We start from the raw sequence: 144,179 nt of genomic DNA, 5'->3' as shown, positions 1-144,179 counted from the left end.
ATGGTATGAAATGATAGTATCAGGATATAACTGAACTGGCTTTGAAATTTGCTACTTTCCAAAAATGTGTCAAAATATGATTGAAAGAAAAATGGATCCATAAGGATGCTACGAAAAATTTGATTTCCAAAAAAAATATAGCTAAGGCTGTATCTAAAATAAATATTCACATTAGTATACATATAAAGCATATATTTTTACATATATAGTAGAATATATGTAATTTTCTTATGTATCAATGCATTCGAAAGTTAATTACTTTTAATTACTTTCTCTTCTTTTTTAATTATTCCATAAACAATATCCCGCTTAAATCGAAACATTATGATTCTTGCTGGATTATTCTTTCAAACTTAACACTAAACGAATTATTTCACAATAAAAATTATTAATACGTTAACTCGAGGTCAAACATTTATATATAACATTAAATCTCTAGTTAAAACTTAAAGTTAATAAAAACATAGTATATATATATATATATATATATATATATATATATATATATATATATATATATATATATATATATATATATATATATATATATATATATATATATATATTAACCGAAGTTATGCTGATACATAATTGTTAAAAACAAATAACAATTATGTACCCTAATAATTTATTTAATCACTGCAATATTTGTTCTTTTTACAACTTTTAATTAAGTCCGTCAAGACTTTTATATGATAAGTCCTAACTGTAATTAAAATATTTACAAAACAAAAGCAACTCCAACAAATATATTTATGCACTATAACTGATAACTGTGATTAGCCTCTATATAAGGGCTTGGCAATATTTCATATAACATAACTTTTCTATTTATATTTCTATATATTTTTTTTTAATACAATGCTCTGTTTATTAAAGGTTTTCAAAATGTATTTATAACAGTAGATATTTTATCGATTACATTTTTTAAAAACATATAACTTTTCTCATATACGACTATACTCATTTTGTTTTAAAACTTTGGTTTTATTTCGGAACCACTTGTGTCATTAACTGTCATTAGCCTATAAGCCTGTTTATTCAGACATGTAAGATTTTCAATTCTTTTCGAATTTCTAGGTGCTTGAGACAGTTTTACAACATTTTTGTCCTTAATCTCTCTTTTTTTCAGCTTTAATGTCTTTTTGGTTTAAGATTTTATTTACAGCTTTTATCTGATAAGCTCAAAAATTTTTGCTGTTCACCTTATACCTGTAATGCCATTATCAAATGACTTTGCCTGTACTCTGAAGGTTTGCTTACCATGACTGCCTTCTGGTAGCTCCTTATAACGTTTCCAGGACCTCTTGTCATGGCTACAGCTAAAAAGACTATGATGAACCTGCACACACAATAATTAATTATTTAATAATTTGTGGCTACAATTTTCTCTTAGGCTATTCTTTTATCAGAAAAGTGGCCCTTCTGCAGAAAAAAATACCTGGCCTTCATGGCACACAGTAATTTGTAACACACATAAAACACAGTAATCATGGCACACCGCTCTGTAGTATTAATGCTACTCATTTTGTACTTATTTAGTACATTTTTCGTACTAGTTTCGTTCGGAAAGCTCAATAAGTGTGTCTAACAGAGTTTAACTGACTTCATTCAGTTTATTTTCCATTTAATTTCGTCTGGCTATATTTTCAACTTGAACCCTTCTCTTTTTTTTATTCGTTATTTCAAGGGAGCCTAAGGTTTTTTCTTTCAGGTTTTCCCACTTTTTCAGTAAAATATGTCCATCCTAAGCCTATATTTATATGTTTCACGTATTTTACAAAAACCCTTAACAAGTTTTTATGCTGATTGCCCTTCTATGGTCAAATTCATTATCTCCATATTTTTAAGAGGGAGGGTCTAATTTTTGCAACCTGTATTTTTTAAAATTATTTAAATTTTTTCTTCCGAAAGTTTTTTGTGTTAGAAAAGTACTGTAGTTTTTTAGCTAATTTTTTTGAACACTTTTAATTAAGTTTTGCTCCGAAATTTCTAGTTCTCATTTATTCATAAAAATGTACGTTTTACGATATCCTGATTCCCACCAAATTGTGTGGTTCTCATTCCAGACACATATTCCTTGTCTGTGGTATTTTAATTAGTGCCTATTTCGTGCCAAGAGTTGTGTAGAGATAGGGATTATCAGCACCTATTGTGGTTTCCCTATAAACTTTTATACTATTTGCGTCTGGAATTATCCTCAGTTAAATTTTCGCCTCAGTTTTGTACAGTCATTGAGTGTAATTTGTCCTTTTCGTGATACTTTGAATATTACCTTGTTCTACAAGTTTATGGGTTTAGTGCCAGCGTAAAATTTTTCCTCTTGCTATTTATTTTAGCAAAAGGGATTTTACGCTAGCATTCAGCCCAAACCTTCTCCAGTTTGACCGATATTTCTAATATCAATTTCTTTAGCTCGGTGGATCCCCCCCAATGACAAGACGTTTAGCAGTTTCGTTTTTAAATGTCAATTGTCCTGTCATTGGTGTCTTTCACCTGCAATGTCTTCGCCCTGGTTATTTCTGGTAATGGTGTGTTGTGAAATTTATTTATATTTGAATATTAATTTAACCGAGAAAACTTTGTTTTACCTGTGCTATACTTTTTAAATTGTGACCCATTTTATCGACGGCTTCTTGTTTATACGTATCTACGTTGTTTGTAAGTTTTTAATTTATTTATCTTCTACTATTTATAACAAGATTACAGCTAGCTTGTACATGTAGTGCGCACTTAATGTAAACTCTTGCTGTTTTTCCTATCATAATTATTTTAAAATTCTTCAAAAACATTTTTTTTAAATTATCCCCTCAAAATGTATTTTTTTCAATATACATATTAAAAGAATTGCCCTTTAAATGCTGATTCTAAGTGTATAATTTAATTAGTTTCACGACACCTATTTACAAGTTACGTGGCCTTATTAATTTCTTTTATGAAACGAAGCCTAATTTGTTTTGACAAGTCTTGTCACCATTCGCGAAATTTTATCTCGTCTCGGAAACAAAAGCTTTTGCAGGAACCTATGATGTCACTTCAGATCGGAGCTAATAATTTAGCGTTGGAACGTGACGGTAATAATTTTTACTGGCGATATATATTTGAAAGAAAACTTGATGTTATTTATATACCGATTGAAAAGAAAATATAGATATTTCTTTAGAGGCTTATTACTCGTTTTATTTTTATGTATTATTTTTTTTGTTACAAATCGTTTTATTCAAATATTAGTCTGCTGGGGGCTACGCTCGTTCTGCCTTTCTCCGTTTTCTGGTCCGAATTTCGGAACCCAAATTTTTGCTTTTCTTCTTTATAATATTTGCAAGTTTTTCCGTGGTCTCTATAGTGTGGTTTACAAGGCGCTGAGTCCGAGTGCTGTTTTGTTGCCTCGTCAAATATCTTTAATCTTTGTTTCTCCTGATGTTTGCCCTTTTTCATAAGTGTTTTAGCTACTTGTGCTGCTGACAAAGGAACTTGATGCTGCCCCTTTGGTTTCTTTACTGTTCTCCATAATTTTTCTCTTAAAGAAGGTTTTCTTGACGATGGCCAAGGTTTGGCTATATCAGTTTCTGTAGAAGAATTTTCAGTGTCACATTCTGTTCGGTCGCGTCTGGTAGATGGCGTTTGTTCCAAAAGCCATTTTTGCGTTAAGACTGTAGGTGAGTCTAATGAATGAAAATCAGAAAATTCATTGGTTCCTTCCAATTTTTCTTCCTGTGTAAATTTTATCCTTGGTTTATCACATTTTAAACCCTTATGTTGTGTTTGATTTTCTTCATCACTAGTTTCCGATGAGTATCGAATATTTCCCTTTTTCTCTTGTTTGTGGTGTAGAGTTTGTAGCCAAGACTGGGCTAAATACTCCTTCCACTCCTCCCAACTTTTGTGGTCATTAAAAAGGTCATAAAATTCATATAGTCTTCTGATATATACTGGTGAAATCGTGTCCCCTATTTCTTGTTCTGAAAGTATAGGCTCTGTTTTCCACGGTTTTGGAAAATTTCACTTTTTCATTCTATTATGGTGTACTACTTCTTCCTTTTCCTTATACTGAAGCTTTAGAACATATGTTAAGTTATTTGGTAGAATTTTTATAATCCTGTAGGGTCCATTCCATTTTGGTTTTAACTTTTTTGTTCCTTCCAGATTCGTTTTGTAGACATAAACCAAATCCCCTAAGCAGTAACTCGTTTAATTTTTGCTTGTTCTGTCATATTTTTCTGTTTGTTCTGTTTTCGCATCTTACAGATTGTATTTAACTTGTTCCATAGCTTTTTTCATTCGCATCACCATCTCTTGCTTATGTTGGTCTAGGTTGTAATATATTCTGTCATTTTGTATTTCATCTAAACAAATTATGGGATCTCTTATATGTTGCAAAAAAATGGTGTTTCTTTTAAGGTACGTGAAAAATCCGTATTTATTGCAAAGACTACAAATGGTAAATGTTCATCCCAATTTTCATTTTCCATGTATTCCCAGCATGTAAGCTAATTCCCTATGCTTACGTTCAACCTTCCCATTAGCTGCTGCCATGTAAGACGAGGTAAACCATCGTCTAACATTCAGATATTCTGTAATTTCGTCTAATAATTTGGCTCTAAAACATGGCCCATTGTCGCTAAGTAAAACTCTAGGGAAAATCCCGTGTTCCAAAAATAGGTGATTTACCAAAACTTTCGTAATGGTTTTTGTCTTTTCATCTTTAATTGGAAAAGCGTATAAATATGAATTAAAATGGTCGACTATGGTTAGTACGCACCTGTTTCCTTTCCTGGAAACTGGTAAACTTCCTCCTGTTCCCCAAATGTCTATTGACATTAATTCTTCTACCCCTGAAGGGGTGGGGTATTGACCTAATTCAGCCCTAGGGGTCTTTGGTGGCGACTTTTGTTTGGCGCACTCTTGGCAGCTTTGTATAAAAGCTTTTACTTATGAGTACATTTTCGGAAAATAAAAATTTCCTTTCAGTATCCCCATAGCTTTTGCTTCTCCCATGTGACAGCCAATTGTTGCATGTGCCATCTGTAAAATTTCTCCTTCCAGAGATTTTGAATTACTGGTATAATTTTAAAGTCATTTTTTTTATATTCTTGCGATGGTCTATGATATCTTACCAAAAGATTTTCACTTTCGTCAAGATCGAAATTATCTAAGTCCTTTAAAAAATGTTTAAAGTGCTCTGGCAGTTCCGTTCCTTTTGATAAAAAGGATTTCATTGCTAAACAAAAATCATATTTATCTTGATGCTCCGCAATATTTTCATTAGACACTATTTCTGGCCCTTCCAGTTCGTTCTGGATGGCTATTACCAAATTTCCTTCCGTATCTGGATTTCGTGACAAATAGTCTGGTAAAATGTTTGTACGGCCCATTATACATATTGGGGTATATGAATAAGCTTACAGACGTAGTATCCACCGTGTCAGCCGGGCTGAAGTATTTTGCATCGTATGTAGCCAAACTAATGATTTTTGGTCTACGCGTAAAATAAATTTTTTTTCAAGTAAAAATTGTCGAAAATATTCTGTAAAAACTACAACTGCCAAACACTCCCTTTCAACCGTCGAGTATTTTTTTTCTGCCTCCAACAGTAAACTGCTTGCGTATTGGACTATTGATTCTAATCCTTCAGAATTTATGTTTAATAATATGGCCCCGATACCGTACCCGGAAGCATCTGTTTGCAAACAGAAGTCTTGTCACAAATCTGGTAGTTTTAGTATTGGTGCCAGTAATAATTGCCTTTTTATTTCATTTAGTGCTTGTTTTACGTCCTCTGGGCATTCGAATTTGCCTGATTTTTTAAAAAGATTTTTCAAAGGTTGGGCTGTTGTGGCATAATTTTTAATATATCGTCTGAAATAGCTTAACAAACCACAAACTGATGTACAGCTTTTTTCAAGTTTAGGAGGCTGTAAATTTTCTATGACTGTAAATTTTTCTGGAATTGGTGAAATAGTATCTTGGTTTATCAGGTGTCCAAGAAAAACTAATTTTGGTACTACTATTTTTAACTTTTCTGGTTTTAATTTTAACCCTACTTTTTTGAACTTTTCCAGTGTGTTTCTAAGTCCAACCAAGTGGTCTTCCAGGTTTTTATTAAACAAGAGTACATCATCTAAATAAGCCAAGGTATCTTTTTTTCTTCCTGGTTCGTTATCTTTTAACACCAAATTCATTAGTTGACTAAAACAATTTGGCCTAAATGATAGGCCAAACGGCATACGTTCAAAAGTGAACGTTCTCCCATCGTCTAAGATTACTCTATCCTTATGCTTTGTTTCTGCATCTAAAGCGATTTGCCAATATCCTGCTATTAAATCAAAACTAGTGTAATATTTTGAACCCCCTAACGAATCTAAAATCGAATCAATTCTTGGTAACTTCATCACGTCTTTAACCGTGACGGCATTTAGTGATCTAAAGTCTATACATAATTTCCCGGTGTTATCTTTTTTCCTGACTATTACTAATGGAAAGCACCAATCACTAATACTTTCTTTAATTATTCCCTGATCTTCCATTTCTTTTATTTGGCTTTCTAGCCATGGCTTTAAATGATAAGGTGTTTTATACGGTGACTTTTTGATTGGGGGGCCCTCTGTTGATATCTTGTGCTTGATCAAGTGAGTTAATCCGTAATCCGCTTTGTGTATTGCAAAAGTCCATTTGAAATCCCAAAGAATATTTTCCACCCTAGTTTTTACGTTTTCCGGTAAATTTTTTAAATCAAATTGTTGCAAAAAATCCGTTTTCGACATTCCATACGCTTCTTGTGGTTGCGGTTTTAATGAGGATAAACGTTCGTGGCTGGTGTAGTTTACGCTTTATTCTGGACTGTTTATAGATTTTATTTCTGAATTTGAAATCTTTTTTACTGATCCAAGTTCTACCTGGTTCAGTTTTATTTTATTATTACTTAGGTTTGATAGTTTTAAGTATGTTATACCATTTTCAATTTTTAAAACTTGATTTTTCACGAAGATCATTGGTTATTCCTTTATGGTGTACCCTCCTATCATGGCATCCATTGTTTTAACCTTTCTTACTTTTGCATTTAATGTCGCTAGAACTTGAGCTGTCGTTCCCCCTTCTATGGTGATTTTTCCGCTTATTTTTAGGTTATAATTCGAATCTTCACTTTCGTTATCTATTGTTACGCAAATTTGCCTGTTATTTTCATTTGCCTGGTTTATGGTTATTGTATCGGATATGGGTTCCCATACAATCCCATATTTTCTGATGGCATCTACTCCTAGAATACAAGGAAATGGTAGCTGCTTGCATATTATTACTGTTACTGTTATTTCTTTATCCTCTGCACTAAATTTCAGTGTACATTCTCCCAAAATTGTCAGCTTGTGCCCTGTCAGTGATGTCAGGGTATTCTGGCATCTGCTTACGCGATTTTTGACACTGGGAGGAAACCTCTTAAAAACTTCCTCTCGAATTAATGATTTAGATGCGCCTGTATATAGTAAACATGGTAAATTTTGAAAACACTCAATTTTAAAACAACGCAGAATCGGTAGACTATTTTTATTTGCATTTGTATCACAATATTCTAAAATATATAGGGGTCTTTGTAAGTAAACAGCTCTATCGACCCTTACAGCCTGGTTTCTCCGTTTAAATGCCCACTGTTTGGCCAAAAGTTTCTGGGATTGTCCCAGTTTTCTTCAGCACTGCTACTTTGACCCTGGGTATTGTTAACCGTTTGCCTCCTAGGTCTAAATTCAGGAATATTCTTAAGTGTTTGCCAAGTATTATTTGTTCCCTGTCTTCGTAAATTTCTGTCCCCCTGCGTTCTGAATTGGTGTCTTGTCTTGTACGTCTGGCCTTGTTTGCGTATTCTATGCCAGCAATCTGCTGCATAGTGGTTTGGTTTGCTACAATAATAGCAATAAAATTTTCTATCAAATTTTTTGTTTGTTTCCTGGTTATTTCTAAATATTTTTGATCTGTCCTTGTTGGTTCCCCAACTATCTGTCTTTGGTGGGGGAGGGTGCCCATATTTTCTATAGTTACTAGCTGCTAATCTCTCAAGGTCGTGGAATCTGTCAGCTATTTTCCTAGACGGCAACCCTCGGCCTCTTTCGCGCCTTTTTGGTTCACGATTCGGCTCCACAACACTCACCCTTTTCTGTCCCCTTTCATATTTTATACTTTCTTGGGCTCCTGTGTTATTTATTGACATCTGGTCAAACTTTTTCATAGCTTCGTCTATGTTTACCTCTGTTTCGACTAGTAGTATAGCATGCTCTAAGTTTTCAAGTTTTCGTGATAATATTAGTTTTAATAACTTTTTTGGTAACCCTTGGGTAAAAGTATGTAGTTGTACTTTCTGTACTGTCTCGTCATTTCCGCCTTTCCCTAATTGTAAACACACGGATCAAATTTTGTCTGCATATTTCCTGATACTAGTTGAGGTATTGAATGTCACTACCTCTGTTCTTAGCCTCTCGGAGATGCTTGTCTCTATGAATCTTAGAGACATATTAGTTTTAATATTAGTTTTAATAACTTTAATATTAGTTTTAATAACTTTAGCGATAATATTAGTTTTAATAACTTTTTTGGTAACCCTTGGGTAAAAGTATTTAGTTGTACTTTCTGCACTGTCTCGTCATTTCCGCCTTTCCCTAATTGTAAACACACGGATCAAATTTTGTCTGCATATTTCCTGATACTAGTTGAGGTATTGAATGTCACTACCTCTGTTCTTAGCCTCTCGGAGATGCTTGTCTCTATGAATCTTGTTTTAAAAGATTCAATTATAGTACTGATGTCCTTGGGCTTTTTTTCCCTTAATTGCCTCAAAATGTTTAAGGGCACTTCCCTTTAATCTGGCTGCTACGCATTGCTCTTTAACCTTATTCTCAAATGATTCAGTTAGTTCGTCGAAAATTTTTAATTTTTCGATAAACTCATCTACATCTGAATTTCCCGCGTATTCTGTTATAATTTTTGCAATTTCAAGTACTGTTGATAGGGAAGTCATTTTGTCCGCTGGTAAAGCCATTTTATTTCAATCTACTATTTTTATCTAGCCTTCTCGACCTAGTTTTTTCTAGCAACCACCACTTGTTGTGAAGTTTTATTTGAGTTTTTTAGTCGTAGATGCCTTTATTCTCCCTTTATAGGGGAGATAAACTCTGGCCATAAGGTAATTTAAATTTGGTAGCGGGCCTTAGGCTATGACCGAACTAATGAGGCATACCGACTGGGTATGTTCGAGAGGCTAAAGGTAGATCGTAGAGAGATTGTCTTAAACACAATACTTTTATTCAATTTACACATAGTAATTACATATATAGATATGCTACTGGGACTGGCTGTACCAAGTAGACCACAAGTCTCAAAAACTACAATAATATATAATAAGATACAGACACTTACAATGATCCGACAAGATCCCAAGGTATTTCCAATGAGAAAATAAACGGGCAGAGGTTCACCTTGCAAGTCAAAAGGTCTCCTTCAGTCTCAAAAATCGGGGCATATATTTGAAAAACTAACCAAGTCCTTCCGGTACATTGACGCATTTAGCCAGGAAATTGGTTATTGAGCAAGTTCCCTCCAAGCCCACACATTCCACGATTTGTATCTTTATCTTAAAAAGTGGTATTTTGAAACTTTGTTTTTGCGTCTTAATATATTTTTACTCAATTAATAATTAACTAAATTAGAAATCTTTACCACAATATGGTTCAAAAATAAACGAGCTCATGACCACAAATCCAGCCGGTTACTATAAAGGAATACGGCTTCTCACTGGCTCTCTCAGGCAAAGTGTAAGCGTATACGACGAATCTGGGAATAAGATCGACACAAACGCTATTAATAAGTATTTTGCTAGTAATTGCAGAAGCAATCCACCAATTTCCAGTGTTCCCTCCTTGGCTGTGATTTTCCCTCACGAAGTTGCAAAGGCTCTTGAGAGACTTGACTCTAATAAGGCAACTTACCCTGGAGACATTCCAGCAACCCTGTATAAAGAAAACGCAGACTTTCTAGCTGAGCCTCTGACTGCCATTTTAAACCAATGTGTTTTAAGTGATACCTTTCCGGATGATTTAAAAAAAGCAGTTGTAACGTCAATACATAAGGTTTCGAATCCAAAAGGGGTGAGTGACCTACGACCTGTATCTTTGACCCCTGTTGTATCTAAAGTTTTCGAACATTTTCTAAAGAAATGGTTACTAGAAGATTTTCTGTGATAAAATAGATCCCTGTCAATATGGGTTTAACAAAGAATCTTGCACAGTACATTATCTCATAAAAATTGTGGAAGAAGCCCTGGAGCATATAGAAAATAAAGATAAATTTGCAGAAATATTACGAGCAAACTAAGTAAAGACTTTTGACGAATCAAGCCATCTAGATATTCTTGAGTCAATGACAGATTTTAGATCTTTTTCAATTCGGATAGTTTATAGTTTTTACACAGACGGCAACAGTGTGTTAGTGCTGATGGGGTACAATCGGATTCTTTTGAGGTTTTCTGTGGAATACCCCAAGGTACCAAAACGGGACCTGTTTCATTTTTAATACTATGTAACAGAATTGCGACTTGGCATGAAAACAGTGCGAAGTTTGCAGATGATTTATCATTGCTGATACTTCATAAGGTAGGATCCATGATTAGTACGGATGGCATAATTCGCCTTTTGGAGGCTGACTGTGAAGAAAAACGGCTTTCAATTAATAGGAAAAAGTCAGCAATTATGAGAGTCTCGTTTTGTTTTTTTTAAGTTCCTAGTCAAAGTGATATGAATGTGCCAATTGTAAATAATATGACAATTTTAGGTTTGACTTTAAACTAAAAAATGTCATGGATGAATCATGTAAATAATTGTACTAAGAAGGCGAATATAGCGTTGCGTAATCTAGTTACAATTCGGTGATTCGGTTTTAGTCATTTTTCACTATTGAATTTTTATAAACTGTACATTCTGAGTATTTTAGAGTATGCTTGTGCTCTGTTGCATCCGGGGCTAAGTAAAGAGCGAAAAAATGACCTTGAGAATGTGCAGAAAAGAGATACCCGTGTGATATTAGGTTCGGAATTCACGAATTATGATGAAAGCCTTAAAATCCTAGGCCTAGATGGACTAGATGCCAGGCGACACAAGCTTACAATGGCCTTTGGACAGAAGCTTTTGGAGTCAAGCAGGCATCGAGATTTGTTCCCTGAACCGGCAAGAACAGGGTGTAATACAAGGCACCAAAATAAACTCAAGCCTTGTAAGTGCGTGGCTACCAACCGATACAGATTGTCTTTTCGACAGTATTTTGTATCTTAGTTTAATAAGTAAGTGACAAGGAAGAGTGATTATTTAAATTATATTGTGTCTCATTTAATTCTTGTTATTTGACATAATAAATTCGTATCGTATCGTAAAGATATCCATCAAAATTTGAAAAAAAAATACTGTTCAGGATTGATAAATACTGTTCTGGGGATAAAATGATCCTACCTCTCCCCACAGCCCGTGGGAAAGGACAAATAAAATTTGTCCGTGGTTTATATGCTGTATTTTCTATTGGAAAATATACAGACACTTTACGTGGAGGAGGTTGGTGGGATTTTTAGCAAGTGAAAATTTTCTACTTAGAAAATTATCCGTTTGGAGGCAAGTTCCCTGGGAAATTTTCCAGTGAAAATTTATATTGTGAGGAATCTCCTTGATGACTAAATTTTATATAATAATAATGATCATAGATAATTTTATTATATGCTAAAAACAAAAAAAAAATCCACTGTGGAATACAAAGAGAAAGATAAAAAAAAGTTATTTGTGTGTAAAGCCCTCTAATCTCTCTTAAGACTTAGCTTATGTGTTCTATATTCTCTGCTGTTGTTCCTAATCTGGATGAACTTATATCAATTTGTGTGTAATATAATTTAACAAATTTTAAGTTTTTACGTTAAGATGAAACAGCATGTAAGAGAACAGTTTTCACATGTTCTTTTTATGTGAATATAAGGAATTGCAACGGAATTATAACTATATAGTACATAATTAGGAATTATAATTTCTATCATAAAGGTGTAGTTAGCTGAGATATGGAATCAGAAAACCTGAAATCAGTCCTCAGATATTCTATAATCCCCAAAAAGTAATAGAAACTTTCATTACATGAAATAAAACACGATATATACTTAATATTCTTTTATAGGATGGTGATTTATGAACTCGCCCTATCCATTTATGCGACTATTAAAGAATGTGCCCTAGTCCTCTCAACCTTTCTCTCATCATAAACCTAGAAAGCTGGATAGAACCACATTTTTCGTACAGCTTGCTTTTTGAAATACGGTCACTCAGCCGGGTACCCAGAACAATCCGTTGGTAATTTTTCTGGAAAACATCTAGCAAATATTCATCCGTTTTTCAAAGTGCCCATGCTTCAGAACAATATTTGACCATTATCATCACTGTAGCTTCCAATATTCTAATCTTGGCTGGCAGACTGATTTTTCTGCTCTTTCAAACCTTTTTCAACTCTGAAAACAGCCTGAGCCTTGGGTATTCTACATTTAAAACCTTCTATGCTCCCCCTGTCTTTACTAATAATACTACCAAGGTAAGTGAAACGGTTCACCTGCTCAATCTCTTTGGTACGTAACGTAACCTTTTCAACTTCACTTATTTCTAGCCTTAGCAACTTAGTCTTCTTAAAATTAGTTTTTAAACCTATTATAGCACCCTGAACTCAAAAAACCTCAAAAAGTTCATTCTTTTTTCTTACATTTTCATCTTCCGAGAACATGCTGAGCACAAGTCAAACACCACTAACAACGAAAATTTCTAACCCAGATAAGATTCACCCGTCCCGGAAAAAAAGATAATAAATATAAATCATCTAGACAATAAATATTTCTTAAAATTCTTTTGAAAATCAGTGACATTCTTGAGCTGACTCAGGTAGGGTATTCCAAATGATATGACAAGTGGTTAATCGACTGAAATCAGACTTTACTGATGGAGGAAATAAAATATTAATATTCCTTGAATTGCAAAGATGATGCACAGATCTTTAAGTGACGAAAGAAGGAGAAGTTTGGAGGGCTGAGGGAACATCACCATAGAGCTGATGAAAATTGAAATACGCACACGAAAGAATGTAGAGTGATCCAAATCAAGTAATGGGCTAGTTGGGCTAGTTGTAGAACCATTTGCTTCCTATATAACCCTCCTTGCTTTATCATTAACTTGGTCAGCGGTTTCAAAAAAGAAGAAAAAGTGGAAATCCATATTGTAGGGTAATAAGAAACATAAAACTGAACTAAGCAATGGAACGGAATTTTTAAAACCAATACAGGAAAAATCTATTTTAGCTTCCTCAACATTTCAAGACTCCTTGAGATATTTATATTAATTAGTCCAATTCGAAGCATGAATGAAAGGCTCTCATCGAGAAGAATACAGAGAAATGGGACATACCGATCCTTCTGTCTACTGAGAGAACCTCTTGACAGCTTGATATCAGTCAACTAAGGGTGTACCAGAGAAACACGGGAAAAAAAAACTTAACTTAGCAACATTTAAGGCAAGGCAATTAGCATCGAACCAACGGAGGACGCTCTCAAAAGTATCCATTAGTTTGGGGAGCATCCCAGGCTTAGTTCCTACTGCAGTACCAAGGGTACTGTCATCAGCGGAAGTAACGAGAGCGTCCTTGTTCAGTGAATGTGAGGGTTTTTTTTGTATTGAAAGATTCAGGACGACATGGGTGACAGCAAACAGTAGGTTTCTGTTTCTTAACCAAGAGTATAAGGTCACATAAATCAAAAACAAAATCGGTCCAAGAACAGAGCCTTGGGGAACACCAAACTCAACTTCAGACGAAAAGCGTCCTACCATAGCGTCCTCTTACACTATTGTGTGAAAGCTTATAAAGCAGAATCCCATGAGAAAAAAAATCCTTAGCTTTACGGACATCCGGGAATGTAGCAGCAGGAATCAAACCAGAGTCAAGCACGATGTAGAGAAAATTTAGAAGAATCGCACATGGATTTTCCGTAGAATATTTAGCTCAGAAGCCAAACTAAAAATCATGGGAAAAAGCTTTAAGCCTCTAGAAAAGAAAGTAGACGGGAAAGCATGGCCTTTGCAGTAAATTTGCTAAAAACAGACAGCAAAGATATAGGTTGATAATTGGATGGATCATTTTGTGGTCCACCTATATATAAAGCAATTGCTCCAGCTCACTTAAAAGAAACGGGGAAACCCCATTTTTCAAAAGAAATATTTATAAGCTTTGTCAATTGAGAAATAACTGAAGGAAAAATGAACTTAGCTAACATAGTTGGAATACAGTCAGGGCCAGACGACGAAGAACGTTTCAAGCTATTTACAATCCTGAATAGTTCCACATCAAAAGTAAGATACAAAACCACTGACTTGAGGCAAGGCGGTCCAAGATAATAAAAGCATTAGTTTTCCCAATAATGCCGAAAAATGTAAATGCTTCTTGAGCTTCTTGACCTTCAACAATAACATCATCGACTACAAGACTTGGAGGGATAGAGGGGTCCGGAGAAGGAGGGAATTAACCATTTGCTAAGTTTTTGGAACACCCTTCACACAATCTGAGATTTTTGGAATAATAAAGGAATTTGGCTTCTCGGCACAAACAGTTAAAAATATTCCTATAGATTTTAAATTGCTGAAGGCATTCAGCATCCAAAGATGTCCTTGCAGACTTAAAAGCTTTCCGAAGATTAATTTTTCTTCTCCAACTCTTTAGAAGGCTAGGGGTCGTCCATGAGTTAGGAGAATACTTTTTGAAATTGAATTAGAAGGGATCAGAGCACATATATAAAAAATAGACATTTTCACTGACTCACAAAAAGAATCAATCTTTGAACGAAAATCAATTTCCTTAAGAAAATTTTTCCATGTGTTCTCAGCAAAATTCTATTTGAGGCGGATCAGTTCACTCAGATCAAACCTAAAAGAAGTTGAAGCAGATTCTGGGGCATTACTACTCAGCGTTTTTCAAGATTAAAACTGGAAAGCACAGGAAAATGGTCTTAAATATCACTCGCTACAACAGAATTCCGAACCAAATTAAGAGACGAAAAAATATTACCAATTAAAGACGCTGACGTATCAGTTAAACATATCGGAATACAGGCTGTTGGTAGATTCCAGGCAGCGAAAATAGTTGAAAAATCCACCGTTCTAGAGGAAACCATATCAATCAGATTCAAGTTAAAGACTCCCATCACTACAAGTTCACACGGACGTTTTCTTATTTAGTCCAAAAACTCATCAAAGATTCAAAGAAAAGAAGGAACAGATCCAATCGGAGATTTATAAACCCTACCAACTATCAAAACCTTATTTTGTAATTTAATTTTATTCGAAAACCCTTTCATCATTCCGTGACAGATTGCTTCGACAAGAATACGAAAGATCATCAGATATACAAGAATAGACAACCCTTTGCCATTCTTTTGCAATTTAGTCACTCCTTTTTGTAATTGGGTAGCCTATATATATAAACATTTCATTATTATGATTAAGGAAGGTCTCACATAATTGATAACATCACATCGCCCAACAAAAACTATCTGCCTCAACTGGTCAATTGATGAAAATAGACCCTGAGTATTGAGTTGAAGCACCGAAAAAGGATTATCTCGTCTAGTAGCCCACATTCAATCAGAAACGTATTTACTACTAATTGAGTGAGAAAAATTTACAGTATTTCTTGTAATTTGGCCAATAGAACTATTAACAATACTCAAAACATCCGTTGGGTTAGTTTGCAATTGAAGTAAACACCCATCAAGAGAGTAAACATTCCCAGAGCCTGAGTTAAGAAAAATTCATAAAACATATAAAGAGGGTGTATCAAACCTACGTCACAACACTAAAAAAAAAACATCAATGGAATTCACACTCATAGAAGAAGAGAGAGAGAAAAAAACCCAAACATAAGTCAGACAAAAGGCAAATATAATAAAGAATAAAAGAAAAAACAACCATACCGCTTAAATACAATCAGAGGCAACGCTGTAGCGTTGCCTTTAGTAAAGGCCATACGGCTCCCATGTTTTATTATTATTTATTATTATTTTTTCCCAGAGGCACTTCATATGGAAGGAGTCGTCGTAGAAACTTCAAAGGCGACTCATTCGATTGGAAATTGAGAGTTCTAGTGCTCTTTTTAATTGTCAAAAGTGACTGGAAAGAAAGTAGCCCCCCCCCCCCACGCTCGTCATTTCCTCAAACATCCAATCAAAATTTTGAGATAGCCATTTTGTTCAGCGTAGTTGATTTTCAGATAGAAAATATATTTTTGAGGAGGACACTCCCCCAAAACCCTCCGGGCAAGGGTGTTAAGTTATGCCCTGGGGGCATATAAGGTATTTATAGAAGGTGTTGCCGTAGAAATTTCAAAACAGGCTCATTCGATTGGAAATTCAAAGGACTAGTGCCCTTTTTAATATTCAAAAGTGATTGGAGGGAAACTAGCCCTCCTCCCTCCCACGCCCATCATTTCCCCAAACAAATCCAATCAAAGTTTTGATATAGCCATTTTGTTTAGCGTAGTTGATTTCCAGATAGAAAATATATTTTTAAGGAGGACACTCCCCTACAACCCTCAGGGCAATGGTTTTCAGTTATGCCCTGGGGGCATATAAGGTTTTCTATAGAAGGCGTTGTCGTAGAAATTTCAAAAAAGGCCTATTCAATTGGAAACTCAAAGAGCTAGTGCTCTTTTTAATAGTCTAAAGTGATTGGAGGGCAACTAGCCCCCCCCCCCCCACGCCCATCATTCCCTCAAATACATCCAATCAAAATTTTGACATATCCATTTTGTTCAGCGTAGTTGATTTCCAGATAGAAAATATATTTTTGAGGAGGACACTCCCCCGCAACCCTCAGAGCAAGGATTTTAAGTTATGCCCTGGGGTCATATAAGGTGTTTATAGAAGGCGCTGTCGTAGAAACTTCAAAAAAGGCTCATTCGATTGGAAATTCAAAGGGCTAGTGCTCTTTTAAACAGTCGAAAGTGATTGGAGGGCAGTTATCCCCCACCCCCACGCCCATCATTCCCCCAAACACATCCAATCACAATTTTGAAATATCCATTTTGTTCAGCGTAGTTGATTTCCAGATAAGAAATATGTCTTTGAGGAGGACACTCCCCACAACCCTCAAGGCAAGGGTTTTAAGGTATACCCTGCGGAGATACAAGGTTTTTATAGGAGGCATTGTCGTAGGAACTTCAAAAAAGGCTCATTCAATTGGAAATTCAAAGGGCTAGTGCGCTTTTTAATACTCAAAAGTGATTTGAGGGCAACTAACATCCCTTTCACGCCCACCTTTTCCCCAAACATATCCAATCAAAATTTTGAGCCATTTTATTAAACGCAGTTTCAAGTTTTGGAAATTAGGTCTTTGAGGATAACAACTCCCCCACAGCCCTCAGAGCAAGGGTTGTAAGCTATGCCCTGGGGGCATATAAGGTTTTGTATAGACAATGTTGTCGTAGAAACTTCAGAAAGGGCTCATTCGATTGGAAATTTAAATGGCTAGTTCCCTTTTAAAAGTTAAAAGTGATTCAAAGGCAACTGAAACCCCTTTCAGGACCATCATTTCCCCAAATAAATCCAATCAAAATTTTGATATAGCCATTATGTTGAACATACTTGAAAGTTCTGGAAATTATAGTTTGAGCAGAACACTCCCCCCACAGTCTTCAGGGGCGAGGGTTATAAGTTATGCCCTTGGGGCATATATGGTTCATATGGAAGGAATGCTCATATAAACTTCAGAGACGGCTCATTTGATTGGAAATTGAAATTTCTATTTAACTTTTTAAGCGTCAAAAGATATTGAAGGGTAACCTGCTCCCCCCCCCAACCCTTCTTTCCCAAATGCATCCAATAGGAATTTTAAGATAGCCATTCTGTTAAAAATAGTTCAAAGATCATAAAACAAAAATTCCGGTGTTGACACAACCCACCAGGGCCCGGAGGCAGGCATTGTAAGTTATTTCCTGGGGGCATATTTGGGTCTTATGGAAGGGATGCTCGTATTAACTACAAATGGGGATCATTTGATTGGAAAATTGTAAGTTCTAGTTTACTTTTTAAGAGTAAAAAGCGATTGGAGGGCATCTAGCCCCCCCTCCCCCATCCACGCCCTTTTTTCCTCAAACCCATCCAATAAGAACTTTGAGAAATCTTTTTTTAAAATAGTTCAAAGACCATATAACGAAAACTCTGGGGTCACCACAGCCTCCCAGGGCCCAAGGGCAGGTGTTGAAGGTATGCCCTGGGGGAATATATGGTTCTTATTGAAGGGATGCTCCTAAAAAATTCAGTGATGGCTCATTTGACTGGGAATTGAAAGTTCTAGTTCAGGTTTTTAGAGTCAAAAGAGATTGGAGGGAAACTAGCCCCACCCCTACGCTCCTTTTCCCCCAAATACATCCAATAAAAATTTTGAGATACGCATTAAGTTAAAAATTTCTCAAAAGTCAGATAACAAAAACTCAGGTGTTGTCACAACCCCCCAGGTCCCGGGGGCAGGCGTTGTAAGTTATGCCCTGGGTCATATATTGTTCGTATGAAAAAGATGATCGTATAAACTTCAGAGAGGGCTCATTTGATTGAATATTAAAAGTTCGAGCTCACTTTTTAATAGTCAAAAGAGATCCGAGGGCAGCTAGCCCCCACCCATCTGATGAAAATTATGAGATAGACATCTTTTTGATAATAGTTCAAAGGTCAGATAAGAAAAATTCTGGTGTCAATAGAACCCCCCCAGGACACAAGGGAAGGCGTTTTAAGTTATGCCCTAAGGGCATGTATGGTTCTTATGAAAGGGATGCTCGTTTAAACGTCATAGAGGGCTCATTTGATTGTAAATTGAAAGTTCTAGTTCACTTTTTAAGAGTCAAGAGAGATAAACTCCCCCCCCCGCGCGCTCTTTTTCCCCAAACCCGGCCGCTACAAATTTTGAGATAGCCAGTGTTTCGGGATTCAAAAATTAGATAACAAAACGCCCCCGAGAGCCCGGGGAAGAGGCGTTGTAAGCGTTGTCCTGGGGGCGTAAGTAGAAGGCCAGCTTATACTCCGAACTATACAAGAGTACAGCCATTCAGAGGGCTAGAATACGAACTATACAAGATCACGTGCCTCTTCTAGACCGATCAGGGAGTCAGAAATACTGACGGGAATAGCCCAATATGCTCAGTGAATACAAGCAGGACAAGATCATTGACCTCCAATCAGAGAGTTGAATTACTAACAGGAATGATATCAGAGTAGATTTCTGAGAATTTCAACATTGGGGAATTTGACATGAGATTCTTGCGTGTACATGGATAACTCAAAGAATATATCTATTCCGAATGTATTAATTGCGGCTATTTTAAATGTATGAGTGCATGGTTTCCATTACACAAAGGATCCTGTAGAAATTACTTGACATTTTAGGGGATTATTGGGACAGGAAAAAGTAAGAAAATGATACGCCTAAAAGTGTAATGTTAGTATTCCGTGAATAGGTGTAATAAAGGTTTAGAATCACTTACCAACTAAATGTATATCTGGCCAATACTTTGTATTTTACTATATTTGTTTTTGTTACAAGTAACACTGTTTGTGACCGAAGCTTTTTTTCTTTACACAAAGGTGTAAGCAGTATTTAAGATTGTATTTATTTTTGTTAAATGTAGACCTGTTTTTGTTTCTTTTTTTACTGGTGTTTTATTTCTTTATTTTCCTAATGTCCAAACAGTTCAGTGGAATATAATGTTACTAAAGTTACAATCCATTAAAAAGATAAAAGTGCTTAAAAGAGTTTAAGAGATAAAATCTTGGGTGTAATAAAGGTTTAGAATTGCTTACAAGCTAAATGTATATCTGGGCAACACTGTGTGTTTTACTTTATTTATTTTTACTACAAGTAACGCCACTTGCGGCAGAAACTTTTCTTATTAGTTTTTAGAAATATGAACATCCCAGTTAAAATACATATGACTTTATTCTTAACATTTTCTTAGCTAGGTTTCTTAACCTTTCGTAGGTGTATGTCTGGTTTTATTAACAATATTTGTCATAAACCTGTTTATAGGAAATATGTCTTTGAGGAGGACACTCCCCACAACCCTCAAGGCAAGGGTTTTAAGGTATACCCTGCGGAGATACAAGGTTTTTATAGGAGGCATTGTCGTAGGAACTTCAAAAAAGGCTCATTCAATTGGAAATTCAAAGGGCTAGTGCGCTTTTTAATACTCAAAAGTGATTTGAGGGCAACTAACCTCCCTTTCACGCCCACCTTTTCCCCAAAGATATCCAATCAGAATTTTGAGCCATTTTTTTAAACGCAGTTTCAAGTTTTGGAAATTAGGTCTTTGAGGATAACAACTCCCCCACAGCCCTCAGAGCAAGGGTTGTAAGCTATGCCCTGGGGGCATATAAGGTTTTGTATAGACAATGTTGTCGTAAGAACTTCAGAAAGGGCTCACTCGATTGGAAATTTAAATGGCTAGTTCCCTTTTAAAAGTTAAAAGTGATTCAAAGGCAACTGAAACCCCTTTCAGGACCATCATTTCCCCAAATAAATCCAATCAAAATTTTGATATAGCCATTATGTTGAACATACTTGAAAGTTCTGGAAATTATAGTTTGAGCAGAACACTCCCCCCACAGTCTTCAGGGGCGAGGGTTATAAGTTATGCCCTTGGGGCATATATGGTTCATATGGAAGGAATGCTCAAATAAACTTCAGAGACGGCTCATTTGATTGGAAATTGAAATTTCTATTTAACTTTTTAAGCGTCAAAAGATATTGAAGGGTAACCTGCTCCCCCCCCCCCCAACCCGTCTTTGCCAAATGCATCCAAAAGGAATTTTAAGATAGCCATTCTGTTAAAAATAGTTCAAAGATCATAAAACAAAAATTCCGGTGTTGACACAACCCACCAGGGCCCGGAGGCAGGCAATGTAAGTTATTTCCTGGGGGCATATTTGGGTCTTATGGAAGGGATGCTCATATTAACTACAAATGGGGATCATTTGATTGGAAAATTGTAAGTTCTAGTTTACTTTTTAAGAGTCAAAAGAGATTGGAGGGCATCTAGCCCCCCCTCTCCCATCTACGCCCCTTTTCCTCAAACCCATCCAATAAGAACTTTGAGAAATCTTTTTTTAAAATAGTTCAAAGACCATATAACGAAAACTCTGGGGTCACCATAGCCTCCCAGGGCCCAAGGGCAGGTGTTGAAGGTAAGCCCTGGGGGAATATATGGTTCTTATTGAAGGGATGCTCGTAAAAAATTCAGTGATGGCTCATTTGATTGGAAATTGAAAGTTCTAGTTAAGTTTTTTAGAGTCAAAAGAGATTGGAGGGCAACCAGCCCCCCCCCCCATGCCCCTTTTTCCCCAAATGCCTCCAATGAAAATTTTGAGATAGGGATTAAGTTAAAAATTTCTCAAAAGTCAGATAACAAAAACTCAGATGTTGTCACACCTCCCCAGGGCCCAGGGGCAGGCGTTGTAAGTTATGCCCTGGGGCATATATTGTTCGTATGAAAAAGATGATCGTATAAACTTCAGAGAGGGCTCATTTGATTGAATATTAAAAGTTCGAGCTCACTTTTTAATAGTCAAAAGAGATCCGAGGGCAGCTAGCCCCCACCCATCTGATGAAAATTATGAGATATACATCTTTTTGATAATAGTTCAAAGGTCAGATAAGAAAAATTCTGGTGTCAATAGAACCCCCCAGTACACAAGGGAAGGCGTTTTAAGTTATGCCCTAAGGGCATGTATGGTTCTTATGAAAGGGATGCTCGTGTAAACGTCATAGAGGGCTCATTTGATTGTAAATTGAAAGTTCTAGTTCACTTTTTAAGAGTCAAGAGAGATAAACTCCCCCCCCCCCTCGCACTCTTTTTCCCCAAACCCGTCCGCTACAAATTTTGAGATAGCCAGTGTTTTGGGATTCAAAAATTAGATAACAAAAACGTCCCCGAGAGCCCGGGGAAGAGGCGTTGTAAGTGCTGTCCTGGGGGCGTAAGTAGAAGGCCAGCTTATACTCCGAACTATACAAGAGTACAGCCATTCAGAGGGCTAGAATACGAACTATACAAGATAACGTGCCTCTTCTAGACCGATCAGGGAGTCAAAAATACTGACGGGAATAGCCCAATATGCTCAGTGAATACAAGCAGGACAAGATCATTGACCTCCAATGAGCTAGAATAAGACTAGTACAAGATGACAGCTGTCAATCACCGATTAGAAATATTGGGAAAACAAGGTGACATCATCAGATAAGGAAAAGATGACAGCCAATGAGATGACTAGAATTTGTGTACGGACAAGATCATTGACCTCCAATCAGAGAGTTGAATTACTAACAGGAATGATATCAGAGTAGATTTCTGAGAATTTCAACATTGGGGAATTTGACATGAGATTCTTGCGAGTACATGGATAACTCAAAGAATATATCTATTCCGAATGTATTAATTGCGGCTATTTTAAATGTATGAGTGCATGGTTTCCATTACACAAAGGATCCTGTAGAAATTACTTGGCATTTTAGGGGATTATTTGGACAGGAAAAAGTTAGAAAATAATATGGCTAAAAGTGTAATGTTAGTATTCCGTGAATAGGTGTAATAAAGGTTTAGAATCACTTACCAACTAAATGTATATCTGGCCAATACTTTGTATTTTACTATATTTGTTTTTGTTACAAGTAACACTGTTTGTGACCGAAGCTTTTTTTCTTTACACAAAGGTGTAAGCAGTATTTAAGATTGTATTTATTTTTGTTAAATGTAGACCTGTTTTTGTTTCTTTTTTTACTGGTGTTTTATTTCTTTATTTTCCTAATGTTCAAACAGTTCAGTGGAATAAAATGTAACTGAAGGGACAATCCATTAAAAAGATCAAAGTGCTTAATAGAGTTTCAGAGCTAAAATCTTGGGTCTAATAAAGGTTTAGAATCACTTACCAACTAAATTTATATCTGGGCAACACTTTGTATTTTACTATATTTATTTTCACTACAAGTAACGCCGCTTATGGCAGAAACTTTTCTTATTAGTTTTTAGAAATATGAACATCCCAGTTAAAATACATATGACTTTATTCTTAACATTTTCTTAACTAGGTTTCGTAACCTTTCGTAGGTGTGTATATTGTTTTATTAATAGTATTTGTCATAAACCGGTTTTACAAGTTAAAGTACTCATCTTTTTTCACTCCCAGAATTACTTTACGACTTTTTGCAGGAGCCTTCTGATAATAACTTTAGCTATTAACTCTATTAACGTTTTCTATAAAAAAATTTAAAATTATTTAAAAACGCTTTTTTTTTTAAATACAATAATATTAATACCGTGTTTTTTTTACTATTTTTACATAATGATTCATGCCATTATCACTTTTATGTTTCACTGTCTCCTTTAAAATTTCTTCTAATGTAATTATATTCGTACTCACACTATATACATTGTCAATATTATCCCTTATATACGCATAGAAATGAATGAAGTGAGGAGGGAAAGACAAACTCCTCTTTGTATATGAAGGTTCACCACTTTCCAGCCAAAATGCTGGACCGTTTTCTTCCTTAATTGTAGATTAAACCATGATTTCCAATAACACTATAAACATATATTTAATGTTATATTTTTTAGAGACAGAATCAAATATATCCTTATTTTCTGAGTCTGGTAGCTTTTAATGGGTAAGACTAAACTTAAAGAACGTATTTCGAAACAAAAAGTCCAATAAAAAAAGGCCAATAAAAAAAAAAGTTAAAAATTTTTTGATTCCTTAAACTACATCTCCATTGAATAAATGTGTCCTTATTTTCTATATGGCAAACCTTACCGTTTATTGCAAGTTTTATAGGGAGTCTAAATTTTAAAAAAAATCTTTTTTTAACAGACAGTCAGGAGCAATATTAAAATCTAAAACAAACAGAAATTATTCCGTATATGAATGGGACCTACCCCTTCCTGAACTCTCACATTTTAATTTTCAGGAATATGAACATCACAGTTGAAAACATCTGATTATATTAATAACATTGATTTTTTTTAATGAAGTTGGGTTTGATCCAACCCTAATTGGGTACATTTTTGCATATTTTTTAATAAAGCTGGTTTTTAATTTTCATAAACTACATATCCTTTGAATAAATGTGTCCTTATTTTCTATATGGCAAACCTTACTGTTTATTGCAAGTTTTATATGGAGTCTAAATTCAAAAATATTTTTTCAACTGACAGTCAGGAGAAACAGTAAAATCTAAAACAAACAGGAATTATTCCGTATATGAATGGGGCCTACCCCGTCCTGAACCCTACCATTTTAATTTTCAGGAATATGAACATCACACTTTTAAAAACATATGATTATATTAATAAAATTGATTTTTTTTAATAAAGTTAGGTTTGATCCAAGCCCTCATTGGCTACAGTTTTGCATATTTTTTAAATAATTTTCAGGAATATGAACGTCAGAGTTTAAAAACATCTGATATTATTAATAACATTGATGTCTTGAATAAAGTTTGGTTTAATCCAAGCCCTCATTTGGGTACATTTTTGCATATTTTTTTTAAATAAAGCTGGTTTTTAATTTTCAGGAATATGAACATCACAGTTTACATTTTTTTTCCGACCAAAATGTTTGAACATAGGAAAAGTATAGAAAACCAATTTTCAATTTCAGTATCGAACAATTTCTCAGTTAACATCTTTAATCATTTTTAAACAATACTGAAGAAAAAAAACCATTGTTTATGGACATTAAATTACTAAGAAGGCTATTTTTTCTTTGAAATTCACATCTGCATTATAATTTTTGAGTCTAAAATTCATCACCCATCTATAACAAACTTAGCCTTAGCTAGTTGAAACTGTGCATAAATTCTTCATTTTTTGTCATATTGCACGGATAATAAAGGAAGATTTTGATATTTTTTCTTTTTTATGTGTTTTCTTTAAAAAAAATTACTCATCTTTAACAAAATACGACTTAGCCAGTTGAAACTGTGTATAAATTCTTCATTTTCTGTCATATTGCACGGGTAATAAAGGATCATTTAGTTTTTTTCTATTTTTGTGTGTTTTCTTAAGAAAATGGTCAATCTTTAACAAACTTAGCCTTAGCTAGTGGAAACTATGTATTAATTTTTTTTTTATCGTATTGCGCAGATAATAAAGAAATATTTAGTATCTTTTTCTATTTTTGTGAGTTTTTTGTTATCGTATTGCGTAGGTAATAAAGAATATTTTTTCTATTTTTTCGTGTTTTTGTTTAAGAAAATAACATATCTTTAACAAATTTAGCCTTAGATAGTTAAAACTGTGCATAAATTCTTCAATTTTAGTTGTATTGCACAGCTAATAAAGGAACATTGTTTTTTTGTAATTTGGTGTGTTTTCTTAAGAAAATGACCCATCTTTAACAAACTTAGCCTTAGCTAATTAAAACTGTGCATAAATTCTTCATTTTTTGTCGTGTTACTTAGGTAATAAAGGAACATTTAGTATATTTTCTTAATTTGTGTTTTATTAAGAAAATGCCCCATCTTTAACAAAATTAGCCTTAGCTAATGGAAACTATGTATTATTTTTTAATTTTTGTCGTATTGCGTTGGTAATAAAGAAACATTTAGTATTTTTTTCTATTTTGTGTGTTTTTGTTTCAGAAAATGGCCTATCTTTAACAAATATAGCCTTAGCTAGTTAAAACTGTGCATAAATTCTTCAATTTTAATTGTATTGTACAGCAAATAAAGGAACATTTTGTATTTTTTGCAATTTTGTGTGTTTTCTTAAGAAAAGGGCCCATCTTTAACAAACTTAGCCTTAGCTAGTTGAAACTGTGCATAAATTCTTCATTTTTTGTCGTGTTACTTAGGTAATAAAGGAACATTTAGTATATTTTCTTAATTTGTGTATTTTTTTTATAAAAAATGCCCCATCTTTAACCAACTTCGACTTAGCTAGTTGAAACTGCGCATAAATTCTTGCATTTTTTGTTATATTGCAGGGGTAATAAAGGAACATTTTGATATTTTTCCTTTTTTGTGTGTTTTCTTAAAAAAAAAAATCTCGTCTGTAACAAACTTCGACTTAGCTATTTAGAACTGTGTATAAAATCTTCATTTTTGTCGTATTGCACGGGATGATAAAGGATCATTTTTTTCTATTTTTTTGTGTTTTCCTAAGAAAATGGTCAATCTTTAACAAACTTAGCCTTAGCTCGTGGAAAATATGTATTAAATTTTATTTTTTAATCGTATTGCGTAGGTAATAAAGAAACATTTAGTGTTTTTTTCTATTTTTGTGTGTTTTGTTTAAGGAAATGACCCATCTTCAACAAACTTAGACTTAGCTAGTTGAAACTGTGCATAAATTCTATAAATAATAAGAAAACACACCAAATTAGAAAAAATACTAAATAATCCTTTATTAGCTGTGCAATACAACTAAAATTGAAGAATTTATGCACAGTTTTAACTAGCTAAGGCTAAATTTGTTAAATATGGACTTTTAACACACAAAAAGAAAAAATTTTAAATTGTTCCTTTAATACTAAATGTTTCTTTATTAGCTATGCAACGCGACAAAATTTGAAGTTTGTTTAGATTTGTTGAAGATGGACCATTTTCTTAAGAAAACACCAAAAATCTGAAAAAATACTAAGTTTTCCTTTATTAGCTGTGCAATACAATTAAAATTGAAGAATTTATGCACAGTTTTAACTAGCTAAGGCTAAATTTGTTAAAGATGTGGCATTTTCTTAAACAAAAACAAACCAAAGTAAAAAAAATACTAAATGTTTCTTTATTACCTACGCAATGCGATAAAAAATAAAAAAAGTAATACAGAGTTTCCACTAGCTAAGGCTAAGTTTGTTAAAGATCGGACATTTTCTTTAAAAAAAAACACACAAAATTAAGACAATATATTAATTATTCCTTTATTACCAAATTATTTATGCACAGTTTTAACTAGCTAAGGCTATATTTGTTAAAGATAGGCCATTTTCTGAAACAAAAACACACAAAATAGAAAAAAATACTAAATGTTTCTTTATTACCAACGCAATACGACAAAAATTAAAAAATAATACATAGTTTCCATTAGCTAAGGCTAATTTTGTTAAAGATGAGGCATTTTCTTAAAAAAAACACACAAATTAAGAAAATATACTGAATATTTCTTTATTACCTAAGTAACACGACAAAAAATGAAGAATTTATGCACAGTTTCAACTAGCTAAGGCTAAGTTTGTTAAAGATGGGACATTTTCTTAAAAAAACACACATAATTAAGAAAATATACTACATGTTCCTTTATTACCTAAGTAACACAACAAAAAATGAAGAATTTATGCGCAGTTTCAACTAGATAAGGCTAAGTTTGTTAAAGATGGGTCATTTTCTTATGAAATCACACAAAATTAGAAAAAAATACTAAATGTTCCTTTATTAGCTGTGCAATACAACTAAAATTAAAGAATTTATAGACTGTTTTAACTAGCTTAGGCTAAATTTGTTAATGATGGGCAATTTTCTTAAACAAAAACACACAAAAATAGAAAAAAATACTAAATAATTCTTTATAACCTACGCAATACGACAAAAATAAAAAATTAATGCACAGTTTCAACTAGCTAAGGCTAAGTTTGTTAAAAATGGGGAATTTTCTTAAAAAAACACAAATTCAGAAAATATACTAAATTTTCCTTTATTACCTAAGAAACACGACAAAAAATTAAGAATTTATGAACAGTTTCAATTAGCTAAGGCTAATTTTGTTAAAGATGGGTCATTTTCTTAAGAAAACACACAAAATTAAAAAAACAAATGTTCCTTTATTAGCTGTGCAATACAACTACAATTGAAGAATTTATGCACAGTTTTAACTATCTAAGGCTAAATTTGTTAAAGATAGGTCATTTTCTTAAACAAAAACACGAAAAAATAGAAAAAAATACTAAAAGTTTCTTTATTACCTAGGCAATACGATAAAAAAAAATAAAAATTAATACATATTTTCCACTAGCTATGGCTAAGTTTGTTAAATATTGAGCATTTTCTTAAGAAAACACACAAAAACAGAAAAATATTAAATGATTCTTTATTGCCCGTGCAATAGGACAAAAAAAATGAAGAATTTATACATAGTTTCAACTAGCTAAGTCGAAATTTGTTGAAGATGGGAAATTTTCTTAAGAAAACACACAAAATTAAAAAAAGAAAAAAAGGAAAAATATCAAAATGTTCCTTTATTACCCGTGCAATACGACAAAAAATAAAGAATTTATGCAGAGTTTTAACTAGATAAGACTAAGTTTGTTAAAGATGGGTATCTTCTTAAAAAGAAACAAACAAAATAGAAAAAATACTAAATGTTTCTTTATTACCTACGCAATACGACTAAAATTAAAAATTATTACATAGTTTCCACTAACTATGGCTAAGATTGTTAGAGATGGACATTTCCTTAAAAAAAAACACACATAATTAAGAAAATATACTACATGTTCCTTTATTACCTAAGTAACACAACAAAAAATGAAGAATTTATGCGCAGTTTCAACTATATAAGGCTAAGTTTGTTAAAGATGGGTCATTTTCTTATGAAATCACACAAAATTAGAAAAAAATACTAAATGTTCCTTTATTAGCTGTGCAATACAACTAAAATTAAAGAATTTATGCACAGTTTTAACTAGCTTAGGCTAAATTTGTTAAAGATGAACAATTTTCTTAAACAAAAACACACAAAAATAGAAAAAAATACTAGATTTTTCTTTATTACCTACGCAATACGACAAAATAAAAAATTAAAGCACAGTTTCATCTAGCTAAGGCTAAGTTGGTTAAAAATGGGGCATTTTCTTAAAAAAACACAAATTAAGAAAATATACTAAATGTTCCTTTATTACCTAAGTAACACGACAAAAAATGAAGAATTTATGAACAGTTTCAATTTGCTAAGGCTAAGTTGTTAAAGATGTGTCATTTTCTTAAACAAACACACACAAAAATAGAAAAAAAATACAAAATGTTTCTTTATTATCTATGCAATACGATAAAAAAAAAATTAATACATAGTTTCCACTAGCTAAGGCTAAGTTTGTTAAAGATTGACCATTTTCTTAAGAAAACACACAAAAATAGAAAAAAAAAATAAATGATCCTTTATTATCCCGTGCAATATGACAAAAATGAAGAATTTATACACAGTTTCAACTAGCTAAGTCGAAGTTTGTTAAAGATGAGAAATTTTTTTAAGAAAACACACAAAAAAGAAAAAATATAAAAATGTTCCTTTATTACCCGTGCAATACAACAAAAAATAAAGAATTTATTCACAATATCAACTAGCTAAGTCGAAGTTTCTTAAAGATGGGGCATTTTCTTAAAAAAAAACAAACATTAAGAAAATTTACTAAATGTACCTTTATTAACTAAGTAACACGACAACAAATGAAGAATTTATGCACAGTTTCAACAAGCTAAGGCTAAGCTTGTTAAAGATGGGTCATTTTGTTAAGAAAACACACAAAATTAGAAAAAAAATACTAAATGTTCCTTTATTAGCTGTACAATACAACTAAAATTGAAGAATTTGTGCACAGCTTTAACTAGCTAAGGCTAAATTTGTTAAAGATGGGTAATTTATTAAACAAAAACACACAAAAATAGAAAAAATTACCAAATTTTTCTATATTTCCTACGCAATAAAATAAAAAAATTAAAAATTAATACATAGTTTCCATTAGCTAAGGCTAAGTTTGTTAAAGATTGACCATTTTCTTAAGAAAGCACACAAAAATAGAAAAAAAAATAAATGATCCTTTATTATCCCGTGCAATACGACAAAAAATTAAGAATTTATACACAGTTTCAACAAGCTAAGGCTAAGTTTGTTAAAGATGGGTCATTTTGTTAAGAAAACACACAAAATTAGAAAAAAATACTAAATTTTTCATTTATTAGCTGTACAATACAACTAAAATTGAAGAATTTATGCACAGTTTTAACTAGTTAAAGCCAAATTTGTTAAAGATGGGTAATTTTATTAAACAAAAAATCACAAAAATAGAAAAAAATACCAAATGTTTCTTTATTACCTACGCAATAACATAAAAAAATTAAAAATTAATACATAGTTTCAATTAGCTAAAGCTAAGTTTGTTAAAGGTTGACCATTTTCTTAAGAAAACACACAAAAAAATAATCATTTATTATCCCGTGCAATACGACAAAAAATGAAGAATTTATACACAGTTTCAACTAGCTAAGTCAAAGTTTGTTAAAGATGACCATTTTTTTAAGAATTCACACAAAAAAAATATCAAAATGTTCCTTTATTACCCGTGTAATACGACAAAAAATGAACAATTTGTGCACAGTTTCAACTAGCTAAGGCTAAGATTGTTAAAGATGGGTGATGAATTTTAGACACAAAAATTATAATGTAGATGTGTATTTAAAAAAAAATAGTATTCTTAATAATTTAATGTCGATAATTTTTTTCTTCAGCATTGTTTAAGAATGATTAAAGATGTTGACTGAGAAATTGTTCGATACTGAAATTGAAAATTGGTTTTCTATACTTTTCTTATGTTAAAACAGTTCGGTGAGAAAAATAATGTAAACTGTGATGTTCATATTCCTGAAAATTGAAAACCAGCTTTATAAAAAAAAAATATACAAAAATATACCGAAACGAGGGCTTGGATTATACCAAACTTTATTAAAAACATCAATGCTATAAATAATATCAGATGTTTTTAAACTGTGATGCTCATATTCCTGAAAATTAAAATTTGGCTTTATTAAAAATACATACAAAAATGTACCCAATGAAGGCTTGGATCAAACCTAACTCTATTAAAAAAATCAATGTTATTAATATAATCAGATGTTTTTAAAAGTGTGATGTTCATATTCCTGAAAATTAAAATGGTAGGAATCAGGAAGGGGTAAGCCCCGTTCATATACGGAATTATTTCTGTCTGTTTTAGATTTTAATGTTGCTCTTGACTATCAGTTGAACAAACTTTTTTTAAATTTAGACTCCATATAAAACTTGCAATAAACGATAAGGTTTGCCATATAGAAAATAAAGACACATTTATTCAAAGGAGATGTAGTTTTTGAAAATTAAAAACCAGCTTTATTAAATAATATACAAGAATGTACCCAATTAGGGCTTGGATTAAATCCATTAAATAAGGACACATTTATTCAATGGAGATGTAGTTTAAGGAATCAAAAATTTTTTTACTTTTTTCCAGTTATTGGCCTTTTTTACTGGACTTTTTGTTTTGAAATACGTTTCATTAAGTTTAATCATACCCATTTAAAGCTATTACACTCAGATAATAAGAATATATTTGTTTCTGCCACTAAAGAGTATAACATTAGAAGTATGTAGAGTTATTGGAAATCATGGTTTAATCTATATTTCTGGAGAAAAACAGTCCAGCATTTTGGCTGGAAAGTGTTGAACCTTCATACACAGAGAGGAGTTTGACTTTCCCTCTTCACTTCATTCATTTCTATGCATATATAAGGGATAATATTGACCATGTATGTGAGTACGAATATACGTACACAACAAGAACTTTTAAAGGAGATAGTGTAATATAATAGTGATAATGGCATGAATAATTAGGTAAAATGAGTGAAATTTAAACACGTTATTGATATTATTGTTTTAAAAATAAAAAGTGTTTTGAAATAATTTTAAAATTTTTTATAGAAAACGTTAATAACGAGTTAACAGCTAAAGTTATTATCAGAATACTCCTGCAAAAAGTCGTAAAGTAATATTGGGAGTGAAAAAGGATGAGTACTTTAACTTGTAAAACAGATTTATGACAAATATTATTAATTAAACCAGACATACACCTACGAAAGGTTAAGAAACCTAGCTAATAAAACGTTATTAATAAAATTAGATGTATTTTAAACTGTGATGTTTGTATTTCTGAAAACTAATAAGAAAAAGTTTTTGCCATATGCGAAGTTACTTGTAGCAAAAATAAATATAGTTAAATACAAAGTGTTGGCCAGATAAACATTTAGTTGGTAAGTGATTCTAAACCTTTATAACACCTAACATTTTACCTCTGAAACCCCATTAAGCACTTTGATCTTTTTAACGGATTGTCCCTTTACTAACATTTTATTCCATTGAACGGTTTGAACATTAGGAAAATAAAGAAATAAAAAACCCGTAAAAAAAGAAACAAAAAACAGGTCTACATGTAACAAAAATAAATACAATCTTAAATATTACTTACATCTTTGTGTAAAAGAAAAAGTTTCTGTCACAAGCGGCGTTACTTGTAGCAAAAACAAATATAGTAAAATACAAAGTGCTGGCCAGATATTTAGCCATATTATTTTCTAACTTTTTCCTGTCCAAATAATCCCCTAAAATGCCAAGTAATTTCTACAGGATCCTTTGTGTAATGGAAACCATGCACTCATACATTTAAAATAGCCGCGTTTAATACATTCGGAATAGATATATTCTTTGAGTTATCCATGTACACGCAAGAATCTCATGTCAAATTCCCCAATGTTGAAATTCTCAGAAATCTACTCTGATGTCATTCCCGTTAGTAATGCAACTCTCTGATTGGAGTTCAATGATCTTATCCGTACACGGATTCTAGTCCTCTGATTGGCTGTCATCGTTTCCTTATCTGATGATGTCACCTTGTTTTCCCAATATTTCTAACCGGTAATTGACAGCGGTCATCTTGTACTAGTAGTATTTTAGCTCATTGGAGGTCAATGACCTTGTCCTGGATGTATTCACTGAGAATGTTGCGCTACTCCCGTTAGTATTTCTGACTCCCTTATTGGTCAAGAAAGAGGCACGTGATCTTGTATAGTATGTATTTTAGCCCTCTGAATGGCTGTAATCTTGTATAGTTCGGAGTATAAGCTGGCCTTCTACTGGAGTATATGTATCTTATGAAAAAGATTCTCGTATAAACTTCAGAGGGGGCTCATTTGGTCAGAAATTTAAAGTTCTAGTTCAGTTTTTAAGAGTCAAAAGGTATAAAAAGGCAACTAGCCCCCCCCCCCCCAACACACACCCTATTTTCCCCAAGCCCATCTGATTAAATCTTATAATAGCCATTTCATTAGAAATAGTTCAAAGGTCAGATAAGAAAAATTCCTGTGTCGATGGAACCTGCAATGGCCCGGAGGCAGGCTTTATGAATAATGCTCTAGGGGCATATATAGTTCTTATGGAAGGGATGCTGGTGTAAACTTCGGAGAGGGCTAATTTGATTTGAAATTGGAAGTTCTTGTTTACTTTTTAAGAGTCAAAAGAGATCGGAGGGTAACTAGCCCCCCCTCCTATACGCCCTAAATGCCTTAGATAAAAGTTTTGAGATAGAAATTTTGTTCAAAATAGTTCAAAGTTCTGATAACAAAAAACTCCGTTGTCGACACAGCCCCCCAGAGCCCTGGGGTACATGTTGTAAGTTATGCCCTTGGGGCATATATGGTTGTTATGGAAGGGGTGTTCGTATAAAATTCCTAGAGGGCTCATTTGATTGAAAATTGAAAGTTGTAGCTCCCTTTTTAAGATTCAAAAGTGATTGGAGGGTGGCTAGCATCCCCCCACAATCCATTTTTCCCGAGGCACTTCGTATAGAAGGGGTCGTCGTATAAACTTCAAAGGGGGCTCATTCGATTGGAAATAGAGAGCTCTATGGCCCTTTTTAAGAGTCAAAAGTGATCATAGGGCAACTGGCCCCCCAAGCCCTTTTTCCCCAAAAACATCTGATAAAAGATTTAAGGTAGCCATTTTGTTAAAAATAGTTGAAAGATCATATAACAAAAACACCTTTACGTATGGACATTTCGTTAAAGATAGTTCAAAGATCAAATAAGAAAAACTCTTGTGTCAACACAAACCCCCCCCCCCCCCCAGGGCCTGGGAAGGTGTTGTAAGTATTACTCTGGCGGCAAAAATTATTCTTATGGAAGATATACTCGTATAAACTTCAGAGAGGGTTCATTTGAATGGAGATTAAAAGTTGTAGTTCATTTTCTCAGGGTAAAAAAATATCAGAGGGCAACTAGCCCCTCCCGCCCTCCACACATTTTCGCGTATCGGATGGATAAACCCATCCAATAAAACTTTCATGTGACTATTTTGTTAAAAATAGTTCAACCATCAGATATTAAAACTCAAGGGTCAACAAAACCCCCAGGGCCCAGGGATAGGCTTTGTAAGTTATACTTTGGGGATATATATGGTTCTTATACAAGGAATACTTCTATAAACTTCAGAGAGGGCTCATTTGATTGAAAATAGAAAGTTCTAGTTCACTTTGAAAGAGTCAAATGAGACCGAAGCTTAATCTAGTCCCCCCACGCCTATTACCCAAACCCATCCGATAAAAATTTTGAGATAGCAATTTTGGTAAAAATAGTTCAAACATCAGATAATAAAAACTCTGAGGTTGACAAAAACCCACTCTTTCACTTTGATATTGTTACTTTGATATCAGTTTTGATACTTTGATGAATATTTGATTTTTTTAAGTTTGATTTTGAAATAAGGAATTTTTAATAACTTGAAATTTTTTGCAATCAAAAACAAAAAAAAATTAATTAAAAAAAACTTCTCTCACTGTAAAAGTCTAAAACCTACTGCGTCATTGGCGCTTCACTGAAAACTACATGCGTCTTGAACAGTCTTGGAAAGTATAAATAACATCAAGCTGAATATTTGATGTATAATGATATTAATTGTTGAAAGATTCATCAGTTCAGGAATTTGTATCGCTGTAATTGTATTTTATTTTCAATACTGTAAGAACTGTTTGTAATATAATCCGTTTTCAGTTAAGTCAATGACGTTGTAGGCTTTTGGTTTTTATTTACAGTTAGGAAAGGAGGCAGTATCCAAACACTTGTTTATAGGGAAACTATATTCGTCTTTAACAACTTTAAAAAGAGCTAATAAATTAAACTGCTTATAATGATATTAATGGCTGAAAGCTCATCAGTTCAAAATTTTACTACAATTTTAATATTTATTTTCAATATTAAGTATTAAAGAAAATATTTGTCATAAAATTCGTTTTCAGTAAAGCGCCAATGACGCAGTTGGTTTTAGACTTTTACAGTGAGAGAAGGAGGTCAAACTAAAACTCTTGTTTGTGGTGATTTGTGTTTGTTTCAAGCTTGATTTTCATATTCAATTTATGTTTCAGTCGTTTTAACACTTATTTATTGATTTAAATTAATATCTATTGTTTGTTTGTTTGCATTGATTGTTTTTTTAATTTCTGTTCGTTTTAAGTTTCATTTACACTTCAATAAGAAAATATTTTTTTTTCACTTTAAGCTTGATATTCATATTCAATCTAATCATTACTCGCTTTAAGATCTATTTATTCATTTATATTATTACTTGTTGTATGTTTTTGTTATGAATGTTTACTTAATTTCTGTTCGTTTTGGGTTTCATTTATTCTTTAATAGTAATTTCTGGTCGTTTTGAGTTTGAATTTTAAAAGGTATTCGTATCTGCTGAGCTTAAGTTTAAAATGGTCTTTACTTTTCTTTGAAAAACTTATTTTTCGGAAAGTTTTTTTTTTAATTAATCACACAGAAAAATGATTTCGAAATAAAATCAGTCAATACTATACACAGTCAGAAAGGGAATGTATTTTTCTTATCACTGACCCATCACATGGCTTGGCTAAAACTCAACATTGATCTGACTAAGCATTCCGTGGACCAAATTTGTCCTTAGCCGCATTAAAGATTTTTCTATCGACAAAAGTAACGTGGTAATGTTGTATTTCTGGTATTCAGAAACTATGGCCCTAAGGTAATTAAAATTTGGTTGCGTGCCTTAGGCTATGACCGATCTAATGAGGCGTACCAACTGGGTATGTTCGACGGACTAAAGGTAGATTGTAGAGAAGTTGGCTATAAAACAAAACTTTTACTCAATTAACATATAATAATACCAGATATATATTCTCTACTGGGACTGGCTGTCCCAAGTAGACCACAAGTCTCGGAAAACTACAATAATATATAATAGGATACTTAGAAACTTACAATGATCCGACAAAATTCCAAGGTATTTCTAAAACAACGGCCCAGAGGTCAGTCCGGCCTAAAATTAGTATCGGTCTACCCCTTCTCATAAAATTTATCTTTTATACATTTTTATCAACCACAGCTTCCTTTAACCAACCGACGCAATAGCTAGGAAGCGGTGATTTCTCAATTTCTCGTTAAGCAGAAACTTGGCAGGATATATTCCTTATCTTAATAAAAGTGTTATTTCTAAAACTTGTGCTCTCTTTGTATAAAACTTTGTCCTAATATATTTCTACTAAATTAATAACTAACTAAATTAGAAAGCTTTACCAGAATATTCCCCATTTAAAGAAAAAATGTCCCAATTCTCAATATTTTACTTTTAAAACAACTTAATTTCGTTTAAAGCTATTATGCTGCCATCTTTGGGTCATTGTGTACATATACCCTCAATGGGTTTTCTTAGGGTCAGGTTTCTGCTCCAATATAGGCCATGTTTTTCTTCTTCTTTTTTCGAAGAATTTGAATTTGAACTTCATCCTTGTTTCTCTTTCTTTCCGTCTTTAGGACTGAAAAATACTCTTTTTACCCTTCTTCATATGCATCTTCTGTTTTAACTTGACCCCAAGTGGCTTGAACATTATATTATTGGTTCTGCTTAAATTAGATTTCAAGTTATCTTAGAAACGTTTATGAATTATTTGAGTTTAAATTTAATTCCCATTAATAATTTAATTTATCTGTGTGATGTGGTTGATATACCGTTTATTTTTCGTTTTAGAAAAACCTTGGATAAATTACCCATAAAATTTTTGGTTTTTAAATTTTCAAATACTTTTCCAGCAAAAAGCATTTTCACATATTTAAATAATATAAGCCATTTGGGCTATGTTGCACATTCTCTAGGCCTAAATTAAGTTCTGATTTTATACCTCTTTCTGATGAACTTGTAGTAAAGTCTGTAATACTCCTATAGTTTCCAAATATCAGTTGATCAAATATGGTTTGGTTTCTGATGGTATGAGATGTTAGTATCAGGATACATTGGAAGTGGCTTCAAAATTTTTTACTTTAGAAAAATGTGTCAAATAATGATTGAAAAAAAGGGATCCGAAAGGATGCTACAAAAAATTTGATTTCCAAAAAAAAGCTAAGGCTGTATCTAAAATAAATATTCACATTAGAATACATATAAAGCATAACGTTTTACATATATAGTATAAAGAAACACTCAATTTTGTAAAGTTTAATTACTTTTAATTTCTTTTCTCTCTTTTCATTACTCCAAAAATAATATCTCGTTAAAATTGAAACGTTATGTTTCTTGCTGGATTATTCTTTTCAAACTTAATACTTAACGGATTTTTTCACAATAAAAATATTTATACGTTGACTCCAATTCAAACATTTATAGTATTAAATCACTAGTTAAAACTTAAAGTAAATAAAACCATAGTATATACATATAATCATTGTGTAATAACTTACGTAAGTATTTTTTTTTAAGTCGCAAAACTAGATATGTTATTTAAATACTGGTTAAAACTTAAAACATTTAAAAAAAATATATAACACACAATATATAGACTAGCATTGGAATTAATTCCAATTAGTGTTTTGTGAATTGCTTATGAAGTATTAATGTGGAATACTTCTTGAATTATATAAAAAAAGAAAAAACTCAACATATTAAATCACTATATTTACATGGATCGTTTAGGTTCTATATATATATATATATATATATATATATATATATATATATATATATATATATATATATATATATATATATATATATATATATATATATATATATATATATATATATATATATATATATATATATATATATATATATATATATATATATATATATATATATATATATATATATATATATATATATATATATATATACACATATATATATATATATATATATATATATATATATATATATATATATATATATATATATATATATATATATATATATATATATATATATATATATATATATATATATATATATATATATATATATATATATATATATATATATATATATATATATATATATATATATATATATATATATATATATATATATATATATATATATATATATATATATATATATATATATATATATATATATATATATATATATATATATATATATATATATATATATATATATATATATACATACATATACACACACATACATATATACATATATTAACAGAAGTTATGTTGATACATAGCTTAATTCATAAAAACAAATAATAATTATGTACCCTAATAATTTATTTAATCACTGCAATATTTATTCTTTGTACAACTTTTAAATAAGCCCGTCAAGACTTTTATCAGATAAGTCTTAACTGCAATTTAAAATGTAAAAAAATCCTCCCTAACTAATAGAATTATAGACTATAATTGATCACTGTGATTAGCCTCCATATAAGGACTTGGAAATAGTTCATATAACATGACTTTGCTATTTACATTTCTGTAATTTTTTTTTTTTTTTTTTTTTTTTTTTTTTTTTTTTTTTACGATAACAATTCCATATTTATAAAAGTTTAACACATTTATAACTTTATATATTTTCCCAATTACATTCGTTACCACTATAGATATTTTTCACATACGACTATATATATTTTCTTATCTTTATTTTACAACTTTGGTTCGATTTCGAACCAATTTGTGTCATTTAACTTTCATTAGCTTACTAATGCCTGTTTGTTTATTCAGACTTTTGAGCTTTTTAATTCTTTGAATTTTCCGGTGCTTGAGAAAGTTACAAAAAAAAGTATTTGTCTGTAATCTCTCTTTTTTTAGCTTTAATGTCCTTTTGGTATAAGGCTCCATTTACAGATTAGCTCTGATAAGCTAAAAATGTTAGCTGTTCACCTTATCCCTGTTATGCCGTTATCAATGGACTCTTGCCTTTACTCTGAAGGTTTGCTTACCAGGGCTGCCTTCTGGTAGCTCAGTATAACATTTCCAGGTACTCTTGGCATCAGCTACAGCTAAAAAGAACTATTATGAACCCGCACACACAATAATTAATTATTTATAGTATTGCCATACTTTTTGATTCGTGGCCATAGTTCTCTCTTGGGCTATTCTTTTATCAAACAAAGGGGCCCTTCTGCAAAAAAATATGCCTGGCCTTCATGGCACACAGTAATATATTTTTAGACATACAAGTGACAATGACTATTTTCACTTTGACTTCCCAACTTTTAGTGGTTTTGTCTTAGGTTTCGACTTCAACTTAGGTTCTTACGGCTATTATGTGCCTTGCTTTTAATTTTCTATGCCATGCTAAACATTTTTTTCCAAAACGACTCCCACATAAAAGAGCAAATTTTTTTTCCTGTCTACTTGGAGCATTTCTCCAATATTTCTATTAATCTCGGCCCGCGTATACCACTGTAACGGTGGCTCCATAGTATTACTAATACTTATTTTGTCATTATTTAGTACAATTTTCATACTAGTTTCGTTCGGCAAGTTCAATAAGTGCGTATAACAGAGTTTAACTTACTACATTCAGTTTCTTTTCCTTTTAATTTCGTCTGGCTATATTTTCAACTTAAACCATTCTCTTTTTTTATTATTTACTTCAATGAAGCCTAAGGTTTTTTTTTCAAGTCTTTTTCCGCTTTTTCAGAAAAATAGTTTTTTTTCAGCCTATATTTATATGTTTCATGTTTTTTAAACAACTGTAAAAAGTTTTTATGCTGATTGCCCTTCTATGGTCAAATTCATTATCTCCTTATTTTTAAGAGCTGGGGGGTGTCTAATTTTTGAAACCTGTATTTTTTTGGATATTATTCAAATTTTTATGTCCAAAAGTGTTTGTGTTAGAAAAGTACTGTGTTTTTTCAGCTGATTTTTAAAACATTTTTAATTAAGTTTTGCCCCGCATTGCTAGTTTTCATTTCTTCATAAGAATGTACGTTTTTAAGTTATCCTGATTTCCGCGAAATATTGTGGTTTTCATTGCAGACACACATTCCCTGTCTATGGTATTTCACCAAAAAAATAGTGCCTAGTACGTGCCAAAATTTTGTTTAGAGATAGGGGTTATCAGTACCCACTGTAGTTTCCCTATAATCTTTTATTTTATTCGCGTCTGGTATTTATCCTCAGTTTAGTTTGCGCCTTAGATTTATATAGTCATTTAGTGCAATTTGTCCCTTTCGTGATATTTTTACTATTACCCTGTTCTACAAGTTTATGGGTTCAGTGCTCGTGTAAAATTACCCACATGCTATTTATTTTAGCATGTAGAATTTTACACGAACATCCCGCCCAAACCTTCTCCAGTTTGACCGATATTTCTAATATCAATTTCGTTAGCTTGGTGGGTCCCCCCCAATCACAAGACGCTTAGCAGTTTCGTTTTTAAACACCAACGGTCCTGTCATTGGTGTCTTTAACCTGCAATATCCTCGACCGGGTTATTTCTGTTAATGGTCCGATGTGAATTTATTTAATATATGAAATTATTTATACCTAAGAAAATTTATTTTCTACAGTATTATCTATACTTTTTAAATTGTGACTCATTGGTCTACGGCTTCTTGTTTATATATACTGTCCTTATTTGGTAAGTATTCATTTGTTATCTTCTACTATTTATAATAAGATTACAGCTAGCTTATACATGTCGCGACTTAATGTAAACTCTTGCTGTTTTTCCCATTATGTAATTTCAAAATTCTTCAAAAACTATTTTTTTTCAAATTTGACTGGAGGTGCCTCCTCAGAGGGTCAAAGGTCAGTAGATGCATTGCATGTACTTAACAACCAGAGACCAGATGTGATTGAGCTCACTCCAAATTTGCTAGCTTCCAATGACCTTATTTCAGTAAACATTTTTTTTTTAATTATCCCCCAAAAATATTTTTTTTTCAATATACATATCAAAAGAATTGCCTTTTAATGCTGATTCTAAATATGTATAATTCAATTAGTTTCACTACACCCATTTAAAAGTTACGTGACGTCCCAGAGACAAAATTTTTTCAGGAAGCTATGATGTCACTTTAGATCGGAGCTTATTACTCTTCTGGGAACTTACCAGTATTTAGGCTAAAAAATTTTTGAATTTCTTTTCTACGTGACGGTAATAATTTTTACTGGCGATATATATTTGAAGGAAAACTTTGATGTTATTTACATACTGATTAAAAGAAGGAAAATATAGATATTTCCTTAGCGGCTCTTTACTCGTTTTATTTTTATTTATTATTTTTTCACCCGTTATAATTGTTTTATTCAAATATTAATCAGCTGGGGGCTACGCTTGTTCTGCCTTTCTCCGTTTCTTGGTCTAAATTTCGGACTCCAAATTTTTTTTTCTCTTTTCTAAAATATTTGCAAGTTTTTCCGTCGTCTGTAGAATCTGATTTACAAGGCTCTGAATTCGAGTACGGTTTCGTTGCCTCGTCAAATGTCTTTAATCTTTGTTTCTCCTGATGTTTGGCCTTTTCATAAGTGATTTAGCTACTTGTGCTGCTGACGAAAGAAGTTGTTGCTGTCCTTGTGGTTTCTTTACTTTTCTCCATAATTTCTCTCTTAAGGAGGGCTTTCTTAACGATGGCCCAGGTTTAGTGATATCGATTTCTGTAGAAGAATTATAGGTGTCACATTCTCTTAGCTCGTGTCTGGTAGATGGCGTTTGTTCCAAAAGCCATCTTTGCGTTAAGACTGTAGGTGAGTCTAAAATATGAAAATCAGATAATTCATTGGTTCCTTCCAATTTTTCTTTCTCTGTGGATTTTACCTTTGGTTTATCACGTTTTAAACCTTTATGTTGTGTTTGAGGCTCTTAATCGCTAGTATCCGATGAGTATCGAATATTTACCTTTTTCTTTTCTTGGCTGTGGAGAGTTTGTTGCCTTTTAGGTCATTAAAAAACCTTTTCGGTAATTAAAAAGGTCATAAAATTCATATGGTCTTCTGATATATACTGGTGAAATTGTTTCCTCTATTTCTTCATCTGAAAGAATAGGTTCTGATTTCTACGGTTTTGAAAAATATCCCTTTTTCATTCTATTATGGTGTACTACTTCTTCCTTTTCCTTATACTGATGCTTTAGAACATATGTTAAGTTATTTGGTAGAGTTTTTATAATCCTGTAGGGCCCATCCCATTTCGGTTTTAACTTTTTCGTCACTTCCAGGTTGGTTTTGTATGCGTAAACCAAGTCTCCTAAACAGTAGTTTGTGTTATTTTTGCTTGTTCGGTCATATTTTTCTTTTGTTCTGTTTTCGCATCTTCCAGATTGTCTTTAACTTGTTCCATAGCTTTTTTCATTCGCATCACCATTTCTTGCTTATATTGGTCTAGGTTGTAATATATTCTATCATTTTGTATTTCATCTAAACAAATTCTGGGATCTCTTAGATATTGCAAAAAAATGGCGTTTCTTTTAAGGAACGTGAAAAAGCCGTATTTATTGCAAAGACGACAAATGGCAAATGTTCATCCCAATTTTCATTTTTCCTCTTATGCATGTATTCCCAGCATGTAAGCTAATTCCCTATGTTTGCGTTCCACCTTTCCATTAGTGGCTGCCATTTAAGACGATGTAAACCATCGTTTCACACCCAGATATTCTGTAATTTTGTCTAATAATTTGGCTCTAAAACATGGCCCATTGTTGCTAAGTAAAACTCTAGGAAAAACTCCGTGTTTCAAAAATAGGTGATTGACCAAACCTCTTGCAATGGTTTTTGTCTTTTCGTCTTTAATTGGAAAAGCGTATAAGTATGAGTTAAAATGGTTAACTATGGTTAGTACACACCTGTTTCCTTTCCTGGAAACTGGTAAAGTTCCTCCTGTTCCCCAAACGTCTATTGAAATTAATTCTCCTACCCCTGAAGAAGTGGGGTAGAGACCTAATTCAGCCCTAGGGGTCCTTGGTGGCGACTTTTGTTTGGCACACTCTTAGCAGTTTTGTATGAAAGCTTTTACTTTTGAGTACATTTTTGGAAAATAAAAATGTCCTTTCAGCCTCCCCATAGTTTTTGCTTCTCCCACGTGACAGCCAATCGTTGCATGTACCATCTGTAAAATTTCTCCTTCCAGTGATTTTGGAATTGCTGGAATAATTTTTATGTCATTTTTCTATATTCTTGCGATGGTCTAAGATATCTTACCAAAAGATTTTTACTTTCATCAAAATCAAAATTATCTAAGTCCTTTGAAAAATGTTTAAAGTGCTCTGGCAGTTCCGTTCCTTTTGATAAAAAGGATTTCATCGCTAAACTAAAATCATCTTGAGCTTGCTGATTCGAAATATTTTCATTAGATAGTATTTCTACCCCTCCCAGTTCGCTCTGGATGGCTGTAATCAAGTTTCCTTCTGTATCGGTATTTCGTGATAAATAGTCTGGTAAAATGTTTGTACGGCCCTTTATATATATTGGGGTATATGAATATGCTTGCAGACGTAGTATCCACCGGGTCAGCCGGGCTGAAGTATTTTGCATCGTATGTAACCATAAAAACCACAGCTACCAAACATTCCCTTTTAACTGTCGAATATTTTCTTTTTGCCTCCGACAGTGACCTGCTGGCGTATTGGACTAATGATTCTACTCCTTCAGAATTTATGTATGATAATATAGCTCCTATACCGTACCCCGAAGCATCTGTTTGTAAACAGAAATCTTGTGACAAATCTGGTACTTTAAGTATTGGTGCCTGCAATAAGTGCCCTTTTATTTCATTTAGCGCCTGCTTTGCGTCCGCTGGACATTCAAATTTACCTGATTTTTTCAAAAGGTTTGTTAAAGGTTGCGTTGTTGATGCATAATTCTTAATATATCATCGGAAATAACTTAACAGACCACAAACTGATATGCAGCTCTTTTGATCTTTTGGTGGCTGTAATTTTTCTATGACTGTAAATTTTTCTGGATTTGGTGAAATAGTACCTTGGTTTAGAGGAAAAACTAATTTTGGTAATACTATTTTAAACTTTTCTGGTTTTAATATTAATCCTGCTTTTTCAACCTTTTCCAGTATATTTCTAAGTCTGACAAAGTGGTCTTCGAGGTTTTCATTAAACAGAATTACACCACCTTAATAAGCCAATGTATCTTTTTTCCTTCCTGGTTCGTTATCTTTTAACACCAAATTCATTAGTCTACTAAAATAATTTGGACTAAATGATTTGCCGAAACGAATACTATCAAATGTGAACGTTCTTCCATCATCTAAGATTACTGTTGCGTTATGCTTTATTTATGCATCTAAAGCGATTTGCCAATATCCTGCTATTAAGTCAAAACTAGTTTAATATTTTTTACCTCTCAGTGAATCTAAAATCGTATCAATTCCTGGTAACTTCATGACGTATTTTACCGTGACGGCATTTAGTGCTCTAAAGTCTATACATAATCTCCAGGTGTTATTTTTTTTCCTGACTATTACTAGTGGAAAACACCAATCGCTAACACTTTCTTTAATTATTCCCTGATCTTCCATTTCTCTTATTTGGCTTTCTAGCTATGGTTTTAAATGATAAGGTGTTTTATACGGTGACTTTTTGATTGGAAGGCCCTCTGTTGATATTTTGTGCGTGATTAAGTGACTTAATCCTTAATCTGCTTTGTGCCTTGCAAAAGTCCATTTGAAATCCCAAAGAATATTTTCCACCCTAGTTCGTACGTTTTCCAGTAAATGTTTTAAATCAAATTATTCCAAAATATCCGTTTTCGACATTCCATACTTTTCTTGTGGTTGCGGTTTTAATGAAGATAATTGTTCGTGGCTAGTGAAATTTACGCATAATTCTGGAATGTTTAGAGATTTTATTTCTGAATTTGAAATCTTTTCCTCTGATCCAAGTTCTATCTGGTTCAGTCTTATTTTATTATTACTTAGATTTGATAGTTTTAAGTATGTTATATAATTTTCTATTTTTATAACTTGATTTTCCACGAAAATCATGGGGTATTCTTTTATGGTGGATCCTCCCATCATGGCGTCCATTGTTTTAACCTTTTCTTCTTTTTTATTTAATGTCACTAGAACTTGAGCTGTCGTTCCCCCTTCTATTGTGATTTTCTGCTTATTTTTAGGTTATAATTCGAATCGTCACTTTCGTTATCTGTTGTTACGCAAATTTGCCTATTATTTTCATTTGCCTGGTTTATGGTTATTGTGTCAGATATGGGTTCCCATACGATCCCATATTTTCTGATGGCATCTACTCCTAGAATACAAGGAAATGGTAGCTGCTTGCATATTATTACTGTTACGGTTATTTCTTTATCTCCTGTGCTAAATTTTAATGGACATTTTCCCAAAATTGTCAGCCTGGTCCCTGTCACTGATGTCAGGGTATTCTGGCATCTGCTTACGCGATTTTTGACACTAGGAAGAAACCTCTTAAAAACTTCCTCTCGAATTAATGATTTAGACGCACCCGTATCCAGTAAACACGGTAAATTTTGAAAACAATCAAGTTTCAAACAACTCAAAATCGTTATATTATTGTTACTTGCATATGTATCACAACACTCTAAGCTATATAGGGGTCTTTGTAAGGATACAGCTCTGTCGACCCTTATAGGCTGGTTTCTCCGTTTAAATGCCCACTGCTTGACCAAAAGCTTCTGGGGTTATTTCAGTTTTTTTCAGCGTTGCTACTTTGACCCTGGGTATTGTTAACCGTTTGCCTCCTAGGACTAAATTCAGGAATATTATTAGGTGTTTGCCAAGTATTTTTGTTCCCTGCCTTCCTAAATTTCTGCCCCCCTGCGTTCTGAACTGGTGTGTTGTCTTGTACGTCTGGGCTTCTTTGCGTATTCTATGCCAACAATCTGCTGCATAGTGGTTTGGTTTGCTACAATAATAGCAATAAAATTCTCTCTTAAATTGTTTTTTTGTTCCCTGGTTACTTCTAAATATTTTTGATCTGTCATTGTTGGCTCCCCAACTATCTGTCTTCGGTGGGGAAGATGCCCAAACTTTCTATAGTTATTAGCTGCTAATCTCTCAAGGGCGTAGAATCTGTCAGGTTTTTCCCTTGATCGCGTGCCTTAGCCCCCATCGCGTTTTACTTGTTCATAAGTTGCTCCTAGCATTTAGTTTCTTCAGTCCCCTTTCATACCTTCTACTTCCTTGTGCTTTCATATTGTCTAACATGATCTGGCCAGACCTTTTCAACGCTTTGTGAGATCTTAATCCTGTCTTGACTATTTTTACAAACTGATGTAAATTACCTCGTTCCCGTGACAATATTAGTCTTAATAAATTTTTTGGTAACCCTTGGGTAAAAGTATATAGTTGTAATTTCTGTACTGTCTCGTCATTTCCGTCTTTTTCTAATTGTAAGCATACGGATCCACAAATTTTTTTCTGCATATTCGCTGATACTAGTTGAGGTATTGAATGTCACTACCTTTGTTCTTAGCCTCTCGGATATGCTTGTCTCTATGAATTTTGTTTTAAAAGATTAAATTAGAGCACTGATGTCCTTGGGCCCTTTTTCCTTAATTGCCTCAAAATGTTTAAGGGCGCTTCCCTTTAATCTGGCTGCAACGCATTGCCCTCAAACGATTCAGTTAGTTCTTCGAAAATTTTTAATTTTTCTATAAACTCATCTACATCTGAAATTCCCACATATTCTGGTATAATTTTTGCAATTTTAAGTACTGTTGATAGTGAAGTCATTTTTTCCTCTGGTAAAGCTATTTTATTTTAATCTACTATTTTTATTTATCCCTCTCGACTCAGTTTTTCCAGCGGCCACCAGTTGTGGTAAGGTGTTATTTATGTTATTTAAGTGATGTAGTCGTAGATGCCTTTATTCTCCCTTTATAGGGGAGATAAACTGTGGCCCTAAGGTAATTAAACTTTGGTAGCGTGCCTTAGGCTATGACCGGACTAATGAGGCGTACCAACTGGATATGCTCGAGGGGCTAAAGGTAGATTGTAGAAAGATTGGCTATAATACAATACTTTTATTCAGTTAACATATAATAATACCAGATATATATTTTCTACTGGGACTGGCTGTCTCAAGTAGACCACAAGTTTCGGAAAACTACAATAATATATAATAGGAAACTTAGACACTTACAATGATCCGACAAAATTCCAAGGTATTTCTAAAACAACGGACCAGAGGTCAGTCCGCCCTAAAATTAGTATCAGTTTACCCCTTCTCACAAAATGTATCTTTTATACATTTTTATCAACCACACCTTCCTTTAACCAACCGAAGCAATAGCTAGGAAGTGGTGATTTCTCAATTTCCCGTTAAGCAGAAATTTCGCAGGGTATATTCCTTATCTTAATAAAAAGTGGTATTTCTAAACTTTGTATTTGCGTCTTAATATATTTTTACTAAATTCATAATTAACTAAATTAGAAAGCTTTACCAAAGTAATTTCTATCGTAAAGGTGCAGTTAGCTGAGATATGGAGTCAGAGAACCTGACATCAGCCCTCAGAAATTCTATAGTCCCCGAAAAGTAAAAGAAAATTCCATTACATGAAATAAAATATGACATATACTTAATATTAATTAAAAAAAAACTTTCCACAAAAAAGTTTTTCAAAGAAAAGTAAAGAACTCCATTGAACAAAAAATGAGCAAAATTAAAATCAAATAATCTACAAAGCGTGAAACTACCACAAATCCGCATCGATAAATAAATAAAACCCAAATCGAACAGCAATTACAATAAATAACTGAGTCAAACTCAAAAGAGCTGAAATTAACATAGGTTGGGCACAAAACCCCTATGCCTTCCCAAAAGCCAGAACAAAATTTGCACTTTACTGCAAAAAATATATTTTTTTACTTTTATAACTTTAATAAATGAAATAATATTAACATTTTGATTAATAAACATCAGTATATGTATATTAAACTGACAATGCACATTCATTTTTATTTTTTTTCAGTAGAGTGCAAATTTTTTTCTGGCCTTGGGAAGGCCTAGGGGTTTTGCGCCCAACGTATGCTAATTTCTGCTCGTTTTGGGTTTGACTCGGTTATTTATTGTAATTGCTGTTCGTTTTGGGTTTCATTTATTTATCGATTCTGGTTTGTAAAATTCAGCCTAGACTTTGGGAATCTATCCTATCAAATCGTGTATTTAAAACTAGGACATCTGCGAAACTTTCGTGATAAATATCTTTAGCTGTGGCAAAATACCAAACATGAGGTGACTGTGATTGCGAAGCACTAAAACAAGAGGCAACATTGAAGAAAGACTAAGCTTTCTGTTGACTTAAATTGCACTAAGCTATTTTGCTGTTTGACATGAAGTTTGCTCGTGACAAGGCCTTCTACATTTTCTTAAGGCTTCCTGGCTGTAACCATTTTAGAATATTTAATAGAAAGGTCTTTTTCTTAATCTTTGGCCTAATCTTTGCTTAGCTACCGTTTTTCAGTACCTCGCTATGATGCTTTAGAATGTGAATTGTTCGATAATCAGAATCAAATTTGTAATATCCTTCGTCTTTCTTTCATTGAAAGAACAATGAAAAGTATCACGGTATATATAATACGACCTGAACTATACCTTTATTTTTTACCTAAAATATAGATCATATAGCTAAAATTGAAATGACTTGCATATCTTTCTTGGCCCTCTGAACAAAACGCAATCAAAACCTTTTAATCCCCATCAAAATTTGAAGAATGCTCCTTTCTAATGTTTAACTACTATTTAAGAGAATGGGAAAATTAATAATCTCAGAGGACCCAAAACTGGCACATCTTTTTTTATGTTAAAACCAATTTTACTAGAATACATAATTGGCATAACTTAGGAATTATAGACTACTCTCAAGGAACGCTTTGACGGTAGGCAACCATTTTGGAACTGCAATGACATTCTAAAGATGAGTTACCTATTTTAAATTTGGGTATAAACAAGCGAAATCTTGCCACTTTGTTTTAATTCAAAGAGAAGTCTGCGGAATCACATCTGCGTTTTGCACGAAGCCCAAATTATTTCAAAGTAGTACTTTCTGGCGGTTGTAATTACTAATTAGTACTGTCGATTTTATAACACTGTCTTTTTAAAGCCTACCTTTTACAAAAGAAGTATAATTAACTACTACTGATTTTTGTAGGAAAAGAGGGGCAAATTATCTGATTTCCAGGGCAAACGTCTCGATTATCTACATTTGATTGAAGTAATTAGTGAATATTTATAAAAAAATTTATTAGCTTTCCTTCAGTTTTGAATTGTCCCTGAAACAGCATGCTCCTTACTAAATTTTTGTTTGTAGCCTAGATGACATTGAAGGGTGTAAATGTATGACCATTCCAATACATAAGGAGACATTTTAAGAAAACGATTCTTGTTTCATAACATGCAAAATACTCCTAGTTAACATATTTTCCAGGGGAGAACCTTTAGCCTATTTGTACTTCTTTCCTTCTTTTCCCAGTTTTTTTAAAAAGAAATTCTTAATTTCTCACAATAATATTTTGTTCATTTTCAATAAAATTGTCGGTAAAATTCTACTTTAGCTACTTTTGGCTATTTTGGGAACGGGTTAGGTTAGGAAAACGAAAACTTTTAGGGATGGGTCTACAGGCTAAAGTATGTCCCGGGAAGGTATTTTGAAGTACCTACTTCCACTCCTTCTCCCTCTAGAGGGTCCTGAAATTTGCCTACATGACAGGTTTATCCCTATTGAAATTTTAACAACACAACATATTACCTTAACTTTCAGTTATCAGTTTCTTTTTTTCTGGTTCTAGTTCTGAAAATGCAGTTTCTGTTATTTGAGCAGAATTTTAAGACATAGGCTATAAATAGTTTATTTCCAAAATTTAGGAAATGTATTTGCAAATCTTTAAAACCTTATAAATTGGGATTGAACAAAGTTGTGCAGCTGAAAACAATTTTGTTGTACTTCATTTAAGCAGTAGATCTATTTTGCAAAGTTTTATTTCAATAACTCATAGATTTTTAAAGTAGCCTACATCAAAGGTTAGGACCCTCTAGAGGGAGAGGGAGTGGAGGTAGGTACTTCAAAATATCTTCCCAGGACATACTTTAGCCTGTAGACCCATCCCTGAAAGTTTCATTTTCTTAACCTAACCCCTTTCCAAGATAGTCAAAAGTAGCTAAAGTAGAATTTTACCAAATTGTCTAAATGGTCTAAATGCTGTAATTTTTTGCAGTTCATATTATTGATTTATGGGTCAATATCTACGAAATCATATTAGGCCTATTGAGTTAGGAATAAAGTGAATACACCATTTGATGCCTTTTTTTATGCTGATTACGAATATAATAAGTATTTCTATTGGAAATGAATTTCGGCCCCCCTCCCCCTATATAGGCTATGCCTAACCTAACCCAGATTTGGCCTATATAGGGGGGGGGCTGAAACTCATTTCCGATAGAAATGCTTATTATATTCGTAATCAGCATAAAAAAAAGGCATCGAATAGTGTATTCACTTATGTCCTAGTTCAATAATGTGATTTTGTAGATATTGACCAATTTATGAACAAAGTGTACATACCACTTTGTGCCTTTTTTATCCTCTTTACAAATATAATAATTGCTTCTATCAGAAATTCAAATTTACCCACCCCAACCCCCTATTGTGCAAATATATAGGCTACCCTGAATTGTAACCACACAAAGAACTTATCAGCACAAGTTAAGTTATTGAAAAGTGGTTAAAAACAAATAACTAGGCCTAGTTTATAAATAAGTTGTTCAAGAGTAGCCTAATGTATTCCAAAAATACTTATTTATAACAATTTAAACCTCATTTATTAGGCAACTCAAGTACAAGACGTTTTCCTACTGTTTTGAGTACTTTGGATGCTGTCAACAAAAATAGTGCTGAATTTTGCTACTTGAAACTTTGCTGCTTACAATTCATTGTATATTCCAATTCAGGGTATATATTTGTACATTAGGGGGATGGGCAAATTTGAATGTCCAATAGATGTGATTATTATATTCATAAAGAACATCAAAAAAGGCATCAAGTGGTATGTTTACTTTATTTGTGAGTCAATAATATAAACTGCAAAAAATGTACTCATTTTCCAAACCTAACCTCTTTCCAAAATAACAAAAAGAAGGCTAGCTAAATTAGAATCTTACTGCCTAGTTTGCTATTAGGATTCCAGATAGGCCTATACCTAAAAGTATAGTCTGATTGCTTCACTTTACCTCCCCATCCCCTAATGGATAAATATACAGTATACTGTATAATGCTCAGACCTCATTTTATAGTGACAATAGACAGTTAAAGCTCCTCTGATTCAAACTTGTTAGCAAAAAAATAGTGTTATTAGTTTCATTACTTTTGTTCTTTCCAAATGTCATGATTGCTTTTGCGTCTATGTACCCCACCCCTTGATGGTTCCATATATAGCCTAACAATAGGATAGAAATAACTAAAAGAAAACACAAAGCAATGAAATTCCTAATTTATAATGTGCAGGGGCATCCCAAGGCTCATTTTATTGGAGGGGGGGAATCTTCATAAATTTTACCAAATTGCTACCTGATTTATGCTGAATTTTCTGCAGAAATCAAGTATTTTGCTAAATTTTGGCTAATTTTACCAAATTTCTTCCAAAATTTTTGCCTTCAGTGAAAATTTTACCAAATGCCAAAAATTGGGGGGGGGGCAGCACCCCCCCCCCCATGGGACACCCCTGGCTGTGTGTTCCTATTAATCATATTATTATGTTTTCTTCCTTTGATGTCCACATTTGTAAATCTTTTTAATATAATATTTTACCCACAATTCTATGGTAATAACTCTGGAGAAACTGGATTTAATGGCATCAAGAATACAGCTACCCATTTTAAAATTCTTCACAAAGGGAACAACAATGAAGAAATATTTTATTGTGGCTATATATAGGACCATCAAGTGGCAGGGCAGTAGTGCATTTCAGAATAGTAGCCATGATATTTGGAAAGAGTATAAAATGTGGAATCTTAGGGCTCCACTTAAAGAGAGGGTATAGCTCCAATATTACCTGTTTTTTAATTGTGTAGCTTTGTTCTTCTTTTCTATTTTGTAGTGAATGTTAATCATTTGGTGTGAAGAAAAGCCAGGCTATTCTAAACAAATAGTGTTATCATTTATAATGGCTTTGATATATATATCCATTAAGGAGGGGCATCAAGTGAAGCAATACCCTTCTATTATTGTGACAATTAAGTATTTATGATCATTTAAAAGTAATTTTTGTGATTTGTGTAACCCTTTTCAACTGGCAAATAAAAAGGAACAAAGTGTCATGTTATGGGTGCTTTTATAGGCAAAAAATATTTGTAAATGGAGTCATTTGTATATTCAGAAAGGGGATAAAAAGACACATTGAATGGTGTATTGACATTCTGCCTAGCTACAAGGGGCATCCAAAAAGTATGTAGAACTACACACAAAACTTTATTTCACAAGAACAAAACCATCACTACTTTTCAATATAGTCTCCCCTAACTTCAATGCACTTAGACCACCAATGCTCAAGTGCCGCAATTCCAGCATGGAAGAAGTCTTGTGATTGGGAATTGAACCACTGATCCATGGTGGATATCAGCTCCTCATTGTCACCAAAACGCTTTCCACAAAGGTCAGACTTAAGTTCAACTGACTCAGCTTGCCTAGACTTCCAAAACTTCCATTATTTTTTTGTGCTAAAAAAATAGGCTAGTCAAAGCTGTGCCTTAGTAACAAGCCATTTGCCATCCTTCTGTGATTTTGAACAAAATTCAATAATTACAATTAACTCTTGAATGCCAAAAGTTACAAATTGTAATAAACTTATTTGGCCTAGAGATGCTGCATTTCTGTGTGTTCAACAGAGCTTATTACAGTCAATTACAATAACTTATCAAATAAGCATAATTATTGTGATCTAGTGAACACAGCTTGAACATCAAAATGAATTTTTATCAAAAGAAATGAAAGAAGGCTTGTAAATCTAAGTAGTATCCCCTCACTGCTTTTGAGTGCAGCCCTTTCTGGATTCCAACAACAGCCCTCTGATGTCACAACAGCCCTGGCAAGATTCCAAGTGCATGCCCTGGCATGAATCTGACAACACCCCTGGCAAGATACCCAGAATTCCAGGTGTCCCATTACTTTTTTATATGAGTAACCAGAGTGTGGTTGGTCATATAATACACAAGTAGCAATAATAAGGGTTACTAGCCCATCTGTTCTAATATATGGAACACAGCTAGCAACACACCCTTGCCTTTAAACCACAGTTTATATAATATACCAGTAAGTTTACCACAGATGATTTCTGGCTCTTCATTCTCAGTGCAAACAAAAAGCTCCTCCCACTTATTTTCCTCTTATTGGTTGAGCCGGCCAAGTGGTTTTGTCAGTACTTGTTCTGTAGGTGATTATTCTTTGTCTACCCTTAAAAAGATCTAATGCTGCTTATGTTTATATCTGCAAAAACGTTCTCTGGAGCACTCACACCTTGGTCCGGGTTTTTATAATGGGTGAGATAGGGAAAGATCATACAGTACTGGATAACTATATAAACTGTGCTTTAAACAGTCAGATAGGAAAAAAACATGGGATTTCTGTGACACAGATAGGAAATTAACATGGGATTTCAGATGTACATGTAGCAGATTAACATAGGATTTCAAGTGGTCCCTTTGAAATACAAGTGGTCCCATGTTTCTAGTTGGCAAGATTCCTGGAATTCAAGGTGTCTCATTATTGTTTTGTATGAGTAATTTGAGTGTGGTTAGGATATTTAACAAATAGCAATAAATAGAGTTAATAGCCCATGTGTTCTATTAGAGGGAATGTAACTAGCAACACACCCTTACACTTTAAACAGTCAGATGGGAAAATAGCATGTGATTTCTGTGACACAGATAGGAAATTAATATGGGATTTTAAATGCACAGATAGAAAAATTATATCACATAGAACAATGACAGTCTGAAAAAAAAAAAAAACTGAATGGTGTTTTAAATTGATACATACTCCTCCAATGTCAAAAAGCAACCAACCAAACCTAACCTCCATTGAGGTCAGTTTTTTTTCTTTACGGACTGTCAATGTCAGGCAAAACAGCACTATTAACGAAAATAATTCAAAACCGTGATAAATTGTTCTTATAGAATACAAAAAATATCTATTATTGCTATAGTGTATGGAAATAATCCCTCAACAAAATAAAAAGAATTGCACCAAGCATAAAATTCATACAAGGACTTGACATGTTTAATAGTATTGCATCAAACTCGTGGTTGATTATTGATGAATTAGCTCAATCTATTGAAGAATGGTCTCAGGAAATTTTACAAGTATTCATGTTTGGGTCACATCATGAAAAAATTCTGTAACTGTTGTGCTCCATAATCTTTTCCATCAGGGTAAATGTATGAGAACACTTGCTTTGAATTGTACCTTCTATAACATCTATAGAGTTGTTTATGATTCAAGTTCTCTTATAACTCTAAACAAGCAAATCTATCCTGGCAAACCAAAATTTTTACTTTCCGCGTACAATCAAGCTACTAATAAACCTAGTGGTTACATATTATTGAACCTGAATCAAAACACGCCCTAACAGTTGTGTGTAGTCACTGATATTTTTGGTAATGAAATTACTGTATATCTACCCATGAATAGTAAAAAAGGTCATGAGTTGCAATCTTGATGCTGAAGAAGTTACATGAAAACAGACATTTATTTTCTGTCCTAGCCAATTCAAAACCGCGGCTTAGGAAAGCTCTACTCAAACATGGTATTGACAAGGAATTCATTAATCTCATATGAACTTTGTTTAAATTTAACGGAAGGTAATGTTCAACTGTCAGATAGTGTTAGACAACAGAAAAGCAACATCGTTTATTTGTACGGCCCTATCCAGCAAAAGAAAGGAAATTGTGAAGGAAAACGTCTTGTTGAGGCAGGTGGTAATTTCTTTTTATTGTTACTGCTGATAATTGCTAGATTTGTAAACACTATTTTCTAGATGGCTAAACCCTATAAATTGACGCCAATTGAACTTGCTCTCACTAAAAGAGCACTTTGAAGATAATTTTGATAAATTTATTAACAATGAAACAATTGCCCATGATGAAAAAATAATTTTGCTTCAAAATGTCTTTTGATGTGTCATCAAACATAAACCTTATCCTGTAAAACCGCTCAAAGTAAATGTCATTGATCAATCTTCTGAAAGTTTTGAAACTTTGAAAAGCTGAAAAAAGAAGAAGATTTATTAACAAGTGTTGTAGACTTATTACCTCCATCGTATCATGAGCAAAATAAAAGACTCGTTGCTTATCTCGCTGAAAATGAACAAATTGACAAGAAAAAGAATGAAGTTATAATCCATGGCAAGAGTTACCATTTTTTTTTCTGTTTGAAAATCAAAATATACACAAAAGCAACCTTATAAGAAAAACAAAATATATTTTCTTGTGAATTATTATCGCTTCTAATCAGCAGTTGTACCAAACCAATCCCGCCCAACTCATCCTCAGGGCTATACTGTGGTGTTTATCCTCCCCATGGTATAGTGCAGACGGTTTGACATAATTCTATTTTCCCTTCTTGTTTTAGTTTTATTTTTGTGTTTAAATCTTTTTCCAATAGGCAATGTTTAGAAGTCCTCCAAAAAAAGTCCCCCCAGATCCCAAATCAAATTCCAGTGAAAGTGTCATAGTGAAAGATACCCATCCTGGCTGGTCAAGCACACTATCTCAAAGTTCTACTGATAGCTCCAATTCGGAGAATAGGACAATGATAAGTCTAGGGGCTAATGTAACCATAAATGATGAAAATGGGTTTCAAGAGGTCCTCTCTAGAAGCTCTAAAAAAAGGTAAAAAATCTCTCCAATTAAAAGCATTTCCCCTCTCCCTGCCCAAGATCCTCCCTCCAAAAACTTAGGAATTTACCTTAAAATTACTCCCACTACCCCCTTTGAAATAAAAATGATCACTGCAATAAGAGTTGCAATTTTTAAGAGTTGCTAAAATCAATGTTCTCTCTTAACATTAATCGTGATGGATCTCTGCTAATAGCTGTAGAAGATCAAAAATCAGCAGATACAATAATTAACCTAAAATCCCTTCTGAATACCCCAATTATTGCATCTAATTGGAACCCAAAACAATCACCAACAAAAATAGTAGTTTATAATGTTCCCCCAGAGATATCTACTCAGGAGTTAAAAGAAGGGCTCTCAGATAGGGCTGGAAACACAATCCCAGTTGAGGATGTCACCCAACTTGGCAAACCTAACTCTAATGGTCTAAAAACTAGTAGATCCTTCTTATTCACACTGAAGGAAAAAATTAATATCCCAGAAAAATTATTTCTATTTGGGCAAATCAAACCACACAAGGAATACAAACCTAAGCCTATCCAGTATCAGAAGTGTTTCAAACTGGGACACACAACAAACAAATGCAATGAAATTCTCCAAGAGTGTAGTAATTGTAAATCTTTCCATCCTAAAGAGCTGACAACTTGCAACAACACTCAGCCTACATGCATCAATTGCAAAGGCCCACATGAATCTACAAATAAATCATTATGCCCTGCATACAAGAAAAGAGCTCTAACACTCCAAATATCAACTGAGAAGGCCATCCCATACCCCTTTGCAGCAATGGAAGCAAATGCTGCCCAACAAAACCAAATAAAGCCTGTAATAAAACCAACCAAAACCCCCAAGTCTAATGCCCCCAATGAATCAAGCAACCCATATCAAACACCATCTTCTAAGCCCCCTCGCTCAAATCCCTATCAGAAGGAATCACCAAGCCAACAAGCCTCCTTGTCCGGTGAGATGAGGTCAGCCTGGCCCCCCCTCCCAAGAAGAAACAAACCAGAAACACTACCAGGAATCAATCCCTTAACCAACAAACAGGATGCACAACCAAAACTTCAATCCCCAAGTATATGCTTATTCATTCTAAACTGTAATGCAGTTCAGGCCATGAACATACATCAACTACAGAAAACAAAAATTATTGCAGAATTGGCAAAAATCTTCATCCCAGATGATATGCTCATTCAAGCAAAAAAAGATCTTGCTTTACTTTTAACAAAGCTGAACATTGATACACAGTCATATGAAGAATAAATCAACAACACAACATATATCAATACTCCAATGGAATGTAAGATCACTCTTAGAAAATAAGCTAAATGAACTTATATCATTTATGAATAATAATTCCATTAATATTGCTTGCCTCCAGGAAACTCATTTAACCCAAAATCAACAAATTAAGTCTCCGGGATATACCATCCTGAGAAAGGATAGATCTTCAGAGAAAAAAGGAGGTGGGGTAGCTTTATTAGTTAATAATAATATAAAATTTTGTGGCATCAATTTTCCAGATTTTGCAAATGATGTTGATGTAGTTGGTATCAGTGTTTGGCTGAATAATTTAAAAACCTACATAATGAGCTTTTATAACCCTAATGGCCAAACTACAGATGCCAAGGATTTCTTTAATTAAATAAATAATTCTAATATGTTAAAAAATATCATTATTTGTGGAGATTTCAATGCCCACAGCCTTTTGTGGGGGAATAAACCAGCAAATAAAGCTGGTAAATTCATTGAGCATATGACTTCAAATAATAATGAATTAGCTGTTGCTACCCCTCCCAACCTGAACACATATTTCAACCCCAAAAATGGCAGATTCTCCACAATTGACCTACAAATTGTGTCATTAAATTTTTTGAACAAAATTTACATTAATAAAATTGATAGTCTATGTAATGACCACTTTGCTATAGTTTGCTCCCTACATGAACCTGCTGAAACTTTATCTCATACCTCCAAATATATCAACACTAAAGCAAATTGGTCTATGTTCCCAAATAAGCTAAATGATGAAATTACAAGTTTCACCCAAAGTTCATGCCTTTCTAACACAACAGTTGACACACATGCTGAAGTCTTGACATCTTTACTAATAAATACAGCTAATCATGCTATCCCCAAGACAACACCTAAGAAAACATTCCCTAAAAAAAATTCCTAAAGCATGGTGGACAAATGAGTGCCTAAATAAACGGAGGATAAAAAAGGCAGCTAGGACAGATTTCATAAAAAAAACCATCACCTACTACATATTTAAAAAATTACAAGCAGAATCTAATCTAAAAAGGACTATAATAGATGCTAAATATAAATACTGGAATAATTTTGCAAACAATCTCTCCAGAGAAACGCATCAGCCATTTATATATAAAGTCATAAGCCACATCTGTGGGAAAAAGACTTACCCCAACCCACTCCTGTATGAGCTTATACATAATAATACCCATTATGACAATGATAATGGAAAAGCTAACCTATTTGCAACTCTTTTTGTTAATAAGCTAACATCAAATAATCAAAGCAAACTGTCCACAATTCCTATGAACCCAAGTTACCAACCACGCCCAGGATCCGAGTACATAATGAATCCATTTTCAATCCAGGAATTGAATAATGCAATACATCATATTAGGACCAAAACTAGCAGCAGTTATGACAATATACACCCTACATGGATAAAGAATCTCACACCTTCATACAAACAAGAACTGCTAAATTGTTATAATCATGCTTGGGCATCTTCTAGGTTCCCCAATATATGGAAATGTTCATCCCTCCTACCAATCCTAAAGAAAAATAAACCAAAAGATAACCCTGAGTCTTATAGGCCCATAGTGATTACACCTGTGATGGGGAAAATAATGGAGAAAATGATCGATTAAAGACTCCTCTGGTTTGTTGAAAAAAAATAATATGATCCCACACACTCAAACTGGATTCAGGAAACACCAATCCTCAACAGATGCTTTTATTTTGCTAATAAATGCAATAAATGAATCTTTCTCAAAAATTAATGTCCTAGTGGCAGCTTTCCTATATTTTGAAGGGGCATATGACAATGTGAACCACCAAATCCTTTTAAATAAACTTGCAAACCTTGGAGTACCCCCTAAGCTAGTATCCTTTATTAAATCCTTCATAGAAGTGCGAAGTTTCATCGTTTGTGTTGGTTCAGCCTCTTCACCCCAAAAGACAATAACCAAAGGCCTACCTCAGGGAGCAGTCCTCAGTTGCCTCCTATTTGCCCTATATCTCTGGGACATGAACTTACCCCACACGAATCTACAATATGCTGATGATCTGGTGCTATGGTCATCTGGCAACACCTTTCAGATAGCACAGTCAAATCTGCAAAAGTCACTTTTCCAGTTTGAAAAATTCTCTCAACATTTTAGATTTACCCATTGCACCCACCAAGGCAAAAATAATCCAATTTCACCAGAGCGAAACCATTTTAATGCAAAACTAACTCTAAATAAAACAACTATTCCAGAAGATAATCATATTAATTACCTAGGTCTCATGCTTGACCAAAAACTTAATTTCCACCTCCACATTTCAATTACAATAAAAAAATGCTATAGAAAAGCAAATATACTAAAAAGACTTCTTTCCACACCCTGGGGTTTTAAGGAGAAAACCTTACTCCAGTTTTATAAATCACATATAAGACCCCATATTGACTATGGGCTCATCGTTTATGGTGCATGTGCAAAGACCCAGATGAAAAAAATTGAAACAACACAAAATGATATAATGCGTCTCATATTTGGTCTTAGAAACCCACAAGCTCCAATTTTTAGCTCATGGAGAGTGGATTAACAACAAAAAGGGTGAGACGTAGCTTTCTCTTGACAAAACATCTTACAAAAATTGAATCAAATAGCTCACACACATTACATAATTGGTTAAGAAATCCAGCCATGCATAGAGGTATTGCAGATGAGTATGCCAATATTCAAAAGAGCTCCCTGTACCAGCAAAGTCTATTGCACCTACTTTCCCCCAATCCCCTCCATGGAATTTGTCATTTCCCATAATAAATACTGAATTTTAAAAATGGAATAAAGATTTAACCCCCATTGCTTGTGTCCAGAAAAAATTTGCAGAACTTAATACAATTACATATAAAAATCACTTCCAAATATTTGTTGATTTGTCAAAAATGAATGAGAAGGTTGCAAGTGGTGTTTTCCTTCCTCACCTGAAAATTGCAATGGGCGAGAGATTATTTAATAATTTATCTATAATGTCTGCTGAGTTAAATGCCATAATCATGGCATTAGAACACCTTAAGCAAAACCAACCTTTGATTGCAAATTCGAATAATATTATCATATATTCCGACTCTCTATCAAGCCTTGAGTTGCTGGCCTCAGCTCCTCAATATAAGTTGGACATTGACACTTATCATTGTCTCAGTATTATTGATAATATTACTTCAAGTAGCATAACAACTTATTTTCAGTACATTCCTAGTCACTCTGGCATAAGTGGTAATCATCAGGTTGATAAAATAGCAAAAAATGCAATAAATATTGACCAGCCAAGTGGGAGACCAATCCCAATTAGAGATATTTACCGATGGAGGCTATCGGATATTAATTTTAATAAGATTAATCCTATCCTTTCCCCCTTTCCCAATAAGTATCTCTGAAATTTATCATAGAATTCGTTCTGGAACAAATGGACTAAATTTCCTTGCATTCTCATATAAGCTTTCTAATTCAAGTGGTTCAATTTCCCTGTCCCCTCTTCGCAGGCATTGTAATATGAATAATGAAGCAATTGACCATTGCCTATTTGAATGTAATATGCTGACGTATGCACAACATACCTTGCTTTGTAAACTGTTAAATACTTCAAACACCACAAAATCTCACTATCAGCCAAGAGCCTAGCCAACTATACCTGCACACAGAGCACAGAAATCGATATATATCATCTTATATTCGAAATCCTTGAGTCAAAAGATCTACTGAAAGATATCTGAGAATATCTAATAAATAAGAGACAACCAAGACAGTAGCTCTGTAGCCCACAGAGTGAAGCAAAAAGAAGAGGGCTAAATAGTACCAACTGAATATCCCACCTGCTGTGAATTAGAAGAAGAAAGTTACAATTTGATTGATAAGTTTTCAAATTTTCCTAAAAGTCTTATCGGGAATAAACATGTTTTAAAATGATTGAGGGAATTTGAAGAAATATCATGAGATATATCATTGGATAGTACGCCGAGTAGGCCTAGTAAGGGTATTAAACGAACGCGTCTTTCCACTTCATTTAGTACGCAAAAGGATACCAGGCGATAAAGTTCAAAATGGATCAAGTTTTGAAAGGTGTTTATGAAAATATTGGAGAACCAGGAAGCTTAAGTTCTCCCACTACACTTTCTAAAGTCCTGGGATTGAAAAGAAGCTAGGAAAAGAGTATTTACAAAAGAAACCCAGTTATACTCATCATCAAAATCATAGTACTAGAGCTCGTGACTACTGAAAAAGTAAAGCCTTTTACCCTCTGCATATATTACAAGCAGAGCTTTTTACTCTAGACGTGATTCAAAGACGTCATAATAGACCGTACAAATATATTCTACTCCCAATAAGGGTTTTTAGTTGCTATGCATATGCCATTCCAGTGCAGACAAAGAGAGGCGATGAAGTTGCTCAGGCTATAGAAAGTATTCTTGAACAAGATTCTTATAGAAAAATTCAAACAGATTGGGGGCGTGAATTTGTTAATCCACATGTAAAAAGGGTTTTATTGAAATATAACACATTGCTCTATCATAGTCCTAGTCCTATAAAGGTGGAATTGGCTAAACGTTTGATACAAACTAATTGGCTTTTAATTTCAAGATATTTTACATTGAAAAATACTGCTGCATGTATTCAAGATTTAGATAAAATCATGATGATTTATAACCAACGTCCTCATTGATCTTTGTCCAGTGTGTCCTATTGAAGTTCATCTTAGTGATAATACACTTTTCCTTAAACAATATTCTAATGAAAAGGCGGGGAAGAAAAAAATTAGTGTTGGTGATACTGTTTGAATCAATCAAACAAGAAATATTTTTGAAAAAGAAAATTACTTGTGGTCCACTGAACTTTTTAAAGGGTCAAAAGTCCAGGACACTAAACCTATAACGTATCGTCTTCGTGATTTGATAGATGATGAGATTCTTGGCGGTTTTATGATTATGAATTGCAAAAAGTTGGAAATAGCGAAATCTATCAAAAATTAAAAAGGTATTAAAGACTCGTACCCGTAACGGTAAGCAACAGTTGCTTGTTTGCTCGCTAGGATACAAATCTGATTTTTCTTCCTAGATGCCCGCTAAAGACTTTCATAATGTCTAATGATTTTTACGTTACATTCATTCCAATATTCCCGATCCTCTCTATGACGATTTGAATAAAACGAGCAATTTTGAACAAAACTCTCCCTTGCCATTAAATTTGAAGGAAGGTATGAAGTTGCTCTTGTAGATTGCATTCTCAAAAATACATATGGTATCCTAATAAAATTTCGAACATATGATATAAAAATTTGACCACATGATTAAGGATCACTCGTTAACGATCAACACATTAAAAAGATCAATTCATATGAATATCCCTTTGTCACATTATCATACAAGGAATTTGGTAGCATGAATGATTTGTGTAGTGCTATCAAAAGATAAATATCCGATTATGAAAAAGGCGCCTTTCAATTAAATTTTGAATTAAACAGAGTGAGATATGCAACAGCTTATCAAATTACAATGAAAAGGTTATTTTCAATGATACTATGAGATCTACTCGTGGCTTTCATCAGGTTGAAATCAATGTTAAAAGAGCTGGAAGCACTAGTGGCATGGATCGTTTCATTTTCGCCGAGTATCCCGCCTTCTCTTTGGACAGTTGTATAACTCTTTACGCATCCTTTGTTGAGAGATCGAGAGTCGGTAATAGCAACGTTTCCCGCCTACTTGTTCTTAAACGAAAATTCTCTAGTGAACATATCCATCACCACAATATAAAGCACTTTCAATACATTCCACTCAATAATTAGTATTTGGAGCTCTGCCAGTTAACATTAGGAAGTGAACTGGGCGATCCTCTAGCAATAACAAAAGGTTTGGCTGATATTACATGTCATTTTTAACCTGTTCAGTGAGATGGCTAATAGAACTCATTTTGTACATCCTGATATTGATTGTTATGTTGATGCTGTTGGACCACGACAGTTGAGTCAATGTCCGGTTATGGTATTGGCAATTGGTTTGCAAAGCTGTTTCACTCTGCACTACCCCTGGCTAAAAAGTATTTTGCTCCGGTTTTCTCGGATTTTCCGTCCTTTACACTACATGATTGGGGCTCTGGGAAGGATTTTCAAGAAAGTGTTTCGCAAAATCTCAGGTCCAGCGTGCTATCCCTTGGCGAGCGATTGAAATCGAGAAAAATCTGAAAAGGTTTAAAAAGGGCCTTAGTGAAGACCTCGTCACTCATCAGTCTCAACCCAGTCCGAAGCGTAAAGCATCCAAAAAGAAAGTACAAAAATCGAAAAAGGATTTATTCTACTAATAATGGGATATCTACCACATAAAGAATCTCATCCTTTAGTCAACTCATCTCTAAATCTTTTCAACGCAGAAAATGTAGATGTCCGTTTAAAACGCGGATACTATGGACAATTTTACCCTCAACAACCACTCTCTGAAAATGTCGATTTTCAAATTTATTCCAGTGAATATTATATCTTAGATTTGACTTCAACTTTTATAGATTTACGTGTCATTGTTATAAAATCTAACAATGAAAAGCCTGGTGCAGCCGAAAGCTTATCTTATGAAAATTGTGTACTGCACAATTTGTTTAGAAAAATAAGTTTTTACATAAATGGAACATTGGTGAGCTCTAGCAATAATCTTTCAAATTATGCAAGCTATATACAGTTCATGTTGATAACTCCAATATCTTATAGCTCTTTAGAGGTATGGGTATTGGATGTGAATGTAAAATTGACCCTGACACTACCAATATACTTAGAGATGCAACAACTAAAGATTTGCATTTAGTTGGTAATCTAAATCATGAGATATTTAATATACCTCAATGGTTGCCTCCCAATGTCAAGATTAATATAAAGCTACAACTTGCACCGTCCAATTTTATTTTGCAAAAAGAACTTGGCACTGCATCCGATGTAACAGTCTCTCACGTCGGCAATACTTCATGTACGAAAACGGCAAGTTATGAGTTCTGTTGCATTGGCAAGAGAAATTAAGAGCCTCTGGAAATAATATTAAATTGCTCGGTCTTCATATAATGACGAACCAACGCCATATTGTTACGGGTATGCGTACCTATACCAATTCATCATTTATCAATGGTGAAATTCCATCGAAATTGGCATTGGCTTTTGTAAAAATCGCTAGTGCTGTTTGATCATGGACGAATTCCCCTTATAAATTTGAAACGTTTGAACTTTCATTGCTTGTATGTAAATTAATTGAATTCCTCTCTACAGTTTATCCTTTGATAAATCTTACAGGCCACTGTATGAATTGACAATGCAATCTCTAGGTCGACATTCACAATTATTTGAAAATGGTATAACCAAAGAAATGTCTGCGAAAACTCATGGTATCATTGTATTGGATTTGTCTAGTTCTCAAGGTGTGAGTATTGTCCGAACGGGTATTGTGCGTTTAGAGTGTACCTTTGCTGAGCCATTGGGGGAAAGTATTGCATTAATCTCGCTAAATCAACTTGAAACCTATTGGGAAATTATCCCTGATGGTAGTGTTTTATTAGACTTGGCACCATGAACACGAATCAAATAATCAATGTATTCAATGTGGATCCTTTCATGTCCAAACACAAATCCTATTGCGTACCTTCTAATATCTTGGAGCATATTTGATACATTAACAAAACCATTCTTATTGTTAATAGCAGTCCATCAAGAGTAAAAACTGGGGATTGGTTATGCATGTTTCAAACAAGAAGCAATATAGAATTTTTTGATGCTCTTGGCCTACCGTATACGTTCTACACGCCTCACATTAAAAATTTTCTTGAGCAGAGTGGAAAATCCATTATTAAAAATCGGAAGTGGGTACACTTTTGATTTATCATTCAAAAGCTGTGGTTTTCATCTACTATTATATTTTATTTACCAATGTCGCTGACATACTTAGTCAATTCCTCAAGATTTATGGCGACAATCCTCAATTGAACGACTATAGTTGAAAATACTCTTTCCTACGTATGAAATATAAATTTCGGTGCCCTAAGAGTGAAATACTTTAAAAATGTATGTAGATTTGTTTATTAATAAAGTTTGTATGTACAAAACACTTTCTTTAGATTTTTTCTTCTTCGCAGAGGTAGTCATCAGAAACGATGCGTGGTACCAGCTAATCAGGATTTAATTTGTATGCATTTTGGCGTGCAAAGTCAGGGCCATATTTTCAACAATATAGTGTAACTTCATTTTTATTAAATCTCTTTGTAAAGTCAATAATATTATTCTGATTAACATTATGAAATTCACGTGTTTCAGTTTGCTTATTTGAAGCAATGTCACAAACAATATGAAGAATAACTTTCTATAACAGCCAAATACAAATCCGTAGGTTTATAATCAAAGTATCCAGTACCTTCACAGCGATGACGCAAGAACCAGACTCTTATTATCCCAGCAATTGAAGCGTAAACCAGGTTCTTCTTCCCTAAACAATTTAAAGCCGCGAAGGTACCAGTCTCTTAAAAATAAACTGAACTCCCGTTTAGGGTTTTTTGCAGTTATGCCGTGGGATATATTTTTCCATTGATCACATTTACCATAGTGACAATTGGAGCATAAGAATCCTCTGTTATGAGAGTCACAAATCTCTTAATGACAGGAATTACAGTCTTTAGCTTGCACTGCGGAACCTTCCTGCATTTTAAATGGATTGGATAATTTACACTTTTCATTATAGTCATCAGCAAAAGTACAATTCTCACAGGATGACCAGTTGCCTAATGTATGCAAGCATAATGGACATTTGTAAAATATTTGTCGATGTTGACTGTCTCACTTCCAGAAACGAACTGACACGCCATTAATAAAATGTCTTCTAGGAGAAGTTACGCCACAAAACTTGTTAAGATATAATTTCTTTCAAAATGGCTGTCTAAGTTATGGATAATATCATTTTGTTTTGTCTCAATTAATATATCTATACATTGAGTAAAAGCAACTGGGCCACAACAACAAAGTTCTATGCAATAGTCCAAAGATAGGGGATCAGTTCCCATCATATTGTTAAGCACTTCTCAAGAAAATACTTTTCTTTGAAGAGATAATTCTAGAAAATTATCATGTAAACTTAACTACTTTTCCCAATTTTACTAGATTACGTAAGATTTTCTGGTTACCAAATTTGTCCATTTTAGCGCTCTCACTACCAAATAAAAATTCCGCTAGTAACAAACCGTTTTTTATTGATTGTTCTCTTCAACATATTTTGCTAAGGCATTTAATTCTTCCTGTAGTCTCTGTATATGCACTATATTCACTTTATCCGCAAAGCATAATTGTTCTTCCGACTTGAATTTGCTTAATGATATAGTATATCCTGCATATATCTTGTCCCATTCTAGGGTTAGTCGGTAATACCTTTTAATTTCCAATGCTACTTTAGGCACTCTAGGTTCCATCTCGCTAACGCTTTCAATATCCAATAATGTATAAGCATCCATTTTGATTTTGACACGCTGAATTCTTTTTTAATACTGAAGAAATAATGGGACACCTGGAAACAGGGTATTCGCTCGGAATCTTGCCAATATTGAAACAAAATTGAAATTCCGGGAATCTTGTCAGGGCATGTTATAGGAATCTTATCAGGGCAGCCGCTTGGAATCTTGCCAGGGCTGTCGTGACGTCAGAGGGCTGTTGTCGGAATCTGGGGGCGGCTGCGCTCAAAAGCAGTGAGGGGATACTACTAATCTATATAATCTCTAAAACCAACAGAAAATTGTTAGCTGAAACCAATAAATAAATATTTTGGGAGTTTCCTATCTGTAAAGGGATGAAATGCAGCATATTGAGCTCTAAGACACAGGTAGAGCAAATCAATTCTAATAAGCAATGTGGGGATAGATACTGTGTTTAAATACAGCAATTTCAAATTAGTTTGAATGCCAATTGTAGAATTGTTAGCGAATTTTTGCAGTGTGCATTGACCCAGCGTGAAAATTAAGCTCCAGGAACATGTTTTCAAACTCTTAATTAGTGGGACATGTTTTCAAGCTCTTAACTCTGCTGCTTCCCTATTTGCAAGGCTTGATCATATAGACAGGGAAAGATATTGCATCTAGAGGCAGCAATAGCAAATATTTGAAATGGAAATTATAGAACTTTATTATACTTACAGCCGATTTAGAAATTGAGTGTTTTTTTTTTAGATTACCAATGACTAGTTAACCTATGTAATCAAACCTTAGAAATAGGGAAGCAATAGAGATATGAGCTTGAAAACATGTTTCCAGAGCTTAATTTTGGCACTGGGTCAGTTCATGAAAGTTAAGTCACCTCAATCAACAGAAAACTTCATATAGAATCTTTTTTACCTGGACTAGCTATTTAATTATATTTTTATTTATTTATATAGCCTAATTATTAGTCAACATATAGCTTCCTCTTTAGCAGTAAATTAGAATCACTTTAGGGAATCTTTGACCTTTCGTCCTTGGGATGTGATGCAACTGGGCTTGGTGGGGAGGGAATAGGTTTTTAGTTTGATAAATAATTGATGTCTTTCAGTCAAAGCGGATGCAAAGGGCCTCACCTCTGCCATTTAGGGTTTCACAACCTACCAACTTTATAAATGAGTATAAGTTGTTTGTGTTTTAAAAGTAATCTTAAGAGCTTTCTTTTGAATTGCTCCGATTATATTGCCCCAGTTACATCCTGAGGTCACAAGACAAGAGAGGATGGTTAATCAAGCATCATCATATCATCATATTGTCAGAGTCAGGTCATAATGTTCAACAGTGGAAGCATATTCTAATAAAGGCTGAACAAAAGATACATAATTTGAAGATTTTGATTTGTTGAGTATCTAAATTTTGGAAAAAAAAAACTTAAAACGATTAAAAGATGGGTGAGTATGAATTACAGGGTTGTAATTAGGATTTCCATTTGGGAAGGAGGGCATCAGCTAAAAGCTGCCAGAAGTTCAACTACTTTCTACCAATCCAAAGTATTATTGTTAGAGGTTTCTTCTCTATGAGAATTTAAATGTAAAGCTATTAATAAGCTAATTTATTTTTATGCTATACCAAAAACTACTTTGTTACTAAGTAGATTACTACCCCAGTTAATCTACGTTTTTGATTCTGGAAGTATGATTATAAATCAAGACATTCAGGATATTTAGGCTAAAGTGAGAACTGAGGATTTACTCTCAGAAACTTTCACAGGTTGTTGTTAACTGTACAAGAGTATAAGAATCACAATTGTAATGTAAAATACCCTTGTCCCTATCACAGATGCTATTTTCATGCAAAATGGCCCATGTTCAACTAAAATATTTTACCACAACTTGTAGGGGCTCAGACACTTTTTTACCAGTATATCTGAACCTACCATAAGCATATGTTAACCCTGGAAAACTGTAGTCTGTGTTATAAATCTTCACAATTCTGTGTATTTATAGGGACTTCATGTTGCTGTTCCATTGTGAAAAATTCGACTAAGAAACATTGTATTTTTTCTCTTGAATTTGAAGATTTAAGGCTGAAAATGTCAGCAGTTTTGTCATAATAAGAAACTGAGTCAATCTCAAAATTTCTGGAATGGCTGAAGAGAATACCTTTTTGGAGCTTTCTATTGTTAAACAAGGTAAGTTTAACCTTGTTCTTCTTTTTCACAATCATCTTCTGCAGTTCCAAGATCTGAAGAAGTAATAAGTACAACTGGGCCCATCTCTGGGAGGGGGATGGGGTATTTGCTTGTAGGGTTCAAGCAAAAAAAAGTTGCTTGTTTAGGCAGATTTGGAAAAAAAAGAGAAAACCACGCCACATTGTAGCCAAAAGTTTAAGAACGTGTTTTGAATAAAAAAAACTAGTGAAAAAAATTACCATTTGTTGCTGATTCAGGAATGGTTTATAATATTTTGATTATTCTCACCATCAAAATGTTGTTGCCAAAACAGAGTAGTTAGAATTTTGTAAAAGAGCCTGAGCTCCTTGAAAATTGTGTCAGATCAAAATGAAAAGTGAAACATTTTAATTAACCAGGGTCTAAAACCCTTACACAAAAATCACAGACCCCCATTTTGAACAACACCAAAAATCAATTTTTTACATGGAAGCAGTGATGTTACTTTATTTCATTTCCTTTTTTTTTCCTTGCCACTAGGGAGGCATGGGAACATCACAGAAAGCTGTTTAAGGACTTATCTGAAAGCTAATTTTATATCTATGTGTTTTTTATGAATTTTACTTGATAACACCATCTTGAAGTGCCATATGGCACCCCAAAACAGCACTTTTGGTGTCATTTCTGGATTGGAAAGGCTGGGAAGCATGGAAAGGGTAACGTTGTAATCTACTTGGCTTAAAACCCTTAACCTCAGATTTATAGTTCTTCTGCTTGTGTACTCTCCCTCCCAGCTCTCTTGATAAGTTTTGTACATTGTCTGCTGACTAGTAGAACAAGAAGACTACTGCAACATTGCAGGAGAGGTTTAATTACTGGCTTCAAAGCTCTTGATCATATTGCTATGATTTTATAGATTCACTATGATAACGCCGTTATGAAGCCAAATATGACACTTATGTGCGATTTCTGGAGTTGAAAGGCTGGGAAGCATATAAAGGGTAAAATGATCAGGAGATGGTGGCCTTTTTAAGAAAAAAAAAGATATTGTGGCACAACAGAGAAGCGTTTTCTGCTGCTTTGCGCCACAAAAGATCATTTTGTGCCCAAAGAGTTTTGATATACCAGAAAATGTAAATTCTAAGATGGCTTATTGATTTTCCATGGTTTAAGACTAAATAGGAGTTTTTCATTAATTTTGCCCTCACCCTACCAACTCTTACGCGAATTGGCGCCACTGGCATACATGCTACTAGTTTTCTAGCTTGTAACCAAATAGTCAGCCCTTGAAGTAAGTATTTTCGAAGACCACACTGCCTTTCCATGATGTACAAATTCAAATAGGGATACAGTTCAAATAGGGATAAATCCTTTTATTAGACAGTAAAAATAAAGACAAAATCTCTGGATATTTTTCGATCACTGTGTATGTGATAGAAGTATCCAAACATTTTGTCTTTGTTTTCACTGTCTAATAAAAGGATTTATCCCTATTTGAACTCTTATTTGTACGCCATGAAGTATTGTTTTGTAGGGAATTAGGGTCATGCTCTTAATCTGTCATCTTGGAAAATGAGGACAAAAAGAAATAAATTACCTCAGAACAGAAGGAGGTTAGAAAATGTACTTGGGTTAGCAGCCATTGATATTATTGTGATCCATTTGATTAAATTTAGTAGTAAGCTTTTTGTATAGCTACTGCCTGCCATACTAATCCTGTTCTGGATCCTTAGCAAGGTCAATATGATTGTCATCAATATTTATTGAATAAAATTTCTTGGTTAATTACAGTTTTGTCAAAGATATAAGCCATGACCATTTTGTTGGTTTTTCTGTATTTTGGATATTAGAATTGTTGAGGATTAAACTGAGTTAATTCCAAAAACAATACAGCCTTGCTTCATTCAGCAATAATCAGAAAAGAAATGTAATTGGACTAGTGTCATTAAGTCCCCCCTCTCCGCCTGAACTTGTTTCCAGGCATGATAATAACTAAAACTTTAACTATGGTGAGTAGTTAAGCATAAATTGGAATGTTTATGCTAATGTTTGATATAGTCTTTATTCATTTACTATGCATCAGAACATAGCCTACATTTTCTCCAAATCTCAAGTTCTACCCTGTTTGCCTCCTTCTACGCAGAATCAACAATTTTAACCTGTCATGTTTTTCTTGGGGCATTAAGCCTTTTTTTTTTTTTACAGAAAACTTTGAGGAAGTTTTCTTACAGAATATTTGCTTTGTTTTGGTTCAAACAAAGTCCATTTTGCTTACCTTTCGTCTATAAAGATGTTATCGGAGGGAAAGGGATGTTGAAAAAGCAGCCTACCCAATATGTTTTCCCAATCATAAGGAATTAGGATTTAACTATTATTGAAATTCCTTCTGTGAATCTAGCTCAAATTAGGTGCAACATCACTATTATTCTGTTAAAAGGATTGTAATGAAATTTTGGAACAGTTTTGGGCCCATCTAATGAAGGTGGAACCTGCCTACCTTTATGAAAAAATCGAGAGTTAGGCTAGGTGGAGTCTTCAGGGGCCATGGTCCCACTATGCTTCTCTAACCATAGAGATTAAAAATCGTTGTGTAATTCCATTTCAAACAAAATGTACCTTTGTGCTAAAATTTCTTGGTTAGAGCTGTTTGGTATGTTTTAGCAGCCCAATTTGACTGTCATATTATACAGATGTAAATCCTTCCATAGTTTTGCTTCAGAAATGGTGGAATATGCCTATTTTTCTGCTGAAAACATGGAATCTATATCTCTAATAATATAGAATACATTTCCTTGGTTGATTCTGCTTTTAAAATGGTATACCAACCATTTCTTATTACTCAAAATCGAAAGGGGGGTGTTGGAGGGGTGAAGGGCACATTTTGGTCATGCAATAAAACAGATGAACAATCCTTTTATGATTCCGGTTCATGCAACGTATCACATCCCTACCTTTCTTTTAAAAAGTTTTTTTTTATAGGAAAGAACTAAGCAGGTCTACAGTCTGATTTTACCTCATTTTTACACCATGTCAGGATCTTTCTTTACATCTTTCTATCATCTTTCTTTACCTCTTTCTATCATCTTTCTTTACAGTCCTCGAGAATGGAGTGGTCATCCCCCTGGGCATGTTTGAAAATTTTATATCCCATGAGGAGATTTTTGTATAGAAAAACTGATGTCATGTTATCTGATTCCCTCATCTAGGTTTAGTGATCAATGTTTTAAAAAGTTCATGTTCCTTGGCTGAAAACCAATTGGCAGGGTTCCTAATATACCTAATAAGAAAGGAGAGAACCCATTTTGTCCTATTTTAGACTATTATTACTAAAAGTATCACTATTGAAGTATCTAAATTCCAGATGCCAGGTTAGGCGGATTGCACTAGGTTCTACTGCAAGTTCAAGTAAAATAAGTACTAAGAAAGGAGCAACTTGGAAAATGTAGGCTACTGACAGACTCAATCAACATCACCTACAGAAAAGACCAGTAATGGTGGGCGGCAGGAGTTCTAGAAAAGTGGATAACGCTTTTTCTTTAGATCTATATGTGCTCTTATTTTTTTACAACACCAAGTTTTGGCATTGGTGTCTCGAAACTGTTGCCTGCCTGCTCGCCTTTTGAATGAACCTATCCATTAAACAGCAGAAACATGGTTTGAAGAAATGAAAGTTCGGCAGTAAACTATCAAATAGTACTCTTCAAAATAGACTATGAGACTCCATTCATCTCATACACTGTTGGCTGAGGCTCAAGGACAAGCAGAACTGTTCACTTTGGCCCTGGGTCAGAATTATACGCTGGTGTTTAAAATGTTATGATATATTTATCAGTTATGCTCTCTAGGGTATTCCTATTTTATTAGTAAATTTCACTGTTTTCTATTGTAGGTTCTCTGTTTGTTTGTTTTTTGTTCGTTTTATTTGTTTTTTTTTCTTTTTTTTTGGGGGGGGGGGAGGGGTTGTATTCTGTAAGTATTGTATTCTGTAAGTATTGTATTTGAGGTTGTCTGTCTTTGTATTGTTAGACCCCCAACAAGCTAATCTTCCCGGGCCAAATAACCCTTAGTGTTTGTAATTTTTTTTTTTTAGCAAGAATAAATTGATTGATGGATTAGTTCGGCCGGAGGTCCACACTTTTCGTGAAACTGCAGAGACTCGATCTTTAACACTTTCTCGCAGCAGACCTAGTTTTTGATCTAAGGGAAAAACTGTGGCCAAACTAGTGTCACTCCCATGTTATAATTAAGGGAGCTAATATTCCTGTAATACATTGTATTAACAATTCAATCTTTTAGTCGCTGTTAGTTTTGATTCTTGGCCTAATTACTTTGCTGATCTTAAATCACGATAAACACTTCCATCAGAGTTCTGTTCCTAATTGCTGTTGTTTTTTGTTTTTTTCCTAATTTTACTCAAAATCCTTTTAAAACGCGTTTTCTTCCAGAAATTGAGGATGAGCTCATTGGCACAGAAAACTCAAGAATATTCTTGAACAACTATGATGTTCCTACAGAAACTCCCTCCTCCAGTTCTGTACAGCCTAAACTTGAATTTGAGTTTATTCCACTTGAGTCGAGTTGTATGAAAGGTACTGTTTATGTAGGAACAAGGCAACTTGTGTCCACACAGTAATCTCTTCTGTGCTGTTAAGTATATCTCTTTATTTGGAACACAAAAGTGCTCAAAGAGAGGGAAAGATGGGTTTTTTAAAAATGTTTATTTGTTGTTGTTTTTCCCAGGGTTGAACATTTAAAGCAGCTGAACATTTAAAATGTGCTGCCCTGTTATGGACTGCCACATAATTTAGAACAAGTGGATTGTTTTAAATTTTATGGACAATGATATATAAGTATTGCCTGTTATAGTATATTTAACACATATAAAAGGAAAACACATTTTTTAATGTCCATATAAAAGTGCAGATGGTACTTAGATAGCACTAAGTACTATCTGCACTTAGTAGACGCTGCATTTAGTAGATTGCAATCTACACTCATTTTTGCCTTTTTACTAGATATGTGTGGTTTAGTGGAGACGTTTAATACCCAATTATATTAGGTCTTCTTCAGTATGGTTGGGTTTTCTTAACTTAATTCGTACTTTAAAGGAAGATTAAGGCCGAAATGGATCTCTTTTTCTGAGATGAATACCCAAATAGAATTGAATAAATAAAAATGAATACCCAAATAGAATACTTTGGCGGCAAATTGTCAGTTCTATTTGTCTAGATAATGTGTAGAAAATCAATACCCAAATAGAATTTTTAGAAGGCAAATTGTAATTTCATTTTGTCTAGAAATTATGTAGAAAGTGAATACCCTAATAAAAGTTTTAGACGGGAAAGTGTAATTTCTATTTGTCTAGAAAATGTATAGAAAATCAATGTCCAAATAGAATTTTTGTACGGTAAATTGTAATTTCTATTTTTCTAAAAATTGTGTAGAAAATGAATACCCAAATGTAAATTTTAGACGGCAAATCGTCATTTCTATTTGTCTAGAAAATGTGAAGAAAATGAATACTCAAATAAATTTTCAGACGGCAAATTGTAATTTCTATTTGTCTAAAAATTGTGTAGAAAATGAATACCCAAATGTAATTTTTAGACGGCGAATCGTCATTTCTATTTGTCTAGAAATTGTGTAGAAAATGAATACCGGACCTAAATAGAACTTTTAAGCTGCAAATTGTGATTTTTTATTTCAATAAGAATGTGTCAATTTCGCGATTTATCAATTTATACCAAATCGTTTCATTTTTCTTAAGTACCATTCTGAATTGGCGAATTCATAAACATTTGTCAATCTGTTATAGATTTTAAACAAATGCGAACAAAAGAAAGAAGTATAGATATTGATTAATGGCGTGCCAGACTAATAAAACCCTTTTTGATTTTCTGAAAAGCTAATCCGTAACAAATATCGCTCCTTTGAGTAGAATTTTTTTGATTTTGTTTTGGAAAAAGTAAGCCAAATTTGTTTTATTTTCAGTAAAGTGGAAACGGACCCTATAACATTGAAAAGGTTTGAGGGGTGGTAGCGCACTTTTGTTGTCGTAATGTCTTTTCGTTTTAGGTTTGACCTGATTGTTTATTTTAATGTTCTGTTCAATTTATGTTCATTTTTTCATAGTAATTGTTGATACAGATTGTAACAATTGAAAATATAGTGAAAATGAGTATTATATTTTAAACAAAGCAGTTGACAAAATAAAACAAAAAATAATAAGCTTTAAATAATGAAGAAACCCGAATATTTCGACTTCACATCCGGAAGCCTTTATCAACGGAAAAATAATAAATTAAGCTAAATTATACAAAACATATAAGGAAAAGGAAAACAATAAATAAAACTCACATCTTAATAAATATCACCGTTTCATTAAGATATGCGCTTTGTTTATTGTTTTCTCTTCTTTTCTTTATAGGTTTTGTTTAATTTAGCTTCATTTGTTTATTTGTTTTTTTTTCTTTGTTTTTTTTTTGGATAAAGGTTGCCAGGCATGAAGTCGAAATATTGTATGCTAAAGTTTCTGGCTTTTTCTGTTTTGTCCACTGCTTTTTATTAGATATTGTTCCAGTTTTCACTATATTTTCATTTGTTAAATTCTGGAAATGGAAAGGCAGTGTGGTCTAAGAAATTATTTTAGCAGTTCTTGAGTGTTTTAGGTTTGACTTCTTGTGACTTTAGTTCGACTGGTTTTAGGTTTTAAGATCGCTCTTTATGTCTCTTTGAAGATGTTTCTTGAAAACACCATTGAAAATTCATTTGTGTTTATTTTTCAATTAACATACTTTAATATTTGCTAGTATACGAATATTGATGGAGATTGTTTTAAATAGTTCTATTTAGGAAACCAAATGCTTGATTTCAGTTTTCATTTGAGGTTAATTTAAATATTCAGCCGAAATTTTCGGTCTGCTTCAGTTCTGAACAACGATTCAAATCATGTTTTTATTAAAAATTTAGAGGGGGATCGGGAGGAATATTTTCAATCTCACAAATGAAAAATCTGCATGATGGATGGTATTATATGAGCATGACATCTTTATCCGTGTTTTTTTGGGAGGAATCATTTGCTGTTTTATGTTGTTGAAACCTATTTTCCAAATTTTTCCGTGTTCAGCTAACATAATTTTTACCAGAAGAACAAGACGTTCTTTACACATCTCTTCGTATGTTGTGGAAATTATATCTTTTCCAGTATTTGACAGAGATCTCACTTTCAGCTGAAATTTAAACGCTGTTTTTTTTGCAAATCCTGTCATTAAGAGGGAAGAAACTGTTAAAATATATGGTTGTTTTTTGTCTTCTACCTATATTTCCATAATTATTGGTTGACTTAATTTTTTTTTCTTTCAATAGTATTACACATCCTTTCTTCTAATTTCCCAGTTGGCCAAAATTTCAAATACAAAAACTCCAGATTTTGCTAATTTTCTTTTATTCGAGAGAAGTTTGCCAGTGATTCCCTTCGAATTAAAAAATTTATAAGCATTGGGAGAATTTCACTAGCTAAATTTACTCTAGGTAAGAGTGAAATCAAGGAATTTCGAACATCAAACTGCTAGTTATATAATATTAATTTATCTCTTAGCTTACTTATCATTAGCTTATTTATCTCTCAGATTATTTTTAAGACTGTCGTTTTTTGTACTTCACGACAGGTTTCCTTAGCTCCATTCAAGAATTGACCATTTAACCCCAAGTTTCGATTTCCTTCCTCAATTTTGCTTTCTAATTTTACAACTCGACTTCTAAAGCAATAATGAAAATAACAATACTAACTTGAGCTCGTTGAATTTCGATTACATTGTCAATTCAATTCAATTTATGAAATACTACAATAAATACCCTTTTAGGCAGCCGAAATTGGTGAACAGAGCTCCGAAGCAAAGTCTGACACTTACGTGTTGATGCTAGATCAAAGTAGGATAAGATGTTTGGAGGAAGTGAGAAATTTAAGGCTCGATGAGCTAGTTTTAGGTTCTGCTTCTTCATAACCACATCTAAGGCATCTAGACCTGTATCACTGTAAAGATCAGGTGTAAGATAGAGTCAGGGAAGGTGAAAAGTTGCCGTCACTGCTCTATTCTGTGTGGTCCAGAGTTGCCGAAGGGAAGAATAGTTAGTATTGTCCCATACACTGCAGCAATAAGAAAGATAAGGAAGGACAAATGCATAGTAAAGAGCAAGCATTACATTGGGAGGAAGAAATTGATTGGCACGATGAAGCATAGACACTTGACGAGAAATTATAGAATGTGTATAGGAAATATGAGTTTTGAAAGAAAGAAAACAATCAACGTGCACACCAAGAAGTTTAACACAAGAGCACTGGGGAATTATATCAGTACCATAAAAAACAAAGATTGCTGGGGAAGGTTCAGACATGTGGTATGGGGTTCGAAAATGAATAATGCTACTCTTAGAGCTATTCAACAGCATCCCCTTCTGCTCACACCAATCACACACCAGTTGATAGTCTTAAAATTTGGAGGATATCCCTATGATATTCTAAGCCATAGACTTGGATAACTATTGACTCAATATTTGATTCGCTATTCTCTGTAGGGCCTTTATTTGATGTGTCTCTAACTGTATCTTGTATATCTTTCTTTAGACTAAACATTTCCTGACAAATGTCGTTCTGGTTGTATTAAAAATACTGGTTGTACCAGAATCTCGTTCTGGATGTACAAAATTAATAAAAATACTAATTTGGGATTCTTAATGAACTGTATAACATGAGGTAGCACTATAGTGCCTTTTAAATATATTGGGTTGAAGTGCCAGTTCTTCAAAAGCCTTTTTATTCCTTTGGACACTTTTTAAATGTTTCTTTATTTGGCTTAAAATCTAGCAGGTCCACTTCCAATATTATTATATTGTTGGTACCATAGTAGAAAAGCGTCTAAACCTTTAAGTTCATTGCTAAAAATGAGCAAAGTTGTGACGACCTTTGCTTGTGTGTGACCTTAAGTTCTTATGTTTGTACAATGGCAAATCACAAGTTGGAAATAGACATTTTAATTATTGAGTGTCTCACAGCTACCAAAAGTAAATATAACTGTGAGTGAGGGCCAAGCCGAATTAGATTTTCCTATGTTAAAGGAAGGTTGCATTTAACAGTGTGAATTTCTAAATTAGTATAAACGTGTCGAAATTTCAAAAGCTCTATGTGTGTAACAAACAATTGCCAACTATTCGCTGAAACTGGAAGCTTAAATAAGTTTGAGTTAACAATATCAAACCAGATTGCAGAATGCATAGGACACTTCTAAATAATCATAGGCAGCGCGCTCGATGTGGGCACAATGTATTTTTTTCTTCTTCTTCTTCTTTCTCCATACCCGGGCACTTCGTATTGAAGGAGTTGTCGCAGAAACTACGAAAAGGGCTCATTCGATTGGAAATTGAAGTGGCTAGTGCCCTTTTTAATAGTCGAAAGTGATTGGTGGGCTACTAGCCCCCCCCCCCCCCGCCCATCATTCTCCCAAACACATCCAATAAAAATTTTGAGATAACCATTTTGTTCAACGTAGTCGAAATTAGGAAATTCTGGAAATTAGGTCTTTTAGGATGATAACCCCTTCATAGCCCTAGTACAAGGGTTGTAAATTATGCCCTGGGGGTATATAAGGTTTATATAGAAATTTGTTGTAGAAATTTCAAAAGGGGCTCATTTGATTGGAAATTGAAATTGCCCTTTTTAATAGTCGAAAGTGAGTGGAGAGTAATTAACCCCCCTCTCACGCCCACCATTTCCCCAAACACATCCACTCAAAGTTTAGAGATTGCCATTTTGTTCAACGTAGTTGAAAGTTCTGGAAATTATGTATTTAAGGATCGCAAACCCCCCAGAGTCCCCAAGTTATGCCCTGGGGGTATATAAGGTTTTTAATGATAGAGTTGTCGTAAAAACTTCAAAAGGGGCTCATTCAATTGGAATTGAGAGGGCTAGTGCCCTTTTTAATAGTTGAAAGTGAATGGACGGTAACTAACCCCCCTTTCAGGCCCACCATTCCACCAAAGACATCCAATCAAAATTTTCAGATAGCCAATGTGTTCAACGTAGTAGAAGGTTCTGGAAATTAGGTCTTTGAGGATGACAACCCCAGCCCTCAGGGCGAGGGTTGTAAGTTATCCCCTGGGGGTATATACGGTTTTTATTGAAAGCGTTGTCGTAGAAGCTTCAAAAGGGATCATTTGATTAGAAATTGAAAGGACTAGTGCCTTTTTTAATAGTTGAAAGTGATTAATAAGTTGAAGGAGAAAGACTAACGCCCCTCTCACTCCCACCATTTTCCCAAACACATCCAATCAAAATTTTGAGATAGCCATTTTGTTTAATGTATTTGAGAGTTCTTGGAATTAGGTGTTAGAGGAAGACAACCACCCTCGCAGCTCTTTGGTTAAAAGCTGTAACTCGAGCCCTTGGGGCATATGAGGTTTTTATAGGAACTGTCGTCGCAGAAACTCTAAGAGGGCACTTTTGATTCGAAGTCGTTAGGTTCGATACCATTTTTAATGGCCAATAGTAATAGGAAGGAAACTAATCCCCCTCCCACGCCCACCCTCCCATTCGACTTTGTGTTCAAACACTAAATGTTGCCATAAGATTAAATCAACAAGCACTGCGTTAATGCTAATTCCCAATAAGGCATCTCAGCAGCATCCCAAGAACGACTATGGATATTATGTTCAAACTTTCGGGGCTGCTTCTGCTCTTAAAATTTAACCAATCAAAATAGCGTAAGTGTATCCAAGCTATCAAACAAAGTAAACAGATTTTTTTGCGAATTGTATCAAGTTTTCCATTTCAGGTCATGTAGAGGAGGTATGAAACTAAATTAAACACTACTATTCGTGTCCAGATTTTCAAAAGGGTGTATGTTGTTAAAAATTGCTGAAAATTTTTCTCCAGCACACAACTAGCTGGCCAAACTATAGATTCTTAAAAAAAAAAAAAAGATTTAAAGAATTATTTTCTTTTTCTCTGAAAAGGCAATTTCAATATAAAACGAATAGAAATTAATTAAAAAAAACTTTCCACAAAATAAGTTTTTCAAAGAAAAGTAAAGAACTCCATTAAACGAAAAATGAGCAAAAATAAGTTCAAATAATCTACCAAGCGTGAAACTACCACAAATCAGCATCGATAAATAAATGAAACCCACAACGAACAGAAATTACAATAAATAACCGAGTCAAACTCAAAACGAGCAGAAATTAACATAAGTTGGGCTCAAAACCCCTATGCCTTCCCAAGGCCAGAACATAATTTACACTTTACTGAAAAAAAATACAAATGAATATGCATTGACAGTTTAATATACATGTACTGATATTTAATAATCAAAATGTTAATATCATTTGATTTATTAAAGTTATAAAAGTAAAAACATTTATATTTTTTTCAGTAAAGTGCCAATTATGTTCTGGCCTTGGGAAGGCATAGGGGTTTTGAGTTTGACTCGGTTATTCACTGTAATTTCTGTTCGTTTTGGGTTTCATATATTTATCGATGCTGATTTGTGGTAGTTTCACGCTTGGTAGATTATTTGATTTTATTTTTGTTTAATGGAGTTCTTAACTTTTCTTTGAAAAATCTTATTTTGTGGAAAAAGTGTTTTAATTAGTAATAACAAAAAAAAAGATAGATTAAGGTGTATGATAAATAATAAAAAGAAATCGTTGGAGTTGTTTTGTATTTTGGGTCCTAAATAGTGCACGATAAATTCGTAATTTTTGGGTCAGAATTGAATTAGAATCGGCCTGTTTTCGAGTGAAAAATTAACGCCCTTTTTCATCTTTCTTGCTTTTACTTCGCAAATTTTCTTGTAAAGTACCAGCGACAGAGCTACGCCCGGGGAAAAGAATGGCATTTTTTTAATCTCTTGCTTTTATTCCCCTATGTTTATATTGACCAGCTTTCGGAGACCAAATATCTAGAATCTTCAAAGATTATTTTTGATATAAGATTGGATTCACATATTTTTGCAATTCCGTAAAATTCCGTAATACTTCATGATTTATTTAAAGAATTGAAACTTGGAATGTTACGACGTTAAAAAATAACTATCTTATCTCATTTTTTACTGACGAATTCAGGCAATTTGAACTGGACTTACTAGGAGTTTCAGAAACTCATATCCCAGGGGTAGGAAGCATGAAATTAATTGATATAAAATTTGTTTACTAAGGCAGGAAGGATGGGGTACATTGACAGGGGGTACGGCTCATGATGAATAAGAAAGCTGCTAAGTGTTGTTGAGGCTGGGAAGGTATTAATAATAGAATACTAGTCACTCATTTTATGACTAAAAAGTTCCGGGCATCAGTTAAAGTAGTATATGCCCCTGCAGAACCGACTGAGGGAGATACTAATGACTCAGATCAATTTTACTTACAGTTATAGGAGTAAATAGATAGGGTCCCAGGTTAAAATATGGTGTTTTTATTTGGAGATTTTAACGCCCAGGTCAGTAGAAATAGGGATAGACAGTATCCTTGCCTAGGTAAATTTGGTGTAGGAAAAGAAAACAGTAATGGGTACAGACTGTTGCAATTTTGTAGGCATAACAATCTAGTTATAACGAATACGGTGTTTGGTCTTCAAATGGCCCATAAGTTAAAATGGTATTCACGTGATGGTAAGACAGCAAACCTTATTGATTATGTTATTATAAACCCAAGACTGGCAGGATTAATACAAGATACTCTGATATATAGGAGTGCTTTTATTGATGTGACAAGTAAAGATCATCATCTGGTAGTGTCTAAGGTTAATTTAAAGCTGAAATTTCGGAAGGGTAGCTACTTCCCGGGAAGTTATGATATTGGTAGACTCAAGGATGAGAATTTGAGAGAAACTTTCCAGGAACAGTTGAATACCAAACTGAGAGTTTAAAATTTGACAATGTGGAAGATGGATGGAATAATTTTAGGAAAACAATTTGTGAAGTTGCTGATGGTTCTTAAGGAAGAAAGCTAGGACTATTAGTGAAAAAGCTTTATGTTTAATAGAGAGGAGAAAGGACTTGTCTAAGAATTATCTGAGTGATAGATCGTATGCAAACAAAAAGAATGTAAAGAAAGAGGAGAAAGCATTAGAATATGAACTAAGGAGGTGTGAAATGGAGGACATGGATAAAATTGCCGAGGATCTGGAAGATGCTTAATAGTAAAATATTGTACTGGCATGTTAATAAATTTAGAAGGAGTAGGCAATTTGGACTTTTCCATGTTAAATATAGGAACGGGACCACAATTAGTGATAAGGAAAGAGTTAAAGAGAGATGGGCAGAAAATTTTGAGAATGTGCTAAACCGAGATAGAGTTGCAGGAAAATATATAGAGGGAAATGAGAAATTGTGTGATACCTTGAATATGAAGGAATATATGTTTTGTGATGGAGAATTAGCCACATTACTAAAAGGATTAAAAAATAATGAGGCTCCAGGTGCTGATAGTATGGTCAATGAGTTTCTTAAATATGATAGCTCTGAGGTTAGAAATAAGTTACTGAAGATTAAGAATATGATTTTCGAAAAGGGGGAAGTACCTAGCGATTTTAGGAAAACGTTAATTAAACCACTGTGTAAGAAAGATGATAAGAGAGAGTGTGGTAATTGTCGACGCATTAGACTTGTCCCTGTAGGTAGCAAATTCCTTAGTAATATGGTAATTTTTATGCTTAGAGATGCTGTAGACAAAGTTTTAAGTGAAAAACAGTGCGGTTTTACAAAAGGTAGAGGATGTGTCGACCAAATTTTGACTCTTAGGTTAATAATTGAGAAGTGCCTTGAGTTATCAAACACCTTTGATCCTCAGTTTTATAGATTATGAGTAAGCGTTCGATTCTGTTGATAAAAGAGCTTTAGCGAAGGTCTTATCCTTGTATGGTATACCAGACAAACACATTAAAGTGATTAGTGCTATGAACGAGAATAAGACTGCTGTGGTTAAGTTAGGAAATGAGGTTAGCAGCTGGTTTCGCATTAAATCAGGGGTTAAGCAGGGTTGTGTTCTATCACCCTTTATATGGATCATTTTGATGGGTTTTGTCTTAACGAGCACAGGAAAGGCAATGGGAGACCTCGGAGTCAAATGGGGAGGAAAGTCTGCTGGACTTAGATTATGCTGATGATTTAAGCATCCTAGATGAAATTGTGAGCAAATTGAATGAACTTTTAGAGGATTTGCGAGTTCAGGGTGCAAGAATAGGTTTAAAAATTAGTGTTAATAAGACTAAGTCACTAAGGCTAGGAATAAGTGAAGATGAAAAGGTGACGCTAGGCAGTAGAGAGAGATATCATGTGGACAGCTTCACTTACCGTGGTAGTATTATTATTAAAGATGGTGGGAGCTGTGAAGATGTTAAAAATAGAATAGCCAAGGCTCAGGGTGTTTTTTTCACAGTTAAAAAAAAGCTTTAAAGAATAGGAAGGTAAGTCTACAAACCAAGATTAGAATTTTGGAAGCTACAGTGATGACAGTGGTCTAATATGGCTACGAAACATGGGCGCTTTGGAAAGCGGATGAAGATTTACTACATGTTTTCCGGAGAAATTGCCCACGGAATGTTCTGGGAACCAAGCTGACTGACCGTATTTCAAACACTAGGCTGTGTGAAAAGTTTGGTTCAGTCCCGCTTTCTAGGGTTATAATGAGAGAAAGGTTGAGACTACTAGGACACGTTCTGCGGATGAAGAATAGCAGATTGCCAAAGATTGTTCTTATCCGCCAACCGTCTAGGGCTAAACGGAAAGCAGGTCGTCCGCGGTTTGAATGGGAGGATGTCATAAATAGAGATTTAAAGGAAATGGGAACTTCCTGGGAGTGTGTAAAGAGGGAGGCTTTGAATAGATTGGGAAGGAGGACAGGCGTGTGCAGTTGGGTTGGCCTCAGGTGGCTTGGTGCTGCGGTGAGTTGTTAGTAGTAGTAATACTCTCTTCTGGCAAAAATACTCTTGTTCAAATGATTTTCATTCCGTAATAGACAATATTTTTTCTACTCTACCTCCACTCTCGGCTTCAGTAATCATCAGTGACATGTCGGACCACTTCCCCTTATGTACCGTTTTCGAAACATCAAAGGCAACAAGGTCATTTTCAAAAACTAGATATGATATTCCAGTTGTTGATCTAAGTGGAGAAAACTTACGGTTACTTAACGAGTAATTGGAAAAAACGACCTGGGATAGCGTTATGGAGAAAGAAGATCTGAATGAAGGATTTGAAATTTTCCAAAGTACATTTACAACACTATATGAGGCATGTTGTTTTAAAGAAAAAATAAAGAAACGAGGAAGAAAAAACGCACCAATTTGCCCGTGGGTTACAGAAAGTTTACTCAGGTGCATCAATAAAAAGAATAATCTTTGGGTGGAATACCGTAATCTACCAAATGTAGCTAGCCTGCGGAGTTATGAAATTTATAAGAAATGCCTACGGTCAGTTCTCAGAAAAGCTAAAAGGGATTACTTTAATCAAAGGCTAGCCGAAAGTGGGAAGGATGGAAGGAAAGTATGGAAGACAGTCAATTCAGTGTTACGACCGAATAACCAACAGCCTGAACTACCATCCAAAATTACGGTTGATCGAGAAACCTTGACTGAACCACCACAAATTGCAAAAGCTCTTTGTACCTTCTTTGCCAAAATTGGAGAAAAAACGGCTAACACAGTGTTACCCCCCAGAAAATCCTACAAGAATTTTTTGGCCCAGCGTGTGTCAAGTCGATGGCACTCATTCCTGTAACTGCGGCAGACGTTTCGATGATTGTCAAAGGCTTGAGGGGAGCATCTGCCTCGGGATTCGACCACATCTATACTGAAGTGTTGAAGGCAGTATTGCCCTCCGTGCTGATACCTTTAACGCATTTGGTAAACCTCTCTTTGGAGACAGGATTGTTTCCATTACTTCTCAAGAAGGCAAGAATAGTTCCCCTCCACAAAGGTGGCCCTCAGGACGACCCGTCTAACTTTCGACCCATCTCTATTCTTTCGGTGTTTTCCAAAGTGTTTGGAAAACCTTCGAAGAACCAACTTTACTCTTTTCTGGAAGCTAAGTGATTCCTTAACTAACGCCAATTTGGATTCAGACCTGAAAACTCGACGGAAGATGCCCTGGCATCACTAAGCCTATTCATTAATAAAGCACTTGACCTGGGACTTGTGCCAGCTGCTATTTTTCTTGACATAAAAAAAGCGTCCGACAGTATGGATCATGGGATTCTATTAGGTAAAATAGAGCAGATTGGGGTTAGAGGAGAGGCTCTACGATGGTTCCGGTCTTACCTCAGTAGCCGACTTGTTTATATAAAAGATTCACTGAATGACATCGTTGCCAACTTCGGTGTGCCGTAAGGCTCAATCTTAGACCCACTGATATTCCTGGTTCATGTGGATGACCTAAGTCGCGTTCTGAGCCCTAACTCCAGGACTTCATGTTGCTGCTAATTATGTTGTGACCTAGAAATTTCGAGCAACTATAACGAATCGGATGAACTTATGGCGTTCGCGGATGACAAAGCAATGGCCTCCTGTGACACCGACATTTCAGATCTCCAGTGTAAACTTGAGGTAAACATAGAAAAAACTTACATTTGAATGGATGCCAATCGATTTATAATAAATGTTGACAAATCTTGCGTTCTCTTCTTCTCAAGGATTGGACCTCTTCGCCCAGAGGTATCAGGAATAACGACCTCTCGAGGAACGATCAGACGACCGAAAACTGGCTATGCCAGGTACCTAGGTGTACTCCTTGACGATAACTTATCTTTGTACATCACATCCACGCTGTGGAGCTGAAGCTCTCCCGTAATCTTGGGATTATCAGGAAACTGAAACACACATTCCCTCAGAAAACCCTTCGTCTACTTTATAATGGACTTATCAAGCTTCATCTACAGTATTGTGCGTCAATTTGGCATTCAAAATTTACATCCAACCTGAAAAGGCTTGATTCAATCCACAAACATGCCCTGAAAATAATCGGAAATATGGACGATTTTCTTTCCCGTGAATCACTTTATCATTTATCGTGCTCAGTTATCGTTTTCAAATTTTTCTCCGGATTACTTCCATCAGCATTCCACGGTCTATTCCAGTTGGTATTGGAACAGCATCCTAGGAACACGAGATCTGCCTCAAACCTTCTGGTGAGACGAACGGTCGGATTTTGCACCGGATGTGGCGTGCGCGAAAGTGTGGAACATACTTCCACAAGAGCTGAGATGTAGGAACTCCCTTGGGTCTTTTCAAAATAATCTGAAAAAATATCTTATTCAATGATCAATAAACAGAGTTTATTAATAATTGAGATTTTTTTTATTATTATCATTATTATTATCTCGGGGTTTGTTTTTTTTTTTTTTTTTTTTTTTTTTTTTTTTTTTTTTTTTTTGTAAGGTTAAGGTAGCTGTGCTTTTGGGGAGGAAGGGGAATCTCTTAGATAGTGATTTATATGGTTGAGGGATGTGGTTGTGTTGAGGAGTTAAGCGAGAGTCGTAAAGCGTGATTAGGAGGAATCGTTATTTTTTAAGGGACTCAACGTGCGTTTTTTGCATAGAGCTGTTTATTTATTTTTATTTATTTCTATTTGTTTTAATTAAACCCGATTGAATCTGAATCTGATTGTTTCGAGGTCTTTCGTCCTTGTTTCACAATGCACTTTTGTTATATTAGATCTTCTATTGGATCTACTACTTTTTAAGAACTAGTTCATGCTTAAATACGCAACGATGAACATCATTAGCGGCAAAAGCAAGCGCGTAGGATCAAAAACTGTTTTACTTGTTAACCTTCTGAACAAAGGTAGGCGAGATTTTCAAACAAAGTTTTTTTAAAACCATATGCTTTCACCTGTCATTAATCTCTAAACGAAGGTTATTAGGGGAGAAACTCTCTCCCTAATTGAATTTGAAAGAAGCTTTGCTGCATTTGGGGCTTCAGGACATTTTATAACACTTTTTTAGAATCAATATCGACGGGAAATTGTTATAATTGGGTGACGGATGAATGACCTAAAACAAAACTTAATTTTTTGCCTGCCATTTTTTATTAAAACTGTCTTCAATTATGTCTAGTAATTTATCACTATTCCATTCACAAATTCTTTTTTTCAGATGCAAAATACGACTTGTACAATCTTGATAATACACATAAAAAGTACCAGTTGACCAGAAACGCTGTTTAAATCATTGAAGAACTTTTGTATTGTTTCTAGGCTGTTTAATTTCACAATAATTTTCCAATATTATAAAATATATGAATTTGAAGTGTAAAAAGAGGTTTTGCTAAAGACTATTTGAGGAAACAGTCATTTTTTTTTTTACCAAAGTGAGAATCTAATTTTTAAGAGGAACATGTTAAAAAACAAAACCGAAATCACTTATAGAAATGACTATTATGAGTGGACAGCAGCACTTTCGAAAGGACCATCTTCTTGATCTTAAATTTATTTTATTAACTAGTCCTTTACATTCTTAAAATGAAGCTTTCTTTTTTGCCTGCTTTAACGGACCTTTCCAATCGAAAAGAAAAGTATGGCTTTAAGAAACGAAAGCTTGTACAAAATCTTTATGTAGACCATTTCGATACAGATTACCAAAACTGCATTTCAGCTGATATAAGCTCTGATTCAAGGATATACAAAACCATCCTTTTTGATGCTGGGCAAGAAATATACGCAGCTTTCCAAAATATAATGCCATATTCGTCAGTTTATCATGAAAGCATCCATTGGGACCTTGATACTGTTTCCTTTATATATTTGAAATTTCTAAGAACCTTTTTTTTCAGAAATTAAGGATGAGCTATTTGTTGTGGAAGATTCAAATATATTGTTGAAGCAAAAAGATAATATTACTGAGACCCTCTATTCGTGTACTGACCAACCTATGATTGAGTTTTTCCAAGTGCAGTCGACTACAGACGGTAACAAAGGTATGTGTAGAAAGACTACGAATGCCCCAAAATCAAAGATATTGAGTGTTTTTCAGTACGGTTGAGGTCAAGTTCCTACTACAGCATAAAATCAAGACTGATGGATTTGGTCTGCAGTATTGTTGCAGGTGCCTCTTTTTTTTGAAAATGCAAGGGGTTGGTATGGATTTTTCGTCGTTTTTTTGTGAAGATCGAATAAAAGGTTTTTTTTTGTGAAGATCCAATAAAAGTTTTTTTTTTCAAAATTTAAGGAAGAACTTTTTTTTTTGATGGGATTACAAAAAATGTATTTTTTATATATGTGGGGGTGATTGTCTCCGCCCAATTGGTGGCTCTGTTGTTTTGTTTTGCTTAACTGATAAAATATATATATCATATTAAGTTGCTACAGGTAGAAAAATGACATAACACTGTAGATACAGTTGCCCTAAACCCAAAAAATCAGTATGAGTAAATACAATGAAGCCATTTTGTTTTCTATTGTCTACTTAACTTCACAATTAATATTAGAGAGGCTGTAGGGAAAATCATTGATCCTAGCCATGCATGTTGTTTTTTCTAGGGCCTGGAGAAGTAAACACTTTTTGAAGTCAAGTAACTTGGTCATTTAACCGGTCATTAGTCAGTAAGCGACTGATCATTTAACCTAAGTTATTAGTCATTTAACTACTTGGTCATTTAACCCATCATTACTCATTTTCCTGCTGCTCATTTAGCTATTGGTCATTTAACTTAAGTTATTGGTCATTTAACCCATCCTTAGTCATTAAGCGACTGCTCATTTAGCTATTGGTCATTTAGCTACTTAGTCATCCGACCCATCATTAGTCATTTAGCTGCTGATGATTTAGCTATTGGTCATTTAACTTAAGTTATTGATCATTTAGCTACTTGGTCATTAAAGTGTATATCTAAACATATATTAACAACGATTGCATTACATCAAACAATTCGTGATAAAGAACTACGGAATGAGAATCTGGAACTAATAGGAACCGAAACTTATGAAAAAGCTGGTGGCCGGCGTTTACTTCCCGGAGAATACCTCCCGTGGAAAATACCCCCCGCGGAAAATACGCCCTCGGAAAATACCCCCCCCCCCCAAAAAAAATACCCCCCCCCCTGGAAAATAAGGCTTTCCAAATTCGAGAATTTTATTTGAGTTTTATTTTTTTATAATTTTCGTTAGGGGGTGGAATTTTGGTGCTTGTATATTATGCGCCACTCACTCAAGTTTACGCTGTGTAAAATTCGAGGAAACATTTGTTAACATTTGTTTTTTGTTACTTTAGAAATAAATTTGCGCTATAAATTTGCACATTAGAGGTAGGGGGGGGGGGGGGGTAAGAATAACGGGTCTGCATGCAAAATTTGTTCGGTGCAATTATTCTGCATATTAGATAGATAGACAAATAAGTGTATTTTAAAGCCAAATATACGGCCATGAACACAGTAAAGTAACATAAATGAATATTTTAACGGGGGGGGATGGTATTTTCCACGAGGGTATTTTCCGCGGGGGTTTCTCTCTGAAGGAGAATGGGGTTTTGGGGAGGAGGGCATTTTTCGGAGGGTTAAACACCCCCTCCTCCCAATTCACTATATTCATTTATGTTATTTTACTGTGTTCATGGCCGTATGTTTGGCTTTAAAATACACTTATTTGTCTATCTATCTAATATGCAGAATAATTTTACCAAACACATTTTGCATTCAGACCAGTTAAGCTTTCCCCCCCCCCCCATAATATGCAAATCTATAGCCCAAATTTATTTCTAAAGTAACGAAGAAACTAACAAAAAAAAACGATGTGTTCTCGAATTTTACACAGCGTAAACTTGAGTGAGTGGCACATAATACACAAGTTCCAGAATTTCTTCCCCCAACGGAAATTAATAAAAATTAAACTCAAATAAAATTCTTGAATTTGGAAAGCCTTATTTTCCACGGGGATATTTTTTTTTGGGGGGGGGATATTCGTCTACAACCCAAAAAGTTAGCTTTTGCAACAGTTAATACATCAGAAGACTCGGTTTTTATGTTTATTCCAAATTTATAAAACTAAGTTTAAAGCTGCCCATCAAAATGCTAAGAGTCTGGGAAATTTATGCTGCTTTTGAATAAGAGAGGAAAAGCCCACTAAAGTGGCGTTGATGAAAATCACCTCATCAAATTTAGCATATCAGATAACACTGCCGCGTAGGTTTCAAGCCCCTATTATTAAAAGAACTTTTAATTTCTTTTTGTGTGAGCTCTTTCCTGGTTTTCTAGGACTACGTCTCGGTTCAGTAGTTCAGTGGGCAAACGATATTGGTACAAAAAAATTCCCTTTAGAAGAGATTTTCAAAACTAATGGACACCATTAGTCAACTATAAGTTATCAATAGTTGCATGATAGATATCAACTTATTAGTTCTTGTATTATTATTATTAAGTTCTTTTATTATTAAAATTTTATTATATTTAAATGTTTATTTTACTAAAAAAAAATGTAATTAAATTTTAAATTCTTTCGTTATTAAACTATGAAGATCCGTTATTAACCTAAACTAATCCGTAGACAGCTCCTGGGAAAACTTCCAACGAGCCCTCTTCCGTCTTTCGACGCACCGACGTGTCAGAACCATAGAAAGCTCTAGTCATAAAAAAAAAACCATAAAAGACTAGTGCCAAATAAAATATTTAATTATACCTGGTGAAGTGAATTTGGAAAAAAAATACCTGACCCCTGTTATCGCTGTAGCTTCCAATATTTTACTCTTGGCTCGCAGATTGTGCTTGTGAAAAAAAACTGGGCATTGGCTATTCTATTTTTAACATCTTCACTGCATCCTCCATCTTTACTAATAAAATGCTACCCAGGTAAGGGAAGCTATCCACTTGATCGATCTTCTCGCTACCCAACATCACCTCTTCATCTACATTTATTTGCAATCTAAGGGACTCAGTCTTCTTGACAGTAATTTTCAAATTTATTATTGTACACTGAACCCTCAAAACCTTCATAAAACCATTGATCATGCTAGCATTTTCCTCTAGGAAACTCAAATCATTAGAGTAATCTAAATATAGAGTTCTACTTTCCCTCTAGTTTTTAAATAAAGTTGAAAAAAGTTTTTGATAAAATAAAGTTTTAATGCTAAGGAAATAAAATAGGATGAATATATAATAGTTTAGAAACAAATTTGGGCTATATATTTTCACATTAGGGGGGGGGGGCAAAGTTCTGCTTTTTTTTTTTTTTTTTTTTTTTTTTTTTTTTTTTTTTTTTTTTTTTTTTAGGATCAGCGGTTAATTAAAGCATACCATATATTGAATGTGTAACCTAGACTAACAAGAGACAGATACCCGGTTATAATGGCTTATGAACAAAATTATAATTTACAGTTTTAACATTCATTTTAGATCACCCATTTCACACAATTTCGCTCTAACAACTGTTTTATGATCGGGTATTTATCACGTATCTTTCCCGGTAACTGTCGCGTCTCCAGTTTGACATTCCATATACACTAGATAAAAGAGTCAGTTTAGTGAAAGAGTACCAAAAAAATATATAAACTGGGATTGATCGCAACCTGGTTTGACTCCTGATTCAACCCGAAACCAGCTACTAAACGTATTCCCTTTTTTCACCGCGGTAATGTTGTTCTCATGCATAATACTAAACACTTTAATGTATTTATCCGCTTTACCATGCAAGGATATGACCTTCACTAAACCTCTTCTATCGGCTGAGCTACACACTTGCTCATAATCTATAAAAACGGAGGGTTCTGATGACTCAGGCTAAAAACGAAGGGTTCTGATTACTCAGGCTAAAAACGGAGGGTTATGATGACTCAGGTATAAAACGGAGGGTTCTGATGACTTAGGCTAAGAACGGAGGGCTCTGATGATTAGGCTAAAAACGGAGGGTTCTGATGACTCGGGCACTTTTCAATTGTCTAAGACTGAAAATTTGGTTCACGCATGATCTCCCCCTCCTAAAACCACAGTGTTTTCTCTTAAAAAAGTATTATGGATGGATGTAATTAATGTTTTTCTAAAATTGCTTGGGGCTTTCCCCTTTTCAAAAATCATGTTCATGATTAAGCTCCAGGAATTTGTCTCTAGCTTCACAATCACCATATTAAAATTACTCATTTATCGTCGCAGTTGCAAGTAGTCATAATCACAATCACAAATAGTTGCAAGCAGTCGCAGTCGAAGTAGTAGTTTTGATCTTAGTAGTAATAATCAAAGTTGCAAGCATTCGCAGTCCCAATTAGTTGCAGTTACAGTTATAAGTAGACGTAATTGCTGGTAGTTGCTGTCAAAACCAATCGCAATTGCAAATAGTTTGCTCAAGTAGTGTCTTTCACAACTAATTGTAGTTACAAGCACAAGTAGGTGGAATTGCAAGGAATCACAGTCGCAAGTACTCACAGTCACAAGTAGTTGTCGTTGGAGTCACCAGCAGTTATAGTCACAAATTAGCGCAGGTTGAGAAGTCGCAATCCATAGTAGTCGGAGTCCCAACTAGTTACAGCTACCTCCACGCTTGCAGATAGATGCAGTTGCAAGTAGCCATAGCCTAAGTAGTCACAGTCTTAGTCGCAAGTAGTCGCCGCTGGAACGGCTGTAGTCACAAATGAACTCAATCGCAAGTTGGGGTAGTCGCAGCAGTTAGCAGTTGCATTCCCAAGTGGTCGCATTTGCAAGTAATCTTGGTCGTAGCTGCGGTTGTAGCAGTAGTACCGTTACTAGTAGTGGTAGCATTCACTTCGTGTCTTTCGGTTACTTCAAAAACCCTCTTAACATACCCTGAAAGTTTAAACTTAATACCCTAAACACTTTGATATTTTGCTATTATTCCTCTTTGACAACCTGCTTGCACAAAGCGTGTATTGATTTGGTTCAACATCTTCGTTAATATTCTCTTAAAGATTTACTCTTTCATCCTTAGCCATAGTTGAAATATTAGCAGTAGTAGTAGTTGCAGTAGTAGTATGCACAATGTGTCTTTTGTTTAGTTTCTCCTTAACACGCCCTGAAAGTTTCTATCTAATCCTCTAAGCCGTTCCTTAGATATTGATGATAGGCCTTTCCAACAACTTGCATGCGCATAGTTTGTTTTGACGTAGTTCCACATAGTCCTGAACATTCGCTTAAAATTTTTCATTTATACCTTTACACATAATAGTAGTAGCTGTAGTATAACTTAAAACGAAAAGAAATTCTTCCGCATATCCGAGGCCCCTTCTCAGCTTCTGGTCTCTTTACGCTAAATTTTGAATTTGTGCCCATGTTCTTTGAGAGCGATTACTCAACCAAAAGGATGTTGATTTGGAATAAGTAGTATTTTTCAAGGACTATAAAACTATTAAGAGAGCTTTAATTCCCATAATACAGCTGTAACGCAACCTTCTTGTGCTTAATATTTGATTATTAAAATAACTCTTTCCACCAATAAGCTTTTCAAAGAAAAGTAAAGAGCTATGTTAAACCAAAAATGAGCAGAAATTAAGTCAGATAATTTTCCAAGCGTAAGACTACCACAAATCACCTTCAATAAATAAATGAAGCCCGAAGAGTTACATTCTTTTGATTTATTTTAATCGTAAGAGCAGAAGTAGTAATACTAGTAGCCCAGAAAGTTTCAACTTAGTACCTGCATTCGTTCTTGAGATATTGCTGGGACGTCATAATGGCAGCCAGTATACCCATAGTACCTTTTGATTTAGTTTTAAAACAACAAACTTCCCGTGAAAGTTTCTACTTGTACACCCTCTTCTAGGATACATGCTATACCCTACACTATTACTTCTACTAGGGCATAGCCTAGTAGAAGTAATAATAGGAGCAATAGGAGTAGCATTAGTGATAGCTGTAGTTGTATTAGTAATAAGCAGTAACGGTATTCACATTGTGCCTTTTTGGTCTAGCACTACATGAAAGAAGCCTTTCTGACGTGTAGAAGCCTGCGCCTCTACGCGTCGGTGAAGGAGATATGGGGTGAAAGGGGTTTTGTTTAAGGTGAATATAGAAAAAGAGGAATTGAAGTATACAATTGAGTTAAGGGGGAATAATTTACCACTTGAGATAAGAAGGAAGTATTGAGGGAAGAGGAGAGGGCAAAATGGTCCTTACTTTTGCCTGATGTGTGGAATTAGGATGAGAGTATGGGTCATGTGATGTATGAGTGTGAAGAATTGATCTATTTGAGAAAAGAAATGTATGAAAATTGTACGTTTGATGAGAGATAGCTGGTGAATGGTAATGAGAGATGAAAGTTTTGAAAGTGTTGAAATTTTAGTAAGATTTGTCAGGTTGGCAATGGAACACAGAAGTAGATTTTCTTGATTTGCGTTTTTCTCTGTTTATGTAATGTTTATGTTAGGTTATGTTTTATGTAATCTCAATTATTTAAAAGTGAATTTTCTTTTTTTGTTGTGTATTGCCATGGCCCCAGGGCTTTTATCCCAATAAAATTTACTTACTTACATCCCCCATTCATGCCCTGATAGTTTCAACTCAATACTTTAAGTCGTTTCTGAGATATTTCTGTTACGTCCTCTTGACAGCTTGCATCCACATACTCTGTTTTGTTTTGCCTAACACCCCCTTCCACAGTCCCTGAAAGTTCCACATCAATACCATAAGCTTTAGTAATTTTAGTACTAACAACAATAGTAGTACTGCTAGTAAAAGCAGCAGTTTTAACTCAACATACCTCTCAGCATGATTTGGAAGGTTCAACCCAAAATTCTAAGCCGTTCTTGATATACTGCTGGTACGACCATTTGACAGCCATCACACATACAGCATGTTTTGATTTATTTTAGCATACCCCCCCCCCCCCCTAAATTTTCTAAAAATATCTCCTTATTACCCTTAGCCTTAATAGTAGTAAAAGTGATATGGGTAGAATAAATATATACTTTATTATTGTTATAATAACAGTTACAAGCGGGGCCCCATCCTTTTTGCATATATTAATATATACAAGCAGACAGTACTCCTTTATATTGTTAATTAAAGGAAGCGCACAGTACTTCCTTACTATGTCAATGAAAGAGAGCGCACAGTACTTCCTTACTTTGTCAATGAAAGAGGGAAGACGGGTAGGACATTACTATATTAATATAAGAGACAATACAGGTAAAAAAAAATCCATATTACCTTTTATACAGGTATACAGTCCTCAGGTATACAGGTAGAAGCGAAAGACATCATCATCACTCTTGTCAAAGAAAAGTAAGAATAAGAAAAAGAAACCAAGAAGAATAATTGTTAGATCGAAAAGGGATTTCTTTTCCTAGATGGCATATCTACCCCACAAGGAATCTCATCCCACTGTCACCACGTCTCTAAATCTTTTCAATGCAGAAAGTGTGGATGTCAGTGCAAAACACGGGTACTATGAACAATTCTATCCACAGCAACCCCTCTTCTGAAAGCATACATCTTCAAATTTATTCCAATGAAGACTACTTCATAGATTTATCATCCACATTTATTGATTAAAAAGTTGTGTTGAGGAAAAACTCTGACAATTTACCTCCCTCCAACGTCGATGCACTATCCTATGAAAATGGTATACTACACAATTTATTTAAACAAATATGTGTCTACATAAATGGAACACTGGTGAGCACTAGCAATAATCTATCAAACTATGCGAGTTACATACAATTTATGTTGATGACTCCAATGGCTATGACTCCAATGGCAATGGGCTATGACTATAGATTAAATGTTGATACTGACGGTGAACTCACTTGGGCAGTGAGTAAGGAGTATCATTTAGTTGGTAGACTCAATCATGAAATATTCAATATATCCCAATGGATGCCCCCCAATGTTAAAATTGATATAAAGTTACAACTTGCACCGTCCAATTTCATATTGAGAAAGACACTTGATGCAGCACCCGATGCTAATGTCAATCTCACCTCGGCAATACTTCATGTGCGAAAACAACAGGTTATGAGTTCTGTTGCTTTGGCAATTGAAAAACTAAGAGCCTCTGGGAATAATATCAAACTGCTCGTTCCTCACACAATCAATGTCATATTGCCACTGGATTAAGTACCTACATCGATTTTTCATTTATCAATGGTGAAATTCACTCGAAACTTGCCTTGGCTTTTGTAAAAAGTACCAGTGCCATAGGATCGTGGACAAGTTCGCCACATGAATTTGAATTATGTAATTATGTAAATTAAATGGAATTCCTCTCTACAATTTGTCCTTTGATAAATCCTATAGGACCCTATATAAATTGAAAATGCAATCCCTAGATCGAGATTCTCAACTATATGAAAATGGTATAACCGATTTAATATTCACAAAAAGTCATGGTATCATTGTATAGGATTTGTCTGGTACTCAAGATACGAGTATTGTCCGAACGGGTACTGTACGTTTAGAATGTACCTTTGACCAACCATTGACATAGAGCGTAACATTAATCCCACTCAATGAATTTGAAACCTATTGGGAAATTACCCCCCATGGTAGTGTTCTTTTAGACTTGGCACCATGAACACCAATCAAATAATCGGTGTATTTAACATGGATCCTTTTATGTCAGAATACAAATCCTATTGTATACCCTTAGATTTCCTTGATTATATTCATACTGTTAACAACACCATTATCATTCTTAATAGTATTCCATCGACTGTGTTGACGGGTCATTGGCTATGCATCTTTCAAAAAGCTAAGAATATGTATTTTTTTGATCTTCTTGGTCTACCATATGCATTGTACACACCGCACATCAAAAATACCTTGAAAGAAGCGGGAAAACAATTATTCAAAATCGTATGTGAGCACAAGATTTATCAACCATTAGCTGTGGTTTTCTTGCATTACTTTATTTCATTTTTCGATCTCGTGACTATACTTTCAGTGAGTTTCTCAACATTTATGTACACAGTCCACGTTTGAATGATTTTCTAGTAGACAATACCCTCTCAAAACTGTATAAAATTGATTTCATTGCGCAAAGTATAAAGTGTTTTAAAAATTATGTGAATTTGTTTATTAATAAAATATATATGCACTATAAAAAAAGTAATTTGTCTTCATTGTTTAGATTTCTTCTTCTTCTTCTTCATAGTCATTTAGATTGTCATCATCATAGTCGTCGTCGACAACGATTATTGGTGGCAGATCACTGGGATTCAACTTGTACTGATCCTGTTGTGAAAATTCAGGGTCACATTTTCCACAATATATTGTAACTTCATTTTTATTAAATCTTCTTGTGAAGTCAATGATACTATTACGATTCATATTGAAAAATTCACCTGTTTCTATCTGTTTATTTGAAGTAATGTCGCACACAATATTCTCATATGAAGAATCACTTTTTGTCACAGCCAAATAAAAATCGCTAGGTTTATAATCACTACTAGCATTGTCATCACAACGATGACACTGGAACCTTATTCTATTCATGTTTTGACAATTGAAATATGGTCCAAATTCTTCTTCCCATTACATTTTAGATCCGAAACGATGCCAATCCCGTAGAAATAAGCTAAATTTATGTTTAGGGTGTTTTCCAATTATACTAGGGTAAATTTTTTCCCATTGGTTTTACTTTTGATAATGACAGTTGGAGCACAGATGCCCAATAGGATGAGAGTCACACGTCTCTTCAAGACAGGTATTACGGTCCTTAATTTGTTCAGCATATCCTTTATGCAATTTACACGGATTCCATAATCTACATTTTTCATTATAGTCATCAATTGTAGTATAGTTCTCACATGATGACCAGCTGCCTAATCTATATAAACATAGTGAACATGTATGTTAAATTTATTCGATGTTGTCCGTCTCACTGCCAAAAAGAAACTGACTCAAAATAAAAAAAAAGCAATGTCTTCTAGAAGGAGGTGGAGGAGAATTAATCGAGTATCGTCACTAAAACTTATTGCCTACTGTTTTAAAGAATGAATTTCTAGGTAGTGGTTAAAAGCAGAATCAGAATGTCATTTTGTTTCGTTTTAATTAATATATCAATAAATTGAGTAAATGCATTGATTCACAACGCATAAGCTTCATACAGTAGTCCAAAGATGGGGAATCAGTTCCCATTATACTGTTAAGCATTTCTAGAGAAAATATTTTCCGTTGAAGAACTAATTCCAAAAAGTCATCATCTAACACTAAACATTTTTCCAATTTGACTTGATTCCGTAAGATCTTCTGTTTCTTAAATCCAATCATTCTCCTTCTCGATACTCCCACAACCAACTATAGATTTAAATAACAATTGCAAGTTTCTACTTTGTGCACAATCTCAATATCTCTTGGTCACTCCTCACTATAGAGAGGGAGAGAGAGAAAGTGGAGTAAACGATTATCTAGAGTGTCTAATCAAAAAAAGCATTATAAAAAAAACATTTTTATTGACAGGAATGTAATAAAAGAATATAGTTTCACTCTCTTTGCGTTAGATGAGTCAATCCATTTTCCTCAATGTGCTTCATAATAGCATTCAATCCATGCTGTAGTTGTGATAAATACATTATATTCTCTTTTGCGGCAAAGCATAAATGTTTATCTGACTTAAATTTACCCAATGATATAACGTATCTGCCAAACATCTCATCCCACTCAAATGTTAGTCGGGAATCCCTTCCAATTTCAACTGCTACAGTGGGGGCCCTTGTCTTCACAACATCACTGTCGTCTCCTTCGAGGTGTTATAGTTTGAAACTACTCATTCTCACAATAACTGAACGTTTATTTCTCCAATTTGAAATAATTTAAACTAATCAAATTCAACTTATTGACTGAGATACTAACTCGGTATCGGGCTTTTTATATCCACGCTCAATGTCAGAGTAAAAGTGTCAACTCCTATAATCATGCTACAATGAAGAATTATGTCTAACATTAAAACATCCATAACGGCCTGAAAAACTATTAAAATCCATATATCCATACAATAAAACATCCATACAAAAAAATATTAAATAAAACACCAACCATATAACAATACGTATAATCGATCATAAAGTAACACACATATTCAACCATATATAAAAGAACCATCTCTGTAATAACAATCAGAATACCATAAATAAAACATCAAATATAACACCAATACAATGAACAATAAAATCCATAAACATAAAACATACATATACCTGTATTGTCTCTTTAATTGATACAGTAATTCCCTATCTGTCTGCTACCTTAGATTGGCACAGTAATGTCCTATATGTCTGCTTGTATATATTAATATATGCAAAAATGATAGGGCCCCGCTTGTAACTGTTATTATAACACTACTTACCTTTTCGCTGGCTCAATATCAACCTAAACATCCACTGAAAGTTTCAATCGTTTCCTTTAATTTTGCTTGCTGCTGATGCTAGGGAGCATACAAGAGAACGATGTTGCCTTGTCTGTTGCTTAACACCTTCTGGCAGTTGAATATTGCCTTCAGTTAGATTTAAGCAAAGTTCAGATATGATATTAATGAATTCTCTGTCGACACCATGTTTGAGTATGGCCTTCCTAAGTCGTGGTTTTGAATTACCTAGGACGGTGAATACATGTCGATGTTCATGTAGTTTCTTCAGTGTCATGATTGCAACTAACGACCTTTTTTACTGTTCACCGGCAGATATACCGTGATTTCATTGTCAAAAATATCAGTGACTACACGTAAATCCTCGGGTGTGTTCTTATCAGGTGGTTTGTTGGTAGCCTGATTGTAGGCCGAGAGTAGGAATTTCGAATCACCCGGATACACCTGTCTGAAAAATACTACTTATTCCAAATCAACATCCTTTTGGTTGAGTAATCGCTCTCAAAGAACATGGGCACAAATTCAAAATTTAGCGTAAAGAGACCAGAAGCTGAGAAGGGGCCTCGGATATGCGGAAGAATTTCTTTTCGTTTTAAGGTTAATAATACTTTGTGAATTTAAGTCTTAAATTCACTTTCGTCTGAGAAAACTTTTTTTCCTCTTCATTTTTCATAGCCTACCCAGGGCAACCCTAAATGTGAGGAGAGCAACCAGACCTCGAGTTTGACTCTTTACCTCCAAAATTTTACTTTTGCATAGAAATGCTTCCAGAGAAAGAGGTCATTTAGTGCATTAGCTTTCGAAACTGAGTATAATTATCCAAATAGAACTATTATCTTAATATAACAATAATGATTTTAATTTATAGCTCAAATAAGGCTAATAAGCCTGTAATAACAAAAAAGGAAAATGATCCAGACTTCTCTTCAGCTCAAAACTTCTCTTCAACTCAGACATCTTTTAGGATTCTGTAGATATCATATCTTTTAAGATAGAATATTGCACTTAAATGGTTTTTGATGGTAGAAATCGTTGGAGACATGACAAAATTAACTTGTAAATGGTTAGATATATGTATAATACGATGCGATACAACACGTGTCGTATTACGTATACGTATTGTAATACCATACGACATAATATGATATTGCAGAGTCCAACGGCAAGTATCTTTATGGAATAGCTCAATTTTGATTTTACAATTGTGTTCTCGCAGGTGATTTTCGTCTCCTTTAATTTTGCTTGCTGCTGATGCTAGGGAGCGTACAAGGGAACGATGTTGCTTTGTCTGTTGCTTAACACCTTCTGGCAGTTGAACATTGCCTTCAGTTAGATTTAAACAAAGTTCAGATATAAGGTTAATGAAATCTCTGTCGACACCATGTTTGAGTATGGCCTTCCTAAGTCTTGTAACTGTTGTGCTTGTAACTGCAATTAGTTGTGACTGACACTACTTGCTGCAACTATTTGCAATTGCGATTGGTTTTGACAGCAACTACCAGCAATAACGTCTACTTGTAACTGTAACTGCAACTTATTGGGACTGCAAATGCTTGCAACTACTTGCAACTTTGATTATTACAACTAAGATCAAAACTACTACTTCGACTGCGACTGCTTGCAACTATTTGTGGTTGCGATTATGACTACTTGTAATTGCGACGATAAATGAGTAATTTTAATATGGTGATTGTAAAGCTAGAGATAAATTCCTGGAGCTTAATCATGAACATGATTTTTGAAAAGGGGAAAGCCCAAAGCAATTTCAGAAAAAACATTAATTAAATCCATCCATAATACTTTTTCAAGAGAAAACACTGTGGTTTTAGGAGGGGGAGATCATGCGTAAACCAAATTTTCGGTGTTAGACAATTGAAAAGTGCCTGAGTCATCAGAACCCTCCGTTTTTAGCCTGAGTCATCAGAACCCTCCGTTCTTAGCCTGAGTCATCAGAACCCTCCGTTTTATACCTGAGTCATCATAACCCTCCGTTTTTAGCCTGAGTCATCATAACCCTCCGTTTTTATATATTATGAGCAAGTGTGTAGCTCAGCCGATAGAAGAGGTTTAGTGAAGGTCATATCCTTGTATGGTAAAGCAGATAAATACAATAAAGTGATTAGTATTATGCATGAGAACAACATTACCGCGGTGAAAAAAGGGAATACGTTTAGTAGCTGGTTTCGGGTTGAATCAGGAGTCAAACCAGGTTGCGGTCAATCCCAGTTTATATGTTTTTTTTGTACTCTTTCACTAAATAGACTCTTTTATCTAGTGTATATGGAATGTCAAACTTGAGACGCGACAGTTATCTGGACAGATGTGTGAGACATACCCGATCATAAAACAGTTGTTAGAGTGGAATTGAATGAAACGGGTGATCGAAAATGAATGTTAAAACTGTAAATTATAATTTTGTTCATAAACCATTATAACCGGGTATCTGTCTCTTGTTAGGCTAGGTTAGGTTACACATTCAATATATGGTATGCTTTAATTAACCGCTGATCCTTTATTTTATCAAAACCTTTTTTCAACTTTATTAAAAAAAACTAGAGGGAAAGTAGAACTCTATATTTAGATTACTCTAATGATTTGAGTTTCCTAGAGGAAAATGCTAGCATGATCAATGGTTTTATGAAGGTTTTGAGGGTTCAGTGTACAATAACAAGTTTGAAAATTACTGTTAAGAAAACTGAGTCACTTAGATTGTGAATAAATGTAGATGAAGAGGTGATGTTGAGTAGCGAGAAGATCAATCAAGTGGATAGCTTCCCTTGCCTGGGTAGCATTTTATTAGTAAAGATGGAGGATGCAGTGAAGATGTTAAAAATAGAATAGCCAATGCCCAGTGTTTTCTCACAATCACAATCTGCGAGGCAAGAGTAAAATATCGGAAGCTACAGCGATAACAGGGGTCAGGTATTTTTTTTTTCCAAATTCACTTCACCAGGTATAATTAAATATTTTATTTGGCACTAGTCTTTTATGGGGGTTTTTGATGACTAGAGCTTTCTATGGTCCTGAAATGTCGGTACTACGAAAGACGCAAGAGGGCTCGTTGGAAGTTTTTCACAGGAGCTGTCTACGGATTATTTTAGGTAAAATATCTTAATAGTTTAATAATGAAAGAATTTAAAATTTAATTACGTTTTTTTAGTAAACTAAATATTTAAAAATAATAAAATTTTAATAATAAAAGAACTTAATAACAATAATACAAGAACTATATAATAAGTTATATCAATCATGCAACTATTGATAACTTACAGTTGACTAATGGTGTCCAATAGTTTTGAAAATCTCGCCTAAAGGGAATTTTTTTGTACCGATATCGTTTGCCCACCAAACTACTGAAATCAGTGCCCGGAAAAAGCTACGTGCGTTCTAGAATTATGAGAGAAAGGTTGAAATGGCTTGGACAGGTTCTGCGGATGAAGGATTGCCAAAGATCGTAGATTTTGTCCAAACAACTAGGGCCAAAAAAGGAGGTCGTCCCCGAATAGGGTGAAGAGGTCGTAAGAATGGCTTTGAAGGGAACTGGGATTCTTGGGAGGATACAATGAGGAAGTTTTGAAAAGGTTGGAATACAGGAGGAGGGCGGCAGCTGCGCTGGCGTCGGGCGGGTTGGTTCTGCATTAAGTTGTTAGAAGTAGTACTGATGATGTCCTGAAGTAACGAGACGTAGACGCAGAAAACCAGGAAAGAGCTCACACAAACGGAAATTAAAAGTTCTTTTAATAATAGGGGCTTGAAACCTACGCGGTAGTGTTAACTCATATGCTAAATTTGATGAGGTGATTTTCATCAACGCCACTTTAGTGGGCTTTTCCTCTCTTATTCAAAAGCAGCATAAATTTCCCAGACTCTTAGCATTTTGATGGGCAAATATAAACTTAGTTTTATAAATTTGTAATAAACATAAAAGCCGAGTCTTCTGATGTATTAACTGTTGCAAAAGCTGACTTTTTTGGTTGTAGGCGAATACCCCCCCCCCCCAAAAAAAAAAATACCCCCGTGGACAATAAGGCTTTCCAAATTTGAGACTTTTATTTGAGTTTTATTTTTCAATTTCCGTAGGGGGATGGAATGTTGGTACTGAAGAACATACCGTTTTCTTGTTAGTTGCTTCGTTACTTTAGAAATAAATTTGCGCTATAGATTTGCACATTAGGGGGGGGGGGGTAAGCATAACGGGTCTGCATGCAAAATGTGTTTTGTACAATTATTCTGCATATTAGATTGATAGACAAATGAGTGTATTTTAAAGGCAAACATACGGCCATGAACACAGTAAAATAACATAAATGAATATAGTAAATTGGGGGGGGGAGAGGGTATTTAACCCCCCCCCCCCCCGAAAAATGCCCTCCTCCACGAAAATACCCCCCCCCTCTCCTTCGGAGAGAAGCCCCCGCGGAAAATACCCTCGTGAAAAATACCATCCCCCCATTCACTACCCCCCCCATTAACATATTCTTTTATGTTACTTTACTATGTTCATGGCCGTATTTTTGGCTTTAAAATACACTTATTTGTCTATCTATCTAATATGCAGAATAATTGCACCGAACACCTTTTGCATGCAGACTCGTTATGCTAACCCCCCCCCCCCTAAAGTGCAAATTTATAGCGCAAATTTATTTCTAAAGTAACAAACAAACTAACCAAAAAAAAACGATGTGTCCTCGAATTTTACACTGCGTAAACTTGAGTGAGTGGCGCATAATACACAAGTACCAAAATGCCATCCCCCAACGGAAATTAAAAAAATAAAACTCAAAGAAAATTCTCGAATTTGGAAAGCCTTATTTTCCACGGGGGGTATTTTTTTTTTTGGGGGGGGGGGTATTTTCCATGGGGATATTTTCGGAGGGGGTATTTTCCGGGGGGTAAACGCCGGCCACCAACTTTTTCAAGTTTCGGTTCCTATTAGTTCCAGGTGCTCATTCTGTAGTTTTTTATCATTAATTGTTTGATGTAATGCAATCGTTGTTAATATATGTTTAGATATACCCTTTAATTACCAAGTAGCTAAATGATCAATAACTTAAGTTAAATGACCAATAGCTAAATCATCAGCAGCTAAATGATTAATGATGGGTCGAATGACTAAGTGACTAAATGACCAATAGCGAAACGAGCAGTCGCTTAGTGACTAATGATGGGTTAAATGACCAAGTAGCTAAATGACCAATAACTTAGGTTAAATGACCATTCGCTTACTGACTAATGACCGGCTAAATGACCAGGTATTTTTTTTTGGGGGGGGGGAGGGGGGTATTTTCCGCGGGGATGATTTCCGAGGGGGTATTTTCCGCGGGGGCATTTTGCGCGGGGGATATTTTCTGGGGGGGGGGGTAACGCCGACCACCAACTTTTTCAAGTTTCGGTTCCTATTAGTTCCAGATGCTCATTCCGTAGTTCTTTATCACGAATTGTTTGATGTAATGCAATCGTTGTTAATATATGTTTAGATATACACTTTAATGACCAAGTAGCTAAATGATCAATAACTAAAGTTAAATGACCAATAGCTAAATCATCAGCAGCTAAATGACTAATGATGGGTCGAATGACTAAGTAGCTAAATGACCAATAGCTAAATGAGCAGTCGCTTAATGATTAAGGATGAGTTAAATGACCAAGTAGCTAAATGACCAATAACTTAAGTTAAATGACCAATAGCTAAATGAGCAGCAGCAAAATGACTAATGATGGTTTAAATCACCAAGTAGCTAAATGACCAATAACTTAGGTTAAATGACCAATAGCTAAATGACCAGTCGCTTAATGACTAATGACCGGTTAAATGAACAAGTTACTTTAATTAAAAAAGTGCTTACTCCTCCAGGTGCTAGAAAAAACAACATGCATGGCTAGGATCAATGATTTTCCCTACAGCCTCTCTAATATTAATTGTGAAGTTAAGTAGACAATAGAAAGCAAAATGGCTTCATTGCATTAACTCATACTGATTTTTTGGGTTCAGGGCAACTGCCTCTACATTGTTATGTCATTTTTCTACCAGCAGCAACTTAATATGAGATATATACTTTACCAGTTAAGCAAAACAAAACAACAGAGCCACCAATTGGGCAGAGACAATCACCCCCAAATATTTAAAAAATACATTTATTGTAATCCCATCAAAAAAAAATTTCTTTCTTAAATTTTGAAAAAAAAACTTTTATTGGATCTTCACAAAAAAAGAAAAAAAACATTTTATTCGATCTTAACAAAAAAACGACGAAAAAAACATACCAACCCCTTGCATTTTCAAAAAAAGAGGCACCTGCAACAATACTGCTGACCAAATCCATCACAGCCCTGATTTTATGCTGTAGGGGCTCACTCATTCCACGTTTTGCTGCATGGAGTAGCATAGCGGTGTGAATAGTGGTATGGTTTTTTACTCCTATAGATCTCCAAGTGTCTTTTCAAATATACCTCCCGGGCAAATCTTTTGTTGCATGTTTCACATTTGTATGGTTTCTCGTTGTTGTGCAATTTAAAGTGTGTATTCATATTACCCTTCCTAGCAAATTCTTTGCTGCATATTGTGCAAGCGTAAGGTTTTTTCCCATCGTGAACACGTTGATGTCGGCTAAGTGTTGAATGCTGTGTAAACGTTTTAGAGCATATTTGACATTCATATGGTTTTTCACCTGTATGAGTCATTTTATGTTTGCTCAAATGTATTTTTTGAGCAAATTCTTTGCTGCATATTGTGCAAGCGTAAGGTTTTTTCCCATCGTGAACACGCTGATGTCGGCTAAGTGTTGAATGTTGTGTAAACTTTTTAGAGAATATTTGACATTCATATGGTTTTTCACCTGTATGAGTCATTTGATGTCTGCTCAAATATATCTTTTTTGCAAAATTCTTGTCGCACACTTCACATTTGTAACTTTTATTTCCACGACGAATGGCTGTTTGTTTACACAAACTAGACGCATTAGCACAGTTTTTGTCGCACATCTTGCAGTTTTTTAATTTTTCATCTGCTTCATCAAGAAGTCCATTATCTCTATTTGAACATCGTTTCTGATCATCTACTCCTGTCATTTCGGTATTAAACTTGGTTGTCTCCAATTTGAGAATGACAGGCACGTTTTTAAGTTGTGCAGATATGGAGGAAAGATTTTCCGTTCGAGCGTTATCGTGATTCAATAACAATGTTGAGCTTTCTGTCTGGACGATCTCAGCCTCAATTTCTAAAAAAAAAGCCATTTCAATAGAGTTTTGGGTAAAGTTAGCTAGCAAGATAAGCTATAGAACAAACTATTTGTGGTCTTTCAACATGATTTAAAATCACATAGTGATTTTATAATCCAGTTTTCTACACCGAAAATTCATCCTCGATATATTACAGGAAGAATAGAATTCAACAGAATTTTGAGTAAAATTACTAAAAAAAACTAACAGTAAATCATATCAGGATCCTGATCTAACTATTCATGAGAAATCGAACTCAGAGAAGTGATTAGACAACTCATTCGATGGGAAATTGAAAGTTCTAATACCCTTTTAAGACTCAAAAGTGACTGGGGGGCAACCAAACCCCCAAGCCCTTCATTTCCCCAAACACATCCAATCAGAATTTTGATATGTTCATTTTGTTCAACATAGTTGAAAAGACCAATAATTATGTCTGAGGATGTCCCTCCCCCCTCCACAGCCCTCTAGGTAAGGGTAATAAGTTATGCTATTTACACACTATTTACATATAGTATTTGTAATCAAGAAAAGTAGGCATGTTTGACCTTTAGTGTCTAAAAAGACGGGGGGGGGCGATATTCGCAAATTTTACCGAATTGCTACCTGATTTATGCCGAATATTCTGCAGAAATTAAGAATTTTTCTAAATTTCGGCCGATTTTGCAAAATTTCTGTCAAAATTTTCGCCTTCGAAGAAAATTGTACCGAATGCCAAAAAATTTGGAGGTGTGGCGCGCCCCTCACCGCCCCCCCGGGGTTCCCCTGGTAGTAGTCGTATTTATATTAGTAATAGTAGCAGAATCTAGTTGTAGTAGCGGTATGCAGAGCGACTTCTGCTTATGTCAACGTCCCTCTCATCAAACAATGAAAGTTTCAACTTAATAATCTATGATATTCCTGAGAAATTGCTGAGAACTCCAGGAAAATCTTTCCTCCATATCTGCACAACTTCAACACGTGCCTGACATTCTCAAATTGGAGTCAACCAAGTTTAATAACGAAATGACAGGAGTAGATGATCAGAAACGATGTTCAAATAGAGATGATGGACTTCTTGATGAAGCTGATGAAAAATTAAAAAACTGCAAGATGTGCGACAAAAACTGTGCTATTGCGTCTAGTTTGTGTAAAAATACAGCAATTCGTCGTGGAAATAAAAGTTACAAATGTGAAGTGTGCGACAAGAATTTTGCAAAAAAGATATATTTGAGCAGACATCAAATGATTCATACAGGTGAAAATCCCTATGAATGTCAAATATGCTCTGAAACGTTTACACAGCATTCAACACTTAGCCGAGCATTCAACACTTAGTTTTTTTTTCTTTTTTTGTGAAGATCCAATAGAAGTTTTTTTTTTTTTAATTTAAGAAAGAACTTTTTTTTGATGGGATTACAATAAATGTATTTTTTAAATATGTGGGGGTGATTTTCTCCGCCCAATTGGTGGCTCTGTTGTTTTGTTTTGCTTAACTGGTAAAGTATATATCTCATATTAAGTTGCTACAGGTAGAAAAATGACATAACAATGTAGAGACAGTTGCCCTAAACCCAAAAAATCAGTATGAGTAATACAATGAAGCCATTTTGTTTTCTATTGTCTACTTAACTTCACCATTAATATTAAAGAGGCTGTAGGGAAAATCATTGACCCTAGCCATGCATGTTGTTTTTTCTAGCACCTGGAGGAGTAAGCACTTTTTGAAGTCCAGTAACTTGGTCATTTAACCGGTCATTAGTCAGTAAGCGACTGGTCATTTAGCTATTGATCATTTAACCTAAGTTATTAGTCATTTAGCTACTTGGTCATTTAAACCCATCATTAGTCATTTTGCTGCTGCTCATTTAGCTATTGGTCATTTAACTTAAGTTATTGGTCATTTAGCTACTTGGTCATTTAACTCATCCTTAATCATTAAGCGACTGCTCATTTAGCTATTGGTCATTTAGCTACTTAGTCATCCGACCCATCATTAGTCATTTAGCTGCTGATGATTTAGCTATTGGTCATTTAACTTAAGTTATTGATCATTTAGCTACTTGGTCATTTAACTCATCCTTAGTCATTAAGCGACTGCTCATTTAGCTATTGGTCATTTAGCTACTTAGTCATCCGACCCATCATTAGTCATTTAGCTGCTGATGATTTAGCTATTGGTCATTTAACTTAAGTTATTGATCATTTAGCTACTTGGTCATTAAAGTGTATATCTAAACATATATTAACAACGATTGCCTTACATCAAACAATTCGTGATAAAGAACTACGGAATGAGCATCTGGAACTAATAGGAACCGAAACTTGAAAAAGTTGGTAGCCGGCGTTAGCCCCTCCCAGAAAATGCCCCCTGCGAAAATACCCCCCCCCCCAAAAAAAAAATACTTGGTCATTTAACCGGTCATTAGTCAGTAAGCGACTGGTCATTTAACCTAAGTTACTGGTCATTTAGCTACTTGGTCATTTAACCCATCATTAGTCATTAAGCGACTGCTCATTTCGCTATTGGTCATTTAGCTACTTAGTCATTCGACCCATCATTAGTAATTTAGCTGCTGATGATTTAGCTATTGGTCATTTAACTTAAGTTATCGGTCATTTAGCTACTTGGTCATTTAACCCATCATTAGTCATTAAGCGACTGCTCATTTAGCTATTGGTCATTTAGCTACTTAGTCATTCGACCCATCATTAGTCATTTAGCTGCTGATGATTTAGCTATTGGTCATTTAACTTAAGTTATTGGTCATTTAGCTACTTGGTCATTTAACTCATCCTTAGTCATTAAGCGACTGCTCATTTAGCTATTGGTCATTTAGCTACTTAGTCATCCGACCCATCATTAGTCATTTAGCTGCTGATGATTTAGCTATTGGTCATTTAACTTAAGTTATTGATCATTTAGCTACTTGGTCATTAAAGTGTATATCTAAACATATATTAACAACGATTGCCTTACATCAAACAATTCGTGATAAAGAACTACGGAATGAGCATCTGGAACTAATAGGAACCGAAACTTGAAAAAGTTGGTAGCCGGCGTTCACCCCTCCCAGAAAATGCCCCCGCGGAAAATACCCCCCCCCACAAAAAAAAATACTTGGTCATTTAACCAGTCATTAGTCAGTAAGCGACTGGTCATTTAACCTAAGTTATTGGTCATTTAGCTACTTGGTCATTTAACCCATCATTAGTCATTAAGCGACTGCTCATTTCGCTATTGGTCATTTAGCTACTTAGTCATTCGACCCATCATTAGTAATTTAGCTGCTGATGATTTAGCTATTGGTCATTTAACTTAAGTTATTGATCATTTAGCTACTTGGTCATTAAAGTGTATGTCTAAACTTATATTAACAACGATTGCGTTACATCAAACAATTCGTGATAAAGAACTACAGAATGAGCATCTGGAACTAATAGGAACCGAAACTTGAAAAAGTTGGTGGCCGGCGTTACCCCCCCCGAAAAAATCCCCCCCCCGCCCTGGAAAATAAAGCTTTCCAAATTCGAGAATTTTATTTGAGTTTTATTTTTTAATTTCCGTTGGGGGATGGAATTTTGGAACTTGTGTATTATGCGCCACTCACTCAAGTTTACGCTGTATAAAATTCGAGGACACATCGTTTTTTTTGTTAGTTTGTTTGTTACTTTAGAAATAAAATTGCGCTATAGATTTGCACATTAGGGGGGGGGGGTAAGCATAACGGGTCTGCATGCAAAATGTGTTCGGTGCAATTATTCTGCATATTAGATAGACAGAAAAATAAGTGTATTTTAAAGCCAAATATACGGCCATGAACACAGTAAAGTAACATAAATGAATATAGTGAATGGGGGGCGGGTGTTTAACCTCCCGAAAAATGCCCTCCCCCACGGCATACACATTTTTAGTCTATAGGTACTTCTGTCGTATTTCTGTCGGTACTTCTGTCGAATGTAAAAATACGACAGAAGTACCTATAGACTAAAAAAGTGTATTTTCACGCTAATCCAACAACTAGAAAGTACGCTGATCAAACGTGAAATAATGCTGTCAACGTCAAAGTACGTTTTTTTTTACCTATGCATATTGTGATATCTGTTTCTTATAGTTTTAATACTTCTTTATTTGTTAAAGTCAAAAAAGTGAAAACATTTAAAATGGATTTTGTTTTCATCAAAGTGCAAATTACTTCAACAAATAAAGAAGCATTAAGACCGTAAGGAATAGATATCACAATATGCATATCAAACCGACAATACACGTTTTTTTTTAAGTAAAGTGCAAATTATTATCTGGTCTGAAGAAGACATGGGTGTTGACAGCCATACTCTTTTTACTTTTTGCTCGTTTTGAATTTGACTAGGTTGTTTGCTGTAATTTCTTTTAGTTTTGGGTTTCGTTCGTATGTTAATGGGTACTTGTGGTAAATTTGTACTTGACAGATACGAAAAACAAACTCCAAGTATATGACATTGTTTTTGTCCAGAAAACTTTAAACAATTTATATATTGTTGGTTTCGAAAGCCATATGTCTTTTTCGAAGGATAGCCAAACCTTCTTAAACTTTTTGGTACCATATGTCTTAGCTTAATATTAATGATTGTTTGCCCACACTTTTTTTCTTCTCCATTTTTTTTTTTTTAATTTGGCACCTGCTACTGCCAAAAATTGCTCAAATTCATATTGAAGCCTTCAACACAAATGGATTTGTGTTTCTTTTTTTTATAAGTTTTTAAGACACTTCTGATGTGTAAATTCCTCTTTTTCCCGTTCCTCCGCACTTTTCAACAAAACTATAAAAAAACTCAAATAAAAGTTACAAATTTAGAAACCTTATTTTCCACAGGGGGGGGGGCGAAGGGTATTTTCCACGAGGGTATTTTCCAAGGAGGGGGTATTTTCCGCGGGGGTTACTTTCCGAAGGAGGGAGGGGGGGGGGTATTTTTCGTGGGGGAGGGCATTTTTCGGGAGGTTAAACACCCGCCCCCCATTCACTATATTCATTTATGTTACTTTACTGTGTTCATGGCCGTATATTTGGCTTTAAAATACACTTATTTTTCTGTCTATCTAATATGCAGAATAATTGCACCGAACACATTTTGCATGCAGACCCGTTATGCTTACCCCCCCCCCCTAATGTGCAAATCTATAGCGCAAATTTATTTCTAAAGTAACAAACAAACTAACAAAAAAAAAAACGATGTGTCCTCGAATTTTATACAGCGTAAACTTGAGTGAGTGGCGCATAATACACAAGTACCAAAATTCCATCCCCCAACGGAAATTAAAAAATAAAACTCAAATAAAATTCTCGAATTTGGAAAGCTTTATTTTCCAGGGCGGGGGGGGGGATTTTTTTCGGGGGGGGGTAACGCCGGCCACCAACTTTTTCAAGTTTCGGTTCCTATTAGTTCCAGATGCTCATTCTGTAGTTCTTTATCACGAATTGTTTGATGTAATGCAATCGTTGTTAATATAAGTTTAGATATACACTTTAATGACCAAGTAGCTAAATGATCAATAACTTAAGCTAAATAACCAATAGCTAAATCATCAGCAGCTAAATTACTAATGATGGGTCGAATGACTAAGTAGCTAAATGACCAATAGCGAAATGAGCAGTCGCTTAATGACTAATGATGGGTTAAATGACCAAGTAGCTAAATGACCAGTAACTTAGGTTAAATGACCAGTCGCTTACTGACTAATGACTGGTTAAATGACCAAGTATTTTTTTTTTTGTGGGGGGGGGGGTATTTTCCGCGGGGGGCATTTTCTGGGAGGGGTTAACGCCGGCTACCAACTTTTTCAAGTTTCGGTTCCTATTAGTTCCAGATGCTCATTCCGTAGTTCTTTATCACGAATTGTTTGATGTAAGGCAATCGTTGTTAATATATGTTTAGATATACACTTTAATGACCAAGTAGCTAAATGATCAATAACTTGTTAAATGACCAATAGCTAAATCATCAGCAGCTAAATGACTAATGATGGGTCGGATGACTAAGTAGCTAAATGACCAATAGCTAAATGAGCAGTCGCTTAATGACTAAGGATGAGTTAAATGACCAAGTAGCTAAATGATCAATAACTTAAGTTAAATGACCAATAGCTAAATCATCAGCAGCTAAATGACTAATGATGGGTCGAATGACTAAGTAGCTAAATGACCAATAGCGAAATGAGCAGTCGCTTAATGACTAATGATGGGTTAAATGACCAAGTAGCTAAATGACCAATAACTTAGGTTAAATGACCAGTCGCTTACTGACTAATGACCGGTTAAATGACCAAGTTTTTTTTTTGGGGGGGGGGGGCATTTTCTGGGAGGGGTTAACGCCGGCTACCAACTTTTTCAAGTTTCGGTTCCTATTAGTTCCAGATGCTCATTCCGTAGTTCTTTATCACGAATTGTTTGATGTAAGGCAATCGTTGTTAATATATGTTTAGATATACACTTTAATGACCAAGCAGCTAAATGATCAATAACTTAAGTTAAATGACCAATAGCTAAATCATCAGCAGCTAAATGACTAATGATGGGTCGGATGACTAAGTAGCTAAATGACCAATAGCTAAATGAGCAGTCGCTTAATGACTAAGGATGAGTTAAATGACCAAGTAGCTAAATGATCAATAACTTAAGTTAAATGACTAATAGCTAAATCATCAGCAGCTAAATGACTAATGATGGGTCGAATGACTAAGTAGCTAAATGACCAATAGCTAAATGAGCAGTCGCTTAATGATTAAGGATGAGTTAAATGACCAAGTAGCTAAATGACCAATAACTTAAGTTAAATGACCAATAGCTAAATGAGCAGCAGCAAAATGACTAATGATGGGTTTAAATGACCAAGTAGCTAAATGACTAATAACTTAGGTTAAATGATCAATAGCTAAATGACCAGTCGCTTACTGACTAATGACCGGTTAAATGACCAAGTTACTGGACTTCAAAAAGTGCTTACTCCTCCAGGTGCTAGAAAAAACAACATGCATGGCTAGGGTCAATGATTTTCCCTACAGCCTCTTTAATATTAATGGTGAAGTTAAGTAGACAATAGAAAACAAAATGGCTTCATTGTATTTACTCATACTGATTTTTTGGGTTTAGGGCAACTGTCTCTACATTGTTATGTCATTTTTCTACCTGTAGCAACTTAATATGAGATATATACTTTACCAGTTAAGCAAAACAAAACAACAGAGCCACCAATTGGGCGGAGAAAATCACCCCCACATATTTAAAAAATACATTTATTGTAATCCCATCAAAAAAAAAGTTCTTTCTTAAATTAAAAAAAAAAAAACTTCTATTGGATCTTCACAAAAAAAGAAAAAAAAACTAAGTGTTGAATGCTCGGCTAAGTGTTGAATGCTGTTTAAAGGTTTTAGAGCATATTTGACATTCATAGGGATTTTCACCTGTATGAGTCATTTGATGTTTGCTCAAATATATTTTTTTTTGCAAAATTCTTGTCGCACACTTCACATTTGTAACTTTTATTTCCACGACGAATTGCTGTATTTTTACACAAACTAGACGCAATAGCACAGTTTTTGTCGCACATCTTGCAGTTTTTTAATTTTTCATCAGCTTCATCAAGAAGTCCATCATCTCTATTTGAACATCGTTTCTGATCATCTACTCCTGTCATTTCGTTATTAAACTTGGTTGACTCCAATTTGAGAACGTCAGGCACGTGTTCAAGTTGTGCAGATATGGAGGAAAGATTTTCCTGGAGTTCTCAGCAATTTCTCAGGAATATCATAGATTATTAAGTTGAAACTTTCATTGTTTGATGAGAGGGACGTTGACATAAGCAGAAGTCGCTCTGCATACCGCTACTACAACTAGATTCTGCTACTATTACTAATTTAACTACGACTACTACCAGGGGCGTTTTTTTTTTGGGGGGGGGGGGCGGTGAGGGGCGCGCCACACCTCCAAATTTTTTGGCATTCGGTACAATTTTCTTCGAAGGCGAAAATTTTGACAGAAATTTTGCAAAATCGGCCGAAACTTAGAAAAATTCTTAATTTCTGCAGAATATTCGGCATAAATCAGGTAGCAATTCGGTAAAATTTGCGAATATCGCCCCCCCCCGTCTTTTTAGACACTAAAGGTCAAACATGCCTACTTTTCTTGATTACAAATACTATATGTAAATAGTGTGTAAATAGCATAACTTATTACCCTTACCTAGAGGGCTGTGGAGGGGGGGAGGGACATCCTCAGACATAATTATTGGTCTTTTCAACTATGTTGAACAAAATGAACATCTCAAAATTCTGATTGGATGTGTTTGGGGAAATGAAGGGCTTGGGGGTTTGGTTGCCCTCCAGTCACTTTTGAGTCTTAAAAGGGTATTAGAACTTTCAATTTCCCATCGAATGAGTTCCTTCTGAAGTTTCTACGACAACTCCTTCTGTGCGAAGGGCCTTGACGAAAACATAATTAATAAATAATACATTGTGCCCATATAGCTCGTTACTTAGGCAGCGCTACCAATGATAATTTTTACTTGATAATCTAATCACTTCTCTGAGTTCGATTTCTCATGAATAGTTATATCAGGATCCTGATATGATTTACTGTTAGTTTTTTTTTAGTAATTTTACTCAAAATTCCGTTGAATTCTATTCTTCCAGTAATATATCGAGAATGAATTCTTCGGTGTAGAAAACTGGATTGTGAAATCACTGTGTGATATGAAATTATGTTGAAAGACCACAAATAGTTTGTTCTATAGCTTATCTTGCTAGCTAACTTTACCCAAAACTCTATTGAAATGGCTTTTTTTTTAGAAATTGAGGCTGAGATCGTCCAGACAGAAAGCTCAACATTGTTATTGAATCACGATAACGCTCGAACGGAAAATCTTTCCTCCATATCTGCACAACTTAAAAACGTGCCTGACATTCTCAAATTGGAGTCAACCAAGTTTAATAACGAAATGACAGGAGTAGATGATCAGAAACGATGTTCAAATAGAGATGATGGACTTCTTGATGAAGCTGATGAAAAATTTAAAAATTGCAAGATGTGCGACAAAAACAGTGCTAATGCGTCTAGTTTGTGTAAACCAACAGCTATTCGTCGTAGAAATAAAAGTTACAAATGTGAAGTGTGCGACATGAATTTTGCAAAAAAAATATATTTGAGTAGACATCAAATGACTCATACAGGTGAAAAACCATATGAATGTCAAATATGCTCTAAAACGTTTACACAGCATTCAACACTTAGCCGACATCAACGTGTTCACGATGGGAAAAAACCTTATGCTTGCACAATATGCAGCAAAGAATTTGCTCAAAAAATACATTTGAGCAAACATAAAATGACTCATACAGGTGAAAAACCATATGAATGTGAAATATGCTCTAAAACGTTTACACAACATTCAGATCTTAGCCGACATCAGCGTGTTCACGATGGGAAAAAACCTTACGCTTGCACAATATGCAGCAAAGAATTTGCTAGGAAGGGTAATATGAATGCACACTTTAAATTACATAATAATGAGAAACCATACAAATGTGAAACATGCAACAAAAGATTTTCTCGGGAGGTATATTTGAAAACACACTTGAAGATCCATAGGAGTAAAAAACCATACCTCTATTCACGCCGCTATGCTACTCCATGCAGCAAAACGTGGAGTGAGTGAGCCCCTACAGCATAAAATCAGGGCTGTGATGGATTTGGTCAGCAGTATTGTTGCAGGTGCCTCTTTTTTTGAAAATGCAAGGGGTTGGTATGTTTTTTTCGTCGTTTTTTTGTGAAGATCGAATAAAATGTTTTTTTTCTTTTTTTGTGAAGATCCAATAAAAGTTTTTTTTTCAAAATTTAAGAAAGAACTTTTTTTTTTATGGGATTAAAATAAATGTATTTTTTAAATATGTGGGGGTGATTGTCTCTGCCCAATTGGTGGCTCTGTTGTTTTGTTTTGCTTAACTGGTAAAGTATATATCTCATATTAAGTTGCTGCTGGTAGAAAAATGACATAACAATGTAGAGGCAGTTGCCCTGAACCCAAAAAATCAGTATGAGTTAATGCAATGAAGCCATTTTGCTTTCTATTGTCTACTTAACTTCACAATTAATATTAGAGAGGCTTTAGGGAAAATCATTGATCCTAGCCATGCATGTTGTTTTTTCTAGCACCTGGAGGAGTAAGCACTTTTTGAATTAATGTAACTTGGTAATTTAACCGTTCATTTGTCAGTAAGCGACTGGTCATTTAGCTATTGGTCATTTAACCTAAGTTATTGGTCATTTAGCTACTTGGTGATTTAAACCATCATTAGTCATTTTGCTGCTGCTCATTTAGCTATTGGTCATTTAACTTAAGTTATTGGTCATTTAGCTACTTGGTCATTTAACTCATCCTTAGTCATTAAGCGACTGCTCATTTAGCTATTGGTCATTTAGCGACTTAGTCATTCGACCCATCATTAGTCATTTAGCTGCTGATGATTTAGCTATTGGTCATTTAACTTTAGTTATTGATCATTTAGCTACTTGGTCATTAAAGTGTATATCTAAACATATATTAACAACGATTGCATTACATCAAACAATTCGTGATAAAGAACTACGGAATGAGCATCTGGAACTAATAGGAACCGAAACTTTAAAAAGTTGGTGGTCGGCGTTAACCGCCCCCCCCCCAGAAAATATCCCCCGCGCAAAATGCCCCCCGCGGAAAATACCCCCTCGGAAATCATCCCCGCGGAAAATACCCCCTCCCCCCCCAAAAATACCTGGTCATTTAACCGGTCATTAGTCAGTAAGCGACTGGTCATTTAACCTAAGTTATTGGTCATTTAGCTACTTGGTCATTTAACCCATCATTAGTCACTAAGCGACTGCTCGTTTCGCTATTGGTCATTTAGTCACTTAGTCATTCGACCCATCATTAATCATTTAGCTGCTGATGATTTAGCTATTGGTCATTTAACTTAAGTTATTGATCATTTAGCTACTTGGTCATTAAAGGGTATATCTAAACATATATTAACAACGATTGCATTACATCAAACAATTAATGATAAAAAACTACAGAATGAGCACCTGGAACTAATAGGAACCGAAACTTGAAAAAGTTGGTGGCCGGCGTTTACCCCCCGGAAAATACCCCCTCCGAAAATATCCCCATGGAAAATACCCCCCCCCCAAAAAAAAATACCCCCCCTTGGAAAATAAGGCTTTCCAAATTTGAGAATTTTATTTGAGTTTTATTTTTTTAATTTCCGTTGGGGGAAGGAATTTTGGTACTTGCGTATTATGCGCCACTCACTCAAGTTTACGCTCTGTAAAATTCGAGGACACATCGTTTTTTTTTGGTTAGTTTGTTTGTTACTTTAGAAATAAATTTGCGCTATAAATTTGCACTTTAGGGGGGGGGGGGGTAAGCATAACGAGTCTGCATGCAAAAGGTGGTCGGTGCAATTATTCTGCATATTAGATAGATAGACAAATAAGTGTATTTTAAAGCCAAAAATACGGCCATGAACATAGTAAAGTAACATAAAAGAATATGTTAAGGGGGGGGGGTAGTGAATGGGGGGATGGTATTTTTCACGAGGGTATTTTCCGCGGGGGCTTCTCTCCGAAGGAGAGGGGGGGGGGGTATTTTCGTGGAGGAGGGCATTTTTCGGGGGGGGGGGTTAAATACCCGCTCCCCCCCCAATTTACTATATTCATTTATGTTATTTTACTGTGTTCCTGGCCGTATGTTTGCCTTTAAAATACCCTTATTTGTCTATCGATCTAATATGCAGAATAATTGTACCAAACACATTTTGCATGCAGACCCGTTATGCTTACCCCCACCCCCCTAATGTGCAAATCTATAGCGCAAATTTATTTCTAAAGTAACGAAGAAACTAACAAAAAAACGGTATGTTCTTCAGTACCAACATTCCATCCCCCTACGGAAATTGAAAAATAAAACTCAAATAAAAGTCACAAATTTGGAAAGCCTTATTGTCCACGGGGGTATTTTTTTTTTTTTGGGGGGGGGGGTATTCGCCTACAACCAAAAAAGTCAGCTTTTGCAACAGTTAATACATCAGAAGACTCGGCTTTTATGTTTATTCCAAATTTATAAAACTAAGTTTATATTTGCCCATCAAAATGCTAAGAGTCTGGGAAATTTATGCTGCTTTTGAATAAGAGAGGAAAAGCCCACTAAAGTGGCGTTGATGAAAATCACCTCATCAAATTTAGCATATGAGTTAACACTACCGCGTAGGTTTCAAGCCCCTATTATTAAAAGAACTTTTAATTTCCGTTTGTGTGAGCTCTTTCCTGGTTTTCTGCGTCTACGTCTCGTTACTTCAGGACATCATCAGTACTACTTCTAACAACTTAATGCAGAACCAACCCGCCCGACGCCAGCGCAGCTGCGCCCTCCTCCTGTATTCCAACCTTTTCAAAACTTCCTCATTGTATCCTCCCAAGAATCCCAGTTCCCTTCAAAGCCATTCTTACGACCTCTTCACCCTATTCGGGGACGACCTCCTTTTTTGGCCCTAGTTGTTTGGACAAAATCTACGATCTTTGGCAATCCTTCATCCGCAGAACCTGTCCAAGCCATTTCAACCTTTCTCTCATAATTCTAGAACGCACGTAGCTTTTTCCGGGCACTGATTTCAGTAGTTTGGTGGGCAAACGATATCGGTACAAAAAAATTCCCTTTAGGCGAGATTTTCAAAACTATTGGACACCATTAGTCAACTGTAAGTTATCAATAGTTGCATGATTGATATAACTTATTATATAGTTCTTGTATTATTGTTATTAAGTTCTTTTATTATTAAAATTTTATTATTTTTAAATATTTAGTTTACTAAAAAAACGTAATTAAATTTTAAATTCTTTCATTATTAAACTATTAAGATATTTTACCTAAAATAATCCGTAGACAGCTCCTGTGAAAAACTTCCAACGAGGCCTCTTCCGTCTTTCGTAGTACCGACATTTCAGGACCATAGAAAGCTCTAGTCATCAAAAACCCCCATAAAAGACTAGTGCCAAATAAAATATTTAATTATACCTGGTGAAGTGAATTTGGAAAAAAAAAAAAAAACCTGACCCCTGTTATCGCTGTAGCTTCCGATATTTTAATCTTGCCTCGCAGATTGTGATTGTGAAAAAACACTGGGCATTGGCTATTCTATTTTTAACATCTTCACTGCATCCTCCATCTTTACTAATAAAATGCTACCCAGGTAAGGGAAGCTACCCACTTGATTGATCTTCTCGCTACTCAACATCACCTCTTCATCTACATTTATTCGCAATCTAAGTGACTCAGTTTTCTTAACAGTAATTTTCAAACTTGATATTGTACACTGAACCCTCAAAACCTTCATAAAACCATTGATCATGCTAGCATTTTCCTCTAGGAAACTCAAATCATTAGAGTAATCTAAATATAGAGTTCTACTTTCCCTCTAGTTTTTTTAATAAAGTTGAAAAAAGGTTTTGATAAAATAAAGGATCAGCGGTTAATTAAAGCATACCATATATTGAATGTGTAACCTAACCTAGCCTAACAAGAGACAGATACCCGGTTATAATGGTTTATGAACAAAATTATAATTTACAGTTTTAACATTCATTTTAGTTCACCCGTTTCACTCAATTCTACTCTAACAACTGTTTTATGATCGGGTATCTCTCACGTATCTGTCCCGGTAACTGTCTTGTCTCCAGTTTGACATTCCATATACACTAGATAAAAGAGTCTATTTAGTGAAAGAGTACAAAAAAAACATATAAACTGGGATTGACCGCAACCTGGTTTGACTCCTGATTCAACCCGAAACCAGCTACTAAACGTATTCCCTTTTTTCACCGCGGTAATGTTGTTCTCATGAATAATACTAATCACTTTATTGTATTTATCTGCTTTACCATAAAAGGATATGACCTTCACTAAACCTCTTCTATCGGCTGAGCTACACACTTGCTCATAATATATAAAAACGGAGGGTTATGATGACTCAGGCTAAAAACGGAGGGTTATGATGACTCAGGTATAAAACGGAGGGTTCTGATGACTCAGGCTAAGAACGGAGGGTTCTGATGACTCAGGATAAAAACGGAGGGTTCTGATGACTCAGGCACTTTTCAATTGTCTAACACCGAAAATTTGGTTTACGCATGATCTCCCCCTCCTAAAACCACAGTGTTTTCTCTTGAAAAAGTATTATGGATGGATTTAATTAATGTTTTTTCTGAAATTGCTTTGGGCTTTCCCCTTTTCAAAAATCATGTTCATGATTAAGCTCCAGGAATTTATCTCTAGCTTTACAATCACCATATTAAAATTACTCATTTATCGTCACAATTACAAGTAGTCATAATCGCAACCACAAATAGTTGCAAGCAGTCGCAGTCGAAGTAGTAGTTTTGATCTTAGTTGTAATAATCAAAGTTGCAAGTAGTTGCAAGCATTTGCAGTCCCAATAAGTTGCAGTTACAGTTACAAGTAGACGTTATTGCTGGTAGTTGCTGTCAAAACCAATCGCAATTGCAAATAGTTGCAGCAAGTAGTGTCAGTCACAACTAATTGCAGTTACAAGCACAACAGTTACAAGACTTAGGAAGGCCATACTCAAACATTGTGTCGACAGAGAATTCATTAATCTTATATCTGAACTTTGTTTAAATCTAACTGAAGGCAATGTTCAACTGCCAGAAGGTGTTAAGCAACAGAAAAAGCAACATCGTTCCCTTGTACGCTCCCTAGCATCAGCAGCAAGCAAAATTAAAGGAGACGAAAATCACCTGCGAGAACACAATTGTAAAATCAAAATTGAGCTATTCCATAAAGATACTTGCCGTTGGACTTTGCAATATCATATTATGTCGTATGGTATTACAATACGTATACGTAATACGACACGTGTTGTATCGCATCGTATTATAAATATATCTAACCATTTACAAGTTAATTTTGTCATGTCTCCAACGATTTCTACCATCAAAAACCATTTAAGTGCAATATTCTATCTTAAAAGATATGATATCTACAGAATCCTAAAAGATGTCTGAGTTGAAGAGAAGTTTTGAGCTGAAGAGAAGTCTGGATCATTTTCCTTTTTTGTTATTACAGGCTTATTAGCCTTATTTGATTTATAAATTAAAATCATTATTGTTATATTAAGATAATAGTTCTATTTGGATAATTATACTCAATTTCGAAAGCTAATGCACTAAATGATCTCTTTCTCTGGAAGCATTTCTATGCAAAAGTAAAATTTTGGAGGTAAAGAGTCAAACTCGAGGTCTGGTTGCTCTCCTCACATTTAGGGTTGCCCTGGGTAGGCTATGAAAAATGAAGAGGAAAAAAAGTTTTCTCAGACGAAAGTGAATTTAAGACTTAAATTCACAAAGTATTATTAACCTTAAAACGAAAAGAAATTCTTCCGCATATCCGAGGCCCCTTCTCAGCTTCTGGTCTCTTTACGCTAAATTTTGAATTTGTGCCCATGTTCTTTGAGAGCGATTACTCAACCAAAAGGATGTTGATTTGGAATAAGTAGTATTTTTCAGACAGGTGTATCCGGGTGATTCGAAATTCCTACTCTCGGCCTACAATCAGGCTACCAACAAACCACCTGATCAGAACACACCCGAGGATTTACGTGTAGTCACTGATATTTTTGACAATGAAATCACGGTATATCTGCCGGTGAACAGTAAAAAAGGTCGTTAGTTGCAATCATGACACTGAAGAAACTACATGAACATCGACATGTATTCACCGTCCTAGGTAATTCAAAACCACGACTTAGGAAGGCCATACTCAAACATGGTGTCGACAGAGAATTCATTAATATCATATCTGAACTTTGTTTAAATCTAACTGAAGGCAATGCTTAACTGCCAGAAGGTGTTAAGCAACAGACAAAGCAACATCGTTCTCTTGTATGCTCCCTAGCATCAGCAGCAAGCAAAATTAAAGGAAACGAATTTTAAAAGAAAACAACTTCTTCAAGCGGATGGTAACTTCTTTACACTTATACTGCCAATTATTGCAGGACTTGTCGACAGTTTTCTCTAGAGAGAGAGAGAGAATGGACAAACTGTATAAATTGACTCAGATCGAACTCACTCTTTTGCCAAGGGAGCATTTCGAGGACAAACCTTGATAAATTCCTTAAAAATGAGACAATTGCTGGTGATGAAAAATTAATTCTGCTTCAAAATGCACTTCGCCGAGTCGACAAACATAAACCCTATCGTGAGAGACCCCTCAAAGTAAATGTCATTGATCACAATAAGGAAATGGCTCCATCATCATCATCACCATCAACAATAATACCAAAAAAAGAAGAAGGAGATTTGTCTAAAGTTATGACAAGTGTTGCAGATCTAATGCCACATTCCTATCGTGAACAGTGTAAAAGACTCTTGACATATCTCAATGACAGTGAACATGTTCAAATTGATGCTAATGAGAATCAAGTTGTAATCCATGGCAAGACCTGTATTCTACTTGATTTATTATCAGATTTGCTCACGAATCGTAAAAGACTTGTACCATTTGACAGTCATCTGCTTACATTTTTAAACTCATAAAACTTTCCCAAAAGCCTTATTGCCAATAAACATGTTTTAAAACGATTAAAGGAATTTAGTCGAATATCAAAAGATGTTTTTAAATCATTTTTGGAAAATAGTAGCACGCCAAGTGGAAATGATTTGAAAAGAGCTATGAGTGGGGGAGTCAAGCGAAGACGTCTTAATATCACTGCATCACCATCACCAGTTAGTATGCAAATGGGCAGTGGACACTTCACTACGTGTTTACGTTCAAAATGGTTGAAGCATTAAAACATGTTTATGAGAATATTGGTGCAGTGGGAAGTTTAAGTTCACCCACCACACTTGCTCAAGTCACTGGACTTGAAAAGAATCGGGCGGCAGAGTATCTACAGAATGAATCAAGTTACACTCTACACCATAATCGTAGAGTTCGTGGGAATCATGATTGAAAAACTAAAGCCTTTTTCCCATTACAAATACTACAAGGAGATCTTTTGACTCTGGATGAGATTCAACGGTGTCACAATCACCCATACAAGTACATTCTACTTGCAATCAGTCTTTTTAGTCGCTATGCATATGCCGTTCTACTGCTGTCAAAGAGCGGCGATGAAGTTGCTAAAGCTCTTGAAATCATCCTTGAACAGGATTGCTATAAGAAGATTCAAACGGATCTTTGTAGTGAATTTGTTAATCCCCATGTAAAGAAGGTTCTACTGAAATATAATACAATCCTCTATTATTTTTCTATCACAGTCGCTACGCATATGCCGTTCCATTGCGGTCAAAGAGCGGCGATGAAGTTGCTAAAGCTCTTGAAATCATCCTTGAACAGGATTGCTATAAGAAGATTCAAACGGATCTTGGTAGTGAATTTGTTAATTCCCATGTAAAGATGGTTCTACTGAAATATAATATAATCCTCTATCATAGTCATAGTCCGATAAAGGCAGCATTGGCTGAGCGGCTGATAAGAACTATTCGACTTTTAATTTCTAAATATTGCTCTTTAAAAAATACTGCTGCTTTTATTCATGATTTGGATAAAATCATGTTGATTTATAATCAACGTCCACATCGATCCTTGTCCAACTCAACCCCAACAGAAGTTCGTCATGATGTCAATACACTTGACATTTTTCTTAAACAATATTTCAATGGTGGTGGTGGTAATAAGAAGAAAAAGAAGAAATTCAATGCCGGTGATACTGTTCGAATCAATCGAACTACTAATGTTTTTGAAAAGGTTAATTACTTTTGGTCTACTGAACTTTTTAAAGTCTCCAAATTCTTGGTCACTACGCCCATAGCGTATCGTCTACGTGACATGAAAGATGATGAGATTCTTGGTGGCTTTTATGATTATGAATTATAAAAAGTTAAAAACACTGGAATCTATCAGATTGAAAAGATATTAAAGACTCGTACTCACAGTGGTATGCAGCAGTTGCTTATTCATTGGCTAGGATACAACTCTGATTTTGAATCTTGGATCAGTGTTGAAAAGATTGAAAATGCCCAAGGATTTTTATTAATCTTTATGTTCAACGTCTCCGACCCTCTCTACAATGATTTGAATAAAACAAATAATTTTTGGACGAAACTCCCCCCCCCCCACCATCAAATTCGATGATGGAAAGTATGAAGTTGCTCTTGTCGACTGCATTCTCAAAAATACCTATGATATCAAGGAGGCACACTTGTGCCTCTATAAAGAGGCGACCCACCACAATGTTAAGCGATTTCAGGTCCTAGAGGTCGAAGAGAGACGGCGGTAATCGCATTTTGTAGCCCAAGCTCAAACTAAGAAACTTGCAAAATTTCATCCTCCTCCGACTTTATCTTCATGGGGTAAACTGGGCCGGAAGTTTGGACCCTCCCACCACAGCCCCCTTTAACGTTGTCCGATTGGGTTGAAATTTAGAGGTTAAGAATTCCTAGGGCCCGGGAGCTTATCCTCTAAATTTCAGCTCAATCCGATCACTCCTACCCTGTTTTCAAAAAACCAAATATAGCCACTTAAAATTCATCATTTCTTTTTTTTCTTAGCCACGCCTACAAGCCACAGTTGGCACCGGATCCGGTTGAATGAGGACTCATTCGAAGCAGAATTCGACCTGTTAGGGCCTTTTGATATTTTCAGACCGAAAAAATTATCCCCCGAATTTACAGTTACGAAAAACCTTGTTTTCCTATATTAGCCCATGTTAATTTTTCCGACCACAACCCCCCTTTAACGTTGTCTGATCTGGCTGAAATTTAGAGGATAAGCTTTCCTGGGGCCTGGGAGCTTATCCTAGAAATTTCAGCTCAATCTAATCACTCCTTCCCTGTTTTCAGAAACCAAATATCAAGTTTTGCTTGCGTCAAAAAGATTCATCACCTTACTAAAAAACAATTTCAATTATGTCTCTTTAGTGTAGCGGTGAGACTCCGGGCTGTCAGGCGGAAAACCCAAGTTCGATTCACCGTTAGGTAAAATTTTTTATATACTGAATTTAAATTTTAAAAAAAAACTCAGTTTCTTTTTTAAATTATTTGAAAAAAATTATGTTTTCTAAAGAGTTAAAGAGGCTGAGTTACAAGGTCGACCCTTAAAACACCCTGTCGAGAAAGAAAAGAATAATACACAATCATCTAACAGTTAGTCAAGCAATAATAAGTAATAAACTGTACAAAAACGTGCAGAAATTATTTGAAAAAAACTACGTTTTCTAAAGAGTTAAAGAGGCTGAGTTACAAGGTCGAACCTTAAAACGTACAGGGATTAGGAGGCACAGTTGGGGGCTGCCGCCCCCAAACCTCCGCTTTCGCAGCCTTTAAAAAAAAAAAGTTTTTTAAACTGAAAGTAAGGAGCGACATTAAAACTTAAAACGAACAGAATTTATTCCGTAGATGAAAGCCGCTGGGCCCTCCTCCACGCCTCGATCTTTACGCTGCAGTTTTACTTTCTCACAAATATTTTTTTAAACAATAAAAACTTTAGCGTAAAGAGCGAGGCGTGGAGGAGGGCACAGCCTCTTTCATATACGGACTAATTTCTGTTCGTTTTAAGATTTAATGTCGCTCCTTACTTTCAGTTTAAAAACTTTTTTTTTTTATTTAAAGGCTGCGAAAGCGGGGTTTGGGGGCGGCAGCCCCCCAACTGTGCCTCCTAATCCCTGTACGTTTTAAGGTTCGACCTTGTAACTTAGCCTCTTTAACTCTTTAGAAAACGTAGTTTTTTTCAAATAATCCTGAGAAAGGATCGTGTGTATGAGATAAAAGTTATACCATTCGATTGGCCACTCTTTGTCGAGCATGAATGGGTTTAAGCATTTAAATTTAGTGACTATCCTGATGTAACATTGAGATATAAAGAATATGGTACTATGACGGATTTTTGTCATGCAGTCAATAGAAAAATCTCATATCGTAGGAATGGTACATTCCATTTTAATTATTCAATGGAACACGATAGGATTTACATTACATCACCTGTTGACACTGAAATTATTCATCTCAATGATAATCTGAGAGATGTTCTTGGCTTTAAACAGAATATGATCAATGGGAAAAACGCAGGCACCGTTAGCAGGATGGATCAAGTTATTTTTGCTGATTTTCCACCTGGTCTCGCCTCGGACTCTCGCATATTTCTTTATGCATCGTTTGTGGAAACATCGAGAGTTGGTAATTCAAATGTCCCCCTCCTACGTGTTCTTGAACAAAAAACAACCCATGAACATGTTCATCACTATAATATAAAGCATCTTTAGTATGTTCCTGTAAACGCTTCGTATTTGGAACTCTGCCAGTTAACACTAAGAAGTGAATTAGGTGATCCTGCAGCAATAACAAAAGGTTTGGCCGTGATTACCTGTCCTTTTCGACCTATTAAGCAACAACAACAATAAAATGGCTAATAGAAAAATATATTTGTATGTCCTGATATTGATTGCTATGTTACTGCTCTCCAACCACGACAATTGGGTCATGGAATGGACTATTACAAAGGCCGTTCGTCAATGTCGGGCTATGGTCTTGGCAGTTGGTTTGCTAAGCTGTTTCGCTCTGCAATACTGTTGGGTAAAAAATAAATTGAGCCAGTTGCTGCAGATTTTGCATCCTCTACGCTACACGATTGGGGGGATGGTAAAGATTTTAAAGAAAGTATTTCAAAAAATGTCAGGTCCAGCGCATGATCCCTTGGCGAGCGATTGAAATCACAACAAAGTGGAAAAGGTTTTAAAAGGAGGAGAAACATCTCATCACTCATCAGTCTCTACTCAGGTCAGAAGCAAAAGACATCATCATCACTCTTGTCAAAGAAAAGTAAGAATAAGAAAAAGAAACTAAGAAGAAGAATTGTTAGATCGAAAAGGGATTTCTTTTCCTAGAAAGGAAATATCTTCCCCACAAGGAATCTCATCCCACTGTCACCACGTCTCTAAATCTTTTCAATGCAGAAAGTGTGGATGTCAGTGTAAAACACGGGTACTATGAACAATTCTATCCACAGCAACCCCTCTCTGAAAACATAAATTTTCAAATTTATTCCAATGAAGACTACTTCATAGATTTATCATCCACATTTATCGATTTAAAAGTTGTGGTGAGGAAAAAGTCTGACAATTTACCTCCCTCCAACGTCGATGGAGTATCCTATGAAAATGGTTTATTACACAATTTATTTAAACAAATATGTGTCTACATAAATGGAACATTGGTGAGCACTAGCAATAATCTATCAAACTATGCGAGTTACGTACAATTTATGTTGATGACTCCAATGACCTATAAGAAATTGAGAGGTCTGCCAATGGGCTATGACTATAGATCAAATGTTGATACTGACGGTGAACTCACTTGGGCAGTGAGCAAGGAGTATCATTTAGTTGGTAGATTCAATCATGAAATATTCAATATCCCACTGGATGCCCCCCAATGTTAAAATTGATATAAAGTTACAACTAGCACCGTTCAATTTTATATTGAGAAAAACACTTGATGCAGCACCCGATGCTAATGTCAATCTCACCTCGGCAATACTTCATGTGCGAAAACAACAGGTTATGAGTTCTGTTGTTGTAGCAATTGAAAAACTAAGAGCCTCTGGGAATAATATCAAACTGCTCGTTCCTCACACAATCGCCAATCAACGTCATATTGCCACTGGATCAAGTACCTACACCGATTCTTCATTTATCAATGGTGAAATTCCTTCGAAACTTGCCTTGGCTTTTTTAAAAAGTGCCAGTGCCATAGAATCGTGAACAAGTTCGCCACATGAATTTGAATTATTTGGACTTTCCTCTCTTGTATGTAAAGTAAATGGAATTTCTCTACAACTTATCCTTTGATAAATCCTATAGGACCCTATATGAATTGACAATGCAATCCCTAGATCAAGATTCACAGCTATTTGAAAATGTTATAATCGATAAAATGTTGGCAAAAAGTCATGGTATCATTGTTTTGGACTTGTCCTGTACTCAAGATATGAGTATTGTCCGGACGGGTACTGTACGTTTAGAGCGTAACTTTGACAAACCATTTACAGAGAGTGTAACATTAATCTTATTCAATCAATTTGAAACCTATTGGGAAATTACCCCCGATGGTAATGTTCTTTTAGACTTGGCACCATGAACACCAATCAAATAATCGATGTATTTAACATGGATCCTTTTATGTCCAAATACAAATCATATTGTATACCCTCAGATTTCCTTGATTATATTCATACTGTTAACAACACCATTATCATTCTTAATAGTATTCCATCGACTGTGTTGACGGGTCATTGGCTATGCATCTTTCAAACAGCTAAGAATATATAATTTTTTGATCTTCTTGGTCTACCATATGCATTCTACACACCACACATCAAAAACTACATTGAAAGAAATGGGAAAACAATTATTCAAAATCGTATGCGAGTACAAGATTTATCAACCAAAGGCTGTGGTTTTCATGTATTACTTTATTTCATTTTTCAATGTCGTGACTATACTTTCAGTGAATTTCTCAACATTTATGTACACAGTCCACGTTTTTGAATGATTTTCTAGTAAAAAATACCCTCTCAGAACTGTATAACATTGATTTCAGTGCCCTAAGAATAAAGTGTTTTAAAAATGTATGTGAATTTTTTTATTAATAAAAATATACATAAACTGTAAAAAAAAGTCTTTTGTCTTCATTGTTTAGATTTTTTCTTCTTCTTCTTCATAGTCATTTAGATTGTCATCATCATAGTCGTCATCGACAACGATTAGTGGTGGCAGATCACTGGGATTCAACTTGTACTGATCCTGTTGTGTAAAGTCAGGGTCACATTTTCCACAATATATTGTAACTTAATTTTTATTAAATCTTCTTGTGAAGTCAATGATATTATTACGATTCATATTGAAAAACTCACCTATTTATATCTGTTTATTTGAAGTAATGTCGCACACAATATTCTCATATGAAGAATCACTTTCTGTCACAGCCAAATAAAAATCGATAGGTTTATAATCATTACTAGCTTTGTCCTCACAGCGATGACGCAGGAACCTTACTCTCTTCACGTTTTTACAATTGAAACGTGCTCCAAATTCTTCTTCCCAATACAATTTAAATCCACGACGATACCAATCCCGTAGAAATAAACTGAAGTCACGTTTAGGGTTTTTTCCAATCATACCAGGGTAAGTATTTTCCCACTGGTCACACTTATCATAATAACAATTGGAGCATAGATATCCATTAGGATGAGAGTCACAAGTCTCTTCAAGACAAGTATTACAGTCCTTAATTTTTACAGCATATCCCTTATGCAATTTACACGGATTGCATAATCTATACTTTTCATTATATTCATCAACCGTAGTACAGTTCTCACATGATGACCAGCTGCCCAATGTATATAAACATAGTGAACATGTATGATACCTTTTTTCGAAGTTGTCCATCTCACTGCCAAAAAGAAACTGACTCAAAATCAATAAAAAAAAACATTGCTTTATGGGAGGAGGAGGAAGAAAATTAATCGAGTATCGTCAGAAAAACTTATTTCCTATTGTTTTAAAGAATGAATTTCTAGGTAGTGGTTAAAAGCAGAATCACAATGTCATTTTGTTTTGTTTCAATTAATATATCAATAAATTGAGTAAATACATTTGATTCACAACGCATAAGCTTCATACAGTAGTCCAAAGATGGGGAATCAGTTCCCATTATACTGTTAAGCATTTCTAGAGAAAATATTTTCCGTTGTAGAGATAATTCCAGAAAGTCATCATCTAACACTAAACATTTTTCCAATTTGACTAGATTCTGTAAGATCTTCTGTTTCTTAAATCCAATCATTCTCGTTCTTGATACTCCCACTACCAACTATACACTAAAATAACAATTGCAAGTTTCTATTTTATGCACAATCTCAATATCTCTTGGTCACTCCCCACTGTAGAGAGAGAGAGAGAGAAAGTGGAGTAAACGATTATCTAGAGTATCACATAAAAAAAAGCATTATATAAAAAAAAACATTTTTATTGACAAGAATGTAATAAAAGAATATAGTTTCACTCTCTTTGCGTTAGGTGAGTCAATCTATTTTCCTCAATGTGCTTCATAAAAGCATTCAATCCATGCTGTAGTTGTGATAAATACATTATATTCATTTTTGCGGCAAAGCATAATTGTTCATCTGACTTAAATTTACTCAATGATATAACGTATCTTCCAAACATCAAATCCCACTCAACTTCCTGGCTGCAGCCTCAATAGTTGTAGTCAGGGGTGTCCTGAGGCTCATTTTATTGGGGGTTGGGTGATTTTCGCAAATTTTTCCGAATCCCTACCTGATTTATGCCGAATATTCTGCAGAAATTAAGAATTTTTCTGAATTTTGGCCGATTTTGCAAAATTTCTGCCTAAATTTTCGCTTTCGGCGAAAATTTTACCGAATGTCAAAAAAGTTGGAGGGGTGGCGCGCCCCTCACCGCCCCCCCGGGGTTCCCCTGGTAGTAGTCGTATTTATATTAGTAATAGTAGCAGAATCTAGTTGTAGTAGCGGTATGAAGAGTGACTTGTGCTTATGTCAACGTCCCTCTCATCAAACAATGAAAGTTTCAACTTAATAATCTATGATATTCCTGAGAAATTGCTCATAAATCCTTTTGGCAACCTGAATGCATACAGTTTGTTTTGATTTACTTCAACCCTCCTCTAAATGTTCCCTAAAAGTTTCGCATTAATAATCTGAACCTTAGTAAAAGTTGTAGTCGTAATAATAGCAATAGTAGTAACATTTTAATAGCGGTTTTTGGTTATTTCAACACCCCATTCAACACGCTTTTGGTCAATTGATCATTCCCCTCGTCATTCCCTTAAAGTTCTAGCTTAACACCCAGAGTCATCCCTGAGTGTCTTCATTTTGACAACCAGTATACTCATAATATGTTTTAATTTACTTCAAGACTCCCCTAAGCATTATCTGAAAGCTTCCACTCAAATGCCCTTGGTTTTTTGAACACCATAGGTCAAACAGGCCCCCTTTCCCAATAAGAAATACTATATTTGATCAATGAGCAAATTGACATCTGTGGCTGTGGGAGGTTCACATCTCCTGAGACATAGCTACTGGACCTTTCAACTATGCTGAACAAAATGGCTATCTCAAACTTTTATTGGATGTGTCTGGGAAATTAATAGGCTCAAGAGGGGGGATGTTCGCCCAACAATTATTGACTTAAAAAATACACTAGAACCTGTAATTTCCAATCAGATCTGCTCCTTTAAGATAGCGCTGTGTCGCCTATGATATTGTCTGAATGCCCTATTGACAACCTGCATGCATGTAATTTTTTCGTGTAATTGAAACTCCCCCTAAACGTTCCTTAAGAGTTTCATCTTAATACCCTTAGCCTCCTCAGTTACAGCAATCATAGTCGTAGTAGTAGTATTATGCACATCATGCCTTCTATTTAGTTCAAAATCTGCAGCAACCTACCCTGAAAGTTCCGACTTAATAATGTAAGCTGTTCTTGATATTACATCCTTTTGACAATCTACACGCTCATAGTTCGGTTTGATTTCGTTCAATATTAAATAAAAAAAAAACAAGTTCAAAACAAAACAAAAAAAAGGAATAATTTCTGTTCGTTTTAAGTTTTAATGTCGCTCCTTACTTTCAGTTTAAAAAAATTGTTTTTTTTTTTATTTAATTTCTGATTGTTTTTTAGTTAATGCAGCTTTTATTTTGGCTAACCGTTACTGAATAAGTAAACAAAATTTGCATAAAAATTTTTACTTTTCTTTTGCTAAATGGATGTCTTTATAAAATAACTTACATAACTAACTTTTATATTCGTATATTTTTCTTCTGGCAAAAAATACAAAGTTGCAGATTTTTGCAGATTTGAGCTTGAAACCTATGTAATAGGGATTTCTGATACGCTGAATCTGACGGTGTGATTTTCATTAAAATTCTTTCACTTGTAGGGGATGTTTCCCCCCTCTTTACAAAATCGCGTAAATTTTCTCAGGCTCGTATCCTTTGATGAGTAATACTAAACTTAATAAAATTTATATATTTAGGATCAGCATTATAAACACATTCTTTTGATACATTTATTGACATCGAAATTCCGTTTTTAAAAGTTTCGATTGCTATTGAGACGTATCGCTTGTTTTTTTTTGTTTTTTTTTATTACGTATATGTTATTATGTATATGAAGGGGCTCTCCCCTTAGTCAATAACAAGCTCTTTAAGTTAAAATTTAAAAAAAAAATTGATTCAAAAACCCCAGAATCACAAAGGCCGTTTAATTATAATAGATAGCTCTTTTGAAAGCACTAAACAAAACTGTAGCGTAAAGAGCGAGGTATTGACTTGGGGGAGAACCCCCTCACATACGTTATAATTTCTGTTCGTTTTAAGTTCTAGTGTTCCTTCTTACTTTCAGTTGAAAAAACTTGTTTTTTTTTATTTAATTTCTGATCGTTTTTTAAATAATTCTTCATAGAACAATTTCTTCAACAATTAAATAATTTTTTAGAACATTTCTTCATAGAAATGTTCCTAACCCCAAAGAAACATCCTCCACTGAAAGATTCTCCAGATTAACCCCCTCCTCTAGCCCCCCCCCTTCAGAAAAAATCCTTCCTTAAAATGTCTGTATACTTCCCAATAACCAATAAATAATGCTGGCAAGTCCGGCGCCCCCTTCATGGCAATTTTCCTTCCCCCATGAAAACTTCCTTCATGGACAGATCCTCCAACATAACCCCTGACCCACCCTTCCCACCCACAACCAGAAAAAAAACCTTCAGAAAACATCTGTATACTTCCCAATAACGAATAATATATGTTAACATTGGGTAAAGTTTATAAATTTTAGCGCTCCCCTCGGAGACTTCAGGGGATCAAGTTATCCTAAAATACGTAGTTGTCTTATTTTCAACCATGCTGAACAAAATTCTTATCTCAAAATTTTGATCGGGTGACTTTGGGAAAAAAATAAGCGTGGGAGGGGGCCTAGTTGCCCCCCATTTTTTTGGTCGCTTAAAAAGGGCACTAGAACTTTTAATTTCCGTTCCTATGACCTCTCCCACGATATTCTAGGACCACTGGGTCGATACGATCACCCCTGGGGAAAAAAAAACAAACAAAAAAACAAATAAACACGCATCCGTGATCTTTCTTCTTGCAAAAAATACAAAATTCCACATTTTTGCAGATAGGAGCTAGAAACCTCTACAGTAGGGTTCTTTGAGACGCTGAATCTGATGGTGTGATTTTCAATAAGGTTCTATAACTTTTAGGGGGTCTTTCCCCCTTTTTTCGAAAATCAGCCAAGTTTTCTCAGGCGCTTAACTTTTGATTGATAGCACTAAACTTGATAAAAGTTATATATTTGAAATTAGCATTGAAATCTGATTCTTTTGATGTATCTATTGGTATCAAAAACCCGTTTTCTAGAGTTTCGGTTACCATTGAGCCGGGTCACTCCTTACTTACAGTTCGTTACCACGAACTGTTTGATATGTCTAAATATTTCTCGAATGCTTTGCGTTAATACCCTTAGCCTCAGCAATACCAATAGTTGTAGTAGGATTAGTAGCATTAGTAGCCGTATGCACATAGCACCTTTGGGTTTTTTCAATATCTTCCTCAACACACGCTGAAAGTTTCAACTTAACACAATTAGCTATTGCTATGAGATTGCCAATATGCCCTTTTGATAACCTGTATGTTCATGGTTTGATTTAATTTAGTTCAACTTTTCTGAAATTTTCATCTTAATACTCTTAGCCTTTGTATTAGTTGCAATAGAAGCAGTAGTGGGATTTGTAGTAGTAATAGTAGTAGCATTAATAGTAGCCTTTACATATTGCCTTTTGGTCAATTGATTTTCCTCTTTAAGAATTCCCCGAAAGTTCCATTTTAATACTCCAATCCATGCCTGAGATACGCCCTTTTGATAATCTGCATGCATAAAATGTTTTTTGATTTAGTTCAAATTCCCCATCAGTATTATCTCAAATTTTCACCTTCAATCTTTTAGCCTTAAAAGCACTAGTATCATAGTATTAGTGGTAGTAGTAGGAGCAGTAGTAGTAGTAGCATGCATATATTGCCTTTTGGTCAGTTGAATATCCCGCCCAATAAGTTTCAGGTTGATAAAATAAGCCATTTCAAAGATATTGCTGATGCGCCGTTTTTACAATGTGTATGAACATTATATGTTTTGATTTAGATCAACTTTCCCCTTAACGTTTCCTCAAAGTTTCACTTCAGTATCCTCAGATTTGGTAGGTACTCGGTTCAGAAGTAGTAGCTTTAGTGTTAGTAGTAGTAGTAGTAGCTTGTAAATATCACCTTTTTGGTCCATTGATCATTCCCCTCATCATTTTCTGAAAATTCCAAATTAATATTCTCAGTCATTCCTGAGTTACGCCCTTTTGACGACCTGTATGCACAGCGTGTTTTGATTTAGTTGAACACTCCCCTCAACATTCTCTGAACGGTTAACCTGAATGTCCATCGTCTTTTTAGACACTAAAGGTCAAACATGCCCGCTTTTTTTAATTACAAATAATATAGGTAAATAGTGTATAAATCGCATAACTTATTGTGGAGGTGGGTGAGATCCTCAGACATAATTACTGGTCTTTTCAACTATGTTGAATAAAATTGACTTCTTAAAATTCTGATTGGATGTGTTTGGGGAAATGAAGGGCTTGGGGGGTTGGTTGCCCTCCAGTCACTTTTGAGTCTTAGAAGGGTATTAGAACTTTCAATTTCCCATCGAATGAGTTCCTTCTGAAGTTTCTACGACAACTCCTTCTATACGAAGGGCCTTGATGAAAACAAAATAAATACATAATACACTGTGCCCACATAGCTCGTTTCTTAGGCAGCGCTACCAATGATAATTTTTACTTGATAGTCTAATCACTTCTCTGAGTTCGATTTCTCATGAATAGTTATATCAGGATCCTGATATGATTTACTGTTAGTTTTTTTTTGGTAATTTTACTCAAAATTCTGTTGAATTCTATTCTTCCAGTAATATATTGAGGATGAATTTCTTCAGTGTAGAAAACTGGATTATGAAATCACTGTGTGATTTTAAATTATGTTGAAAGACCACAAATAGTTTGTTTTTTAGCTTATCGTGCTATCTAATTTTACCCAAAACTCTATTGAAATTGCTTTTTTTTTCAGAAATTGAGGTTGAGATCGTCCAGACAGAAAGCTCAACATTGTTATTGAATCACGATAACGCTCGAACGAAAAATCTTTCCTCCATATCTGCACAACTTGAAAACGTGCCTGACATTCTCAAATTGGAGTCAACCAAGTTTAATAACGAAATGACAGGAGTAGATAATCAGAAACGATGTTCAAACAGAGATGATGGACTTCTTGATGAAGCTGATGAAAAATTAAAAAATTGCAAGATGTGCGACAAAAACAGTGCTAATGCGTCTAGTTTGTGTAAACATACAGCAATTCGTCGTGGAAATAAAAGTTACAAATGTGAAGTGTGCGACAAGAATTTTGCAAAAAAAATATATTTGAGCAAACATCAAATGATTCATACAGGTGAAAAACCATATGAATGTCAAATATGCTCTAAAACGTTTACACAACATTCAACACTTAGCCGACATCAACGTGTTCACGATGGGAAAAAACCTTACGCTTGCACAATATGCAGCAAAGACTTTGCTAGGAAGGGTAATATGAATGCACACTTTAAATTACATAATAATGAGATCGTCCTGACAGAAAGCTCAACATTGTTATTGAATCACGATAACGCTCGAACGAAAAATCTTTCCTCCATATCTGCACAACTTGAAAACGTGCCTGACATTCTCAAATTGGAGTCAACCAAGTTTAATAACGAAATGACAGGAGTAGATAATCAGAAACGATGTTCAAACAGAGATGATGGACTTCTTGATGAAGCTGATGAAAAATTAAAAAATTGCAAGATGTGCGACAAAAACAGTGCTAATGCGTCTAGTTTGTGTAAACATACAGCAATTCGTCGTGGAAATAAAAGTTACAAATGTGAAGTGTGCGACAAGAATTTTGCAAAAAAAATATATTTGAGCAAACATCAAATGATTCATACAGGTGAAAAACCATATGAATGTGAAATATGCTCTAAAACGTTTACACAGCATTCAACACTTAGCCGACATCAGCGTGTTCACGATGGGAAAAAACCTTACGCTTGCACAATATGCAGCAAAGAATTTGCTAGGAAGGGTAATATGAATACACACTTTAAATTGCACAATAATGAGATCGTCCTGACAGAAAGCTCAACATTGTTATTGAATCACGATAACGCTCGAACGGAAAATCTTTCCTCCATATCTGCACAACTTCAAAACGTGCCTGACATTCTCAAATTGGAGTCAACCAAGTTTAATAACGAAATGACAGGAGTAGATGATCAGAAACGATGTTCAAATAAAGATGATGGACTTCTTGATGAAGCTGATGAAAAATTTAAAAATTTTAAGATGTGCGACAAAAACTGTGCTATTGCGTCTAGTTTGTGTAAACATACAGCAATTCGTCGTGGAAATAAAAGTTACAAATGTGAAGTGTGCGACAAGAATTTTGCAAAAAAAATATATTTGAGCAAACATCAAATGACTCATACAGGTGAAAAACCATATGAATGTCAAATATGCTCTAAAACGTTTACTCAACATTCAACACTTAGCCGACATCAACGTGTTCACGATGGGAAAAAACCTTACGCTTGCACAATATGCAGCAAAGAATTTGCTAGGAAGGGTAATATGAATACACACTTTAAATTACATAATAATGAGAAACCATACAAATGTGAAACATGCAACAAAAGATTTGCTCGGGAGGTATATTTGAAAACACACTTGGAGATCTATAGGAGTAAAAAACCATACCACTATTCACACCGCTATGCTACTCCATGCAGCAAAACGTGGAATGAGTGAGCCCCTCATATATCAGAGCCCTTCGAGACAGTTATTATCGTCTTAAAGTTCGCCTGATACTTCACCCATTAGCTAAAATTGACGGCTCTTAAGTGTACGCACCAACCCCTAATATTTTTGTCAATGCGAAAAAGGTACCCGTCAAGGTGCTGCTTCTTCCCCTTCACTCTTCAATAATGGAGTTCTTGATGCACAGTCAGCTGTGCCCACATCATTTATCTTTGCCGGTCTTGATTTATCTCTCGTATGTTATGCAGACATTCTGAATTTGAGCCGCACTATCCAGCGCATAAGCGAGATTTTCGCAACGCTACAATCTGAGTATGCAAAACTAGGTCTTCAGTTCAATGCTGAAAAGTCCGAAGTTGTATTCTTCAACTGGAAGCAAGCGTCGCCTAGGGATATTCCTCTCGGAAATAGAAAAATTAAGCCAGTAGATCATATTACCTACCTCGGCCTTCCTATTGATTTGTCAGTAATACGCATGCGACAATTATTAATTGGTCACATTGAGCATAGAGTTATGTTACCATATGCTTCTTTTGTAACTAATAAGTTATGGTTCAATCGCCATTTTCTCTCGAAACTTTTTAACTCTGTCGCTCTACCACATTATCTATGCATATCACCGTTTTGGAAAATGCTCACAAATACTGACAAGTCAAAAACTCTTTCAGTTTTCTTCCGGTTCGCAAATATCTTTTACGTTTTCCTCTTGGACGCGCAATTCTTATCTAATTAGAAAATTCAGCATTGCTGACCCCATTATAGCTGTGGAAAAGCAAATTCGTAGTTATAATTCCCGTTTAATGAAGTTGAACCATCCCTGGTCGTCAGTACTGGCCCAGTAGCTAAGATGTATTTGTTGTGTTTTTTTTCTTTTTTTTTGCTATTAGTGTAATTGTTGCAGTTTTTAAACTGATTGATGATTTAGTCTCTTTTCGTATGAGTCCAATTTAAGTGACGCTGGTTATTCTCAATTTTGGTGTCCATTTTTTTTTTTTGATAATATATTGCGTATATTACTAATAATTTAATTGTTTATTAATTATCGGTTCTTTTAAGCATATTGCTTTAAGTAAAGTTGTAAAAGGATCCGTGATTGAATAATTTCCTTGTTTCTGTTATTTATGTATATCGGAGTAAATGAATCATTTGTTGAGAGTGATCCGAGTTCAAGACCAGCGGGCGAAAGTGTCGTTTAATTGTTTTTACCGTTTCTTGTCATATTTACACTAGTTAATATTATTATCTACTGGATATCTTTTTTAATTCACTGATGATTATTTTGGGTTTTTTTTTTACCAATTGCGGCTTGATGCAATGATGTTCATATTATTTATGTTTGTTCAGTATTTAGGAGCCTAAAAAAAAGAAAAGAAACATGTCGCGTACCTACAGAGCAGTGTATAATTGAGTTTTTCTTTCTCGTTTTGTGTAATTTGTTCTAAGAGCTGATTTAGATCTTAGCTCCAGCGTTCGTCACTACAAACCACATGTATAACTCCTAAGTTTATGTGTATTGCTTCTTTTTTTTTTGCTTATTGCTCCGTCTTTTCCTTTTTTGTATGACGGGTTTTCCAATAAATAATAATAATAATACCAATGTGAAATTTGTGGATCAACGCACACCCTAAAGATGCATTTGAAAAGGCATAAAAAAAGACTCCACGATGGTGAAAAAATCTTATAGCTGTGATATATGTAAGAAAAGATTTTTTTTTTAATTCAGAATTACATAAAGACCAAAGGGTTCACTCAAATGATAAAAGCTTCCAATGTAAAATATGCAGCAAGAGGTTTAAAAGTCTAGGTTGTATTATCATAGAAAGTCCCACAATGGAGAGGAATCATTAGAAAGTAAATAGTAAAATGACTTTCTTATTTAAATTGGAATTTGAATATACGGATAGAACAATCCGCAATAACCAAAATTTAGTCGGAATGTCAGAATATTATATTAAATGATATCCTTATTTAAAGTGAAATTCGAATGTAACTCTAGAACAATCCACCATAGCAAAACTAGTGTTGGAAAGGCAGAATAAGATTTCAAATGAAACCAATATTAAATCGGAATTTGAGTTTATTCTAGAAAATTTACCAATTTGTAAAATAAAGTTGAGAGGGTGGAATACAAATTTAAATGATATCTTTAATTAAATAAGATTTTAAATGTGTTCCTACCTAACCAACAGAGATTAAAGAGTAAAATAGGTAACACGGTTTTTCTAAGGAATTTTCTAAGCAATTTTTGCCCAATATAGTTTTCTAAGCAGTTGTTCTAAGTAATTCGTAATTGCTAATGTCCTAATATTTTGTAGTCCTGTAGCTTTAAGCAAGTATTTTTTCTCTTTTTTCCGTTTTTACTATATTTCACATTTTCTAGTTTTACAGTTAAAAATCGTTAAGTGACATGAAAATAAAAATTATTTCCTAAAATATCGTGACTATTAGGTCCATACAGTCCATATATCTATGATCACAATTAATATCTACCATCTATATTCCGCCAGGGAAATTTCGGTCTATAATCGGAAAAAAAGTTACTCCGATTGTACACCTAAATTTTTTATTTTTTAGATCCTAATAGGTTTTTTAAGGGAGCCTTGGGGCTTCGAGATGCAACAGTTAGATCTACTATTTGATGGAAAAGATCTACAATTGAAAAAGTGGATTTAAAAGAATCTTTAAAAAAAACGATTGAAGCAAAAGATTCGCATCTAAAAAACAAGTCTAAATGTGTCTTCTATTCATTACAGCACGGATATATTATCCCTGGATGTGTTATCAAGAGATACAACCTAAATTATCTTGCGGGCCACTTTGGAAATACGTTATAAACTCTGCGGGCCGCATATAAAATTATATATACCCATATTAGATATTATAGATTATTATTATAGATATTTTTTAGAGTGACAAATTGAAAAATAGTTAATTTTCATTATTTATGTTTACTATTATTTTTACATATAAACATAGATAATATAATAATAATACTAAATGTACAAAATATATATAATACTAAAAATAAAAATAACGAAATAAAAAAGACAAAATAATAGAAAAGTATTTATTTCACTACTGCGATATCTGTTTCTCCCCCTTTTCACTTAACTTTTGCAGGTCGATCTCAATTTGGGTATTTGTACATCATAATTGGTGTTGAGGGTTAGTATCCGATATTATTATTTTTTTGCGTGTTTTGTATTTGGTCAATTTCATTTTCGCCTCCACAGCAATCCTAACTTCCACTCGGATCCATGCTGTTACAGAGAGGTTTCAAAGAAGTTTCATCTCCTTTATTTTGGACGATTTACAGGTATGAGTGGAACCGAAAGCGCTGACACCTTTTTGTGCCAAATTTCTAGAATTTGATAATTTTTCTAATGTGATGTAAATGTTAAAAAAAAAAAAAATCTATTTTGTGTTCAGAATTTTAAACATGCGTTTTAATTAATTATTGCACTATATGTCAATCAGATCCAATGGGAGATATTCTGGGACAATCTCAATTTCAACATGAAAAGGAGATGATTATATTTCAAAAATTTTGATGTATTTTATCCAACTCTAAATTATTGAATCGGCTTTCAAAAGCATCTACAAGTTTTCTTATTTCTTTCGCATATTTGATATAATTGTTCAATTTTGATTTTTTTAATTTTTTCAACAATAGAAAGTGGTGAGGATTATTAATTTTCCATAGTGATTCAAATAACAGCAATTTCTTATGAAATTCTCTGATGTGATAAATTGAATTGACTATGAGGTTATCTTTTCCTTGCAATGATATATTTAATTCATGGAGTTTGTTGACAATATCCACTAAAAAGCATAAATCCAATAATCACTCATCATTTATTAATTCTGGCACAGGCCTTTGTTTGTCATTCACAAACAAATCAATTTCTTTTCGTAACTGATAAAATCGCTGTAAACATCTTCCACAACTTGACCCTCTGACTCGGCGGAAGTACACAGAATCAATTTCTTTCAGAAAATTCTTAAATTGTCGATGCGCAAGTGCATGTGATCGAAAGTAATTCACTATTTTTATAACTATATTTGCATAACATGATACATCGATATTAGGCTGTACAACATAATAATATAATACTTGGGCTATATACAATAATAAACAATATTGTTGAGAGTGAAACATCGAATCTGTAATGTTCCAAGATGTGCGCGCATCATGAGGGCGCAGAATATAAAAGCGTGATGAATCTCGCGGGCCGCAAAAATGTTAACGGCGGGCCGCGGGTTGGCCACCCCTGAATTAGAAGGTATTTGAACTCTCGAAACGAGTCTTATATTATTTTTTTTCTTCGCATTTTTAACGCATTTCTCAAAGCTAAAATTCCTGCCCAGTATGTTTAATCAATCCTAATTGAAGTTCAGAAATAAGATGCTATTCTGATTTATTCATCCTATTGGCTATGTATCTTTTACTGCTCCGTTTGTGTTAGTTTGAAAAAGTATTGTATTAATATGAAATTGAATACAAAACTCAAAGTAAAATAGTAGAGTATAAAACAAAATATTATTTGCTCATTATACCTTTAAAACAACCTGTTGAAATACTTGTAATATTTCATGGTTTTGAAGTTTGTTTTAAATATTTATTATGTTCTCACTGTAATTCTCTGATTCTTAATTGTTTGTTACCATCTATAAAAAAAAGTCCGAATGATATTCTCTGAGGACCTGGGATTAAGTCTATCGACAATTTTCTCGTATGTCATTGGTGGCAATACTATTTATCTTTTATTGCTTGCACAAGTGCTTTTTCTTATAAGTATTAAACTTCGATTTTAAGAAGAATCTTTGTGTCTGGAGATGTTTTACTCAAATATTAGGTATTTTTAAAGATTCTCTGAAGAACAAAATCTGTTTTGACTTGTCCATTTTTGAAGCAAAGTTGTTGGTGATATGGTTGCGCTATGTCCTTTAAGATCTTTCTTGTTATTCTTTAAATTGTGAATTAATGTAGCTGTCATTTCTTAATCAATAAACTTATATACTTGTTTGATATTCAATATGACATATAAACTTGCCTGATGATAAAGTTATTCGGTCTTCTCAGGACATGACCAAGCTATCGTAGTCTTCACTGTTTTGACAAATTATGACAAATTTGACAACCTTTGTCTTGACTTTATTAGGCGTGATAAGCCTATGACTTTCAGGTATGATACCTATGTTGTATTGATTAATGACTACGGGCTTTCCTGAGATGCTAGCCGACTACGGGCTTTGTCTGACTAACCTTTGTCGTTTTTTAGTCACACATAATTAAAGTTGAGACAAATAGTATATTTGAACCAGAGGAGAAAATTCAAAGAAAACATTCTTGCTCGTTTATATTTAAAACACCAATAATCCAGTGAGAAAGACAAACCTTTAGAAATTGTCGGGGTGTAGGCTGTAGGGTTGAGTGTTGGGGATACAATTTTGGTCCAAATAACCAGAAATTGTAGAAAACTTTGTCTTGACTTTATTAGGCGTGACAAGCCTATGACTTTCAGGTATGATAGCTATGTTTTATTGATTAATAAAGCTTGAATATGTTGTTTATGCTGTGAGGGTGTTAATAATAGAATCCTAGTTGCACAATGTAAGGTGAAAGGGTGCAAGGTGTAAATGATAGTAATATATACCCCCTGCAGATGGCTTGCAAATATGATGCACCAGTGAGTTTAGAGTCAATTTAATGCAGATATTTAGAAATGATAGAAATGCTCTAATGATGTTTCCTATATATTATGTTGTTTATTCTGTGATATTTAATATATGTTTTCACTCGAACATGCTTGTTTTTATGTATTTTATGTATTGGATTACCTGTATCTGGTCGAGTGGGTTAAGTTCCTTATGTATTGATTTTCTTTTTAGCCTCTTCAGTAGTCTAAGTTTGCGTGTTCTTGATATTATAAAGGCAGGTTGTCCTCTTTAATACTTTTATTGTATCTATTTGCCCGTTTAAAGATGTTAGTTTGACTCAATGAAGTTTTTATGTATTTGTGTCGATTCATATCCTGATTTTTCTGTGCTGAGAGACCTGTGGTCTTGTTCTTGGTTGACTTGGCTGTTTAAGAGTATGCGTTTTTGGTAAGTTTCCTGTTACGTCTGTTCTGTTTTATTGCCGTTGATCTGATGATTTTGTGATCTTGGGTTGAAATAAATTTTCAAAATTGTACTGTGAGAAGAAAATAAAATAACTTAAAATATAAAAAACTTATTTCCTTCTCAAAATATTTCCGAGATAAATTAAATTCCCCTTACTTGCGTTTAAATCCCATTTCAAACTTTCGTCTTAATTCTTAAACAGGGAAAGAAAAACAGCATTTATTCTCAACCAAATATCCCTTTAAAAACCAAGTAAAAATGATGATTATATTCGCATACCGGCTTGATGAATTCCAAGCATACTTTGTAATACTTCGAAGATCTCCACACGCTTTGTTTTACAGAACAATAGAGAGGTAAATATCCTCAAAAGCTCTTGACAGATGTGATAAGCAGAAAAAAAAACCAACGGGTTGATTTGCAGTACAAAGCAAGTGAGACGGATTTGAATTTCGCGAAAAATACTCGACAAAAATAGTGGGACATTGATTAAAACAAAGTTTGAAGTTCTCAGTGGAATGTGAGGGTTTAATGATCAAAATATTGCGAAAAAACTATTGGACGGTCAGTCAGCATAATAATCTTATTTTGTCAGCATAAGAATACGGTGGGGGGGGGTCCTCCAACAGG

At 34.5% G+C, this 144,179-nt stretch overlaps 3 protein-coding genes across 3 annotated transcripts; 2 read left to right on the top strand and 1 right to left on the bottom strand.

Moving 5' to 3' along the window:
• Positions 1–49,238: 49,238 nt before the first annotated feature.
• LOC148949710 (uncharacterized) lies at positions 49,239–116,165 on the top strand. Its single transcript, XM_089093074.1, has 5 exons — positions 49,239–49,325; positions 68,715–68,899; positions 73,324–73,467; positions 87,690–87,833; positions 115,172–116,165. Exons 2-5 carry the CDS (start codon positions 68,854–68,856, stop codon positions 116,035–116,037), a joined length of 1,200 nt encoding a protein of 399 aa, XP_088949200.1. The 5' UTR covers positions 49,239–49,325; positions 68,715–68,853; the 3' UTR covers positions 116,038–116,165.
• LOC148949711 (uncharacterized) lies at positions 105,505–106,506 on the bottom strand. The gene has a single exon (XM_089093583.1). It carries the CDS (start codon positions 106,384–106,386, stop codon positions 105,505–105,507), a length of 882 nt encoding a protein of 293 aa, XP_088949709.1. The 5' UTR covers positions 106,387–106,506.
• Positions 116,166–135,652: 19,487 nt separating the features above from the next.
• Positions 135,653–137,870, top strand: LOC148949709 (uncharacterized). The gene has a single exon (XM_089093073.1). The coding sequence runs from the start codon at positions 135,786–135,788 to the stop codon at positions 137,412–137,414; it is 1,629 nt and encodes a 542-aa protein (XP_088949199.1). The 5' UTR covers positions 135,653–135,785; the 3' UTR covers positions 137,415–137,870.
• Positions 137,871–144,179: the final 6,309 nt, after the last annotated feature.

Source organism: Artemia sp. Qi Xiang Cuo, chromosome 8 (genome assembly GCF_049724085.1).
Source record: "Artemia sp. Qi Xiang Cuo chromosome 8, ASM4972408v1, whole genome shotgun sequence".
Taxonomy (NCBI): Eukaryota; Metazoa; Arthropoda; class Branchiopoda; order Anostraca; family Artemiidae; genus Artemia; species Artemia sp. Qi Xiang Cuo.
This window is presented reverse-complemented; position numbering and strand designations above follow the sequence as displayed.

What these genes read in the sequence shown, in the direction of transcription:
- LOC148949710 (XM_089093074.1), top strand. Translation starts at nt 68,854, where the DNA reads ATGGCTGAAGAGAATACCTTTTTGGAGCTTTCTATTGTTAAACAAG. An exon ending in TGAGTCGAGTTGTATGAAAG is followed by an intron (nt 73,468 to 87,689) that starts GTACTGTTTATG and finishes CTTTTTTTTCAG; the next exon opens with AAATTAAGGATGAGCTATTT. An exon ending in GACTACAGACGGTAACAAAG is followed by an intron (nt 87,834 to 115,171) that starts GTATGTGTAGAA and finishes CTTTTTTTTTAG; the next exon opens with AAATTGAGGCTGAGATCGTC.
- LOC148949711 (XM_089093583.1), bottom strand. Translation starts at nt 106,386, where the DNA reads ATGGCTTTTTTTTTAGAAATTGAGGCTGAGATCGTCCAGACAGAAAGC.
- LOC148949709 (XM_089093073.1), top strand. Translation starts at nt 135,786, where the DNA reads ATGACAGGAGTAGATAATCAGAAACGATGTTCAAACAGAGATGATGGA.